At 42.3% G+C, this 123,196-nt stretch overlaps 3 protein-coding genes across 3 annotated transcripts; all 3 read right to left on the bottom strand.

The window, feature by feature from the left end:
• Positions 1-7,356: 7,356 nt before the first annotated feature.
• Positions 7,357-16,009, bottom strand: LOC308294933 (extracellular calcium-sensing receptor-like; the record flags this gene model as incomplete). Its single annotated transcript, XM_080737872.1, has 8 exons — positions 7,357-8,270; positions 8,703-8,826; positions 8,911-9,141; positions 10,264-10,488; positions 10,583-11,065; positions 12,260-12,346; positions 14,159-14,387; positions 15,900-16,009. 8 exons carry the CDS (start codon positions 16,007-16,009, stop codon positions 7,357-7,359), a joined length of 2,403 nt encoding a protein of 800 aa, XP_080593998.1.
• A 9,211-nt stretch (positions 16,010-25,220) lies between these two features.
• Positions 25,221-43,643, bottom strand: LOC308294931 (extracellular calcium-sensing receptor-like; the record flags this gene model as incomplete). Its single annotated transcript, XM_080737870.1, has 7 exons — positions 25,221-26,128; positions 28,264-28,387; positions 28,476-28,703; positions 33,923-34,093; positions 34,507-34,655; positions 41,338-41,554; positions 43,380-43,643. 7 exons carry the CDS (start codon positions 43,641-43,643, stop codon positions 25,221-25,223), a joined length of 2,061 nt encoding a protein of 686 aa, XP_080593996.1.
• Positions 43,644-74,016: 30,373 nt separating this feature from the next.
• On the bottom strand, positions 74,017-103,287 carry LOC308294930 (H-2 class II histocompatibility antigen, E-S beta chain-like; the record flags this gene model as incomplete). The annotated part of the gene is made up of 6 exons (XM_080737869.1): positions 74,017-74,153; positions 76,856-76,923; positions 95,886-96,099; positions 97,093-97,319; positions 98,426-98,584; positions 103,253-103,287. The coding sequence occupies 6 exons, from the start codon at positions 103,285-103,287 to the stop codon at positions 74,017-74,019; spliced, it is 840 nt and encodes a 279-aa protein (XP_080593995.1).
• Between the last annotated feature and the right edge of the window lie 19,909 nt (positions 103,288-123,196).

Below are 123,196 nucleotides of genomic sequence, written 5' to 3'. Positions count from 1 at the left end.
TAATGCTCATATTCATGCTGTCAATAAAGACACATTCATTACATTAAAGAGCTTCCATAATGCTCATATTCATGCTGTCAATAAAGACACATTCATTACATTAAAGAGCTTCCATAATGTTCATATTCATGTTGTCAATAAAGACACATTCATTACATTAAAGAGCTTCCATAATGTTCATATTCATGTTGTCAATAAAGACACATTCATCAAAAATACATTAATCACAATTAATGACATTTGTGAGAAACATTAGAATTCATGATGTCAAATATGTATATTGTTTGAATTGTATTACTTATATTTGTAACTGAAGCTGAGTAAATATGATCTGGGAAATGGCATGTATTACTTCTACTCAAACCAAAGTGATTATTTTATAAGTAGTACATATCATTTTTATATTATGTGGAAAACCTAACAATCTAAGATAAGCTTTTTGTATTTTCATACTTTTTGCTTATTTCACAAGATATGTTGGATGTCATGGGGCCACAAATGACACCCAATACTAGGAATGTCCTGTTTTAAGTTTATTTGATCATCATCATAGTATCAATACAATTATTCATCTTTTCAAGATCACACATCAACAAAATCAGTCAGTTACACTGTGTCATTATAAGGATCTACCTAGATCCATAGATGATTTTAATATACATTAGGGGTCTTCATTGTTTTCAGGTCAAGGACCCCTTAGTTGAGAGAGAGATGAAGCAGGAACCCCCACAACCTTTTCATAGATTCCACGTAGTTTCATCGTTCGACAGCACAATCATCAGTGTATTTTGGATTTATGTCAATTTGTGTTTTCAGATATTTAACCACTTGAACCGTCAACACTTAATACACTTTGTACTCAGTCTGCTCTTTTTCCCTCTACACCAAACCTCTTTGCCAAAAATAGACCTCACAGTGCGAGGTGTTGTGATCTTGTAGATCTGCTATTTTTGGCTAAAGTTCTCTGAATATGGATGCTAGGGTTCAAGTGGTTAATATAAAAAAGGAGAAAAAAAGTTTCTATCACACAAAGATTTGGAGGACCCCCTGTAGTAACTCTGAGGACCCCCTAGGGGTCCTGGACCCCCGGTTGAAGACTTTTGCATTAGGTGTAATCCCTTTTAAATATTAGACTTCCATGCGGGAGACTCGGGTTCGAATCCCAGCCGTTGCTGCTCCCGACTCGGCTATGATTTGGAAAACAAGGCACAGGTTGAATTTATACTGTTTATTCAACCCTGCCGGTTTCTAGCACAGCAGGGCCTCATCTCTGACCCCTGGTGGAGATTGACTGAGGCTCCGAACACCTGAGGTGGGGTTGACCAAAGGGCCTTTCTCTGTGGAGTTTGCATGTTCTCCCCGTGTACCCTAGGTAACTATACCCTCACAAAAAACACGCAGTAATCCTGGTCTCTACACTGCCTCCCCCTGGCCAGCCAGGGAGCCTGATGGAGGGGAAAGGAACTGGTTGGAATAACGTGTTCCTTCCACACACTATTTTATGATTCATCAATCTGGTTGTGAATATAGTGTAAATCAGAGGTCTTCAACAGGGGGTCTGGGATCCCTAGGGGGTCCTCAGAGTTACTACAGGGGGTCCTCCAAATCTTCCAATCATTTTTATATTAACAACCTGAACCCTAGTGTCCATATTCTTAGAACTGTAGCCAAAAATAGCAGATCTACAAGCTCACTACAACGCTGCGAGGTGTTGTGAGCTTGTAGATCGGCTAATTTCGGCAAAGAGGTTTGGTGTAGAGCGGAAAAAGAGCAGACAAGTACAGAGTAAAAGGTCAATGACGACTTAAAGGGGGACTGTCACCTAAAGGGCAGAGATGGGCGAAAATACATTGAAAAGTATTTTGATACAAAATACAAATACTGGGTCAAAAAATGTATCAAAATACGAAATATAAATACAGGAACTACTATCTATATATGTGAGATATAGTGGGTCCTAGGTAGTATTCAAACTTAGGTTCCACCGAGATTTGAACTCGGATCACAGGATTCAGAGTCCTGAGTGCTAACCGTTACACCATGGAACCCTGTTTTCATCCAAAAGGGTATGTTTATATTCTCGAGATCATGCAGTTGATTGGAGTGACGAGTCCAACTAGATAGGCAGAAAAGCGGATGTGTCGAGGGCAGGCTGCCACCAGCTGCCACTCAAAAAGACGACTTGCCAATCACAACGCATCTTTTCCATTCCCATTGTATGTCAGATAGGTTACAAACTTTGATCACACTCGAAGGGGATAGCATGTCGCTTATTACAATGTTGTTAATCTACAGCAGTCTTCACTGAACTAGAGATAGTAGGTTCTAGGTATTACTCAAACGTAGGTTCCACCGAGATTTGAACTCGGATCGCAGGATTCAGAGTCCTGAGTGCTAACCGTTACACCATTGAACCCTGTTTTCATCCAAAAGGGTATGTTTTCATATTCTCGACATCATTTTTAAAGTTGACAAAAGTGGTAGGAAAAAAAGTAACATGAATAGAATGGACCAAAAGTTGCAAATATTTGTCATGCATTATAGCCACAAAAAAAGAAGAAAAATCCACCAACATGCCATTTATCCTACAGTCTCACAAGTGAACAGTGGTTTACAGGGACTGATGCCATTTGGAAGTACGGCATTGTGTCAAAGTCAAGCCAGACAACATATTTCGAGCGTAACAAGGTACATGCTCCTCAATGTAAGGTCCTGCCGAGACTTGAACTCGGATCTCTGGATTCAAAGTCCAAAGTGCTCACCATTGCACCACAGGGCCCCATTTTTATCACAATATGGGTGTGGTCCCTTTTTAAGAAAAAAGTTGATGAAACCATGAAGAATAACATTAATTATCAGCAATAAATATGAAGAAACCCATCCAATGTCAGTTAGGTTACAAATTGTGATGTCACTCAAAGGGGACAGGATGTCGCTTATTACAATGTTGTTAATCTACAGCAGTCTCCACCAGCCTAGGCAGAACTACTATCTATATATGTGAGAGATAGTGGGTTCTAGGTAGTATTCAAACTTAAGTTCCACCGAGATTTGAACTCGGATCGCAGGTTCAGAGTACTGAGTCCTACACCGTGGAACCCTGTTTTCATCCAAAAGGGTATGTTTTATATTCTCTAGATCATGCAGTTGATTGGAGTGACCTGTCCAACTAGATAGGCAGAAAAGCGGATGTGTCGAGGGCAGGCTGCCACCAGCTGCCACTGAAAAAAACTACTTGCCAATCACAACACATCTTTTCCATTCCCATTGTATGTCAGATAGGTTACAAACTGTGATCACACACAAAGGGGTTAGCATGTTGCTTATTACAATGTGGTTAGTCTACAGCAGTTTTCATTGAACTACTATCTATGAGATAGTAGGTTCTAGGTATTATTCAAACGTAGGTTCCACCGAGATTTGAAATCAGATCGCAGGATTCAGAATCCTGAGTGCTAACCGTTACACCATGGAACCCTGTTTTCATCCAAAAGGGTATGTTTTCATATTCTCGACATAATTTTTAAAGTTGACAAAAGTGGTAGGAAAAAAAAGTAACATGAATAGAATGGACCAAAAGTTGCAAATATTTGTCATGTATTATAAGCACAAAAAAAGAAGAAAAATCCACCAACATGCCATTTATCCTACAGTCTCACAAGTGAACAGTGGTTTACAGGGACTGATGCCATTTGGAAGTACAGCATTGTGTCAAAGTCAAGCCAGACATCAGATTTCGAGCGTAACAAGGTACATGCTCCTCAATGTAAGGTTCTGCCGAGAGTTGAACTCAGATCTCTAGTTTCAAAGTCCAAAGTGCTCACCATTGCACCACAGGGCCCCATTTTGATCTCAATATGGGTGTGGTGGTCCCTATTTAAGAAAAAACTTGATGAAACCATGAAGAATAACATTAATTATCAGCAATAAATATGAAGAAACCCATCCAATGTCAGTTAGGTTACAAATTGTGATGTCACTCAAAGGGGACAGGATGTCGCTTATTACAATGTTGTTAATCTACAGCAGTCTCCACCAGCCTAGGCAGAACTACTATCTATATATGTGAGAGATAGTGGGTTCTAGGTAGTATTCAAACTTAAGTTCCACCGAGATTTGAACTCGGATCGCAGGTTCAGAGTACTGAGTCCTACACCGTGGAACCCTGTTTTCATCCAAAAGGGTATGTTTTATATTCTCTAGATCATGCAGTTGATTGGAGTGACCCGTCCAACTAGATAGGCAGAAAAGCGGATGTGTCGAGGGCAGGCTGCCACCAGCTGCCACTGAAAAAAACTACTTGCCAATCACAACACATCTTTTCCATTCCCATTGTATGTCAGATAGGTTACAAACTGTGATCACACACAAAGGGGTTAGCATGTTGCTTATTACAATGTGGTTAGTCTACAGCAGTTTTCATTGAACTACTATCTATGAGATAGTAGGTTCTAGGTATTATTCAAACGTAGGTTCCACCGAGATTTGAAATCAGATCGCAGGATTCAGAATCCTGAGTGCTAACCGTTACACCATGGAACCCTGTTTTCATCCAAAAGGGTATGTTTTCATATTCTCAACATAATTTTTAAAGTTGACAAAAGTGGTAGGAAAAAAAAGTAACATGAATAGAATGGACCAAAAGTTGCAAATATTTGTCATGTATTATAAGCACAAAAAAAGAAGAAAAATCCACCAACATGCCATTTATCCTACAGTCTCACAAGTGAACAGTGGTTTACAGGGACTGATGCCATTTGGAAGTACGGCATTGTGTCAAAGTCAAGCCAGACATCAGATTTCGAGCGTAACAAGGTACATGCTCCTCAATGTAAGGTTCTGCCGAGAGTTGAACTCAGATCTCTAGTTTCAAAGTCCAAAGTGCTCACCATTGCACCACAGGGCCCCATTTTGATCTCAATATGGGTGTGGTGGTCCCTATTTAAGAAAAAACTTGATGAAACCATGAAGAATAACATTAATTATCAGCAATAAATATGAAGAAACCCATCCTATGTCAGTTGGGTTACAAACTGTGATGTCACTCAAAGGGGACAGGATGTCGCTTATTACAATGTTGTTAATCTACAGCAGTCTTCACTGAACTACTATCTATATTTGTGAGAGATAGTAGATTCTAGGTAGTATTCAAACTTAGGTTCCACCAAGTTTTGAACTTGGATCGCAGGAGTCATGAGTGCTAACCGTTACACCATGGAACCCTGTTTTCATCCAAAAGGGTATGTTTTATATTCTTGAGATCATGCAGTTGATTGGAGCAACGCGTCCAACTTGATATGCAGATAAGCGGATGTGTCGAGGGCAGGCTGCCACCAGCTGCCACTCAAAAAAACTACTGGCCAATCACAACGCATCTTTTCCGGGACTTTTCCATTCATGTTCATTTATAATAAATGAATTGGCAATCTTTTGCATAAAGTTACATTATTCTACTGAATCTGTAATCGGGTATTGACAATCTCGACTAATAAACAATTGAATCAGAACCTGGGACAGCTTTAGCCCCTCTGGTGAAGTACTAGCCGTCTAGCCCGTAAGCCCCGTAAGCCCCCCTCCCCATGAAGACAATCGTGATTTTTTTTTTGAATAAATTAATTAATTATGTGAAAGACAACTGACTGAGACTGACCATACAGTTTGTTTGCATGTCACGATGCTGGAAAGCGTCTTGAGCCTCACAAAAACCGTATCCGATCACCTACAGTCCACAGATTTGGAGCTGGTATCTGCCAATGATCTGGTCTGTTCAGTTATCAATACCCTAAGCGACAGAATCGTGTTTGTCGTATTAGTATTATTCATTATTGTTTGTTGTCAAAATTCATTAGACCCCGCTCTAAAAAAAGGCCCCCTGTCACAATTCTCTGGAGCCGTCACTGAGCAGAACTACTTATACAAGCGAGGCATTGACCCATGTGTTATTTAATTGCTGTTATTGTACGTATACAGTACAGTATGTTTCAACCTTGTGGTTCTTAAATGGCCTCTAAGGCCTGGGTAGGTGTTAAATAACAACATTGTTTACGTGCGTGTGTGCATGTGTGCGTGTGTGTGTGCATGTGTGTGTGCGGAGCTGCCTGGCAGATGACATCACTCAGCTTAGGGGCAGTCATTTGGGACACAACTGGTGAGTTGAAGATGTGTTAGGCTTTACTCTGGTTTTCTCTCCTGAGTGGTCTCTTGAGAAGTCTGTGTGTGTGTGTGTGTATATATATATATATATATATATATATATATATATATATATATATCAAACATATAATTTTCCGAATGTCTGAGTGAGTGAGTGTCTGTCTGTCTGTCTGTCTGTCTGTCTGTCTGTCTGTCTGTCTGTCTGTCTGAAACAACGTTTCTCCTCAGTGGCTGGAGCAATTGATCTGAAATCGCATCACCATTAGCATATGAACACACCTAACATAACTGTGAAGCCCGTTTGTCACTTTCACAAATCATATGCTGTATATTAGCATTTTTATGGTGTATCTACTATCTATTCTGCATCTAGCATGAGGCATATCTATTCTGCATCTAGCATGAGGCAACATGTTTAACCAGCTCTGTGTGTGTGTGTGTGTGTGTGTGTGTGTGTGTGTGTGTGTGTGTGTGTGTGTGTGTGTGTGTGTGTGTGTGTGTGTGTGTGCAGGCAGGCGGGTGTGTGTGCAGGCGGGTGGGCGGGCGGGCGGGCGGGGGGGACGGGACACACAGTATCTCTGTAGCCATTAAACGAAACGGGTGCACACATCCCATAACCCACACACTGCACATCATTTCGGAGCTCATATATTTGAACGGGTAAGGGCTAGTATATATATATATATATATATATATATATATATATATATATATATATATATATATATATATATATATATATATAGTCTGTACTTGTCAGTACTCTAACAAGTTTTAAGACTCAACCACTCACCAAGCCAAAAACCTGTACTGTAATTGGACTGAAAGCACAATTAACTGAATAACCAACCATAGTGGGAAGCAAGGGTATGGGAGGGTTGAGCAACAAGGACACTTATAGAGTTGAGCCAGCAGTAGAACACTTGTTAGAGAATATTGAGAATATTGTTTTATAAGTATTTTGACCATGACAATATCACACAAAGCTTTAACCCATTGAAACCAGAGGCCTCAAAAAGGATGTTGAAATACAGCTGAGGGGTACATTTGAGCGCTTTGACCCACAAAGAATGAAGTTAAAATTGTTCTTCTTTATACAGATCTAAAATTACTTTTCTTTAAAGGAGTACAGACAACTTTTCACCAACTGGACTTAGTTTCCAATTACAAACATATTGTAAATATAAAAATACATTTCTGATTCTATGTCTTGGTGGCACCTCGACCCATGACAGACTTTTTAGTGTTTCTTTCAGGTTTCAAAAGCATTATATAACACTTTGGTCCAAACAGTACCAACAAAAGGCCAAAACTAGATGCTAAAATAGCAAAGACCTCCACTACATCTGCATATTTGCCTGGAGAGCTGATATATGCTGGGATGAAGGCTATCCACACGGCACAGAAGATCAACATGCTGAAAGTGATCAACTTGGCTTCATTGAAGTTGTCTGGAAGATTCCTTGCCATGAATGCTAGGAGGAAGCTGAGTAGTGCCAGTACACCAATATAACCCAGTAACACTGCAAAACCAACTGTTGATCCCACATCACACTCATAGACTACCTTATCACTGTGGTATTGTGTGTTTTTATGAGGTGTTGGTGAGGCAGACACTAGCCAGACTATGCATACTATTCCCTGGATGGAAGTAAGAGTCAGAACAGTTCCTCTCTGCTGCACAGCACCAAACCACTTCATAATGTCTGCTCCTCCAGGCTTGGAGGTCTTGAACACGGCCAACACCACCATAGTCTTTACCAGGATACAAGAGGCACAAAGCACAAAGCTGATGCCAAACACTGCATGTCTCAGCTGGCAGGTCCACATTCTGGGACGACCAATGAACAGAAGAGAACACAGGAAACACAGTTTCAGGGACAGCAAAAGTTGGAAGCTGAGTTCTGAGTTGTTGGCGCGGACCATGGGTGTGTTTCGATGATAGATGAAGATTCCCAGGAAAATGATAGAGATAAGTGTCCCTAGCAATGAGATGGTTGTCAAGGTGATGCCCAGGGCTTCGTGGTAGGAGAGGAACTCCACGCTCTTAGGAACACAGTGGTCACGCTGGGGACTGGACCAGGAGTCCTCTGGACAACTGGTGCACTCTGTAGAATCTAACGAAAACATGAAGTTTAAGAGACATTAAGTAGATAGTTACCTTTATTATCCCAAGGGGGGAAATCAGTTGCCCAGAGTAATATCATCCTAAAGATACAATGTCTGTCTGTCCTCATCCATTTGTCTCCTCAATGGGTTGATCAATCAATCTGAAATAGCACACAGGCATTGGCGATCATATGCAACGAGGGACTTAGAAAATGGTATATGCCTACTTTTCTGTTTGTTGCTGTTTGATGTCAGCAACGGACGGCACACATGTATAAATTCATAGACAGTACCACATCTCACGTCTGCATTTAGTTTGGGTGTGAACAACCAAAGGTATGGACTAGTATTTTAAACATACAGTACCAATCTGTATTGGACTAGAAATGAAAGCCTCAATGAACCTTCATGGTAAAATAAAATAAATACATAAAACCAACCTGTCTGGTTGCTGATCTCACCCTCAGAACAAGCAATGCAGTCAAAGCAGCAGACAGGTTCTCCTTTCCTTCTGGCCACACGGGTTCCAGGAGAACAGCTCTCACTGCACACTGACCGAGGAGGCTGCAGAGGAAAGCAACGATCAATTTCAGCCTAACACAATTATATTCACATCATAATCATTAGTTATTTTAGAAAGCAATTGACCTTTTTCGATTCAAAGGTCCAGAAGATTCTGTCTTCATCAAGGAGGAGTTCTTCGTCTCCAGAGGCTGACTTCTTGGCCACACCTACACGCTGAACCTTTAAGCTTCCACCAGGAAGCCACTCCCAGTTCATGATATCGAAGCTTGGTTCTCCAGGATCACCGTTCTCATCAAATGATACATGATCACCAGATGACGTGGTGAAGATGACCTTCTCCAGGTAATACACAAGCTAGAAATGGTGATGAATGCAGTAGCGTCAGTTCAGAAAAAGCTAAGGTATGCCATACCTTAGCAACAGGCATTATACATTTAAATTTTCCCCCCGTTTCTGCGGTTTCTTAGGCTGGATATGGCAGCCTGGAATGGTTATTCAAGTGCTAAACTTGGCATGTTAGTAAACGAGCCACAATTAACAATAATGCATTGCACCTGTGCAGCTGACCTGCGGAACCTGGGAATATACCATTCTGTCAAGATGGAGAGAATAAGTGTGGAGAATATAATTATAATACCTTGTTAAAGTGACCATTTTGTTAAATTCTGCATTTATAGTTATTTTACTGTAATTTAAGAACATAATAACCAGCACAAATAGACAAAGAGACATCCACGGATTTATATTTAAAAGTAACTTTTATTTTCCCCCCTGGACCCAGGGTATGGCAGCTGCATACCCCTGCCATACCCAATTGACACCCCTGGATGAATGTGGTGGTGAATAAATGAAGAGCAAGAGACGGGACCGATTTTGATAGTCTTGCGTGGCCAATGTTGTTTGGCTGTTTTGATTGGCCAAACAGCATTTGACACGCCTCCAGGTCCCAAGTTAAGTCCTAAGACCTGGTACTTAAGACAATCAAAATAGGGCCCTCAAACTGGTAAAAGTGTTCCTCGGAGTACAGGTCTCCGCCAGGCCAGGTAGGTTTCATTATAGAGGTGAGTGGAATGGCTGCATTCATGATTTGAGGCATTAGCGAGTTTAAGCTTGATGATCATCAGGACGGCAACGCCAGGCGGACTACGGCTGCTATGACGTAATCGCCGTAGTGATCAAAATGGCTAAGCAAAGCCTCGTCGGCGACGGGTTCCCACCCCTGGCTTTCACTGAATGCTTTGGTTCCCATGGCGACACGTACACGCAGCAGACGGAGTAGGGCAGTAGGCGTTACGTGGGAAGGGACCTTCTGCCGTAGTAGAGACGGCTGGGGCGACGGCAGGTTTATCTATCGAGCATTTTTAGGATTAATGTAAAAAAAAAAAAGACAAATAGAAAGGTAAACTGAATTAATATCCTACCCACCTGCCATGGCTGTATTGTCTCCAAACTGGCACAGCTGTGCCCAGTGAAAGGCCCTCTTCCTGGCACACATTGCAACATGTCATGGAGGGCATGGGCCAGAGCATACACTGCCTTGTACACATTATACTCTGCTCTGAGGTCAGACACATCCGAAAGTTTAGAATCTGCTTTTGCCAGGTCCTCTTGTCCAGTACACACGCCTCCACCAGCTTCCAACCAATCTGACGGAAGGGGAGCAAATTTACACTGAAATGTGTGCTCCCAAAACTGCCTCACCTGAAGAAACACAACAAAGACTCAAACATAAATAAAACAACAGATGTCATTAAGAAATGTCAGCTTAAATACAAAATCAAACAAAACTACACACTATGTTATCTTCTTGGCTGTAGTCTGGGTCATTGTCAGGATGTGTTTTTAACAACATGTCCTTGAGACCTGGTATCTCTCCACGACGAATGGCCAAACCCAGGGTCCCTGTCAGGAAGGGCAGGTAGTGAGGAGACTGGTAATAAGGGTTTCTCGCCCAAGCTGCAGTGGCAGGTAAGATCCACTGAAGACCCGTCGCATTCTGCTTTACCACCTCCTCCAGGACGTTGATCAGATAGTCTCCGTATGCAAATGCAACTACCACGCGAGCTGTGGACGTCTTCATCACGGTGACGATTCTCTGGAGTTTATCCAGGTCATTGTCAAAGGGCAAAGCCTCTGCATAAGACACACAACCCAGACCAGACTGGTCCAGGTCAGACTGGAGTAACAGGGCACCATCACGGCCACCATCATCATCGCTAAACAACAGTCCTAACCAGGTCCACTCAAACCTCCCCATAATCTGGAGTATAGCTTGCACCTGATTTGGAAGAAGAATGGAAGGACACGTATATTAGATACGTTAGTAGAGTATGTCAGATATGTTCGTTTATTCGTTAAGATTATTCACATAGTGGCGAATCACTGAATCTCCTATACAGATTCTGCAATGGAAACGATCTGATCTTTTCTATGCTGTCAACAGAGACCTTCAGCTCCAGCAGTAAAGTTCCCAACCTCATCTGGGCCCTATTTAAATAGTTCATGGGTGTCAGATGTCTGTACCACTCAAGGTGGCAAAGGTTACTTGTACATTTTGAAAGATTTCTGTAACTAAATTAGTATTAGCTGGTAGAGTATCCTCCCCTATAGCCTGGGATCAATAATCTGGTTTCTGATCCGGTCTGGACGAAATAACATTAAGTCATCAGACGGCCGGAACCAGCAACAGGAACCCAAACCCCTAGAGAGAGAGAGTTATGACGTCGACTCCCATTGTAAGCGTGGAAAGCCTATTTACTCTATGGTGGAAAGCTAGCTTAGCCTAGCTTACTGGAGCCTGTTCTCATTCTTAGCAAGCATTTGCTGCTCTTCAGCCCCGTCCGCCCCCATTATAACCGAGGCATTTTTACTCGCTGGTAAGTAGACTAAATCACGTCTTTTTCCCTCTTTTAATAATGTTGTCTACCTTGGAGAGGCCTGTGAATGCGTTAAAAGGGGGGGAAAGACGTGATTTAGTCTACTTACCAGCAAGTGAAAATGCCTCGGTAATAATGGGGGTGGAAAGCTAGCTGAAGAGCAGCAGAGGCTCGCTAAGAATAGAACAGGCTGCATGCGACGCCACTTCCGGTCTGCGGCGAGATTAAAGTGTGTCGCCACTCTGCTTACACTGCTCTGCCGAAACCTCCTGTCCAAAATGATTCCCCCAGTTTATAATTGTTTATTTTGGTATAATAATCATTTGGTATGTCCATCTTTTATTTTAACTCGTAGAGCAACTAGCGAGACTAAACGTATTGATTCGCATTATGTGGGCATTACGTGTGACGTGTGTGCTGGGGAAATCTCACTTTTTCGAACAACTTTTTCGAACATCATTTCGACAACGGAGCTTTGGCAGGTATCGCTACTCATCCCACGGAGGTTAGGGTTATGGTTAGGTTTGGTTGTCGAAAAGATGACATGTAGAAATAGCGACACGCTCCCGTGTGTGCATGCATGTGTAGAAGTTCACCTGGAAGACAAAACTTGGGATTGTTCTGAAGAAGGATGGGAACTGATTCAGGTCACTGAGACAGGAGCAACCCGCATAATAACTGATCTGAAAAAGACACATGACATTATGTTCTGCAATATCAATTGTTTTATTTCATATTCATTAAGTATTAATTGTTGTTATTATTATTATTATTTTAGAGGCAAAATATAATCTTGCGTGTTATGCATATTTTGTCATGTAATTTCTAATCATTTCAGAAAGCAATTTGGGCACAATGTGTTGTTTTAACATAAACTGATTCAATGTTGACTGAAATAAGCATCTCTCTCTCTCTCTGTATCTCTCAGTTGACCCTGAAAACAAGCAATAAAAACAAAAAACTAAACATTTTGTGATGTAGCAGCAAGCACTAAAATAGGTTAAAAAAAAGAAATGACACACACACACAGGGGAGAAGATAATGGGGGACAAACCCCCTAAAACACCTGAAATGCATAGAAAACTAAGCATTTTGGCACACTGTATACCTATAACACACAATACAAACAACAGGTCTTACATCCCTCTCTCTCTCTCTCTCTCTCTCTCTCTCTCTCTCTCTCTCTCTAATATCTTATCAGTTTATCAAATAGTTTAATATTTTTTAAATTTTAGATTTTTGCATGCCATCATGTTTGGTGGGGCAGACAGGGCATTTAGGGGGGCATTGCCTCCCCTTGCCTGTGCCTAGATCCGGCCCTGCTCCATTATTCAGTCTGAAAGTGCTTTCATCCAAGGCAATTTCTGGGATGGGTGTTGCCTCTTTGGCAACACCCATCCCAGAAATTGCCTTGGATAAAAAGCAGATGTCGTAGTGTTGTTATGTGGCTGGCTAGTGGCTAGCCTGTTGCTTGCTAGTGCTACTTGCTAATAAAGAAACAGGCAGAATAGGAGCGCTACGAACTACCGTAGTAATCAAACACAACATAGCAACACCAGACCCCTGAATCGCAAAATATATATATATATATATATATATATATATATATATAGGCTGGGACTTTAACTGAAAAATTAACACATTTTAATCGCACTTAGTTTTTGCACCACAGAACCTTCAGTTTAGGGCATACCGATCATAGCGATGCACCAACCAAGAAGAGACAACAAATGCAAAGGGAGAAGTAGCCGATCAGAGCGCTTTGCTTGGCCCAGTGGATGTGAAATTTATATTTAAAAAACTCACTCGCTGATTCACTCGTACAACAAAATGTGTTTTAAAAATGCTTCTCAGGTCAAATATCGATGTGCGATTAAAATGCGATTAATTGCGATTAATTAATCACAGAGCCTGTAATTAATTAGATTACATTTTTTAATCGCATCCCAGCCCTATTATATAATCGCATCCCAGCCCTATTATATATATATATATATATATATATATATATATATATATATATATATATATATACATATACACACACATATATATATATATATATATATATATATATATATATATATATATATATATATATATATATATATATATATATATAATGGCTGTCAGTCAATTAAAATATTTAATCTGATTGTCCATGGGTCATGGGAGTAGACAACTGCTTCCTTTAGTCAGACAGACAGCCGGTGGAGCGTTTCATAGTAACCTGCGACCTAACGGTCGGAATAATTATAATGGAGTAAAAGAACAATGTTTGCCTATGAGATGTAGTGAAGTAAACAAAATACCTCAAAATTAAAGTAAAGTACTTGAGTAAATGCACTTAATTACTTTACATCACTTGACAGCAGACATATAAAACAGGTCGTCATAAAAGGGGGGATTCAAGTAGGAAAGCTTACCATGGGCACTCTGTACAAACCTAATATTTTAGAGAGTGCTATAGAACTCTTTGAGGTGGAAGGACCCACAGTTCCGATCACTGGAGGGGGGGAGCCGACACAGCTCTCATCCAGTGTAAAGTGCTGTTCTCTCCCACTGATCAGTGACATTGCTACACGGAACCCAACTCCGAGCGTGAGGCAGGTGTCATAGATGCTGTATCCTAGAGTCACATTGGGCAGCAGGCTGGGGTTTCTATTGATCTCATCGATGGCGAAAGCCATGGTCTGGGCCGTCCTGAAGCCTTTAAGGAAAAAACTATAGCACAACATAAAATACACTGTAACCTTGAATATCGTTGTTGTCGGTGCATAAACATTGTTTTCTTTAGTTTTTATCATTTTTCTTTTCATAAATTAACGTCTTTTTTTTATTAATTTTTATTTGATTTTATAAAAGACAATACAACAACAAGACATAACAAGACAATACACACCAGACTGGAGACAATATAAACGAGCGTGGTAACCCATCATACAAAAGGTACAAAAGTCTTAATTTATATAAAAAAAACTTGGGACAGCCACTTGAAGTATGGAATGGTCATAGCCTATAGAGGTATAAAAGTTATACAATATATATAGCACAAACTTGGTTAAAGTCAGTGTAGAGAGTCGAGATGACCCGTAATAGGACCCCAGATGTATTCGTATGTTGCAAAACTGTCCTGTCTGTGGCAACGCAGCCTCTCCAAGTGTATTACAGTGTATACAACAGTGCCACACATCAAAAATAGACGATCTACGAGCTAAGCATCAACACTTTGTGAACTTAGATCTGCTATTTTTGAAAATACACTTTTTTTTTTTTCTTTTCTTTTTCCCCCAGCCAATAAAGCCGGCCTGCTTGCTCTGGGGATAAACTTAATCTTGACCATCAGGTCAAAATTCATGTCAGATCCTGTGGTGAGACATGAGCTTTGACAAGATCTAAATATCTCAATAGAAGGGCATGAGACAAAATACAACCATCCCAATTGCATAAGTTATAACTGCCTGTCTGGAATAAAAACAGAATGGACAACATTTTAATGTATTCATAAAGAAAAAAAGTTACATAAATAAATAAATTAATAAACAAACCAACAAACAAACAAACAAATACAGTCACACAATGCAAAATAAATTGTATTTACAATATAAAGGTCAGGGGCAGGTAAGGATAGAGGCTTTGTTTTCTTTTACCAGTTTCGAGTAGCAGCCACCTCTAAAGTGGCTTTTCAGTGCTGTTTTAGAGGAAGGAAGGAAGATGTATTTGTAGAAATAGAAATATGCAGCATCAACTAATCCTGGTATATTTAACAGTAGCAAACTACAACTGCTCTCCTGCTTGCAATTGTGTTTGTGATATCAGTTTGCATGGACCACACACAAGCAGATGTGTGCTAAAGTTTATAGTAGTCAAAATGTGGAATGTATACAAATTAAATAATTAGTCAATATGGATTTGACTTTGAAGTTATTTTATTCCTACTTTTTTATTTATTTTGATAAATTGTCCATTTGTTGATAGCTGTTTGTTTTTGTTTTGTTTACATTTGTATTTTAGTCTAAGTTAAATGCACCGATCATCAAGTGTATTTATTTTAAGTTAAATTAGGGGGCAGGTATTAATGTTTTTGTTTTAGTTTAGTTTTTTCTTCCTGCTCCTTTTCGCCCAGGGGTGTTTTAGACAAATGAATAATTATTCTTTGATAGGAACTGTGTTGTACTGCGATACACTACTATGTAGTGACATAAAAAGAAACAAAATGGGTGTAAAAATACTCACCCATAGCAAGTGGGCTCCTGCTGCCTGGAGGTGAAGGTCAGCTCGGGGAACACGGAGGTGAAGTGGATCGGCAACAAGCCTCCCAGAACCAGGTCTCCAGCCTTGTACATTCTGTTGAGATGAAACCGTTTCTGTAACTCACAGGAAGATGAGGAAGACACAGGAGAGAAGGAAGAGAACAATATCAAGTATGAAAAAAGGTATACAACTAGAGAAGCCCTCATGACTGTCCTCCTCTGTCTGACACCTTCCCCCCTCTCTAAAATCCATTGTCCAGTTGTTAAGTTTTATAGTGCTGTGCCATCCCCTGTGTGCCACCTTATAGCATTACGTAATCTTTCACAACACCCACCTGGGCAGAAGCACAAGGGGACCGCATCAGTGTGCCGACGGGCCGGTATTAACTCATTAACTGCCAAAAACGTGAATCCCTTAAAAATCCCGTTGTACCACCCTGCCACGCCCGTGAATCCCGTGAATAAAAAAAAAAAAAAAAAAAAACACTTTTTTATTTTTTATTTTTTTTTTTCAAAAAAAAATTTTTGGACCCCAAAAACGTTAGTAGGCATGATAGCGATCGCGAAATTGCTTGTTTAACCCTTAAGTTCTGTTCAGATTCACTACACCTTCGTTCTGTTCGGGTCATTTTGACCCGGTGGATATTTGGTTTAAAAAAAACAACACTAATATAAATTTTAACTTAACAAATCATCATGATACATTGACTTTGACTCAATACCAAACAATTCATATGATATATTTGGTAAATGTTTGCATTTCTGCTTTGCTATATCACATTAAACACTGAAAGAGCTAGGCGTTTTTACTGATTTAGCTGAAATCCATGTAAAAAAACTACTTCATTTAATACTGGGCAATATTGCTCATGCTTATAGGAAGGTGGGAGGGTTCGGAATGGGGCTTCGGAAGGGGGGTGTTAGAAGTGGGGGTGACTGTGTGTCTGTGTTTTGGCATAATACTGTGTATTTCTGTGCGTCCGGGTCAAAATGACCCGAACAGCACTTAAGGTTCAAAAAATATGAGGGGGGTGTAGCATGGGTGTAGTGCAAAAATATTTTTTTTACATGTTCATCTCAGAAGAATCTTTAAGGCCAGTGAGTTTCAGGTGGAAACATTTTTAACTTCTACCTTTTTTTTCCAAATGAAAATGTAAAACGGGTCAAAATGACCCGAACAGCACTTAAGGGTTAACCCCCATACAACCCCCATACAACTCAGGTAGCAGACCTCCAAGCTCACAACAGTGTAAAACATAATGGCTGCTATCTCATGAATGCCTGAACGGATTTCCATTCGGATTTTTTTGTTTGAAAGCTGTGAGCAATGTGGACACACGTGGTGCATTATCTAGGCATGGGTGTGCATGATCCGTGCACTATGAATTACATGGAAGTCTATGGAGACGAATGGCAGTTAAAGAGTACGAAGGTATTGTTAAATGGCAGCATATAAAACTAACCCTAACTCTAACCCTAACCTTAACCTCAGTAACCGTGACGAGTAACTAACTTGCCGACGCTAGTCGGAACAGCGGCCCGTCGGGATATTGAGCGGACCCCATGCAAGCACAAGTAGAGGTAGGGCTTAACATTGACATTAGCAGTGCCTTTATATCAAATAATAATGTTGTGTGTGTGTGTGTGTGTGTGTGTGTGTGTGTGTGTGTGTGTGTGTGTGTGTGTGTAGTAGCGCTTTCGAGGCCAGACGTGACCGGACGCCGCGTCTTTCCCACATGCACGCGCAAAGACGGCACGGAACAGTGCTTGCGCTTTGCATGCTAGAATGCGTCCCCATAGATTTGAGTGACAACGTGCCATTTAACCTATCTAATGAAATGGCTATTTGCATAACACGTTTACCAGGTTTACCAGTGAGTGGGGTGCAGTAACAAGTAGGGTTGGACACGGTAACCGCCGTACCGCCGTACCGCGGTAAACCGAGGTCTACCGCGGTGTCAGTGTGCTTACCGCGGTAAAAAAAGACAAAAAAAAGTCTATTTTTTATTGGAAAACAAGCGAGTTTTAAAACAGGGGAGAAGCGAGGACCGCATGCGCTCCATGCCGCTCTGCTCTGGGCCGTGTACCACAGTTTGGAAGCCACATACGTCACTCTCACTCTCAGAGACACAGACAGTCACTGCTGCTGCCTGCGTAGAGGAGTACAGAGCAGCGTAAACTTTCTTTGTAATCCACACGACACAAGGATGTTAATACATACCTTGTGTTGTGGCATATCTTTTTTTATTCATACGGATTACTGGCGGAGCGCGGGCCGCGTGGACTAAAACGAAAATGAAACTATTTTACTTTTTCCATCGCGTCGCACGTTGTGCCCGTTCGGCGGCGCGTCGGAGATTTTATAACCTTTTCTGTCAAGTCTTGTAACTAAAACCTGTATATAGCAGCACTCAATCACTGGGATTTGAGAGTTGAGACGTGACGTGAGTTTACAGAATCACTGTACACGATCTGACTACCCGTCCTCTTCTGGTTTGTTCACACAGCTGTTTGTGTCTGAAAAGCCTACTAGCTAGCCTACGTTACTATGGTAACCCGACAGTGCAGATCTAAAAGCTCAGAACGCGTCGCGGATGCAATGTGTTGTGAGCTTGTAGATCTGCTCCTTTCAAAGCCATACCCGCTGTGCTGTACGGAGAAGTATAACTCGGGCGGTCAGGCTGTGTCGCCTCTCCACTGTGGAGAGGCGACTTTAGGGAAGATGATTGCAATATTTTGGCTTATCGCCGAACCTTAATTAATAGATACGGGGGTGCGGTAATTACCGCAGTACCGTCGGTAAATGGGAAGACGGTAATCGCGGTAACAAAATGTCGATACCGCCCCAGGCCTAGTAACAAGCCCAGGCTACTCTATTCATATGGATACTTACTTCATAGGTTTCCAGCGGTGGCTGCATGTAAATGTTTTCATTTCTTCCTTCATGAAAATGTGAAATTAGTACATTTGTATACTCCGTATAATTATGTTTCTAGGACGGTACTCTTGACACCCACATATACCAGTAAGACACCCTAAGGGCGAGAAGCATCCTGGCAGACCAAGGAACAGATGGAGGGATTACATTTCCACTCTGGCCTGTGAACGCCTTGGGATCCCCCGGAGGAAGTGGATAATGTGGCTCAGGAGAGGGAAGACTAGAAATCTCTGTTGGAACTGTCACCACCCGACCTGATTCTAAGCGGTTGAAGATGGATGGATGGATGGATGGATGGATGCATGGATGCATGGATGCATGGATGCATGGATGGATGGATGGATGGATGCATGGATGTCCAAAACGACTCCAGCACCAATCCACACCATGGGCAACTTCAAATAAGCTCTTGGCCTTGACCTTATAGTCTTTCAATACAGTGACATGTTCCTGACCAACTAGACTCTGTATACAGCTTACCTACCTGCCTATTAGTGGGTGAGGGGGGAGGCAAAGTCCAACAGGGAATCAAAACATGGCACAACTACTGAACTTGAGTGATAAATAAATAAATAAAAATATATATATTTCTACCACTTTTTGTGGTCACATGTTCAGATACTGGATTCTGATTGGCTAAAAACAGTGGTAAATCAATCAGTCAACAACCTTGAGTTGGCTCATGGACCCCGCCCACTGTTGTGTTGCAGTTGTATAACTAAATAACCTTGCAAGTTACAACTGTGTTTTCTTTCATTTATATGGTAGAAGTGGTAGAAAAGCAATTTACCATTCGAGAGTCGTGGGTTGTTGGCAGGCAACTATCAGGCAGGCAGTCATACCAGTCATATCAAGTTCTCCTCAAAACTTTGGCACCTTTCTACTCCTACATACTTAGACAGAAAATGAAAATAAAAACAACAATGTGTTCAGCTAACTGTGGCGACGTGTGCTATTACTTTTTACAGCAATCGGCCAAATGGTGGCGCTGTAGGAAGCCTTCGAAAGTGCAAACTTTGAACAGGTATAGCTCATGCTCTGTTTGACGTACAGGACACACATATGCGTCTCCTCATGCCGAACAACTTTGACACTCTGACTTTTGACCTCTGACCTTTAGATCTCCCACCATTTTGAATTATATGAAAAACAGTAAAAATCTATCTACTCCTGGGATTTTTGCGTCAAGCGCACATAACTTTTTTCACATGAACTTTGGACCAATACGGTCAAACTGTCTGGTCGGATTTCTTTTAAAGTGAAACATTATTTTTTTAATAATTCAATGAATATTGCAGTTTTATGCAAATTATTCTTCTGCCTCTAAATCATACATACAAAGTCACACGTTCATGGCATTTGGCAAAGATGTAGAGGGTTAGTCCAAATATCACTGAAACCAATCTTATTCCCATCGGCCAAAGGGGGGGGGGGGGGGGGGGCGCTATACGAGGCGTTTGAAAATTCAAACTTTAAACAGGCAAAAGTCATGCCTCGTTTCGTTTGAAGACATGCAACTTGCTTACATGCGTGCCTTGACTCAAGTGGAAGACATTTATGCCTTTGTTAAGTAAGCTCCGCCCTTAGATTTTCCGCCAGTTTGAGCAGTTTGTAAAATGCTTAAACACAATTTTATCCTGGGATCTTTGCGTCACGTGCACTGAACTTTTTTTACATGAACTTTGGACCGATATCTAAAGATCTGTCTGATCGGATTTTTTTTTAAATTGAAACATTCTTTTTTAATAATTCAATGAATAATGCAGTTTTATGCAAATTATTCTTCTGCCTCTAAAACATACACGCAAAGTCACAGTTTCATGACGAAATAGTGTAGAGGGTTAGTTCAAAAATCACTGAAACCAATCTTACCCCAAATGGCCAAAGGGGGGCGCTATATAATTTTGAGCAGTTTGTAAAACGCTGAAACCCGTTTTTATTCTGGGATTTTTTTGCAATTTGCATGAAACATTCTACACACAATCTAAGGACCTTTATCTAACATGCCTATGAAGTGCACAATTTATTTTAATAATATTAATAATAATAAATATAGCTGCAAGCAGCGATAAAGTGGCAAAAAACACCTCAAATCATGAACACAGCCTGCGATGTGCATGAAATTTTGCAAAGCACAGTCCCACTATAAGGAACAGATGCCACCCTTCTCACTTTGGCCTGTTATAGCGCCACCAGCGGGTCAACTTTATCATAACACATTTTTGGAACAAAATGCCTCAAATCATGCATGCAGCGTCCGATTGCGTCAGTAAAATCAAAGAGAGCTTGCCTGCGATCTTCACATTTTGTACTTTTATAGCCATTGTTTTTTGGCTTGAAGCGAGCCCACACTTGTTTCGAAGGAAGAATATTTTCTAGTTCTATTATGACATCATTACAAGGAAAGGGGGCATCTGCAAACGTATTACTTTGACAATCTCGTTGAATAAACAATTTAATCAGAAGAGCAGATTTAGCAAGGCATTGACCCATGTGATATTTAATTGGTGTTATTGTACTGCTTCAACCTTGAGGCTACATCAAATGGCCTCCGACACCTGGGATTAAATAAAAAACAGCACTGATTGTGTGTTTACTTTGTGGAGCTGCCTGGCAGATGACATAACCCAGTCATATGGGACACACTGGTGAGCATTGTTAATTTTGACAGCACATTTTTATTTAGAGTAAAAATTCCTTTAGTTTTAGACATATTTTAGTCATCTGAAACGTTTTAGCTGCCATATCTGCCCACATTCACAGTTGATCAATTTGACTATTCCAAGACATTTTTGGAAGTTATTTTCAGGGGCTGCATTTTACCATCACCAATAACTCCTAATAACTTTACTTTGGTTACTTGCTCAATATCTGTGTCTGCTGTCCCCCATATGTAAAATGTCTTTACCTAGCCTACACTATGGGACCACTGGCAGTTCAGTTATGTACCCCTACACCAGTGTGCTGATTAGAGCGTAAGGACCAGAACATTTAGCATTTGAAACTGTTTATTGTAGACTTGTAGACAGGTGAGGCCGGCCACAGACATTAAGAACATTTGTTCTTTCAGAGTTCTGGGGGGAGTCGGGGGGCAGAGCAGAGCAGAGCACAATTCATTCCCGATGGAAGTCACATGGTTTGAAGAAGCAAGCTTGCTTCTTGGTTGCACAGAGCATGCTTAGAGCACCAAAGAACTATAAGGTCCATCTTAAGGGCTGCTACGGCGTCAGGTGTTTTATGTCTGTACATTATGGTGGTGTCATCTCTAGGTCGCCTCTTGCTTGTGAAACAGTGTTGGAGGATTGCAAAAACAGGGAGATGGTCGGTAATATCATTTATGAGTAGGCCACTTGTTATTTTATTGTCAATGTAATTTGTGAATATCTATCAGAGTAGCTGTATCTATTGTAATCCTGGTGGGCTTTGTAATCAAGGGGAAAAGAGTGTTGCTATACATGGGATTAATGAAATTTGTTGTTTTTATATTTCCTTGAGATTTTAATAGGTCAATATTAAAATCTCCACAGGCTATGTGGATCTTGTTGTTATTACAGTTTCCAAACATAGCTGCTAGTTTACTGTTAAAGGCATCTAGGCAGGTTCCTGGGCACCTATACACACAGCTAATAATGATGTTTTTTTGCTTTCTCTTCTCAAACATGTCATCTATACTTTTAGACATCGTTTTAACTATACTACATTTTAGAGCTATATCTACATATAGAGCAACTCCTCCCTTTTTATTAATCCTATTCGTTGTGAACATTTCATATCCTTCTAGGTTCATTTCGTATCCTTTGTCACTATCAAGCCAGGTTTCTGATATAGCTATCACACTGAATTTGCTAAATCTGCTAAGGTATTTTTTAATTTTGTATAATTGTATAATTTTGTATAATTGAGAAGGCGCCTTCCATCTTAACATAACTCGAAAATTGGTCGTCGGTGTAATACTCACAGTTGATATTTAAATTGTTATATAAGTGTGTATCAGGGTCCACATCGTTTACACTTCCATATCATTTATGTTCAGTGAGGTCATACGTTTTATAGTTTAGATTTTCATACCTACTATATAAGCTGTAAACATTTTCATCCCCACAGTACGTTTTTTCAAAATCCTCATCCTCAATATTTCCAAATGGAAAAAAGTCCATATCAAAGTCTGTAATTTTTTTTTTCAAGGCTGTCCATGCAGATGTAACCCCAACAACACATAACGCATAGTGCTCTCGCACGCACGCGTCTGCTATGGAAATAGTGAGATCTTGCATGGGGCAAGACTTAGCTGGGAAGAAGAGTAGCTCCGTCTTGTCTCCTGAAGAGCCCATGGGTATTATTCTCTCTGCACATAGGACGTCTCTTTGCTCTTTATCAGTGTCTACTTTCTGTCACACTGAAAATGAGTGTCCATGAACGTGTTGATGGCATTGTTAGCGACAGTATGCATTATACAGTAAACTAAGGCTCCCGACACACATGTAGGTTTTAACCCTTTTCCAAAACCTGGGGGGAGGCGGGGGGTAAGGTAACGTTCCATTCATTCCCTACGGAAGTACCATGTTTTTATAAGGGAAGCTTACCTTAAGGCTGGTTTTAAGGGAACAGGTTTTCATAAGGTTTCCATAATTTTTTCATTAGGTAAGTTGTAGGCCAGCTAAGAGCAGCCAAGCTGCTGGGAGAAGGCTTGATGAGACAAAGGGGTGGGGTTCAACCGCCAACCAATAGGACAGAATGGGCTGTGCTGAGATGCCACTGAGCGGGGTCACACCTGTAGTCTGCTTCAGAGCCTCTGGTCTGCAGTGATACTGCCTACTTCACATAAAGCATTGTGGGAAGTGTATTCTTATTTGGATAAGGTTCTGATAAGTTAAGGTTCTGATAAGGTTTGGATTATTTATATCACCTACCTGTGTGAACGCACCTATCAGACGCGCTCAAGCGACATTTTGACACTCGAGGTTCCATTTGCTCATACAGAGCTTGGCAAGGCAGCATTTTCTATCAGTGCTCCACTTGCATGGAACAAGCTCCAAAAATCATTAAAAATAACATATCTGCCGGCCTTAGGCCAATTTAGGATGATGGTTTCTAATACCTTTGTTCTAAACTGTATATGTTTTAATTAATTTAGCTTTTAGTTTCTTGAACTTTCTACAGTTTTTCTAAAGTATTCTCTTTTTGATTATTTCAAATGATGTCTGTAAAAGTGTATATATGTTGTTGTTCATTCTCGGTTGCATTGTAAATGAGTGCTTGCTCTCAACTGTATTTCCGAGTATAAATAAAGGTAACAAACAAACAAACAAACGAATGGGCCGGGCTGGAATGCCACAGGGCGGGGTCACACCTGTAGTCTGCTTCAGAGCCTCTGGTCTGTGTGAACGCACCCTGAGGGTGCGTTCACACATGTAGGTGATATAAAAAATCCAAACCTTATCAGAACCTTAACTTATCAGAACCTTATCCAAATAAGAATACACTTCCCACAATGCTTTGTGTGAAGTAGGCAGTGTCACTGCAGACCAAAGGCTCTGAAGCAGACTACAGGTGTGACCCCGCCCAGTGGCATCTCAGCACAGCCCATTCTGTCCTATTGGTTGGCGGTTGAACCCCGCCCCTTTGTCTCATCAAGCCTTCTCCGAGCAGCTTGGCTGCTCCTAGCAGCTGGCCTACAACTTACTTAATGAAAACCTTATGGAAACCTTGTGAAAACCTATTCCCTGAAAACCAGCCTTAAGGGAAGCTTCCCTTATCAAAACATGTGACTTCCATTAGGGAATGAATGGAACAGAACCTTACCCCCCCGCCTCCCCCCAGGTTTTGGAAAAGGGTTAAAACCTACATGTGTGTCCATGCCCTCAAGGATCTTTGCACAAGCACTTTTCGTGTACTGAATAACCTACCATGGCCTAGTGAGAGGCAAGGGCATGGGTGAGCAACAAGGGAGCTTAGAGTTGGCCCGAAAACATGCATTAGAAACATCTACATGAATGGCCTTCAGAGAAAATCGTTTTCAAGTGTTTTGCCCATGAAACATAAAGTGTCTTTAACCCATGAAACCAGAATCATTCAAAGATAATGATGTTAGACAATACATTTGCCAATTTTAAACCTAATTTGCCTTTTAAATACCTGTAGTACTTCGACACAGAGAATGAAGAGGCAATACTTTTTCTACATAAGTCTAAAATCACTTAGTCTTATAGGAAGGTAATCAACTTTTCACCAACATTCTTTATGATTTATTTTAATCTGGTACAAAAATTGAATCTATTGCTAACAAGGTGATCAACAATCACATATATCCATATGAATGTTTTGTTGTATATTTTGCAGAACATCATTGGATTTATGCTTCTAGGTCTAGGTGGTACCACGGCCCATGATGGACTTCTTAGTGTTTCTCTCAGGTTTCAAAAGCATTATGTAACACTTTGTTGCAAACAGTACCAACACAAGGCCAAAACTAGATGCTAATATAGCAAATACCTCCACTACATCAGCATATTTGCCTGGAGAGCTGATATATGCTGGGATGAAGGCTATCCACACGGCACAGAAGATCAACATGCTGAAAGTGATGAACTTGGCCTCATTGAAGTTGTCTGGAAGATTCCTTGCCATGAATGCGAGGATGAAGCTAAGTAGTGCCAGTAAACCAATATAACCCAGCAACACTGCAAAACCAACTGTTGATCCAACTGCACACTCAAAGACTATCTTATCACGGTGGTATTGTGTGTTTTTATGAGGAGTTGGTGAGGCAGAGACAAGCCAGACTATGCATACTATTGCCTGAACGGAAGTAAGAGTCAGAACGGTTCCTCTCTGCTGCACAGCACCAAACCACTTCATAATGTCTGCTCCTCCAGGCTTGGAGGTCTTGAACACGGCCAACACCACCATAGTCTTTACCAGGATACAGGAGGCACAAAGCACAAAGCTAATCCCAAACGCTGCATGTCTCAGCTGGCAGGTCCACATTCTGGGACGACCAATGAACAGAAGAGAACACAGGAAACACAGTTTGAGTGCCAGCAAAAGTTGGAAGCTGAGTTCTGAGTTGTTGGCGCGGACCATGGGTGTGTCTCGATGATAGATGAAGATTCCCAGGACAACGGCACAGAGAAGTGTGCCCAGCAATGAGATGGTTGTCAAGGCGATACCCAGGCCCTCGTGGTAGGAGAGGAACTCCAAGCTCTTAGGGACACAGTGGTCGCGCTGGGGGCTGGACCAGGAGTCCTCTGGACAACTGGTGCACTCTGTGGAGTCTTAACAAGGAGGAACATTTTAAAGAGAGAGAGCTTGGTAAAGTATTGCCCTAAAGATAACCTTTGCAATAAACATTGCTAGATCCTACTATGCTATTGTGCAGCGGGAAATGTTTGCTTCACCATCAGGTTCTGCCGATGCATTTCACTACTTAATCGCAGCAGCCGTTGTGTCAATATGTGTCTGGTCGTTCACTCCAACCACCCCCCCCCCACCCCCCAAATGCACCAAATGCTGCAGCACTTTACACTGTAAGCCCTTGCAATAAAGTAGAATTCCATGCTAAATCGCTTTCTCACCTTTTTTGTTTTTATTTTGTTGCCAAATACAGTAGGAGCGAGATCATTTAGCGACCTACAACCGGGTCGCAACGTGGTCGGTAGTTTTCAGCGACCAGGTCGCTAAATCGAGCGACCAGGGTCGCTAAATCTACCGACCGGCCTGCAGTTTTAGGTCGGTAGATTTAGAGACCCGGTTGGTAGATCTAGCGACCCGGTCGGAAGATTTAGCAGCACGGTCGGTCGCTTTAGTGGCACGGTCGGTGATTTAGCGACCCGGTCGGGAGGTTGCGTGGGCAGGTTAGTAACTGAGGTAAGTTTACTAAGGTCAAGTCTAGGGTGGATTTAGAGGTGGATTTAGCGACCCGGTCCGTGGATTTAGCGTCCCAGTCGGTGGATTTAGCGACCCAATCCGTGGATTTAGCGTCCCGGTCGGTCGCTTTACCGGCCCGGTCGGTTGATTTAGCGACCTGGTCACTGAAAACTACCGACCACGTTGCGACCCGGTTGTAGGTCGCTAAATGATCTCGCTCTCTCTCGCCAAATAACTGCTTCAGCTATTTAATTAATTATATATTTACACCAGGACCAGTCTCAGCCAAATCATTATAGGATGCCCTGGTTAGATCCGGTCCAAATGTTGTGCCTTTAGACATTTCACCAAAAATATCCTTAAAGGGATATTTCACTTTTTATCTTCTAATCAGGCTTTTAAGAACACCCAGGACAGTTTTTGAATTTCTTCATCCAGTATTTAGATATTTGTGTCCCAATTTGGCTGGGAGCCAGTCATTGGATTTTTATTCATTTTCATTTTTTCATTTCATTTGAAAGCTGGGGATCATAGCTACAAAATGATATATTGGTTGTGGAGATTGACCCAACAGTTTTGAAGATATGGCTTATAGAATGATGCCATGCTGAAATACTACTTTTGAGATATTCAAGTTCTAAATAAATTTCTAACCTGCAAATGACCTGACGATCTCTCACATTAATTAAAAAAAGTCTTATTTACATGCAGAGTTAAGCTCTGGCGTTTAAGTGAAATGTAGCCTGACATTTATGAAATGCTTTAGTGGCTTTATCACATTTTAGTGAAAAAAAAAAAAAGGGTATTTTCAGTCCCTGTCTAAAGCTGTACTTTCCGAGATGACTGGCTCTCAGTGAGATTGGGACACATTTGATATTCATCTCCCCCATTTCCCCCTTCCAGGACCTTCCTATACAAACCCATTATGACTTCATTCAAACTCCATTTTAACCATGATAGATTCAATTAAAACACCTGTCCTTTTTTCTGGTGACTCCTGACACCCTCTTAATACGTGAGCAGGCCGTGCTTTTTTCGATAACATTTTTCATTGATGTCTATGATTTTTTGGGGGAAATTTCAATTATTAAATACAATAAAAGATTATAAAAAATAAATGAAAAACGTTATTGAAAACACACGGCCTGCTCACGTATTCAGAGGGTGTTAGGAGTCACCAGAAAAAAGGACAGTTGTTTTCATCAAATCTATCATGGTTAAAATGGAGTTTGAAGTTACAATGGGTTTGTATAGGAAGGTCCTGGAAGGGGGCAAAATGGGGGAAATGAATATCAAATATCTAAATACTGAATGAAGAAATTCAAAAACTGTCCTGGGTGTTCCCAAAAGCCTGATTAGACGATAAAATGACAAAAGGTTTTTTTTTAAAGTGAAATAGCCCGGACTGTTGATATATTTATCTGAAAGCTTTAAGCTGATTTTGACCTTTTTGTTGTTTTGCCATGAGCTATAGATAAGTGACTGTTGTAGTCCCAAGTTTCTAGTCTATTTGTTTGGGTGTGGAATAGTAATGTAAACCTACCAGTCTCATTGCTGATTTCTCCCTCAGAACAAGCAATGCAGTCAAAGCAGCAGACAGGTTCTCCTTTCCTTCTGGCCACACGGGTTCCAGGAGAACAGCTCTCACTGCACACTGACCGAGGAGGCTACAGAGGAAAGCAACAGTGATTAATTTCACTCTAAACTAAATTGCATTCACATCGTTAGCCCAACATAATAGGAAGTTGAAATTACTTTTGCAGATTCAAAGTTCCAGGAGATTCTGTCTTCAGCAAGGATGAGTTCTTCATCTCCGGAGGCTGACTTTCTAACCACACCTACATTGTGAATATTTGTGGTTCCATCAGGAAGCCATGCCCAGTTCATTATATCGAAGATTGGTAAAGCATCACCTTTCTCATCAAATGATACAGGATCACCATACAATGTGGTGAAGTTGACCCTTTCCAAGTAATAGAGAAGCTAGAAATGGTGATGAGCACAATCATGAAGCAAGAGAATTTAAAAATCTACTTAAGGGCCCTATTTTGCGCCCAGGTCACAGTACCCACTATTTGGGGAGTCCAACATCTAATTAGACCTACGTTGGTTAGGGTTAGGGTTAGCATTCACCAGGTTACCATTCACCAGGTTAGCATTTAACAGTGTCAGCAGGTTAGCATCCTCCAGCGTCGGACTAATTGGTAGACAGGAAACTCAATGATGTTTGGCCCTGGGTGAAACCTGTGTCTACATGTCTGCTTACAAGCTGTGTGTTGTTGCAACCAAAGGTCACAGTATACCATTAGAAAAAAAAATCACAGCTTGTCCGTCAGTCAGTCCGTCAATCCGTCAGTCAGTACACAATTTTACAGTCTATGGTTCTATGGTTTTGTGTCTGGTTCCTTGGGTTTGTCGCTCTGACATCATGCTCTGATGTCACTTGCCGCTCTGACATCACACTGGATGTCCCTTTTATGCCCATAAATCTTATGCCCGTATAGTCGACAATGTGATGTCAGAACATGCCCATATATGGGCATTCCCAGATCACACTTGCAAATTAATTACGTCCTTGTTCGTTTTATGCCCATATATGGAGATCCCTGTCCTGATGTCATCAATATCAAGGGCATATCTGGGAATGCCCATATTTGGTAATACATATATATGGGCATGTTCTGACATCACATTGTTGACTATCATGCAGAGATCTCCATATATGGGTAACTGGTCCGATATACATATATCACTGGCCAGATGGTCAAGAATTGGCGCGACCTCGCCCTTTATGTCAGTACACATTTTTTCAGTCTATGGGTTGGTTCTCTTGTCACTGTGACATCACAGGTGATATCACAGGTGACATCACTTATGTAAAAGTCCATATATGGGTAGGCCTATTCCCCAAATCCCTTTTATGCCCATATATGAATATCCCTGATGTCATCGATATATATCACTGGCCAGATGGCCAAGTCGTGGCCCATATCTGTATGGATGGTTCAGATAGGGATCTCCATGTATAGGCAAATATTGTATGTATATGGATACATATTATTATAAAATAAAAATAAAAATTCCATATATGGGCATTCCCAGAAACAAAATCCCTTGTATTCCAATATGGAGATCCCCAGGCATCAAACCTAGGCTCTAACTCGCCAAGGCCCTGCTTGGCTTTACTAATTAACATACGTTTTATACCTATATGGAGATCCCTGTCCCAATGTCATCAATATTAAGGACATATCTGGGAATGCCCATATTTGGTAATGCATGGGCATGTTTTGACATAATATTGTTGACTATCATGCAGGGGTCTCCATATATGGGTAACTGGTCCGATATACATCACTGGCCAGATGGCGCGACCTGAGGCGTTGTTTAAAAAATCAAACCTCGGTTCGAAGTGAAGCGGTGAACTTTTATTCTATGCGTTCTAGAGTTATGAACTCAGTGATCTATACATTCTTTATATTCTGAATGAATTAATGATTTTATCTGGAGGGCTGAATTGTCATGTGAAGCTTGACCAATCCTCAAAGTATCCAATCATCAGACCGGGACGGACACTAAACACATACGGACGGACGGACGGACGGACGGACGGACGGACGGACGGACGGACGGACGGACGGGACAGGACAGGACAGATAAAACCTGTTCATTCTGAACTGAAATGGCCATATATGGACATGGGACACACATTTTGCTTTTTGAAAAAGCCTATTCATTCTGGACTGATAGTCTAGACATACGGGACAGACAAAACCTGTTCATTCTGGACTGGAGTGACCATATATGGACATGAGGTGACATACATTTTATTTTTGAAAAAGCCTGTTCATTCTGGACTGAGATGACCATATATGGACATGAAACACACATTTTGTTTTTGAAAAAACCTGTTCATTCTGGACTGAAATGGGCGTGGGACACACAAAGCCACTCATTGGAAGCGGTTTTCACCGCTTCAAAAATATTCAAAATATTTTAGTTTTCTTTTTCTCAATATTTGTTTAAAATAGCGGATCTACATTGCAAAATCAATGATTTTTGCCTGCATAATCAAGGATTTTTGCCTGCGTTTTCCCTAAGGTCTATTAAATTACTGCAATCCCTTGTGTTCTAGATTACTTCAACTGAATCGTCTTAGTCCGGGGGAAAAAAGTGATTTTTGGCTGAATGTGGATTTGTCGATTAAAGTTTTTTTTTTCTCAACTGATTCTTGTAGCTTAGGGTCACCCAGAGTTGTCTAATCAGAGACTCCTGCCACTGCGGGGTCAGAAATAGCGCTGGTCATGTGGTTCATTGTCACTTTACACCTCATAGACTTCAATGAATTTTGTAAACTTCCGGTTCGCCGTTTGTCACTATACACCAATAGATGTGTGCGTAGAAGACCTGGCCCCATGAAGTGAACGGGAGTGACGCAACTCTCCGTAGGTAGAAGGCTCTGGGGTAACCTATAGCATTTTTAGATATTAACCCCTTAATGCCCAAATCACTAAAAATCCACCCCAAATTGAGTTTTATGGCATTCCATGCAAAATACTTGATGTAAATGCATAACGTTTGCTTTCTACAGTGTTTATCCATGAAAGTGAATATGTAGTGCGCATTAGATTTGATATGTATGTATTTTTAAATCTTAACCCCTTCATACCCAGAACAACGAAATCTTTAAACTGAGATATTGTGAAATTGTACATGCACAGAAATCAAATCAAATGCATCAGTTCTGCTTTGGAGTGGTGAGATACTTTTCTGGCAGGGGTAGGTGTTGTCATGGGTGTGGTTAGCGTGGAGGCTTTCATAAGAATTAACTCTTTCAGGTCTATCTTGAGCATCCTACACCATAACATTGACTGGAAATGCATGGCAAACCATGTGCTCTATAGCTGCACTTTTTGAAGTTACATGGGTTTTCACTTTTGCAGCCACATTTGATCATTTGTAAAATGTAGTCTGGGGCAGGTTTGCATTCTTCAGGTAGAGTGGTTGGGCTCAGTGACCTGTTAGATGTATTTTTCCATCCAAATTTCACTGGGTCCCATGCTGGTGGAAGATGCCCACCAACAATTCACCACAAAGTTGCTTGAAAGTGGGCCCTCTTTATTCTCAATGAATGACTCCTTGGTCGGTGGTAGTGCAGCTAGGTTTGCAGCAGATGTATGTCCCTTCCCATTCTTTTTCCAGTAGTAGTCTAGTGCGTGACATGTTGCTGCTCTTCTGTATACCATAACAGGCTGAAAGCAGTGTCTTGGTGACTTGCTGGAAGGGTGCATCCATGTTTCCCATGCATAGACAATAGTTCATACCCAGCTTTCAGGACTTTAATGACAGAGCCTTTTCCCAACCCATATAAGACGCTACAGTGTCACGTCCTGATATGGCATGAGCTGGTAATATGTTCTTCACAATTTGTGGATGCTTGGCCAGTGTTGACTTGATGTAGAATATTGCCCTTTCCTGGCTTGGGGATTCCATAGTGAGAGGTACATTCAGTCCTGCCTGTTGATAGTGGTGAAGGAGTAGGACGAACACATCTGTGTCATCCGAAGCCACAGAGATGTGATGGTCATGACACTCATAGACACTTACATTCTGTCACAGATGTAGCATAGCACACACACTCCATTCACACTTGCCAAGGCACACATAGTCACCACACTAGTTATATTAGATAGGATTTAGATAGGGTTTCTTTTTTAAATAAATTCCTGTAAACCTGGTTCTGGGGTCTCAGGCTATTTGGCTATTTGGTATCATTGGACCTTAATATGCTGTACATGACCACTTCCGCATAAACATTAAAACTTTCTTTAGAAAGCTAATTTGAAGCATCTGAATTGAGTATTGTGCGTAATAAATCACATTTTTGAAGGGATTTTGGTGTTTCAGGTGTGAAGGATTTAATATCTCAAATGTTCTAATGTGAAATCAAAAACATTTACATCCACTTTCATGGATAAACACTGTAGAAATCTAATTTGTTGCACTTAAATTAAGTATTTTGTATGACCTGCCATATATACAACTCTATTTTGGGTAGATTTTTTGTTTCTGGCATTTAAGGATAATAACTAAAAGATGGAAGGCCTGAAAGGGTTAATATGCATTCATCTGAAAGGAGAAGAAGGAGATGCATTTGTGCATGTACAATTTCACAATATCTGTTTTAAAAGGATTTTGTTGTTCTGGGCTGCTGGGCATGAAGGGGTTAATATTTAAAAATGCATACATATTACATCTAATGCACTGTACATATTCAAGGGCAAGGGCATATCTACACAAAACTGATCTGGCCCAGGTGTGCCTACGTTTGTAGCTGGTAGAGGGAGGCAGCCTTTGGGCTCACGCGCGCAAAGAGGAAAATTGTGTTTTTTGTTTGTTTGTTTTTTTCCGGACGGATCGTTGTCTTGATTCTAAATCGGTTGAACGCAGTTTGCAGATTGACATGCCCACATGGTTAACTGTGGGGCTGACAAGCATCAATAGGCTACTGACTGTACATTCACGTCATGAATTCAAATAATTTGAGAAATAGCAAAGAGTACAGATGTGCATACATACGCACAGACAGACAGCATGCCTGCCAGCTAGCCACACATATAAACACAACAACACCAGCGTGCTTCTGAAACGCGTCTTAGGCGGTTTAGGACCCAAGCTTGTGATTGGCTGAACAGGAGGTAGGGAGCGCTCCATTGTAGTCACTTGGACCGCGGCAGAGATGCACCAAAACCTATCCTTAACCCTAACTCTAACCTTAACCTAAACCTAAAACTAAACCTTAACCCTAACTCTAACGCTAACCTTAACCTCAGTAAAACTAACGCTAGTGAATGCTAATCTGGTGAAATGCTAACCTGCCAATGCTGGTGTGTAGCTAACCTGCCGACGCTGGTGAAAACGAGCGATCTATCCCCCAGTTAACCAAGAGTTTCTAAACTCGCGTCCTAAACCGTCTTGCGTATCTGCTAGACGCTTCTGAAACCACATAACAGCAAACAATGGCAGCCATATCTCGCATGGCAATGTGGCTCCACCTGGCTCCATTAGTTAGGCGCCGGTGAGCTCCTACTTTTTCAATTCTTCTAGTTTTTCAATGTCATATTTATGTTTTCATTATGGTTATTATTCTACATTTTAATCCAACTAGAAACATTTACAGGTCATCTGAATTCATATCCCACCTGCCATGGCTGTATTGTCTGCAAACTGGCACAGCTGTGCCCAGTGAAAGGCCCTCTTCCTGGCACACATTGCAACATGTCATGGAGGGCATGGGCCAGAGCATACACAGCCTTGTATACATTATACTCTCCCCTGAGTTCAGACACATCAAACTGTAGTGTCTGCTGTTCCTATGTCCTCTTGTCCAGTACACACCCTTCCACCAGCATCAACCCACTCTGAAGTAAGGGGTGCAAATTTACACTCAAATGTGTTCTCCCAAAACTGCCTCACCTGAAGAAACAACAATGAAGACATATGCATGAATAAAATTGATTGATTCAATGATTCATTGATTGAATACTTAATTATTAACTGTTTTTAAATAAGTGCAGTGGTAAAATTATGCAATGGTACTATAAGGATAACACAAAAATCCCTAAGGGCTTGTTTCCATTAATGTCCTGTGTATTCCGTTCATCGAGACATTGAAATACTTTATTTAATAACATTATATATATATGAGATGCAAGACATCAACACTAGTAGCAATAAAGAATCGTAAGTGACATTTTTTTTTTAAATACAATATTAGGCTACATACTATGTTATCTTCATGGTCATTGTCAGGATGTATTTTTAACAAGAAGTCCTTGAGACCTGGTATCTCTCCACGACGGATGGCAAAACCCAGGGTACCTCTCAGGTAGGGAAGGTAGTGAGGAGCCCGGAGAGGAGGGTCTCCCGTCCAACCTGAAGTGGCAGGTAAGATCCATTGCAGACCACCTGTCACATTCTGCTTGACCATCTGTTGATTGTGTTGGGGAACAAAATAAGGTGTGTGTGTGTGTGTGTGTGTGTGTGTGTGTGTGTGTGTGTGTGTGTGTGTGTGTGTGTGTGTGTGTGTGTCATATACAGTATATATATATATATATATATATTAGGGGTGCAACATATCGAACCGAATATCTAATACCGAACCGAATGATCCTGTACCGAATCCACAACAATACCACTCCACATCCACATTCCCCTGGAACCCCCTCAAGGACCCCTAGGGGTCCGCATAGCCCACTTAGAGAACCACTACCCTAGAGGTTGGGTACCGTATTGTTCAAATATATATATGTGTGTGTGTGTGTGTGTGTGTGTATATATATATATATATATATATATATATATATATATATATATATTATATATATGTGTGTGTGAAGAAAAAAGAGTTGAGCCGGAAGGCAATGCTCTCTGTCTACCGAGCAATCTTCGTTCCTACTCTCACCTATGGTCATGAAGTGTGGGGACCGAAAGTATAAGGTCGCAGGTGCAAGCGGCCGAAATGGGTTTCTTCAGACGGGTGGCTGGTGTCTCCCTTAGAGATAGGGTGAGAAGTTCAGTCACCCGAGAGAGACTTGGAGTAGAACCGCTGCTCCTACACTTGGAAAGGAGTCAGCTTAGGTGGTTCGGGCATCTAGTACGGATGCCCCCCGAGCGCCTTCCTAGTAAGGTCCTCGATGCGCATCCCACTGGGAGGAGACCCCGTGGCAGACCAAAGACCAGATGGAGGGATTATATCTCCAAACTGGCTTGGGAACGCCTCGGTATACTCCCTGAGGGAGTGGAGGAAGTTGCTCAGGATAAGGAAATCTGGAGGTGTCAGTTGGAACTGTTATCCCCACGACCCGATTCCGGATAAGCGGTTGAAGATGGATGGATGGATATATATATATATATTATAGCTGTCGAATTTAGTGCGTTACTAACGGGTTAACGCAAAATCCTTTTAACGCCGATAGTGTTTTTAGCGCGCGATTAACACAAGGCTCAAACGTGCCTCGGTGCGCTCCGTAGTCTGCGGAAGCAGGAAATTAATGCACTCACACAGTCACATGCGAGTTGCAGCTTATAAACAAACCGCTGTGAGCAGATGAACACTGAGCAAGATGGAAAAGAATGCCATCGTGCTACCCTCACTTTATAAGGCTTAATCCCTCACTTTATAAGGCTTAATTGTCTCCACCAGCCGAAGGCATGGGGGAGAATATGTTTTCCCCTTCGTCCGTCCGTGTGTCCGTCCGTCCGTGCGTGCGTGCGTCCGTGTGTCCTCGCAGTTTGTGTGCAGCTAATCTCAGTCGCCGTTGGCCCGGTCGCTGCCAAAGTGAGCACACACATTCCCTGGATGCCAATCTAGAACCTCTGCCTTAAATATTTCAAATGGGCTTTTTCTAGCGCCACCTAGTGGCCGATGTTCGCAAGACACATTTCTGTGCACTACTCTTACAGATTTTGTCCAAAAATCCTACAAATCGGTAGGCAGTATCTCGACAGTCATGTGATCGACACGGATTTGTCCGATTTTTCATATTCCATCCTGATTGGCTAAGATTGGCTTCCAAAGTTTGTAGGATTGAGCCATTTGGAACAAAATGCCTCAAATCCCAAACGCAAAGTGCAATTATCATGAAATCGCGCACACACGTTCCCACTAGGTCGAAGAAGAAATGCCACTTCAAATTTTTGAAATCAGCCTCATGGTGGCGCTATAACAGGCCGATTTGTGGTTTTACCTATAACTCCATCGATCAGTTTCAAACTTTGTAAGCGCATTCCCTAGAGGCCAAGGAAAAACCCTTTCCCTGCATTTTTCACATCAGCCTTTTATAGCGCCACCAGGAGGCCGACTTATGTAAAACACAATTTTTCCTATTATTCCTTGAGATTTTATCCAAAAATCATGCAAATCGGTACACAGTATCTCTATAGTCATGTGATCAAGTCCGATCCGTCTGATATTTCATATACCATCCTAATTGGCTAATATTGGCTTCCAAAGTTTGCAGGATTGCTCCATTTTTGAACAAAATGCCTCAAATCATCAACGCAGCTTGCAATTACCGTGAAATTTGCCACACATATTCCCACTATGTCAAGGAAAAAATGCTACCATTTTCACATTAGACTGTTATAGCGCCACCAGCAGGTAGACTTTAGCAAAATACATTTTTGGAACACAATGCTTCAAATCATGCATGCAGCGTCCGATTGCCATGAAAGGTCTAAGGTGAAGAACATATGCCACCCTTTTTACATTGGCCTATTATACAGTAGAGACCTGTGCTCGGAAGAGCACTGCTTCTAGTTTTTGTTTCATTTGACCACAGAACGTCCTCTAGAAGACCGTGTCTTTGTCCATCGCAAACTTCAGTCGAGCCTTAAAGGACAACTCTGCCCCCAAATAACATCTTAGCTCATTTTCCTCCTTATATTGATCCCAAAAGACTGTCCATGGGGTCTATTAGGCAGAAATTCTTCTGCTCTCCAATTTCCCCAGCAGAACCCAGCAGCCCTCATAGCATAGAGTGGAGCCCATTAGCCTATCGCTTTTACGCTATTTGTCAAAAGTGTTTTTTATTTTATTTTCATGAATGTGTTACTAGTAGAGCTTAAATCGGGCCTAAAAAAGTGGGCCCGGCCCAACCCAGCCCGACAGAATTTCAGCCCGGACCGAGCCCAAGCCCGATACATAATTGACAATTGGAGACCGGCCCAGCCCGAAGACCGACATTCTAAACAACAAGCTTATATGATGCAGACGGCAGCATCCTTTTTTCCCCTCATACAATATTGGTGATTCGTTAAGAACAGTGTCATTCTACCATTTTCCAACTGTCTTTATAGAGCCTATATATAAAAGACATTGTAGCAAGCACCGTTATTATGGAAGAAAAAAAAACGTCGGAGCCTCGCTGGAAAACACAGCTGACAGCCGTCGCTAAATCAGGAAGCAGGCGTACAGGCTATTATAGCTACATTCACACTACGTCTATAATATTATTAGGAAATCCAAAAGTGTCTGTGAATGGTTTCAACGATCTCCTCCGCTCCGCTCTGCCACAGCGGGAACGAGAAGCACCCACTGGCCATAGCAGCCACTGCCACACACACACACACACACACACACACACACACACACGGGAGCACACTCTCAACTGAACGTTGCTCAACTGTCTGAACATTGCGCAGCAGCGCACATACAGTCACACACGCTCAACTGTGTCAAGTTGCGCCGCAGCGGTGCAGCGCAGCTTACACAGTCACAGAGACATCACGTTACCGTGCTGCGCTTGCCTACCGGATTATAAAAGACCGACCCGACCCAAAGCCCGACATATACGTGACAAATTGAGCCCGACCCAGCCCGCGCCGCGCCGACCCGTCGGGTCCCGTCGGGCTCGGGCTGAACTTTTAAGCTCTAGTTACTAGTTGTCATTACTAACACATCCATGCCTTGGTTGTCCAACACGAGCCGCCACTGTCTTGTAAATCATGTTTTGGGGTGAGCATTCAGCACAGCTGCCAATCAAAGTGACTGTACTGGCCAATCACAGCGTGTCTTTTCCGGGACTTGGCAAAACACAGAACAGCCTAACATCTGTTTAGCAGACTATTGTGTGGGACAACCACGGCATGGATGTGTAATAACTAGTAACATGTTCATGAAAAAAATAAAAAAAAGTTTTGACCACAACAAAGTATAAGAGAGCGTAAAAGCGATAGGCTTATGGGCTCCACTCTAAGCTATGGGGATGGTGTTTTTTACTGGTGTTTCAGTCCGAGTGTGGGGAAAGGGTGCGTTCGGAAATGCGCACCGGACTGTGCGGGCGTTTATCGTGGGCTTGCCCAGGCCTTACGGCCTGGGCATAAATATAACGATTGCATTCACCACGGCTTCGTAACTCGCGCGGCGCTCCGCCGGCCGCGCGGCCCTGGCCCGCTCTTCGCAGCCACTCGCGCCTGCGGCGCTCGGGGGCGAAGAGCAGGACCAAGGTCCGCTGGCCTTCGCGCCACTTGCAATGTCGTGGACAATAAAACGAGCGCACCCTTTCATACACTCTGACTGAATCACCAGTAAAAAACACTCTCTCCTAAGCTATGAGGGCTGCTGGGTTCTACTGGAGAAACTGGACAGGGGCATTTCTGCCTACCCAATGGACAGTCATTTGGGATCAATATAAGTAGGAAAATGAGCCTAGATGTTATTTAGGGCGGAGTTGTCCTTTAAGTTGCCGCCTCTGGACCAAGGGCTCATGCCCATGGTGATGTAAAACACACTTGACTGAGGACACTGACACACCTGTGTTCCAGCACCTTCTAATTAATTGCAGAACTAACTCATTGTGTTAGTTCTGGGTTTACTCTTGACCATCCTGACCAATTTTCTCCCAGCAGTAGGTGAGCTTGCGCTTTCTTCCTGATTGTGGAAGTGACACAACTGTGCCATGCATCCATCCATCCATCCATCCATATTCAACCATTATCCAGAGTCGGGTCGTGGGAGAAGCAGCCCCAGGAGAGATCCCTTACCTGATCAACATTAGGAACTTCCTCCTGGGGGATCCCGAGGCGGTCCCAGGCCAGTGTGGAGTAGAGTTCTCAACGGGTTAGGCCCGAAAACCCGAAAGCCAGAGAGAGAGAAAAAAAAAGAAACGTCGCCAGTAGGCAGCTGGCAGCACCAGTGTCTCTAATTACAACAGTGAGAGAATGGACATATAATAGTTGGCGAAATGGCAACTTCATGTGTTACATTTTTCTTGAAACATGCAAGGTTCTGCACAAAATGTGCTAACGTTAAATCCCTGTTGTTGTCAACAGTCAATCTCAATCATACAGCTCTCATCCTCTCTCTCCCTGCCGTTGTCGCTGCCTGCTTGATTTATGTTTCGTCCTTTCAACGGTCACGCACCAAACACAGGAAGCTGGCTCGGCAGATCTATAAACCCAAAACGTGTTCATCTGGCTGGCATTCTGGGCTTGCAGATCTGTTGTTTAGTGCGCGACACCACCTGACCACCATGCTTAAACATACACAACTCAGGCATGTAATAAGCTGCGCGCTCTTTAAATATAAATGCACACAGCAGCAGCAAATGACACTTGATTAACCAGACAGCATAATGGAATTAATAATATCTTACCAGCCGAGATGATCATCTCTATAAGGCAAGAGGATGTCAACGTATGGTGCTTTTAGGTTGATCATGTTGATGTTGTTGTAATACAATCCTCTTATGTTGTCAATAATATCCTAGGTTGGTTCCGCTTTGAAAGTAGTTTTCTTGGATTTATACTTATTACAAACTTGTGAAATTGCCTGCTGCCTTTTAATTTAACATGCAGCTCGAAACTTTCATCGTAGCCGCTCCACACAGAGCTAACGGTGACTCGCTGCTGTGGCAGAATTTCCGTATATCCAAAGGTTTCGATTGTGACGTCATCACAACAACCAGACTGCTCTATGAGACTGATAGACTCTACTTCCGTATGCGTCACCTATTATCCTTGGTCCATTGGTTAGGAACTTAGGCAGGCTTCAGTGCTGCGCTGAAGACAGTCAGACAGCGATATGTGCCTGTTCTCTGTTGCTTGAGTGACGGAGCCCGGGGCCCGGCCCGGCCCGGCCCGACTAATTATTATAATTTTTGGGCCCGGCTCGGCCCGATAACGTCGGGTCGGGCCGGGTAGGGTCGGGCTCGGGCCGAATTTGAGAACTCTAGTGTGGAGATGGTCTTGACGCTTACAGACTCCTATCCCTAACCTACGTTGTGCACCGAGGCTCAAACATCACCACGCTAATCGCGTATTAAAATAAAACATGGCGTTAAAAGGATTTTGTGTTAACTCATTAACTCATTTGCTGCTATTTTAAACATAGGCTGAACTGTTTTCCTGCCAAATTGTCCTTACCTTTTAACGTGGGCACGCGCACGCATCGCGCACGATCTGTGAGCGACTCATCTAGTAGACGTGTAGACTCGGTGACAGCTTTTGAATAAAAAAACCCCCATTGAAATAGACATATCCGTTGCCACGCTGTATCCCTGCTTATCCGCCAGTGTTTACATGAAAAAACAGTGGAAACAGCCAGCTGTGCGCTATGGTAACACGTGGGCACGTTCGCACACATAGCAGACGATATGTGCGCAGATCATATGCCAGGCGGGTAAAAGAATCAAACAGCTACAAAAAAAAAAAAAACCCCGCGTGAAAAAATACCATTCTATGGCCGTGCAGTCAGCTCACTTGTTTACAATGAAAAGCTATGCGTTCGGAGCTGCGATTGGACCTCAGACCGGATATGGAAACCTAGATCCGGTCCAAACGGGAAATGCGACCGACCGGATACAGTTAGGAGGCGGGCCTAAAGAGCCAGAATCGGCTATAATCAGCGACCATACTTTTAATCGTTTCATAATGATTAAAGCTAATTAAATCTTCGGGCTCCTCGGGCATCGCAGATTGGTACAGCGAGAAATCTCCGGTTTGGCTTAATATATACTATATATTCTAATTTCTTTATCCCTGAATTGTATTGTAACACAAACCTCATCTAAGACATTATAATAATATGTCCCGTATGCAAATGCAATGACCACACGAGCTGTGGACATCTTCATCACAGTGACGATTCTCTGGAGTTTAATCAGGTCGTTGTCAAAGGGCAGAGCCTCTGCATAAGCCACACAACCCAGACCAGACTGATCTAGGTCAACCTGGAGTAATCGGGCAGCATCGCGTCCAGCTTCATCATCACTAAACAACAGTCCCACCCAGGTCCACTCAAACCTCCTCATGATCTGGAGTATAGCTCGGACCTGATTGGATAAAGAATGGAGGGATAAGGACTTAGGTTACATAGCGGTGTATCAGTGTTTGAAATTGTTATTCTTGTGGGCTGGCTGAAAAACTTTATCCACAACTTTCCAACATCCCATCGTGCATTGCGCAGAAGGTGTAAAGCAGCTTCCGGCGCCACAGCCGAGTGTTCTCTACAAGCTCACAACGGTTGCATATGCGACGCGACGTGAGCTTGTATGTCTGCTGTTAACCGGAAGTGTCATACAGATAATACTACAGTAAATTCTCGCGGAAACAGGTCGATGGGTCAAGTTTATTCTCCTCAAAAAGATTTCCGACAGTGCAAAGGCAAGGCCCTTAGCCAATGAGGAGCAGCGTTCTTTCTTGGTGACATCACCACCAACAAGTGCAAACTAATATAAATGACAACACGTGGGCTCGCTGAAAGGCGAGACCAGTATGTTATATCAAAACTTAATAGACCAAGGTTATTCTCCTCAAAAAAGCTGACCAACAGTATAAAGGCAGGGCCTTTAGCCAATGAGGAGCAGCGTTCTTGGTGACATCATCAAGTGCGACCTGATATAAATAACAATCTTTAGATACTAAAGTATATTCAGTATATAAAATGTAGGAGTCTCAGAAGTAATGTTGGAGTGCCCGTTGGGTAGATCTTTGTGCCCATACATGGTGTTCCAAGCCCACACTGTTTCGTAGGAACAGTCTATAGTTGTGGGCTCGCTAAAAGCGAGAACACTATGTTATCTTCATTATTTATCTATCAAGTTCTCCTAAAAAATGACGTTATCTAGCAGTCAAGTTCTCCTCAAAAATGACTAATCTGTCAGTCAAGTTCTCACTAAAAAGTGATGTAATCTATCAGTCAAGTTCTCCTAAAAAAAATGTTATCTATTACAAAGGCAGTGTATCAGTCAAGTTCTCCTCGATAGTACAAAGGCAGGGCCCTTAGCCAATGAGGATCAGCGTTCTTGGTGTCACTTTAGCCAATGAGGGAGCAGCGAGCCCACACTGTTTCGTAGGAAAAGTATTTCTAGTTATTATTATTATTATTATTATTACCCTTATCATCATCATTAATGTGTATACAAGTTCACCTGGAAGACAAAACTTGGTATTGTTCTGAAGAAGGTTGGGAACTGAGTCAGGTCACTGAGACAGGAGCAAGACGCATAATAACTAATCTGAAAGAAAATCAAAAAAATCTAAATATTAAAACAATTTACAATTCAGGCATTTAGCTGATGCTCTTAATCTAGAGCGATTTACAATCAATAGATCAACATCAATAGGCTACATCAAATGCATAGAAATAGTATTCTAAGAAATACGTAGGTAGACCAAGCACCTATTCAGTAAAAACGTATCTTTTCTGTAATATACTCAATTACGAATGTTCCAACAGTGGGTCTGGTAGACTGGTACCCCTAGCTAGGTGCTACAAGATATTCATGTGATAGGAACTTCTGCTTTTTTTTACTGCCTTTGCGTTTGGAATCTCATTCCAGAAAGCATGTGGATCACAATTTGCTGTTTTAACACAAACATTCTACATTTCCCTATGATCACAATGCAGACTGAATACACCTGTGTATCCTTGAGCACCATGGACAAAAAAGTGATATTTTTCGAGAGCACGTTTCAAGGTTATTCTGTGCAATAAAGCATCACATTGGAGCCCTCAATGTGCGAGCGTTTATATTTATATTTATTCTTCTATATACTATTCTTCACTCAGCACCTGCCCAAACTTGTGTTGGGGATGTACATGTTCTCATAATATAAAACAGGCCATGGTAAAAGGGGTTCGAGTAGGAAACTTACCATGGGCACTCTGTACAAACCTAATATTCTAGAGATGGCAATAGAACTTTTGGAGGTAGAAGGACCCACAATGCCCAGCACTGGAGGAGGGGAGCCGACACAGCTCTCATCCAGTGTAAAGTGCTGCTCTCTCCCACTGATCAGTGACATCGCTGACATCGCTGCAACTCCAAGCGTGAGGCAAGAATCATACATGCGATATCCTAGAGTCACATTGGGTAGCAAGCTGGGGTTTCTGTTGATCTCATCTATGGCAAACGCCATGGTCTGGCTCACTCTGAACCCTACAGTGGAAAAACTAACGCAAAATTCCAGTTTACAGTTTACAGATTGCACTAACTTTGAATATTGTTTGAATAACAACAATGAAACGGTTTATGATTTTGTTTAAACAAATTACTTACTTTGTCTTACTAGATTGTCACACAAATGTAGCAAAGTAGCCAATCTACAAGCTCACACGACATTGCACGTGACGTGTTGTGAGCTTGCAGATGGTCTGTTTTTGCAAAAAGAAAGTATTCACATCAAAGTGTAAGTAGTGAAGTGTGTCTGTGGGTTATATGAATATTAAACTAATGAAAAGTACTGTATTAATAGCAACTAAGAGCACTAAATAATTACAATGGATCCATCAAAAACACAGGTTCTTTCAAAAATGTTTCTCCCCCTGAAAAGTAACAGTTTTGGAAATACAGATTTGACTCTAAAAAAGGCTCAGATTCGTTCTCCTGCTATACCACTAACATGTGGAACGCCCTACCGCAAGCCCTTTAAAGGAGTGTGAATCCCTAACCTCCTTCAAAATCGGTATGAAAAGTCACCTACAGACGGCTGCTACTCGAAACATGTAATAGACTAAGCCCATACTTACCTCCCTAGCTTTTCCACTGTAAATATTCTCCCTTTTCTTTTCAGTTCTTCTTTTTGAATGCTTTTTCCCTTTTGTTATTGATATCCTATGCAAAGTATCTGTGTTCTTTCAATGCTATACGAGATACATATGGTTCCTATGTAAATACGCAGAAAAGCTTACTAGGATCTCCTTTTAGTTGAACTTGTACCGGTTATTTGTAGTGTCATGAAACTGTACTTTTTCCTATGTAAAAAGGTGAGCTAGGACCCCAAATATGGGGTCATCGGTACCATCTGGGGTAATAATTCTCATAGTGATTTTTACCACTGCTTGCCTGTCAGCCCTCCATATGCAAACACATGCATTTCCAGTGCTGAACTTTGCAACAGTATTGCAATGCAGCTGAGGAATGACTGTATAATATGTCAATCGTGAGGTGAATACTCTATGTCATTGTCAACCAGTGACCATAGCTGCTGCCTGCTTGGACACCTGGATAAAGAGTGATAAGGTGTGAGAGACCTTAACCTGACCTTTAACACCTAGGCCTAAAGCCCCTGATACACGTAGCAATTCTTTCATCAATATCAACCAGCAACGACCAGAGGTGTGATATTGATGAAAAAATTGCTACTTGTATCAGGGGCTTAAGACTGAAGACTTGAAAAACCTTTTTTTATAGGGGGGTAAAGTAGTATGTTTTCATATATTGACCCATGTAATGTTTGCCTATAGTGTTATAAAATAAATTGCATGATAGCATAGACATATACCAGACGTATACCATGACAAAAATCACTATGAGCATTATTAGCTTCAAGCTCACAACACGTCGCAACGCGCTGCGCTGTGAGCTTGTATGTCTGCTATTTTAGATATGCACACGGCCAGATTGCAATTGCATAATGTGATAAAGAGGAAAGAAAGCCCAGTGTTAACATAAAATGGTGTAATTATCAGTTGGGTGCACCATGCGCATTGCACATACAATATCTCATCTGCAAACACGTATGTGACGTTCATTATAATATGGCCGATAAATTAATTGATTGGCCGGTAGCCTAAAATATAATCCTGCCGGCCAAGGTGGCCGGCCTCAAAAATGCCTAGCAGAAACCCTGGTATAGAAATATACAATATCGACTAAATCATGTTGAAGACATGGCAGGGAACACAGAGCCGTAGTGGATAGGAAACAAACCACCCAGAAGCACATCTCCAGCCTTGTACAACCCGTTGAGATTAAACTGTGCCTGTAATTCACAAGAGGAAAATGAAGAAGACACAGGAGAGAAGAAAGAGAACAATATCATAAATGAAAACATGGGTACAACTAGAGAAGCCCTCATGACTGTCCTCCTATGTCTGACACCCTCCCCCCCCTCTAAAATCCATTGTCCAGTTGTTAGGTTTTATACACAGTGCCGTGCCGTCCCCTGTGCCACTTACGTAATCTTTCACAACACCCATCAGGGCAGAAGCAGAATAACAATACTTTCATATGCAAATAACAATGAGGGAACAACTGACATCACAGACAAGCCCCAGATTGGGCCTCTCATCCACAACCAGCTTCATGCAAAACTTTTTCAGAGTACTCTCTGTTTGTCGGTTTTTGACAAACACATATACAAACGACTCGGTGGATGGCAACGCACTCCCTTGCTGATGCGCTCGGTCAGTCCAATACCGTATGCACATGACCATATATGAGAGCAAAGCGAGTGTATCCTAGGCTCTGGAAAACAGGATCCTCCATAGGCTATACTGTATGCCTATAGACCCATTTTTCAGTGTGGCAACCATAACTGCGGTGTCAAGTGGCCCCGCTTCGCACAGCAACACCGCAGCTACACGGCAGTGCTCTGGAAAAATGTCTATATTATGAGGGTATCCGGTTTGTTTATGGTTATGTCTGAGTCATATTGACATGCCTATATATGGGCGTATCTGTATCAGGTTTGTTAAGTCAGAGTTCCCTATATTGTGGGTTTGTTTATTGCGACCGTCAGGTCGCAGTTACTATCAAAACCTCCACAAACTGTCAGTCCGTCCGTCCGTCCGTCAGTCAGTCCGTCCGTCCGTCCGTCAGTCAGTCTGTCTGTCACACGTCACATGTCACACTTTTGCCCTGCTCATATCTCCGCAACCGTTGCCCCGATCCATGCCAGATTTTGCACACACACTCCTTGCCTGCCAAACTACAACCTCCAAGGACCCCCGGAGCTCCAGGGACCCCCAGGTCCACCATCAGGCCGACTTTTTTCAACCACATTTTTGGACACTGCTCCTACACATTTTGCCCTAAAATCACGCTGCGACCTGACGGTCGCTTATCTCCCGATTAGGGAGTCTTACTGGTAGCTATGTCCGAGTCAGAGTGATGTGGCCATCGTCATACCTATTCTGTATATGGGTGTATTGGGCTTGTATATGGTGATTGGTGATGTCTGAGTTATAGTGACATGCCTATAAATGGGAATATTGGGTTTGTTTATTGCGACCGTCAGGTCGCAGTTACTATCAAAACCTCGACCAGCTGTCCGTCAGTCTGTGAGTCAGTCTGTGAGTCTGTCACACGTCACACGTCACACTTTTGCCCTGCTCATATCTCCGCAACCGTTGCCCCGATCCATGCCAAATTTTGCACACACACTCCTTGCCTGCCAAACCACACCCATCAATTCTCACATGCCCCTCTTCTAGCGCCACCATGAGGCCGATTCTTGCAAAACACATTTTTGGACACTGCTCCTACAATTTTTGCCCTAAAATCACACAAATCGGTACACAGTATGTCTACACTCATCTCTTCAACATGGATCTGTCCCATTTAGCGCCACCTTCAGGCCGATTTTTTAAAACACATTTTTGGACACAACTCCTACAGATTTTGCCCTAAAATCACGCAAATCGGTACACAGTATGTCTACACTCATCTCATCAACATGCATCTGTCCCATACAGCACCACCATCAGGCCTATTTTTTCAAACACATTTTTGGACACTGCCACTACAAATTTTGCCCAAAAAACACGCAAATCGGTACACACTTGTTCTACACTCATGTCATCAACATGGATCTGTCTCATTTAGCGCCACCTTCAGGCCGATTTTTTTAAACACATTTTTGGACACTGCTCCTACACATTTTGGCCTAAAATCACGCTGTGACCTGACGGTCGCTTATCTCCCGATTAGGGAGTCTTATAGTCCAGTCATTTTAGGCCAAAATTAGGCCAAACCTGGAACAAATTGCAATAGTAGCAAACTCAACTGATTTTGTATCCTCAATATGTCCTTATTGAGGGAAAAAAAGTCCCAAGGAATCCCACCGGGGCAAAGTTTTGAAAACGACCTATCTACCTTCACTTACTATACACTACAATACCAGTAAGACTCCCTAATCGGGAGATAAGCGACCGTTGGTCGCTTATCTCCACAAATAGTGCAAAAATGTGTTTTTCCAAAATCTTACTGGTCCATGTTGATGACATGAGTGTAGACATGCTGTGTAGTGATATTCGTGCATGAAAGGGATTTTGTTTCTGGAAATATGTCTGTGGGGTGCCACATTTGGAATAAAACACTTACATCACACATCTGGATATCCATACAGCCCATCTAGTTTGCCTGTGTCCATTTATGCCCATATATCTGATGACATTGGGACAATGATCTCCATATATGGGCATAAAACTTATGTTAATTAGTAAAGCCTGGGGATCTCCATATATGGGCATGAGGGGTACCCTAAAAGGGCATCATCTGGGAATAGCAAATATAGTTATCCTAGAAAGTGAAAATCTTACATCAAAGGCCATAACTACCTACCTACCACCATACTGCATTCCTCATTAAACTACCTACCAGTAAGATGCCTATAGGGAGAAAAGCAAAGGGCGAGGTTGCACCATTTCTTGGTCTTCTGGCCAGTGATGTATATCGGACCATTTAACCATATATGGAGACATCTGGTACCCAAAGATATTCACAGATATGGGCTTAATATTGATGACATAAGGGATCTCCATATATGGGCGTAAAAGGGATTTGGTTCCCCTGGCATCACAGGGATCTCCATATATGGGCATAAAATGGATTTGGTTACCCTGGCAACACGGGGATCTCCATATCTCCATATATGGGCATAAAAGGGATTTGGTTCCCCTGGCATCACAGGGATCTCCATATATGGGCATAAAAGGGATTTGGTTCCCCTGACATTACAGTGATGTCAGTGGCTGGTTCTACAGAGGGGATCTCCATTTATGGGCATAAAAGGGAATGTATGTATGATGATGTCAGATATCATAGACGTCATAGGACTTTCACATAACGAATAACTGAGTAAGCATGTAAACCCGTAAAATCTATATTTGGGCATGGCTGATTTATGACCTCATCATGATGACACGAGCAAACACAGCTGAATTGTATAAATGATCAGTGCAGAAACCAACAGAAGTATTTGACCAAGACTCTTCGATTTAAACATCAACAAAGGTGTGACGTTTGTTGATGGTCACAAAGGTGTGACGGACGGACGGACGGACGGACGGACGGACGGCCGGTGGAGGTTTTCATAGTAAACTGCTCCCTGACGGTCGCAATAAAGGAAAAAATGACTGAAAAAAATCTGCTCTAAGTGGGATGTGAGGGGTCAAACTAGGGGTTTTTAATTATTCTGAATCCATTGCAAGCATTTGTTTTGCACGAAAAACATTCCTTGGGCCAGAAATGGCCACTCAAAACGTAAATTTTCATCAATTTTCATCGATTTTCAGTCTTTTGGGGTCCGTTTTTAGCCCAAGGAATGTTTTTCATGCAAAACAAATGCTTGCAATGGATTCAGAATAATTAAAAACACCTAGTTTGACCCCTCATATCCCACTTAAAGCAGATTTTTTTTCAGTCATTTGTTCCGTTATATTGTAGTGTATAGTAATTGAAGGTAGGTAGGTCGTTTTCAAAACTTTGCCCCGGTGGGATTCCTTGGGACTTTTTTTCCCTCACTAAGGACATAATGAGGATACAAAATCAGTTGAGTTTGCTACTATTGCAATTTGTCTGAGGTCTAACCCTAAAATGACTGGACTATTACTGGTATGTCCGAGTCAGAGTGATGGCTGTGGTTCTGCGTACATATGGGCATATTGGGTTTATTAATGGTTATGTCTTTGTTAGAGTGAGGTGGCTATGGTCCGCTGGCCCACCGCCTAGCTGGCCAGCCCTCCCATTAGTAATAAATTTAGGAATTGAGTATTTACTTCAGTATAATATAATTTATCAACACCAGAGGCAGTGCCACAGATCATGTTCAACCCAGAGTCAACTCAAACAAAGGGTCAAACTCTTTCTCCTGCTATACAACCAAAATGTGGAATGCTTTACCGAAGGCCTTAAAGGAGTGCCAATCCCTGACATCCTTTAAAACTGCCCTGAAAAACCACTTACAGGCGGAAGCCACTCGAAACTGGTTATAACAAACCTAGCCTAACCTCCCCCTCCCCCTGACCCTTCTATTTGTAAATACTTTTTTGTTGCACTGTTTTTTTGTTTGTTCTGTGTGTGTGTTTTTTTGAGATATGTACTGCATAGTATTGTGTTCCTGCCAGAATAGGAAGTGTTTAAATGCCATTTGCCTGAAAATCTATATCACTGAGACCATTTATCTACTAATAAATTATCAATAATTGATTTCTGTGTATGTTAAAGCACACATGTGTGTTTGTGTGTTATACAGATATGAGATAATTACTGATAATTAAAAGAAAATATGATTGCGACCGTCAGGGAGCAGTTTACTATGAAAACCTCCACCGGCCGTCCGTCCGTCCGTCACACGTCACACGTCACACCTTTGTTTGTGTACGGTGTGATGTCATATATCTTCAGTATGACATCACACCACATGTGTACACAAACCTTTGTGTACGTTGCTGTGGCAACAGTCTGTTGTTGCTGGTCTGTTAGTGTACGTTAGCAACCACCTTAGCAACCATGGTTTTACCCTAGCAACCAACTGTTTACCATAGCAACCATGTTTTTTTACCCTAGCAACCAACTGGGCATAAAAGGGATTCTGTTAGGGATCTCCATATATGGGCATAAAAGGGATTCTGTTAGGGATCTCCATATATGGGCATAAAAGGGATTCTGTTAGGGATCTCCATATATGGGCATAAAAGGGATTCTGTTAGGGATCTCCATATATGGGCATAAAAGGGATTCTGTTAGCTGTTAGTGATCTCCATATATGGGCATAAAAGGGATGCTGTTAGGGATCTCCATATATGGGCATAAAAGGGATTCTGTTAGGGATCTCCATATATGGGCATGAAAGGGATTATGTTAGGGATCTCCATATATGGGCATAAAAGGGATTGTATCCCAGATGATGCCCTGTTAGGAGATCCACACTAACAGAATCCATATATGGTCCTACCGACAGCTGCTATAAGCCAACCCTGGCGATAAGGTCTGAGTCGAAGAAATGCTTCTTTCCTGGCAAGAATTGCCCTTTATACTGTAGGGCTCGTTTGTGTATTGTATGACATCACGCCACATCATCGGCTGAGGACTGTGTGATGTCATCATATCTCCATATATGGAGACATAAGGGTGTTTTTAATGAATCTATCATGGTTAAAATGGAGTTTGAAGTTACAATGAGTGTGTGTGGGGAGAGGGCCTGGGCCTGCCGGAGGGCCAGATAACATTTACATCAAATATCTAAATACTGAATGAAGAAAATTAAAAACTGTTGTTGATGTAAATGTTCACATAGAGTGTAATAATTGGTAAAACAAACTTTTGGCCTATTTGTGGAGATAAGCGACCAACGGTCGCTTATCTCCCGATTAGGGAGTCTTACTGGTAATTTTCATATTAAGGCAAAATATTCTACTGAATCTGTGTTACAGGTATTGATAATCTTGATTAATAAGCAATCGAATCAGAATACCTAATTTAGCGAGGCATTGACCAATGTGTTAATTGGTGTTATTGTAAGGTTTCAACCTTGTGGTCTTTAAATGGCCTATAAGGCCTGGGTTTATTAAATAACAACGCTGTTTCTGTATGTGCGTTCGTGCATTCGTGCATTTGTGCATTCGTGCGTGCGTGCAGAGCTGCCTGCATTGGCAGATGACATCACTCAGCAAAGGGACAGTCATTTGGGACACAACTGGTGAGTTGGAGATGCGTTACGCTTCACTTTAGTTTTTTCTCTCACACGTCAGTGGTAACTAGAAGCAGTGCTCTTCCGAGCACAGGTCTCCGCCAGGTCAGGTACTGCCACGCACGTATCCCATTAGAACTACGTCAGACAGATTTCACGTAGTCTGTTTGAAAGAGGCTTTACAGCGTGCAGAAGCAATCTGCATTTAATTGCAACCGAAGGTCGCATTATATACCCTGAAAAATCTCGTAGCTTGTCTGATTGTCAGTACAGGAAGAGATGTCACGTGTCTTTCAGTACAGGAAGTGATGTCATGTGACATCCCTTTAATGCCCATATATGAGTCATTCTGTACCACATCACTGTGACTCACTGTCACTCTGTGCCACATCACTGCTCAGAAGTTGATTGCATGGCAAAGCGAAAGTTGATCACAGTGATCACAGGACCGTGATATACAATATGGAGATTCCTATATTGTTAATATTAAGGACATTATTAAGGATATTATGTTATCAATATTAAGGACATATATGGGAATGCCCATATTTGGTAATGTCCATATATGGGCATATTTTGACATAACATAACTATCATGAAGGGGTCTCCATATATGAGTAACTAGTCCCATATACATCACTGGCCAGATGGCCAAGAATTATGTCACCCTGAGGTCGCAAGTCAGCCAGAGGTGTCTTACTAGTAATGTTTAACTCAGTTAGAATCGTACAAAGACATGCGATCAGACCCAAAAACCCTGAACATTTTGTTTTTATTTCACATTATGATCCACATAATTAGAAAGCAATGCAGGAGAGCAGGAAGGCACATGTTTCAACAGGAACACAAAAAGATATTAACGCTCTGACATTGGACCAGCAGTTGAAAACATGCTTTAGAAAACTCTACATAAATGATCAGCACATGGACACTGGTTGTAGTGGTATGAAACATTCATGCTGTACATACACACATACATGTACATTTGTAAATATTCCATTTACATACAGAACCTTAAACCAGCAATTTGATGCAAGGAGAGGAGTAGATTTTTCTTAATCTATTTACAGTAGGTGAAGAATCAGGCGAGTGGTGCTATTCCGCTGGCCTTAAAGTCAGAGAGAGAGAGAGAGAGAGAGAGAGAGAGAGAGAGAGAGAGAGAGAGAGAGAGACATCCGCAACGAGCTGTGATGAGCTTGTACTGTACAGTATATCAGCTGTTATCGTGCGCAATGCTGTTGCGGGGTTGAAGTAGCTACAGTATGTGGAGTGGAGCGTCTTCTCCTCTTCTCTCTCTCTTATGTTATAGCCCTGGGTTAGAGTGCATGTTCAATAATGTGTCTCATAGGCCTCTCTGACTGCTTATTTCATGAACTATCTTCCAAGAATGGCATTTTATCAGTGAATGGAAACAGGCAAAATGTGCATTTTCTTGATTCGAATTTTGATTCGAGTACTGCTTTTAATTGGTGGAAAACCAAATTTACTATCAAGGTTATTAGCAATCAAATATAAGGATGTTGTAAAATACAGAGACAATGAATTATTTGTTGGCACCACGACCCATGATGGACTTCTTAGTGTTTCTCTCAGGTCTCAGCAGGATGGTGTAACACTTTGGGCCAAATAGTGCCAGCAAAAGGCCAAAACTAGATGCTAAAATAGCAAATACCTCCACTACATCTGCATATTTGCCTGGAGAGCTGATATATGCTGGGATGAAGGCTATCCACACGGCACAGAAGATCAACATGCTGAACGTGATGAACTTGGCTTCATTGAAGTTGTCTGGAGGATTCCTTCCTAGGATGAAGCTGAGTAGTGCCAGTAAACCAATATAACTCAGTAAAGGGGGTTCCACACGGTACAAGGTTGCCGTCGGGGCTGCCGCTAGGATCAGCAGTGGCCGCGCCGCGGTGAGACACTCACACACTCGCTCAGTGAGTAAACGCAGTGCGGTATTTCACAAAGATGAACACAATCCATCTCTCACTGCCCGCGCACGCATGCACAAACGAGCGCGCTCGCGGTGGATTTCACGGGACCACCCACGCTCGCCTCTCCGCCCCAGAACTTCCCCCATAGACTTATCTTATCACTGTGGTGTTGATCCCACATCACACTCATTGACTTTCTTATCGCTGTGGTGTTGAGTGTACATTTTTTACATTTTTGACTTCCTACATGTCTCTAGTTTACATTTTGGTATGATAACCCTTTCTGAGACCCAGCTTAATTGATGTTATCAGCCGCTAGAGTCTGTCTCCCATCGACTTTCTATACAGGAGGAAAATACAGAGAAAACTTTTTTTTTCTGGGTATTTAAGTAGGATGTGAGGGGTCTAACTAGGAGTTTGTCATGATGCTGAATCCATTGCAAGCATTTGTTTTGCACAAAAAACATTCATGGGGCTACACATGGCCCCAGAGAACGATGGTTTAGTGATGAAAAGTGACGAGTCATCACTTTTCATCAGTTTCATCAGTTTTGTGGGTGTATTCTGGGGCACTTCCCTCAGGAAGCCACACCCAGTTCATGACATCATAGATTGGGATCACCATTCTCATCAAATGATACATCATCACCAAATTAAGTGGTGAAGCTGACCTTTTCCAGGTAATAGACAAGCTAGAAAATGTGATGAGGAAAAACATATCATTTTAAGAGGGCCCTGATGCCACAACATTGGGAACCGTTGATATATTTGCATATGCACTGATAAACATTTGATGTCTGCCATAATTAGTATTACTGTACATCCAGGGCTGGTTCCTGGCATAAGCAAGATAAGCCTTTGATTAGGGTCACCACCACTAAAGGGAGCCACATCACATCATTTTGTTACATTATGTCATGTATCCCATATCCAAAAACTAGCTGCATTATTTTAATATACAATAAAACGAAGATCTCACACAAGAAACTGAATAATTTCATAATATGTCACTGCTGCTGTGGCCCCTCCTTGGTTGGGTCGAATCCGATACTTCCATGACCGTGGAGAGCATAGGTCCGTTTCTCAGTGGTTTTGTCAACTATGAAGGTTAAATAACAAATTGAGCTCTGATGCCCCTCACGAAAATGCGGGCAAAATGTGTGACAGCTGCTGAAAGTTTGTGTCGCATTCACTTACTATAGGCAACTATTCATGTAACATTAGGTTAACGATCGCTTGTTGAAAATGCACATTTGACCCAGATTTGACCACAGGCAATCAACAGCACAAAATGAATGGTAGCTGTTACAAGCCTTCTCCGTCTTGTGCACGTGTGTCAACTGTTTTATGTAACCTAGATGTCAAATAACCTGTTCTCATCCTGTTCTCAACCTGTGAAAACTGCTCACCTTTTTGTGATGTCCACGTTGACTTTTACACTAGCAGCAGTAGGCTACTGAGTTATTATACCCCCATGTTGTAGGGGAGGGTCAATCTTTTTTTTATGCTTGGGGAGGGTCATTGATTTTTCCCCCCAACTGAGAGGGAGGGTCATGGCATAAGGGGCATACAGCTGTGTTTTTTTCTTTTTTCTTTTTTTTTTGTGGTCTGGAGGTCTATTTTATGAATCAAGGAAAACCTTGGTAAACTTACACATTTTCTGTGTTGCAACACCAACCATTGACAGCCCATTCATCCAAACAGATAAGTCCTATCCGAGTGTATTAAACTCACCAATATTGTAGCTGTAATGAAAAGCTAGAATTAAGTTTGTTTCATAAAAATCCACTGTACATTTCTGTCAAGAAATGCAGGTGATTATTTTTGGAGTGTTCATCTTCAATAATGCAACGTCTTGCTGCCTCTTGATTATGTGCAATTTAAGAAACGGGCGGTACACAGGACCATTGAGCGCTTCCAAACTCCATTGTATTGAAACAAACACTTTGCAGCTAGAAAGGATAATTCAAGCTTTTATTAAGTGTGCCTGCCATGCAACGCAATGACAAAACACTTATTGTAATCCGCCATACTTAAAGTGGTTATGCCACCTTAAGGGTTACTGTCACCTTAAGAAATTATATTAAAAACAAGTTAATATTTGTTTGATGTCATTGTGGGAAATGCACGATAAGCCAATCAAATTAATTAATTGACTGTTACTTAGGCCTACTGTATGTCTGCACAATGTACATTTTCTTCCCATCGCCCGCAGGCTCGCTCTCACAGTCACAGCCCTCACAACTGCTCTGCTCCCACAGGGCTAGCTAGCTGGGCTAGCACTAAAGCTAACCAGCTAAAGACACACATTTATATATGAATCTGTGGCTATAAAAATTATATTTCCGGTGGTTACTGGTTGTTACTTCCCCATTGTTCATGGGAATATGCTTGTTTATGTTCATTCATTGAAATGGAAAACACGCTGTTTTCACTGAGTTGGGCAGCTGCGCTCGAACTCATCCTCGAACTGCGTGGCTGGCCAGTATAGATGTGACGTTCGCGAACGAATCAAGTCTTTTGAACGGCTCTTTGAAATGAACGATATGATTCGGTTCACAGTAGGGAGCCGTTCCTTTCTAATGAACAGTGGTGGGAAAAGTACTCAATTTCAGAGATCCAGCTCACTTCAAATAGCCATAAATCCCATATCTGCTGGCCAGGCTGTCTCCTGTCTGTCTCTCTACTCCTCCGAGTGGAGGGGGCTGCGCTACGGGGGATGGGATCATTTGATTCAGAGATTTCAGACCGTTTTAAAAAAGACCAGGTGACCTACTGTATCCTACTGTATCATACTATTATAATTTCGGGGCGTGGCAGGACCCCTTTAAGTAATTAAGTAAGTACGTAAGTAAGTGTTTCGCCACAAATTTCGGCACGTAATAACTGCCGCACGATTTACGCCACCGCCGCAATATATACATCAAAACGTGCGGCTCGGCCGGGAATGGGGTGCTATTACTTTTCTTTCCGATCCGCGTTACCATTGCGACGTAATTCGCAAAAAACGACGCCAAAAAACCCCATTGACTTAGAATGGGGGGAATTTCGGCACGTAATAACTGTCGCACGATTTACGCCACCCCCGCAATATATACATCAAAATGTGCGGCTCTGCCGGGAATGGTGTGCTATTACTTTTCTTTCCGATCCGCGTTACCATGGCAACGTAATTCGTAAAAAACTATGCACAAAAACCCCCATTGACTTTGAATGGGGGACTCCGAAAAAACCCAGAAACTTTGGCGCCACATAACTCTGCCATACTTTTGCCTAGCAACGTGATTTAAACTTTAAAATGCACACACAACTTTGGTCTTTTTCCGGCCAATAGGGATGAGCTGTAATTGATTAAGCCCCGCCCCCTCTGTATTCCTATTGGCTGGGTTTTAAACAGCCACAACTCCAGTTCACAGCATGGTACCCTCTTGAAACTTGGTGTCTGGACTTAAACGGCCAATAGGGACTTATTACTTAAGCCCCGCCCCTCTTAAGCCCCGCCCCTATCTTCCTATTGGTTTAGCTTTAAACAGCTATATCTCCAGTTTGCAGCATGGTACCGTCTCGAAACTCGCTGTGTGTACTTACATGGCAAATAGGAATTATCTGTAATTGCTTAAGCCCCGCCCCCTCTGCATTCCTATTGGCTGGGCTTCAAACAGCCATGTCTCCACTTCCCAAAGCGGTACTGGTCTCAAACTCGGTGGGTGGCCCCACAGTCCCAACGGCTAACCGCTAATGCTAATGCTAATGCTAAAAAATGCTAATGCTAACACATGCTAATGCTAAAAATGCTAATTATAATGCTAACAAATGCTAACACATGCTAATGCTAACACATGCTAATGCTAACAAATGCTAATGCTAACACATGCTAATGCTAATGCTAACAAATGCTGATTCTAATGTTAACACATGCTAATGCTAACAAATGCTAATGCTAACATACTAATGCCAACAAATTCTAATGCTAACACATGCTAATGCTAACACATGCAAATGCTAATGTTAACAAATGCTAATGCTGACACATACTAATACTAACAAATGCTAATGCTAACAAATGCTAAAGCTAACAAATGATAATGCTAATTCTAACAAATGCTAATGCTAAAATGCTAATGCTAATGTTAACAAATGCTAATGCTAACACATGCTAATTCTAACACATGCTAATGCTAACAAATGCTAATCCTAACACATGCTAATGCTAATGCTAACAAATGATAATGCTAACAAATGCTAATGCTAACACATGCTAATGCTAACACATGCTAATGCTAACACATGCTAATGCTAACAAATGCTTGCTAATAAAAATGTTAAAGCTAATGATAAAAATGCTGATGTAAAAAATTCTAATAATGTTGTTAATGTTAATGCAAAATGCTAATGCTAACACCAACTGCTATACAAGGTTGCACACACTTAGCGAGCTGCAGGCACACTTAAAATTTCTTCTAAATTTTCTTTTCTAGTCTTTATATGTGTTGAGCCCTGGTGGCCGTGACCGGGGCTGTTTTTCCCACGTCATATGCATCATTGTGTACACGTGTCTCCCTACCGGCCAATCAAAGCCCAGATCATACACTGCCGAGCTCTTCAGGAAGTATACTGCAGTGTTTACACTGGTCCAGGAGTTTAGCATGTAACTCCCCAACCGAGGCTCATAGAGGGACACGAAAGACCTCTATGGATGTGTCTCGGCGAGGCGGACACGGTGGTCTGAAGGCCCGGTCCGCGGCGAAAAACGGCCGAAAAAAGCAGACGCGACCGTGGTTTACTATACCGCTACTGACCACTAGTTGAGCAACTTACACAGTATAGCTTTAAGAGTTTATTAGAAGGTTGCATGGAGAAGGTTCCTCCTGGAAGCAGAATCCATGGTGATCCAGGAAACGGGATGTCAGCACTGCAGGTCTCAAAGTTCCAGAAGGGCTCTCTCCCCGTGCATTACTATGGTCCAAGGTTGACAGCACCTTGAAACAAACAATTATATATGTAGATGAATTAACACTCATGTCCTATTTATGAAAAATCAAACCTCGGTTCGAAGTGGAGCGGTGAATTTGAGCAGCTGTACCCTATGTGAGTGAGTGAGTGAGTGTAAACTGTGCCTGTGAGTGAGTGGTGAGTGTGCCTGGCCTGCACAAAACAGCGCCCCTCCTTTAACTAGTGTGTTGTGTGTGGCCACTCAAGGTATTGCCAGACTACGGACGGACGGACACAGCCAGCCAGCCAGCCACATACCCACGGATATACCTGTTCATTGGGAGCGCTTTCACCGCTCCAAAAAGTTTGATATGCAGCACAATTCTATATGTGTATGTAGTGGGGGTCCCTTCTCTGTCATGGGGTACTGTTATTTAGGCTAACAACAAACACTTATCTCCCTGGTTTACACATTGGTCACTTGTATATTTTAGGAAATTGTGGCCACAAATTGGCCTACTGAATCTCATATGAACTAATCATGTGAAGTTATTGATACAACATATTGTCAGTGGTGGAAAAAGTACTCAAATGTTTTACTTAGTAAAAGTATCAATACTGCAATAATAGAAATAAGTAGAAAACAAGTAAAAGTAGAAAGTACTCATTATGCAGAATGTCCCAAGTTGTCAAATGTGAGCTTGTAGATTGGCTATTTTCAAATGGCTGAAGTGGGCAATGTATGTTTTGTAATGATTATCAATCTACAAATGCATTAGTAGGTGGTGTTCAAAATGTAGTGGAGTAAAAGTACAATATTTGAGATGTAGGTGTATAGTGGAGTAGAAGTAAAAGTATTGGAAATGAGAAGTGTACTTTACACCACTGCATTGTTTACATGAACAAACGTGATATATGTTAGCCTAGCACAGCTAAACTATCTGGCTGCAATTGCCAACACAAAAGAGCAGTATTATTAGTATTATTGTCTGGCTAAGCCAGGCTAGATTGACGTGTAACCCATCACTTTAGTAGGCTACATACTGACAGTACTAGACTGTAAAAAAGTAGCTAGCATGTCATGTCATGTCATGTCATGTCATGTCATGTCATATCTTAGCTTAGCATACGTCCCCCTTCCTGCTGTGTGGGTCTGACGTGGGAGGCTGGAAGCTTGTCAGACCGGTTTTGATGTCCAGTCTTGGCTTGTCCTGCTCTACGGCCCAATCTTGTGGACGACAAGCAGTGCTGCTGGCTTTTTGATTTGATTTTGAGTATCCAAGCAATGTTGTACTCTGTGGATAGCGTCCATTAAACAAAGAAACGTTTCTTTGTGCTGGTCGAAACTCCTCTGTTGTCTATGAAAGGTGGGTCCTTAGATGACGTCACAGAGCTGATAACGTTTGATAGCACTTTGATAAGCACGCATACATGTAGGTCGTGCATGAGACGTTTTAACCCTTTCTTAGCGGTATTTCCGACGTCATTTGGACAAAAATAAATAATGAATTGAAATAACAACGGTGTGCACTGTATACTATTGAAGAGTAGTGTTTAAACTGCAAGTGCACCTTTAAAATTGTACTGTTTGCACTGCATTGTGGCTGTTTTTTGTCTAGCACCTTGTTGGCACCCATGGGCAAATACAACTTGTAAAATGTATTTGGTCTTTTTCTTACTTTGAATATGTATTGTGTTGCTTTATAATAACTTAGGATGCAGCATAGATTCTTTTAAATGCATCCAAATGCATCACACTTTACTTAGCCCCAACAATGACGCGCTATGATGACTTATGCCTTATTATAGATGCATCCATATGTGTTTCACTTTACTTAACACATACAATGACGCCTCATGGAGACTCATGATACTGCATGGGTTATTATAGCATACTATGAGTCGCTACTACAGTGACTTGAGTTGTGTGTATAAGTAATCATAAGGTAGTATAAGCAGTCAGTCTAGAGAGCATTATGATGCACTATGAGTGTCCTCATAATGCATTATAGATGTGATCTTCATAAGTATTCAAGAGCATCAATAACTTGAGTCATGATATTTAATTATAAGTTACATTATAATGTCTTATGACTGTTGATATAATGCATCAGGAAGCATTGAGTGTTTATGAGGGTTGTTATGAAGCATTATGAGTGCATTAAAATTCATTGTGAATGCCGTCATAATGCATTATAAGTGTGGGCTTCATAGAAAGTGTTACCGTTATTTGTAATTATAACGAAAATCTACAAAGTAACTCTAGTAACTCAAATGAGCCAGTCTTTTGAACGGCTCTTTGAAAGGAACGGATCTCAGAGATCCGGCTCACTTCAAAGAGCCATAAATACCATCTCTACTCAGCAGTTCTTATAGGCTGCGTATGGAAGCCATGCAGAATCCCTCGTTCCCCCGATGCATGACCCAGTATGACCCAGCATATGTCGATCAAGGCTATGATTTTAAAGTCTACTCAGGCTTTACAGTTTAAAGGACAACTTTGTTTTTACCACAAGGGTTGATATTTTAGATTGTAATTAGAGAAAAGAAAAGATGAGTGTTCAAATGTTTTCATTTACTGCTTTCTATCGTTCTAGTGATTTTGTTTTCAGTGGGTGGGGGCATGCGTCCAAGTGGCTAAATAGGCCTCTGTATTTTTACACACAATAAGACAGCAATTTCTTTATTACTATTTACAGTAACACTCATAGGCGATTCTAGCCTCTTCCAGCAGGGGGTGCACAACCTCTATTACCTCATGCACGCGCGCGCAGCGCGCTTCGCGTGCGCGGTTTTGTAATGTTGTTTTAGCGGATTTCTGCAGTTAATTTTGTACCCAAATGTAACACAATATAAACAAAAAAAAGTGTAAAACAGGTGCTTCTTTTTCTAGACACCATATGTCTATCTATAGGATTTATTTACTTATTTTGCAGACAGAGGCAGCACAGCCAGGACATATAAAGCCAAACATCAAGTTAATCATCATTCATCAAGCAATCAAGCAGTCATTTACAGTGTCAAATAAGCATTTCACAAAAACAAATAGTAGACACATCCTTATTACACAATGAACTGCAGCCTCCGGGTTTTGGCACTTGCAAACCTTTCAATTATTTTCTGCACTTTAATTTCGTGTATTTTCTCAATCTGTAAAATGCCTATATCTGACACTCTTTTATCAGTCATGGTTGTCCGTAAATACGTTTTTAGTTGTCTCAAAGTAGAGAAACTGCGCTCAGCTGAAGCACTCGTAACTGGTATGGTGAGGTACAGTGTGTAGACGTGTTTTAATGTACCAAATGAATCAGAATTATGCATTCCCTTCTCTTGGAAAAAAGCAAGTTTCTTTTCAAACAGTGTCGTGTCCTCCATTTCTTTTTTTTTGCGCACATTCTCTTCCCTGTACATGGAAGTCATTACAGAGATTTCAGCTTTCAGAACATCTGCATCAAGAGTGTATGTCTGACATACGTCTGTCACACTTTTTTCTGAAGGGCTATCTGAGGTTACAACATCAGCAAGACACTGGAGGATATGAAAATCGTTTTCAGAAAAGCGCCCCTCAAGCTGTTGTATGAGTGTGTCCAGTGTTCTATACAGAATATCACATCGGTAATAATCCGCTGCTGTGTTAAACACTGATTTGCGTGGCACACTAGGACCAGCAAAACCATTTCTTTCACAGATCTGACTAACATACTGGAACACCTGAGAAGCAAACTCTCCCCCTCTAATATCCTTAATGGTTTTAACAGTCGCTGTTTTATTTAATAATTATAAAATAAAGTTACATAATTACAAAAAAAAAAAAAAAAAAAAAAAATGGCCGCCTGGCGGCCAGGTGGTGCACGTGGACCCTAGGACACCCCTTAAAATCGCCTATGGTAACACTACTAACCCCATCACATCTAGATTGCATCTTGGGAATGGGCTTATTGTGTCTAAAAAGAGATTTAGCCACTTGTATAGCTGTATAGCTAAAACGATAGAAAGCAATTTAAAACATTTTAACACAACTTTTCTTTTCTCTAATAAAATATGAACCCTTGTTGTAAACAAAAAGTACAAAATACAGCTCAATGGAGTTAGGAGGTTTTTATATTATCATCACTTTACCCACATACAGCTCAATGGAGTTAGGAGGTTTTTATATTATCATCACTTTACCCACATACAGCTCAATGGAGTTAGGAGGTTTTTTTTATATTATCATCACTTTACCCACATACAGCTCAATGGAGTTAGGAAGTTTTTATATTATCATCACTTTACCCAAATACAGCTCAATGGAGTTAGGACGTTTTTGAACATTAAAGCTATACGGTGTAAGTTGCTCAACTAGTGGTCAGTAGCTGTATAGCAAACCACGGTCGCGTCCGCGTCTTTCGGCCGTTTTTCGCCGCGGACCGGGCCCCACACAACCACGTCCGCCTGCACCTCGCCGAGATCTATCTTTAGAGGGGTCCCTGGTTCCTGTGCGTTCAGGCATTCCGGAGAAACGGACTCCTTCACCCGAGTATATCGGAGCTGTTGTTGTGTTGAGGCAAGCTACTTCCTGAGAAGTCAGCAAGATGCGCTAGATTGGCCGGCAGTGTATAACCCTCGCTGTGATTGGCCGGTAGTGTATGATGACGTAATTTTGCCGCGAAATCCGGTCCCCGGCCAGAATCATAGAAAACATATTTACAGAAGGATGAAATTCACGGAGTGGGTGTTCTAAAACTTTAGCGATTTAACAGTTATGACAATTTTAAGATTTGTTTTATAAAAAAAAGTTACATGGTATAACTTTAATTAATTGGTCATTCTAATCGATGATGGATAAAACAACTCTCTCCACAAGTTGGAGTTTGTTTGATTAAACCTCCTAACTCAGCAGAGTTATAGGAGTTTGGTTTGACTAAACCTTCTAACTCAGCAGAGTTATAGGAGTTTTAGTCAGAAGAGCTTTGTTTGGTTCAATATGTGTAAAACCCATACACTGACATAAAGGGTGTTCAATAGCACTGACTTGTTAACACCCAACAGGCCAAACTCGTTCAGTAACGAGATAAGGCCACTAGGGGTCACTCTGCCAAAAGGAGTTCTTTTATATGTTTCAGCTCAGGATGAACGACACAAGTTAAGATTTAACCATACCATTTATTGCAATGATATAACCAGTTATGCAATGATATTGCACCTTAGTTTGGCGATGTAGCTCTGCTGTGATAATCAAATTATCTGCTCGAACATGAGCCATAATCTGATATATCACAATCCCCCCAGAGCAAAGCATGATATACAGATAACATGCACATAACACTGAACCTTCAGCTGCATGATTTAAGAGATTACACATCATAATCCATAGAACACGGTACTGAGATTATACATCATAATCCATAGAACACAGTACTATCTGTATACAACATAACTACATTTACATGATTCAAGAGATCACATCATAATCCATAAACACATGTTTTGAGATCCGTCATTATCCATAAAACACAGAACAATCTGTAAACCATACATATAACGTGAGTAACTACATGTACAGGGAGGAGGATGGGGAGGTGGAGGGATTTTTTAACACATACAGCTGCACGACCAGTAGTACAGCTAAACATTCTAGAATGAACATAGAACAGGAAGTTACCTAAATAGACTGTTTGTGATGCATTGTGGGTAAGAGGGCGTATGAGAATTAAGCTTGTAGCCAATGAGAATGAACCTGAGAGGACGGACTGCTCTGTGGGGGTGTGAATGAATTGACTGCTTAATGAAGACTAGGCCCAGGGAGATAGCAACAACATATCCTGCCTTCCACAAATAAAAGAACTACCGCAGGCTCCATTTGTCTCGTCCCTCAACGAGACAACAAGGGGTTAACTTGTGCAGCTCTACGTGCATGCTGCGTGCCCTGTGAATGACCCTCGTCCATACGTCACCCCGTAGCACAGAGAGAGTGAGAAAATGGCGCGACAAGGCTGCATTGATTTCCATTCTAGGGTGAAACATAAAAAGGGCTTTATCTATGAATGAGGTGCAAAGAACGCCAGGGAAGCAGAGATCTGATTGTTTCACTGCGACACTTTACCGCGATGGTCGGCCCCGGTTTGGATTTTAGTTTCGCGAGTGTTTGTAAACAAATGGATTTTCTTCTCAATCGTCAGTGAACACTCACGTGCACACGCACGAAGCTTCCGAGGCTCTTCAAAATAAAGCGTGAGTGAACGGCGGCAGCAGCAACAGCTAGAAATGTTAGAAACCTTGGCTTCCCATGTGTTAAAGATAATAAAAAAGTTGAAAAACGGTGATAGGAGATTTGTGCCTGACACTGACAATATGATTTTTAGTATCACTCACTGCCAGTGTTGTCACCGTTACTAAAGACGATCGATCTCTGTTTTTATAACAAGGAAGGGCTTTAGAATCTCTACCAGACAATACTGAACAAGACCTTTAACTCCAGATAACTCTAAATAAAAGATGGTCTTATATAAGATACACACCTGTGCATTCATTAAAACCTTCGCCATAAGCTCTCCTAATTCAAAACGATACAGAGAGTTTATTACACACCATAAAAAATTACATAAGATGAACAGCGAGATGTTCTCTTCTGGACGTACAAAGCAATTGAGTGGGACTTTCATCCAGTGTTGGCTGATCATTTAGGAACTCTGTTGTAAATGCAGTCTCATCTTGTTGGGGTCTCTGTTCCCCCACTGCCCTCACACCCTGCATGGTGAGAGGTTGGAACAGACACTAAAAGCAATGCATGGATCTCTTCTAGCAGCAAAGACATGTATTACTTCTTCTATCACTCCTCCCGTTTCTCATTGGTTAAACTAGTAAGATGCCCTATGGGCGCAAAGCGACCTTCGCCCGCTGAGACCACATGATACAATATGTCCATATATGGGCGTTCCTGGATATGGGCTTAATATTGATTACATCGGCCATATGGAGCGATGAGGCGTGACTGACTGACTGACATGACGCGGAGGTTTTGATACTAACTGTGAATGAACTGTCCAGTTACTACTAAAGATAAAGCTATCTTTACTAAAGGTCATTACATCATTAAGAATAAACAGCAGGGCTTAGGGAAGTCTGGCAACCCCTCATGGATTATTTATCATCTATACGTAAACATGTGTAAGATCCTAATAAACATCATTATTTCACAGTAGTTTTAGTTGACTCTGCTCGGTTATAAGTTCATGTTCTGAACCCTTACCCTCCTTCAAACCTTGTTAAAAGAACTCTTAACTTAAAGGTGGCTGTGATTCGAGACGAGGCTCCTGTAAAAACTCTAAACTGTCAGAATGTATTCACTATGAACAAATATTATATAAAACAATGTGTTGTCACTAGGATCATCACCACTACAAAATTGTCACACAAACAATTGTGATTAATGATTTAATTGGGTTTTTGGCATTAGAAAATGTGAATACAAATTACATTACTACTTTCCATCGCAATCAAATTAAATATCTTTAAGTATACAAAGTTATGACTGACATTTTTAATAGTTTTATACTACAAACATGTAAAAATTGCAACACGTTGTAAGCTTCTAGATCTGCCATTATATTTGAAAATGTATGAATATATATTTTGTTTAGCATGGAAACGATTGTGACAGATTAATTGTGATTGATATTATCTCAATCTAAGCTAATAATTGTGATTTGACGATTATGTAATAATTGTCAGGCCTAAATTCAACCCACTCACGACAATCAACATTAGCTTTAGCTAGACGTTATTAAAGACAATGAACCAATGAGAATTAGACGTTATTAAAGACAATGAACCAATGAGAATTAGACTTCATTAAGTTGGGAAGAGGAAGTGAACCTGGATGTGGGAGGAGTCTAAAGATCATCATCATCAGTCGTCGTCACCGTGACGCGACCTGATTGGAGGAGAAGAGAGACGGGTAAAACAGACAGACAGACAGACAGACAGACAGACAGACAGACAGACAGACAGACAGACAGACAGACAGACAGACAGACAGACATTGATTGAAGAGTTTATTAGCAGTTTGTAAAAGAGAAAAGTACAGTTTCATGACAGCACAAATCACTGGCACAAGGTCAACTAAAAGGAGATCCTAGAAATCCTTACAGCTTATTTACACAGGGACCACTTTAAAAACATAGTAGCCTACTTTACCTAGGATAACACAGGAACCACTTTAAGAACATAGTACTTTACCGAGGATAACAGCAATTTTAAAATCAGAAAAAGCATAACATCAATTACAAAGGCATAATAATGAAAAGGGAGCATGGGGGCTTAGTCTATTTACAAGTCATGAGTAGCAGCTGCCTGAGGGTGACTTTTCAGATACATTTTGAAGGAGGCTTGGGATTTGCTCTCCTTTAAGGCTTGTGGAAGGGCGTTCCACATGTTGGTGGTATAGCAGGAGAACCAATTAGAGCCTTGTTTAGTGTTAAATCTACTTTGAACATGATTGGTGGAGCTGCCTCTGGTGTTGTGATCGTGGATATCCTTGACTTTCAGGAAGTATTTAGTCTGGTACATGGGTATCTTAGTGTTGTTGTGTATCTTGTAGACCAGTATTTAGTCAGGTACGGGTATCTTAGTGTTGTAGTGTATCTTGTAGACCAGTATTTAGTCAGGTACATGGGGATCTTAAGGCATGTTTTCACTACAGTTCCGGAATTTTTCCTGCAAAATAATTAGCATAATCATTTTCAACTTGACGGGAGTTTTGTTTTTTGGGTGTTTTCACATGAGCAAAAGTGCTGGCATAGCCATAAAATTCATCGTTTTCACTAAACCATTGTCGCGGTATGAAAGTCCGTGTTGCCAGACTTTGCGAGAGAAATAAGCAACCAGGTGTACGAAAATAAGCCCCAAAAAGTGATATTATCTAGGCCACACAAGCAATTTAAAATTATAAGCATCGCCACATCAGCTACTTGACAATTACCAATCTAAAAGATCACAACAAATAAAACGCAGCCAGAAACGATCAACAAGCAACTTTACGGAAATCAAGACCATAGTCACTTATAATTAGCAGACATGGCAACGGAACCTGCAGTGCGCACCACACTGTCTGGATGCTTGCTAAAGCAGCAGCGACTCACTTCTGTTCGTCTCTCTTATTCTCTCTCACCAATGGATTTAACAAGTTACAAGAAATATTCTTCATGAAACAACACATGTGAACCTTATGTGTCACATAAGGTTCAGAAAGGATCGCTTATGCAACGTGTTGCACATGACATGTGGGATTGTGGGCTTGTTTTTCTTGTTTTCTTTTTTTTCTTTTTACGCGTCACCGATGAATGACCAGACTGTATTCCTCGACGCTCACTGCTCAGTAAAACACTTTACGACGAGAAACTATTTGATGCAGCTCTTTGAGTTGGTAGCTTCCAACTTTCATCACATCACATGAGCGCATTGCGTCCCAATCAGACAAAAAATAGGCTATAGCACCGTAAAAAGAGTTGGTAAAGATTCCAGCTTTCATCACATTACGAGCGCATGGCGTCCCGTCTCCCGTTCTCCAGACCGGCCTACAAATAAGTTTGAACCATGAATTGAGCAAGCTTGCATTTCTCAGCACCGCGGCCGTATAGGCTGGAGATTGTAGAAAGAAACAGACGTCTGTCTTCTGTGTTTGGCAGGCTTACATAACATTCAAATGCAATATGGATTCTGAAGCTTTCAATCCCAATTACAATGCTTTAACTGTTAATATTGGCTCCTTGCATGCACCTGCTTGTCCAAAAAAAGTAAAAATCACGGTATGCCGTTTTCACTGTGGGGAAATTTCTATTCTCCCAGTACTTTCAGCAAAAATTACTAGGTATTTTGCCGTCAAATTTTGGACTCCAAAACTCACGGAACACAAAATAAGTGGCCGTTTTCACATGCCGTGAATTTCAAAATTGCCGTCATTTTGGAAAAAACTTCCAGAAGTTTGAAAACGGGGCATTAGTGGTGTAGTGTATCTTGTAGACCAGTATTTAGTCAGGTACATGGGTATCTTAGTGTTGTAGTGTATCTTGTAGACCAGTGTTTAGTCAGGTACATGGGTATCTTGGAGGTGTAGTGTATCTTGTACACCAGGCCCATTGCAAGATGTTGTACTCTGTCAGCTACTTTGAGCCACCCCCCGCTTTCGTGGTGATGATCGTTAAGGTGGGTCCGAGGAGGAAGACCAAGCACGCCCCTAATTAGTTTGTTATGGGCTGTTTGGAGCTTTAACTTTAAGGCAGCTGGGGCATCGCTATGAAAAAAGAGTAAAGCCGCACACTCGTAGCTGCCGATGCACATTTATTATAGGACTACACAGAATGAGAAACCAACGTTTGGGACAGACAAGCTGCCTTCTTCAGGGTTATACGAACACTGGTCAAAGAAACAATAAATACCCGAAAGGCACCATGGCCAATCTGGGGGAGTGACACTCAATCAGACCGTGCATACATGGAAAAGTACTGGGTTGAGAAGGAGCACACACACAGGTGAATGATATGCATTACATCCTGGAAAATATCTAATTCGAATGGCCATATAGTTATTATACATATGTATCAAAGGCCTAAACGAAAAAACTGCCAAAGCAGAATAATGAATAAGAAAAAAGAAACACAAAAGGAATAATAATACAGTGCCAATTACATACTCCATAGTGATAAATGCAGTGTAAAGCAATAAACAGTTTAATATACACAAATCATATAGGATATAGAGGGCCTTGGATTAGTTCAGTTAATGGTTATAACCAGGTAACTATTAGCATATAGGAGAAACTTGCTGTAGGAAGGCCGCCTATAAAATAAGAAGAACAGAGGCAATTAAAATGTATTCCCTCTCGTTTTAAAAGTAAAGATTCAATGTTCCCCCCTCTTCTAGGCACATTAACCTTTTCAATACCAATATAACGCAGCGAGGACACGGGATGATTGGCCTCTGCGAAATGAGCTGCGACAGGGTAATTCATGTTTTTACACCTGATAGTACTGCGGTGCTCCGCAATACGGACTTTAAGTTCACGTTTGGTCATGCCAACATAAGCCATACCACAAGGGCAGGTCAGGAGGTAGATAACCCCAGTGGTCGTGCATGTAATTACACCTTTAATTGCAATCGTTTTGCCAGAATGAGGGTGCTTGAAGGACTGACATTTGTGTGTGAAATTGCATTGTGTACAAGAACCACATCTGTAATTACCAGCAGGAATAGGTGTTAATGTACGTTGTGAAGGCATGGCAGGAGGGGGGGGGGTAAATCAGACTTCATGAGGTGGTCTCTTAGGTTTTGACCACGTGAAAATACAACCATGGGGGGTTGAGAGAAGGCTTCATGGAGTGACTTGTCAGACCTAAGGATGTGCCAGTGTTTATTTAAAATAGTTTTACATGTTTCTGCAGCACGGGAATAGCGAGTAGAGAAGGGCATCGCTACCAGCTGGTATCGTCACCAGATACCAGACAAGGACTCCATAATCAATGAGGGGCCCAATAATAGCACCTCCTAGGGTCTTTCGAGATTTAATATTGATCAGTGGGGCAATTCTTTGACAGACAGACAGAGGTGTTGTTATCTGGTTGCCTAAACAACAACAGCTGGGATGGAGATGAAAGTGCGCGATCACTCGCGAAATATAGCCTACTGTTTATACAGTAAAGCTGGTACTGGCTACCTACCATCCGGTGAAAAAGCCCTAGCATGGGTGAAGCCGCCGATTCATCATCATCACGCATCCACGTGCATACAATAATGAAAAAAAAAACACTTCTGATGCCAAGGATGGCATTGGATTCTCGCTAAAATAGCACAAGCATAAAGGCATCCATCTTAGATCACTGTTTACGCTTCGGACCGGAAGTGGTCACGTGTCAATCTTGAACATCGTCAAGTAGGAATTGTGAGCTCGATCTACTTCCGGCCTTCAAAATAAGAGACTGGCGGTGGACGGAGAAAGCCAACGGCACACTGAACAATTAACCCTTTCATGTCGGTGGCACTAAATCGGTTATACTGGCAATAGGCAGACATAATTATGTATTTAGGCCACAGAATATTTATATTTGATCAAAATAAACGTATTTCTATATAAAATGTTTTATATAAAGGCTATATTGGCAGCATACAAAGAAGTTGTGGCAGGACACCTGCAAAGAAATATTAGGGAAGAAGAAAACAAAACACAAGGAGTGGGTCTCGGTGGAAACACTGCAGAAACTGAAAGAAAGAAAGGAGAGGAAAGACAAACTGAACACCAGCAAAACAAGATCAGCAAAAACAAGGGCACAGGAAGAATACACAAAAGCCAATAAGGAGGTGAAGAATAGTATTAAGAAGGATAAAAGAGATCACATAGATAACCTAGCTAAACAGGCAGAAACAGCGGCAGGGCAAGGTAACATGAAAGACCTCTATATGATCACTAAGAAGTTAGCAGGCAAGTTCCAACAGACAGACAAACCAGTAAAAGACAAACAGGGAAACTCACTTACAACAACTGAGGATCAGCGGGGAAGATGGGCCGAACATTTCAAGGAACTTCTGAACCAACCAGCCCCTACGCAGCCACCGGACATTACACCAGCGGTGGAAGTACTTCCAATAAACTGTGATAAGCCCACCAAAGCAGAGATCAGAAAAGCTATACTTTCAATGAAGGAGGGAAAATCTGCAGGACCAGACGAAATACCTGCAGAAGCCATCAAGGCTGACTGGAATACTGCGGTGGATATGCGTCATAGCCTCCTAACCAAGATCTGGGAGAAAGAGAAGATTCCGGACGATTGGAAGGAAGGAATCATCATCAAACTGCCAAAAAAGGGAGATCTCTCTAACTGCAATAACTATAGAGGAATAATGCTTCTATCAGTACCGGGAAAAGTTCTCAACAGAATTATACTGGACAGAATGAGTGCAGCAGTTGATCCCTTGCTCCGAGACCAACAGGCAGGTTTTCGGAGCAGCAGATCTTGTGCGGACCAGATCGCCACGTTGCGCATCATCATAGAGCAATCCATTGAATGGAACTCGCCACTATACATAAACTTCATAGACTATGAAAAAGCCTTCGACAGCGTAGATAGAGAAACTCTGTGGAGACTGCTAAGGCACTACGGTATCCCAGAGAAGATCATCACCCTGATTCAAAACACATATCAAGGAATGTCATGCAAGGTCTTACATACAGGGCAACTGTCAGAGAGATTTGAGGTCAAGACTGGTGTTCGTCAGGGATGCCTCTTATCGCCCTTTTTGTTCCTCCTAGTCATAGACTGGATAATGAAGACAACCACAAAAGGAAAGAAAAACGGTATACAGTGGACCCTATGGACACAGTTGGACGACCTCGACTTTGCGGATGACCTGGCTCTCCTGTCACATAACAACAACCAGATGCAGGACAAGACATCCACGCTGGCAACAACATCCCTTAGTACTGGGTTGAGAATAAATAGGAAGAAGACCAACCTAATGATGATCAATACCTCTATCAACAACCCAGTCACAGTAGACGGTGAATCCATACCGGAAGTCAACTCCTTCACTTACCTAGGCAGCATCTTAGATAAGCAGGGTGGCACAGACAGCGACGTCACAGCCAGAATCGGCAAAGCCAGAGCAGCGTTCATCATTCTGAAAAACATCTGGTCCTCCAAGGACATCGCCACAACAACCAAAGTACGACTCTTCAATTCAAATGTAAAATCCGTCCTTCTCTATGGTTCAGAGACATGGAGAATGACGAAAAGAACTTTGCAGAAGATACAGACTTTCATAAACAGCTGTCTGAAACGTATCTTTAGGATAAGATGGCCGACCAAAATCAGGAGCGAGGAACTATGGCTGAGAGGAAGACAGGAACCAGTAGAAAAACAAATCCTGAGGAGCAAGTGGGGATGGATAGGCCACACTTTGAGGAAACCGGCAACCAGCATTACACGCCAGGCCCTGACTTGGAATCCCCAGGGGAAGAGGAAGAGGGGGCGGCCTAAGAACACCTGGAGGCGGGACACTGAGGCGGAGCTGAAGAGACTGGGAACAAGCTGGGCCGAGGCAGAAAGGACAGCCCAAAGCCGTGTTGGATGGAGAAGAGTCGTAGATGGCCTATGCTCCACTGGGAGCGATGGGCCTAAGTAAGTAAGTATATTAGATTGGCTGAGCAAATATGCAAAGTAGGCAATGATTTAAGTGTACAGTAGTTATGCATTATGCATAACTACCTCACAAATGTGTTTGCTTTCTATACTTGTAAATACTGGTACTTGTGAAATTATACACATGCAAATCCACTATGCACAAAGTAATGCAAACAATATATGTTTATGTGAATTCATCTGCTTTGCTAAAACTCATTAACAATAACTGTACAGTTAAATCATTGCTTACTTTGCATATTTGCTCAGCCAATCTAATATAACCTTTATAACATTTTATATAAAAATAAGATTATTTTGATCAAAATTTGATCAAAATAATCTTATTTTTTATTATGTATTTAGGCCACAGAATGTTTATATTTAAAGTGATCCCTGACTAGTAAGCCATGTAGGCCTTAATATGTTATAATAACCCTCTTTAACCAAATTATACCATTTAAAACACTTACCATATCTTCCTTTGATAGAAAAAAGTTCCTATTTTCAACCCATGGGGGAGCCATTGCATTGTCCCTGGCAAGCAGTGATGACGATGCATTTTGGCCGGTCGGGCCCATTTAAAATGGCGGTGTAAACAAGTTTTAAATGTTGAATTAAAGGCACGGCAAAACATCCTACTTGATATGAACAGAACAGAAAAGCACCACACTACTAAATACAGTTAATCTGAGCATCAAGACAATGTTTTAAATATTGTAAAAAGAATGTTGTTTTGTACGTTCCATATTAACCCTATGGGCCCGACCGGCCAAAATGCATCTACTACGTCATCACTGCTTGTCACGGACAATGCAATGGCTCCCCCGCATGGGTTGAAAATAGGAACTTTTTTCTCTCAAAGGAAGATATGGTGTTTTAAATGGTATAATTTGGTTAAAGAGGGTTATTATAACATATTAAGGCCTACATGGCTTACTAGTCAGGGATCACTTTAATATAAACATTCTGTGGCCTAAATACATAATTATATCTGCCTATTGCCAGTTTAAGAAACACAGGATAATATTATTATACAAACATTTCCACCGATGTGTCAAATATGCTAATAACTCATTAAATATGCACAATACAAAAATGTACATCATGGCAGAAATGGATAATACAGGAAAACATACATAAGGATCAACTGAGAAAAGTTTGGTAAACCCTTTTATCAAATAGTTATAGGGTTTGCCCTGTTATCTCATTACTATGCACAATACAAAAATGTACATGGCAGAAATGGATTCTATATCATGCATAGTTAATGAAAATATGCTACTTATCTTGTTAATTATGCACAATACAAAAATGTACATGGCAGAAATTTCTACTGGAAAAAATACATTAGAATCAACTGAGAAAAGTTTGGTACACCCTTTTATCAAAAGATTGTAGGTTTAGACCTGTCTAATAAAAGACCATTGATATTAAATATTGATGATGATAGTTAAATAAAATCATTTAAATGCGATGCATATGCATGTGACTTTGTTACCGTAAATGTAATCATTAATTAAACATATTAATTAATCACCTCTCTTCTTCCTCTGGTTGTAGATCATTAATTAAACATTAATTAAACATTAATGAATCACCTCTCTTCTTCCTCTGGTAGTAGATGAATCCGGACAGGAACAAGACCAGATCCAGAACCAGAACTGATGCTCCGATGGCCAGCTTGTTCTTCACTGACTCTGGCATGGAGTCATCTGATAATATAAATATGATATGATTGAATTATATTATATTATTCCAGTGTATTAAACACCTTGTTCTTCACTGCCTCTGGCATGGAGTCATCTGATGATTATAGAAGATACAATACAATTTCAGTCAGGTAACTCACAATATATTGAACAATGTGTATTATTAATGAGTAAGTGTGTATGACACATTTAATTTGGTGTTTGGCTCTGCTACATTTTCTCCCTGCTCAGCAGCAGCACAGAAGAAGAACATCATTAACCATTAGGAGCAGGGAGATATATAGATATATAAACAACCCCCCCATGGAGAACAGAATTAGCAGAGCCTACTGGTGGTTCTGGGGAGGCGTTGGGGCAAGCAAACACAAGCAACAGTCCGGGCAAGAGCAGCAGGAAGAATGACAGACTGGGCGGGCTTAAGTAGTTGGCAAATGATCAGCTGACTGCTTTGTTGGCCAATGACTTAGATTCTGGCATAATAGTGTGTAGTAGTGTCCTTATACAACTGCAATGCAATGTACCCTCTCGAGTATACCTGCCTGAACTAACTTCGCAGGCTACGTATAATTTATTTGAGAATTTGAGAATAACTATTGTTTTACACACAACAGAAACCAAAGAGTATAATACTGTATTTAAGAGAACATTTTAATACTGGTTATACAGTATACTAGAAAATACATTTCCTACGAAATTTTAAGTGTGCCTGCAGATCGCTAAGTGTATGCATTAACATTTTTAATAGTAGCATTTGTCGCATTAGCATTAACATATTTTAACATTAGCATTAGCATTTTAGCGTTAGCATTATCATTTTTAGCATTAGCATTAGCGGAAGTAGCAGTTAGCATTAGCAGTAGGCACACTTCAATATCTATATGTAAGAGACAGATCACAGTAAACTAAGCTTTCTTCCTCCACACTTCCATTTTTACCAACGAGTGTCATGTTACCTTTTTCTATTGCATCTCATAAGCTTATTTCTCCTCTTCAATAATACCAGCTGGTATTGTTTTTATGTTATCATTAATTCTAATTAGTCACCATAATTAGGCCTAGCCTGGGATCACTTCACTTTTAGGGGTTGTAACCGGTCTGGAGCGGAAACCACAACACGTCATGTTGTAGTACTCAAAGGACTACAATTTACCGGAACTATCCAACCGGATTCAGTTTTAACCCAAATAATAATTCCCCTGCGCTCAAGGACATCCTTTTATGGCCTACCTAATAAACTCCTTGATGCAGAGTAGTTTTGCTTTTGAAAAATTAGTTTGGTATATGCATCTTTTAGTCCAACTGGTATCGACTGGCAAGACTACACTAGGCTACTCCAGCATTTTAATAGGGATTGGGGAAACAAACAGGGGGAACCAAATCAAAGCGACGCCGCTTCTTCTAGTGGTTTCCGTGCTTTAGGTGGAAACCAAACGGCCAGTTGTGAACACCAGGCCAGAAAGCCTGGTGGGCGAGGTTAATTAGGCCAGAACTAACGAGGTACAAGTTGTAAGGATGGTGGAATGAACAACACAGCTGACCAAGTGGACAGCTGCGCAAACATGTGACCAAATCTCCTGCAATATTCTTCTGTTGGCATCATTGTCCTTTTAGCTTCAAGTGCTGGCAGGTGTTTGTCAGTCAGTCAGTCAGTCAGTCAGTCAGTCAGTCAGTCAGTCAGTCAGTCAGTCAGTCAGTCAGTCAGTAACAGGTGTGAGTCAGTCAGTCAGTCAGTCAGTCAGTCAGTCAGTCAGTCAGTCAGTAACAGGTGTCAGTCAGTCAGTCAGTCAGTCAGTCAGTCAGTCAGTCAGTCAGTCAGTCAGTCAGTCAGTCAGTAACAGGTGTGAGTCAGTGAGTCAGTGAGTCAGTAACAGGTGTCAGTCAGTCAGTCAGTCAGTCAGTCAGTCAGTCAGTCAGTCAGTCAGTCAGTCAGTAACAGGTGTCTGTCAGTCAGTCAGTCAGTCAGTCAGTCAGTCAGTCAGTCAGTCAGTCAGTCAGTCAGTCAGTAACAGGTGTGTGTGTGTGTGAGTGAGTGAGTGAGTGAGTGAGTGAGTCAGTCAAGTCAGTCAGTCAGTCAGTCAGTCAGTCAGTCAGTCAGTCAGTAACAGCTGTTAGTCAGTCAGTCAGTCAGTCAGTCAGTCAGTCAGTCAGTCAGTCAGTCAGTCAGTCAGTCAGTAACAGGTGTGTGTCAGTCAGTCAGTCAGTCAGTCAGTCAGTCAGTCAGTAACAGGTGTGAGTCAGCCAGCCAGCCAGCCAGTCAGTCAGTCAGTCAGTCAGTCAGTCAGTCAGTCAGTCAGTCAGTCACAGGTGTGTGTCAGTCACCTGATCATGGTTGGGTGACTGTGTTGAGTTTGTGTTGTTGTTCCAAACATCAACATGTCACATTTGTCCCTTCAGAATAAAAGACCCATGGTGCAACCCATGGTGTTTTAGCTCATTCTGGGGGATCGCTATCACACGCTACGCTACGAATGAATGATTCTTACAAGTTGTACCTCGTTGTAAAGGTGAGACTGTCTAACGATATAAAATACAATACCAATATGTTTTATCTGTCACTGACCCCAGTATAAATAAAGGGTTATTTGAGTCACTGACCCCAGTATAAATAAAGGGTTATTTGAGTCACTGACCTCAGTATAAATAAACTAAAGGTTTATTAGAGTCACTGACTCCAGTATAAATAAAGGTTTATTAGAGTCACTGACCCCAGTGCACAAACATAGGCTCAGTCAGGCTGGGGTGTTCCACCTTGCATGAGATGTTCTCTCCTGATCTGTAACACACACACACACACACACACACACACACACACACACACACACACACACACACACACACACACACACACACACACACACACACACACACACACACACACATCCAATCCAATGAAAACAAACTGTTTCTAGAAAGCTTGTATCGTCTTTTGTCAACAGAGAGCTCCGTCTCTCCACTGGCATCATGCACAGTACCGAGGGAAGTAGGGGTGCTGGGGTGTGTGTGTGTGTGTGTGTGTGTGTGTGTGTGTGTGTGTGTGTGTGTGTGTGTGTGTGTGTGTGTGTGTGTGTGTGTGTGTGTGTGTGTGTGTGTGTGTGTGTGTGTGTGTGTGTGTGTGTGTGTGTGTGTGACACGTCAATAGGCTTTAGCCTGCCCCCCCCAGAAGTGGAATGTCTCCCTGAAGGATCAGACTCTTTCCCAAAACGAAGTGAAACGTAGTATGTGAAGAGTCTGACGCTTGCAGCCAGGCAAATAAAATAGGGCTAAAGTGGGTTAATGTGTGTTTTATAATATTATAATTTACACCTGCAAAGTAACTAGTAACTAAAGTTTTCAAATAAATGTAGTGGAGTAAAAGTACAATATTTGAAACCAAGATGTAGAGGAGTAGAAATAAAAGTATTGGAAATTGGAAATACTTGAGTATTGGTATTGCAAGTACAAATATCTCAAAAGTGTACTTAAAGGGGTATTTCGGTCAAAAACGACTTTCCTACCTTTCAAATGATGATTCGGGAAGCTTTGCCGTTTTGGAGCCGTGGGGTGCAGGGGAGAAAATCGAAAATGGAACAAAATGCTGCTATGGGTCAAACAACGCCTGGATCATCCCAGAAGCTTCCCGAATCATCATTTGAAAGGTAGGAAAGTCGTTTTTGACCGAAATACCCCTTTAAGTACACTACTTAAAGGAGTGGCGACACCGGCCGAAATTTAACATTATGATACAGTAGCTCACATGGTGTTCCTTCAAACAGTCTGAAAAGGAGGCGGGGCCGACACGCCCAGGCAGATTCACTACTAACTGACACGGTGAATCTGCCTGGGCGTGTCGGCGTGAAAACTGGCTCCAGCGATTGGCTACTTTCAGTACAGTAACTACAATACATTAATTTGATTGGGTCATTTAACATGGGGGTACATGACATCATTAAAAAAATTGGCTAATTTGATAGCCATAATTAGCTGTTTTGGCCGTGTCACGCCCCCTTTAAGTAAATGTACTTTGTTACTTTACACCATTGTGGCGCAGAGCTATAGAAGAATTCAAGGAGCATGAACGGTCAGACGCGCACTCAAGATCTGTACAAAAGCTGAGCAGTCTCGGACACACACCAATCAGTGCCATGCTATCCAACGTAGCAGCTGAAAAGCAAACGATAGCACGGAGTGTATTGGAGCTGTTTTTCAGATCCATTCGCTTCCTCGGGTGCGAGTCTATACCATTCCGAGGAGACAGTACTTGTGATGGGATTTTATATGAGTACATGCTGGAACGCACATACAATCTCCCAAAAGAAAATGAATGGATACGCAGGAGAGATAACTGGATGTCAGATACTATCCAGAATGAGGTCATTCAAATGTTTGGCTGCGCTATACAGAGGGAGATAGTGTCACGCTCATCAGAATGTGCTTTCTATGGATTGACAGCTGATGGCACAACCGACATCAGTACGATGGAACAATTCTCATGCACCCTACAATATGTGGATAAGAACCTGGAGTCACACTGTGATTTTTTGGGATTCTACAACGCCCCCGATTCTACTGCAGAAACGCTGTTTACCTGTGTGAGGGACGTTTTTCTGCGTTTAAACATCCCCATTGAACGGCTCGCTGGGTTTTGTTTTGATGGTGCAAGCAACATGTCAGGATGTTTTTCCGGCGTACAAGCACGACTGAAGGAGCTGTGCCCAGGGTCGATGTATGTTCACTGTTATAACCATTCTCTGGACCTGGTATTGCAAGAAGTTGCCTGTGACGTGAGCCTTGTGGCGGATGCACTGCACTTTGTTCAGGGTGTAGCAGTCATCATAAATGAGTCATCAAAACGCAAGCAACTTTTTGAGTCTCTCTTTGGTGTGGATGAAGTGGTGATCAATATTTTGAGTCTGTGTCCAACCCGGTGGTGCGTGCGCGCAAAGGCAATTACGCACGTCTGTGACTCATACAGCACTCTGGTAGCGACACTTGACACACTAAAAGATGACAACAGTGTAAGAAAGGAAACAAGACCGAAAATCAAGGGCCTGCACAAACAGGCATTGAAAGGAAAAACGTTGTTTTCGCTTCTTTGCTGTAACGCACTGTTCGAGCCTTGTGAGATAGTGGCCAAAACCTTGCAGAGCTCAAACGCCAGTGCACTTGGAGCATTAGAGTGCGCAAATGTTCTGACAGCCCAGGTAGCAGAACTGAGAGACGATGACGTCGTGGGAAAGATAACAGCCAAGGTGACAAAATGTGCCCACAAACTCGGCCTGAAAATGCCCACTGCCCCACCAAGAGTGAGCAAAACCCCAGCCCGCTTACGTCATACAGAGGAGCCCGAAATGCTGGCTGATGAATCAGGAGTGGACCTGTGGAGACACAAGTTTTATGAAGCTGTAGACCTGGTGCACTCTGAGCTGGTGAGGAGATTTGACCACGACAGCAGGCATATAGCAGCAAGCAGAGAGAGGACCGTTATCAACGCAGCAAATGGCACCTTTGAATTTGACGCACAGGCGCTTCATCTTCCCGAGCAGCTTGACACAGATCGCCTTCAGCTCCAACTCAAAATGTTGGGAGAGAAAACTAAGAATTCCAAATGCACAACAGTAGCAGACGTTGGTTCATGTCTCGCCAAACTTCAACCACAAACCAGGGAAATGTTCAGAGATGTCGAAAACCTCATGAAGTTGTGCCTCAGTCTGCCGATATCTGTTGCATCTTCAGAGAGATCCTTCTCCTCCCTTCGGCGGCTTAAGACGTGGACACGCAGCACAATGACCCAGAAAAGACTGACACATCTGTCCCTTATGCATACACAGTGACATTCTGTAGACCCTGGACATACATGCCATGATGAGGGAATTCGTCAGCGTTACCCCAGAGCGCAAGAGCACATTTGGAATAATTCAGGGTAAGGGTAATAATAATCAAAGTCGTGTACACTGTAGGGAGCTACAATGGAAAAAACTATGGCTTGTGTACCAACCGGTGACTTTGTACACGACTTCGTACATTTCCCATAGATTCTATGGGACTTGAACACTTGCTCCTGCCCTTCGTGTACACGGTCTGTGCCGTCTATAGTTTCTCAATGGGGGGCAGCAGAGAGCCATATGTACACAGGCCCTAGTTGGTGTTCACGACCAGTAGTTTTACATGAACCCTCAGAGGGACACTGTGGGCTTATCAAGTGGTCCGTGGTGGTTCTCAAAGTGAGGTCGGGGGACCCTCAGAGGGACACTGTGGGCTTATCAAGTGATCCATGGTCGGTTCTCAAAGTGAGGTCGGGGGACCCTCAGAGGGACACTGTGGGCTTATCAAGTGGTCTGTGGTGGTTCTCAAAGTGAGGTCGGGGGACCCTCAGAGGGACACTGTGGGCTTATCAATTGGTCCATGGTCGGTTCTCAAAGTGAGGTCGGGGGACCCTCAGAGGGACACTGTGGGCTTATCAAGTGGTCCATGGTCGGTTCTCAAAGTGAGGTCGGGGGACCCTCAGAGGGACACTGTGGGCTTATCAAGTGGTCCATGGCCGGTTCTCAAAGTGAGGTCGGGGGGCCCACAGTGTCCCTCTGAGGGGACACGGCACAGAGCGTGTACACGAAGGGCAGGAGCAAGTGTTCAAGTCCCATAGAATCTATGGGAAATGTACACAGGCGTGTACAAAGTCACCAGTAGTTTTACATGAACCCTCAGAGGGACACTGTGGGTTTATCAAGTGGTCCAAGGTCGGTTCTCAAAGTGAGGTCGGGGACCCTCAGAGGGACACTGTGGGCTTATCAAGTTGTCCATGGTCGGTTCTCAAAGTGAGGTCAGGGGACCCTCAGAGGGACACTGTGGGCTTATCAAGTGCTCCATGGTCGGTCCTCAAAGTGAGGTCGGGGGACCCTCAGAGGGACACTGGGCTTATCAAGTGGTCCATGGTCGGTCCTCAAAGTGAGGTCGGGGGACCCTCAGAGGGACACTGTGGGCTTATCAAGTGGTCCATGGTCGGTTCTCAAAGTGAGGTCGGGGACCCTCAGAGGGACACTGTGGGCTTATCAAGTGGTCCATGGTCGGTTCTCAAAGTGAGGTCGGGGGACCCTCAGAGGGACACTGTGGGCTTATCAAGTGGTCCATGGTCGGTTCTCAAAGTGAGGTCGGGGACCCTCAGAGGGACACTGTGGGCTTATCAAGTGGTCCATGGTCGGTTCTCAAAGTGAGGTCGGGGGACCCTCAGAGGGACACTGTGGGCTTATCAAGTAGTCCATGGTCGGTCCTCAAAGTGAGGTCGGGGGACCCTCAGAGGGACACTGTGGGCTTATCAAGTGGTCCATGGTCGGTTCTCAAAGTGAGGTCGGGGACCCTCAGAGGGACACTGTGGGCTTATCAAGTGGTCCATGGTCGGTTCTCAAAGTGAGGTCGGGGGACCCTCAGAGGGACACTGTGGGCTTATCAAGTGGTCCGTGGTGGTTCTCAAAGTGAGGTCGGGGGACCCTCAGAGGGACACTGTGGGCTTATCAAGTGGTCCATGGTCGGTTCTCAAAGTGAGGTCGGGGGACCCTCAGAGGGACACTGTGGGCTTATCAAGTGGTCCGTGGTCGGTTCTCAAAGTGAGGTAGGGGGACCCTCAGAGGGACACTGTGGGCTTATCAAGTGGTCCGTGGTCGGTTCTCAAAGTGAGGTCGGGGGACCCTCAGAGGGACACTGTGGGCTTATCAAGTGGTCCGTGGTGGTTCTCAAAGTGAGGTCGGGGGACCCTCAGAGGGACACTGTGGGCTTATCAAGTGGTCCATGGTCGGTTCTCAAAGTGAGGTCGGGGGACCCTCAGAGGGACACTGTGGGCTTATCAAGTGGTCCATGGCCGGTTCTCAAAGTGAGGTCGGGGGGCCCACAGTGTCCCTCTGAGGGGACACGGCACAGAGCGTGTACACGAAGGGCAGGAGCAAGTGTTCAAGTCCCATAGAATCTATGGGAAATGTACACAGGCGTGTACAAAGTCACCAGTAGTTTTACATGAACCCTCAGAGGGACACTGTGGGTTTATCAAGTGGTCCAAGGTCGGTTCTCAAAGTGAGGTCGGGGGACCCTCAGAGGGACACTGTGGGCTTATCAAGTGGTCCGTGGTGGTTCTCAAAGTGAGGTCGGGGGACCCTCAGAGGGACACTGTGGGCTTATCAAGTGGTCCATTGTCGGTTCTCAAAGTGAGGTCGGGGGACCCTCAGAGGGACACTGTGGGCTTATCAAGTGGTCCGTGGTCGGTTCTCAAAGTGAGGTAGGGGGACCCTCAGAGGGACACTGTGGGCTTATCAAGTGGTCCGTGGTCGGTTCTCAAAGTGAGGTCGGGGGACCCTCAGAGGGACACTGTGGGCTTATCAAGTGGTCCGTGGTGGTTCTCAAAGTGAGGTCGGGGGACCCTCAGAGGGACACTGTGGGCTTATCAAGTGGTCCATGGTCGGTTCTCAAAGTGAGGTCGGGGACCCTCAGAGGGACACTGTGGGCTTATCAAGTGGTCCATGGTCGGTTCTCAAAGTGAGGTCGGGGGGCCCTCAGAGGGACACTGTGGGCTTATCAAGTAGTCCATGGTCGGTCCTCAAAGTGAGGTCGGGGGACCCTCAGAGGGACACTGTGGGCTTATCAAGTGGTCCATGGTCGGTTCTCAAAGTGAGGTCGGGGACCCTCAGAGGGACACTGTGGGCTTATCAAGTGGTCCATGGTCGGTTCTCAAAGTGAGGTCGGGGGACCCTCAGAGGGACACTGTGGGCTTATCAAGTGGTCCGTGGTGGTTCTCAAAGTGAGGTCGGGGGACCCTCAGAGGGACACTGTGGGCTTATCAAGTGGTCCATGGTCGGTTCTCAAAGTGAGGTCGGGGGACCCTCAGAGGGACACTGTGGGCTTATCAAGTGGTCCGTGGTCGGTTCTCAAAGTGAGGTAGGGGGACCCTCAGAGGGACACTGTGGGCTTATCAAGTGGTCCGTGGTCGGTTCTCAAAGTGAGGTCGGGGGACCCTCAGAGGGACACTGTGGGCTTATCAAGTGGTCCGTGGTGGTTCTCAAAGTGAGGTCGGGGGACCCTCAGAGGGACACTGTGGGCTTATCAAGTGGTCCATGGTCGGTTCTCAAAGTGAGGTCGGGGGACCCTCAGAGGGACACTGTGGGCTTATCAAGTGGTCCATGGCCGGTTCTCAAAGTGAGGTCGGGGGGCCCACAGTGTCCCTCTGAGGGGACACGGCACAGAGCGTGTACACGAAGGGCAGGAGCAAGTGTTCAAGTCCCATAGAATCTATGGGAAATGTACACAGGCGTGTACAAAGTCACCAGTAGTTTTACATGAACCCTCAGAGGGACACTGTGGGTTTATCAAGTGGTCCAAGGTCGGTTCTCAAAGTGAGGTCGGGGACCCTCAGAGGGACACTGTGGGCTTATCAAGTTGTCCATGGTCGGTTCTCAAAGTGAGGTCGGGGGACCCTCAGAGGGACACTGTGGGCTTATCAAGTGCTCCATGGTCGGTCCTCAAAGTGAGGTCGGGGGACCCTCAGAGGGACACTGGGCTTATCAAGTGGTCCATGGTCGGTCCTCAAAGTGAGGTCGGGGGACCCTCAGAGGGACACTGTGGGCTTATCAAGTGGTCCATGGTCGGTTCTCAAAGTGAGGTCGGGGACCCTCAGAGGGACACTGTGGGCTTATCAAGTGGTCCATGGTCGGTTCTCAAAGTGAGGTCGGGGGACCCTCAGAGGGACACTGTGGGCTTATCAAGTGGTCCATGGTCGGTTCTCAAAGTGAGGTCGGGGACCCTCAGAGGGACACTGTGGGCTTATCAAGTGGTCCATGGTCGGTTCTCAAAGTGAGGTCGGGGGACCCTCAGAGGGACACTGTGGGCTTATCAAGTAGTCCATGGTCGGTCCTCAAAGTGAGGTCGGGGGACCCTCAGAGGGACACTGTGGGCTTATCAAGTGGTCCATGGTCGGTTCTCAAAGTGAGGTCGGGGACCCTCAGAGGGACACTGTGGGCTTATCAAGTGGTCCATGGTCGGTTCTCAAAGTGAGGTCGGGGGACCCTCAGAGGGACACTGTGGGCTTATCAAGTGGTCCGTGGTGGTTCTCAAAGTGAGGTCGGGGGACCCTCAGAGGGACACTGTGGGCTTATCAAGTGGTCCATGGCCGGTTCTCAAAGTGAGGTCGGGGGGCCCACAGTGTCCCTCTGAGGGGACACGGCACAGACCGTCTACACGAAGGGCAGGAGCAAGTGTTCAAGTCCCATAGAATCTATGGGAAATGTACACAGGCATGTACAAAGTCACCAGTAGTTTTACATGAACCCTCAGAGGGACACTGTGGGCTTATCAAGTGGTCCATGGTCGGTTCTCAAAGTGAGGTCGGGGACCCTCAGAGGGACACTGTGGGCTTATCAAGTGGTCCATGGTCGGTTCTCAAAGTGAGGTCGGGGGACCCTCAGAGGGACACTGTGGGCTTATCAAGTGGTCCATGGTCGGTTCTCAAAGTGAGGTCGGGGGACCCTCAGAGGGACACTGTGGGCTTATCAAGTGGTCCATGGTCGGTTCTCAAAGTGAGGTCGGGGGACCCTCAGAGGGACACTGTGGGCTTATCAAGTGGTCCATGGTCGGTTCTCAAAGTGAGGTCGGGGGACCCTCAGAGGGACACTGTGGGCTTATCAAGTGGTCCATGGTCGGTTCTCAAAGTGAGGTACATCCTCAAAGTCCCTCCTTCCCAAACAAAGACGAACCAACCAAGGGTGCACACAAGGCAGCGGTGTGCGATGGACTAGAAATATCCATTTAAAACTATTGGTCATGTACACACAAACTAAGGCTCCTGTACACAGTGTTTGGTCTCAATTGTGTGAGCAGCTAAAGGGCAGACAATGGCCTAGAACAACCTAATGGTGCCTATTAAGACTCTAGTACACCCTTTGGCCTCGACAAGCCTGATCATCCTACTATAGCTAGTACCCCCCTCACCAACTTTTTGCTCCCACTTGATAAGCCCAGTGTCCCTCTGGTGGTCCCCCGACCTCACTTTGAGAACCGACCATGGACCACTTGATAAGCCCACGGTGTCCCTCTGAGGGTCCCTCGACCTCACTTTGAGAACCGACCATGGACCACTTGATAAGCCCACAGTGTCCCTCTGAGGGTCCCCCGACCTCACTTTGAGAACTGACCAAGGACCACTTGATAAGCCCACAGTGTCCCTCTGAGGGTCCCCCGAGCTCACTTTGAGAACCGACCATGGACCACTTGATAAGCCCACAGTGTCCCTCTGAGGGTCCCCCGACCTCACTTTGAGAACTGACCATGGACCACTTGATAAGCCCACAGTGTCCCTCTGAGGGTCCCCCGACCTCACTTTGAGAACCGACCATGGACCACTTGATAAGCCCACAGTGTCCCTCTGAGGGTCCCCCGACCTCACTTTGAGAACCGACCATGGACCACTTGATAAGCCCACAGTGTCCCTCTGAGGGTTCATGTAAAACTACTGGTGACTTTGTACACGCCTGTGTACATTTCCCATAGATTCTATGGGACTTGAACACTTGCTCCTGCCCTTCGTGTACACAGTCTGTGCCGTGTCCCCTCAGAGGGACACTGTGGGCCCCCCGACCTCACTTTGAGAACCGGCCATGGACCACTTGATAAGCCCACAGTGTCCCTCTGAGGGTCCCCCGACCTCACTTTGAGAACCGAGCATGGACCACTTGATAAGCCCAAAGTGTCCCTCTGAGGGTCCCCGACCTCACTTTGAGAACCGACCATGGACCACTTGATAAGCCCAAAGTGTCCCTCTGAGGGTCCCCGACCTCACTTTGAGAACCGACCATGGACCACTTGATAAGCCCACAGTGTCCCTCTGAGGGTCCCCCGACCTCACTTTGAGAACCGACCATGGACCACTTGATAAGCCCACAGTGTCCCTCTGAGGGTTCATGTAAAACTACTGGTGACTTTGTACACGCCTGTGTACATTTCCCATAGATTCTATGGGACTTGAACACTTGCTCCTGCCCTTCGTGTACACGGTCTGTGCCGTGTCCCCTCAGAGGGACACTGTGGGCCCCCCAACCTCACTTTGAGAACCGGCCATGGACCACTTGATAAGCCCACAGTGTCCCTCTGAGGGTTCATGTAAAACTTAAAACTATTGCCCGTGTACACAGTGGTTAATCGCATGTGCAAGGATCTACAGAGCTGGCTGGAGCATGGAGCAGCCTGGTGGAGTCTGGTGCAGTCCTGTCTACCCTGGTCTGGCCTATTCAAGCCAGATCTGGACAGTAATGGCCTGGTGGAGTCATCTAACTACCCCCTTTCCCCGGTCTATACTCCTACTCGGCAGGACTGGGCTGGACTTAGGTTTGCTGGACTCTATTGGGCTCTGGTAGGCTGTATTGGGCTCTGGTGGGCCGTGTTGTGCTGTGCTGGGCTCTGTTGGGCTACACGAGGCAGTACAGTACTAAAGCCTAGACATGTTCATGTAAAACTATTGGCCGTGTACACAAAGTCATGTAAAACTATTGCCCGTGTACACAGTGGCTTTTTCCTTGACCTTTCGAGTTAGGAGTGTCGTAGAGACACGAGACCGGGTTTGTTGGATTCAGCGTCAAAAAGTAAGTCAGAATAAGTGTCTTTTATCCGAAAGAATGTGTAATCGTGTTGGTGGCGAGCACATTTTGTGTCTTTTTCGCAATCATAAAGGGTTAAAATTGTCGGAGAGACACGAAACCCATTCCATCGGATCAGGCATCCTTCAAATATGAAAAGTGTTTCCTGCGTAAAACAAACAGATTTTTTTAGATTTTTTTATTGATTTTAAGGACAAAAATCCGGGTTTCGGTGTCTTTTTCGCAATTGTAAAGGGTTCAAAGTGTCGGAGAGACACGAAACCCATTCCATCAGATCGGGCATGCTTCAAATATGAAACGTGTGTCCTGCCTGAAACAAAACATATTTTTTAGATTTTTTTATTCATTTTAAGGACAAAGGGCCTGTTTTGACGCCTAAAACGACCCTTTTCCTTGACCTTTCGAGTTAGGAGTGCCGTGTACACAGGATCTACAGAGCTGGCTGGAGCATGGAGCAGCCTGGTGGAGTCTGGTGCAGTCCTGTCTACCCTGGTCTGCCATTACAGTCACTGTAATGGCCTGGTGGAGTCATCTAACTACCCCCCTTCCCTGGTCTATACTCCTATTGGGCAGGACTGGGCTGGACTTAGGTTTGCTGGAGTCTATTGGGCTCTGGTAGGCTGTATTGGGCTCTGGTGGGCCGTGTTGTGCTGTGATGGGCTCTGTTGGGCTACACGAGACAGTACAGTACTAAAGCCTGAACATGTTCATGTAAAACTATTGGCTGTGTACACAAAGTCATGTAAAACTATTGCCCGTATACACAGGGGTTAATTATTATAATTGAATTTAAGGACACAACTGTTCAAGTGTGGAGAGCTACAGAGCTGGCGAGAGCCTAGTGCAGTGTTCCAGACGGATCCAGCCTCATATACTCCCCTTATAAGTCAGTGGTTCAACTATGAGACCCCTAGAGGGGTCTCCATACTCCCCTTATAAGTCAGTGGTTCAACTATGGGACCCCTAGAGGGGTCTCCAAATGATCTTGGGTGGTCCCAAATGTTTAGCTTAATGTGAAACATTGTTTTTCCACTCAACAGTGTACAGAGGCTATCTGCACATTTCTAAAGAGACAATTTAAGGACTTTTTAATACTTTTAAAATGATAAATTAAATATTAGGGGCAGAAATTGTGAAAATATCAGATCTACATGCTCACGCCGCCCTGCGTTGTGAGGTGTTGTGAGCATGTAGATCTGCTATTTTCACAAGGCCGTGTTTTACAAAATGTAACGCCTCAACTCTTTGTCCAAACAGTGAGGCATTGTGAGCTTGAAGATTAGCTATTTTCGCCATCTGTTGGAACCAAGTCAAATAAATGCAAGGCCTACAATTCTCTGTCTGTCTGTCTGTCTGTCTGTCTGTCTGTCTGTCTGTCTGTCTGTCTGTCTGTCTATCTATCTGGCAATATCCTCAGGGTGTCCAGTCAAAACACCACAAAACTGACATTCAAGGAGTAGTTCACCCCCAAAATGACTTATTTTTTCAATGTATTACTCACGCCATGGAGACTTGAGTTCAATAGAAAAAAAGTCACTTTGGGGGTGAACTACTCCTTTAATGAAATGTTTTTCTTCTCTTCACCCACACCAAATGATCACCACTCTGTTTTGTTACACACGTGTGGTTCTAAAGATGAAAGAAAAATGCAGGGCATTCACAATCCGGCTAATTAAACAACAAACAAATTGGAATTATCAGAAATATGTTAGTCGCACGCATACTGTACCAACAAAACACAGTAAGTCCAAATGGAAAACAAATACACTTGCACTGATCTGAAACATATTCTCTCCCAGTGAACTTGACTGACCAGTGAACAAAGACAGACTGGTGCCACTCATCAAGCAGAAGCCACTGATCAAAAGAAGGCACTAATTGACCACACCTGGCTTGGTGGCCTGAGTGGTGTAGTATAGTGTGTTGACAGCAAGGCTTATGCAGGCCAACCTAACTCTGTCCCTGGCATGTGCGAGGTGCTTGTAGATCTGTAAGGTGCTTGTAGATCTGCTGTATTGGGTTTTTTAACTAGTTTGAAGTGTTGGTGCCGTGCTGTGACAGCTTGAAGCAGGGATGGCTCCCCACAAACCCAATTGTGATGAAAAATATTTATGAAATAAATAAATGAAATATATATATATATATATATATATATATGTATATGTATATGTATATGTATATGTATATATATATATATGTGTGTGTGTGTGTGTGTGTGTGTGTGTGTGTGAAAGACAACTGACTTTTATGTAAACCATACTATATGGACAGTTTGTTCTGCATGTCACTATGCTGGAAAGTGTCCTAATCGGGAGATAAGCCCTGGGGGTCCCTGGAGCTCCAGGGGTCCCTGGAGGGGTGGAGGTTGTGGATTGGCAGGCAAGGAGTGTGTGTGCAAAGTTTGGCATTGAGTAATATGCTGGCTGTGTACACATGTTCACAGCGGCGTCAGTTCAGGAAAGGCTAAGGTATGGCAACATGACTGGTGTCTTGCAAGACACCAATCATGTTGCCATACCTTAGCAACAGGCACGATGAAAAGTACATTTAATTATTTCCCCCCTGTAGCCAAGGTATGGCAGCTGCCATAGCTTGCCATACCCAATTGACGCCCCTGCATGTTCACCTCCAGTAGGTTGGGAAAGTAGCCTGCCACCCTGTGAAAATATGCTTGAACTACAAGATACACAAATAAAATGGAATAAAAAAGCATCCGTAAGACGGATGGGCGTACAAGTGGTGTCCATACGTAGATGGGGTCCCAGAGGACATGTAGAGCCCACCCCCTTATTTTTCACGCCCCCAGGGAACACACAGTGGGGTTTGGAAATTTGTCGTGTACACCAGCCCTAGGACCTCTGCTTCGTGAACCGATTTATCGATAGGGGTAATAATAATAATAATAATCAAATTACTACTATTAACTCTTTTACCGCTTTGGACGTTCCCGTTCGCCCCATTTTTCACGGCGGCGCGCCGCCAATAGTACGTTCTTTGGCTCGTTCTTTTGTACCTTGTTTTGATGTCTGTAAACTGATGAGGGGTCGCGCGGGTGTGTACCGTAATAGTGCTCTCAAAAACCCACTGGACGTTAGCATCAATGGAGTAACAAAACACTTCCTTGTTATTTTCTCTGGGTCTATTGCTCTGTAGCGATTTAGTGGTCTGGACAGATGGCAGCCGACTGCGGCATTTTCACATTAATTCTTGCATGAGGCTGCCCTCTACTGCCAGTATCGCCAAAGTACATCTATTTAATGAGAAAAGAAAATAATAATAATAAAAAAAAATAATACATCTCTGTCTAGATAACGTCACAAAGGTAAGGTGCTTTTGCTGGCTCAGGCTTCTTATGTGCCAAATGTTGCTGCAAATGTTATGTAGGCCTACTAGGACACATATGTTGTCATAATAATACCGTTTTATTTTCATATCAATAATACATCCATTACTCTCATTGCAGGGTAATAATGACAAGTGTGTTCTTCTGATGGGCGCTGGCACCGCCAGGACGCATTGAAGTTGGGCCGCTGCCAGTGCTGCTGTCCCATGTGTTTGTGTGCGAGTGCATACTATAGGCTATTAATAGCCTAGTATAGTAATTAATAGCCTATAGTAATTGGGCTAAATTGTTTTTTGTATGGTTTATAATAATGTGTAGGCTATCTGCAAAGTAACTAGTAACCAAAGTTTTCAAATAGTGGAGTAAAGTACAATTATTTTTGGATCCAAGGTGTGGAGTTTAGGCCTTAGGCCTAGAAGTAAAATGGGCTTATTGGAAATACTCCAGTAAAGTAGCCTACAGATACCTAAAAAAATGTTTAGTTACATTGCACAACTGATAATATGTTTGTTTTTGATATTTTCTTTCTTTTGTGCCAGCTACTGCACTTTATACAAATTGTTTTTTTTTTTTATCGCCCTGTGTACCAATGGAATTTATGCAATAGGTCTAATAATTAATTGTTTGTTTTTGGTATCACCATGTTTGCCAGACTTTCTGTGCACTTTGCCTATGTTTTATTTTAATATAGCCGGCCTAGCCTATTATCGCCGCCACTGGCTGTCCCATGCCAGTGTGAGTGTAGTTTTGAGCGCACTTTATTTTGATGATGATCGGCGCATTGTTCTGATGTTTATTCTGTGCCATCTATATATCCTCCTGCTCCTCGCTCATGTTTAGGCTATTTAATTGATTTGTTAAAAGGGTTAATCAAAATGCTGTTACATATCAGCTAAGCCTCGTTACTGACAACTGACAGTGAGCTTGTATATTATCAGCTGTAGGCCTACTCAACGCGCACTCGGGGTGGAGGTCTATCAGAGACAAGGTAAGGCTGAATTAACTGAAAGGCGCTCCCCAAAATAGGTTTGGCCGTTTATGTTGGGAATAAATACATGATTGGGATATAGGCCTATGAAACAGGCACTTGCTGTCTCAGTGTTGGTACCAAGAAATCCATCTATATAGTGTGTGCCAGCGGCTACGTCATTGTAGTCCTTAGCGGACATTTCTTGGGTCAAAACACAGGTGTTTCAATTGTTTGATTGCATAGAACTAATGCTATAGTCTAATCAGAACACCTGTGTAAGGCTGTGTTGACCCAAGAAATGGCCGCTCTTAGAACTACATTTGGCACACCCTATACAGTACGTAGCATCTAATAATATCCTGCTGGCTGCAATCAGATCAGTGGCATGGCCACTGTGTGCGCATTTCTTTATTTGTCTCCGCACTGTCCACAACCCGTTTGGAGAGGCAAAGGGAAAGTTTAGTGTGCAGTTCCCAATTGTGTTACATTTAGCTAAAAAATAAACCGCGGAAACCCAAATAAAACACAAATAAAACCAGCAAAAAAAGTTTCGTATGCAGATCCCAATTGTGTTACATTTAGCAAAAAAATAAACCACGGAAACCTGAATAAAACACAAATAAAATCCGCCAAAAACCGCGCGTGACTGCCCTGCATGTTTGGCCCGAAATGTTTAGGGCTTAATGTATGTTTTAACAGATGGCACTGGGTGAAAAGAGAGATTATCTGACATATACTGGTAGAGTATATGACAGTTTATTTACAGATATACTGGGCATATACCGACATTATTGGGTATATACCTTTTTAGGGATATTCTGGCATATTCCTCTGTATTCAGTGATAATCAGTGATATACTGCCCCCAGCTAGACAAAGGCACACCAGGGGGTCTGGTTCATTCCTTTGACCTACAAATTGACTATTTGTTTAAAGAAAGGGGAGGAGGGCAAACAGCCCCCCTCCCAAAAAGACACATTTTAGTTTGCCTTGTATAAAGGGCTTAATTTGCCTTAACTCACATTTTCAAGTAATTACAATGTTGTAAAAAGTAGAAACTTGCAATCTCATGTACTATAATGACATTCAATGATGACTAATTAGAAACAGTTGTATGATACAATACGTCTTTATTTTTGAACATCATAAGAGATACAGTATAGTATTGTACAGTATTGTATAGTACAGGAATGGCATGCAAATTGACTGGAACCTCATTTGGTCTAAGTCAGGGGTCTTCAACGTTCTTTGCGCCTATAAATGCCTTCGAAGCGTCCCTGTTGCGTTATTTAACCACTTGAACCGTCAATACTTAATAAATTTGACCTTATACTCTGTACTTAGTTTGTTCTTTTTCTCCTCTACAACACACCTCTTTGCTGAAAATAGCCGATCTACAAGCTCACAATGTGTTGCATCATGACGCATTGTGAGCTTGTAGATCGGCTATTTATTTCAAAGTCTACTGTACATAAAACAGAAGCTGTTTCTGATCTGGGTTCAGACAACACCATGACCAACACCAAGTACAGTAGCTCAGACCAGGCAGTTCCTTTATTCTGTCTTAACCAATCACGTTCCTTATCAGTGTGAAAATGTGACCAATCAGGTTTCTTGCTTCAACCTTTTGAATTCAAACTGTCTTGCAGTCTGGCTCTCGGGCAGACAGTAGTAGCCTAACTGCTTGCTGAAGAAGACAGAGAGGAGAAGTGTTACCTAAATTAATGGATAATTTTCAAACTGTTTGGTAAGTTGCAACAAATATAATTCTATGTAAGTAGTCTATTATATATTAGAGACAGGTAATAGTAGAGACATGTAACCATTTCTCAAAGCATAGCAGCTAACTAAAAAAGGGGTTTGTTTTGTTTAAGGGGGACAAACATTGTTGATTAGATTAGATTAAATTAGGTTGTATTGCTTGTTGTTCTCAACATCATATTGTCTGTATTTATCTAGTGACCATTTCTTTCAAACCGTGGACTGGCCTTTTTAACAACTTTTATGGGTTTTAACCACTTAAACATTGCATTGCATGTGGGTCAATTTTTTATTGTGTCTCTGCAAGAAGAAAGTTAAGAACTTATTGGTGAATGAGGCCCATTGAGAGTAAGTTAAAAGGAACTGTTTGTTATTGTGTTCCTGTAATAATTCTAATTTAACAAATTGTTTAACTCACTTAAGCTCTTTTAGACAGTTAGCAGATAGTGACCGTCCCCTTTGTCACTGTAAATGTAAATGGCCACTGCTAGGTGGGGGTGGGGTGACTTTACTGGGCCAGTCAACTAACATTGTTCTCATTAACAGTGTCTGTCTGTTCTCCATATGACCTGTATGTGTCCACCAAATGCGAGGAGGCCTTTATGCTTAACTAACTTTGTGAATCATTCTCTTTGTTAAAGGAATCTGTAAGACGTTTGCACAACTCGGAAAACAACAAACACAAACTATCCCCACAAGAAAGGTAACAATTTGTTCTATGTTGTTCTTTGCTGTATCACATATTGTAGTAAAAAGACACATTAGCTAGGTACATAGGATATTTGAATTGGGTGATAACACCTTTGAACTTTAAATAGATTGTGTTTGTAGATAAACAACGAAATAAATCCTAATTGCATTTTCCTTGTATTTTAAGCTGCCTGAAGGACCCATTTTGAGTCTTTGAAAAGGAGCCATCGACTGGACCAGCCAGAAAATGCTCTCCGCAAAAAGAAATTGACTATGTCAATGAATCACCGACAGAGAAAGACCAGGGTAAGTTTGGAACTGTTTGTTTTTTGCTGTTGTTATTATGTTTTACATGTTGTATCAATGTAATAATGGTAATTAAATACATACAATTAATTGCTATTCTATGTTTTACAGTTGCTGACCACCAGGATTGCATATCTGGAGACAGATGAAGAAAGAGCTGTGTGGTCGCATGCATGCTGGGAGCTGATGTCAGACGAGGAGGATGCTGAAGTTGACTGGCGCGCGGTGTGGATCGTCTCACCTCCTCCGGAAAGAGATGCTCAACTCTCCGCTCTCTGCAACGTGCTCCAGGAGAGGAAAAAGAGTGACCTGCGATGGCTTCATCAACACCACCGCATGCACCGAGACGCACTGGGAGAGCACCGCCCATTCATGGCTCTCTTAAACAGTACCATGACTTAAATGGTTATGTTGTCCAGTTTGGACGGAGAGGAAATGGGGAGCGATATCAGCCAGCGATACACTGCACAGAACTGCTCATTTTTGTAATTATTGTCCCCTTTGTGGGAGCAGAACTGTTGTCAGTTCCCTTTTTTTTTTTTTTTTTACAATTTGTTGTTTCTTCTACAAATGTTTTCTGAATGCTGCATACTGTGAAGTTGAATATTAATCTGTTGCACATAGAACACACTGTGAAGATGTTTACAAAAGTTAAGTACAGTAGCCTACAGTACAGTAGCAACTACTGGAAAAAATATGCTGTTGGCGTATAGAATATGTCAAACTGTTTGCACATATACATCTGAGGATGCTCTTTTCTTTTCCTGTTGCTCTTTTGCCTTTTGCACTCCTTTATTTTTTACGTCTTACTACTATTTACTATTTACACATTTTTAGATTATTATTATTTTTAGATGTGGTTTGCTGTTATTTTGTTTTTTGATATACATGCGTTTTCATGTCAAGGATCCCCACAATTGTAATTGAAAACTGACACCATGTATGCACCATTTAAATATTTTGTAACGTTATGCTTTTCTGTTGTGTTTCTCTCAATAAAAACAATTTACCTGACTGATGCCTATTCGTTCATAAATTAATTCTATGTGACACAGTGCAACACATTTTGAGCTTGTAGATCTGCTATTTTGCTATTTATTTTTAATTGGAATACTGAATAATGATTAACTAGAATATCACTTTGAGCTTGTAGATCTGCTATTTTGCTATTTTTTTTAAAAATTGGAATACTGAATAATGATTAACTAGAATATAAATATACAATAATATACAATATATATAATATATAATGGACCCAATGTGGAAGGGGGGTCCACGAATACCCCCCCCCCCCCATTAACCCCCCCCCCAATGTGGAAGGGGGGTCCACGAATACCCCCCCCAATAAACCCCCCCCCCCCAGTGTGGAGAGGTCACAGATCACAGCCAATCACAGCTGGCTCAGTGCACATGCTCAGTGAAAATGCAGGTACAGGGAGGGGGAAAAAATCCCTCCCACCAGTGAGAAATCCTGGGACTAGAGAGGTGTGATTTCTGACAGCAGCCACAGCAGGGGTTCACGCATACTTAAGTAGTGGTACAAAACGGCTATATACCGAACTGAATACTCCTGAATATCTGGCTGATTACCTCTGATTATGCCGGTTTATTTACTGAATATACTGTCATAGAATGTAGTATACTGGCCCGATAATCTATCTTTTCACCCAGTGTGGGTCGTTTCATTGTTGAATTCAATTAAATAGCTGATATCTGCCACATTAGTAGTTGTAGGTGTAGTTGCTCTACTCCCATAGAGGTTACTTAGTAACGACTTAGTGCTGCCCAAAGGCTGGTGTAAATATTCAGTAGTTACTTAGAGATAGCCTACGTTAGAACTAATTTGTGTGGTGCAACAGCTGAAATGTAGTAATGTGTAAGTATTGACTTAGAATCCATTAACGTTACAAATAGGATAAGTTCAGTAGTACCAGTAGAGGTGTGTATTTCTATGTATAGGTGTCTATTAGGTGTGTACCTGGGTGTGTGCTCCAGGTGGGAGTGGTACTGGTAGTACCAGTAGAGGTGTGTATTTTTATGTATAGGTGTCTATTAGGTGTGTACCTGGGTGTGTACTCCAGGTAGGAGTGGTACTGGTAGTACCAGTCTCCATCAGACAGCTCGGTAGAGGTCACAGCAGAGGTCAGGGGTTGGAGGTCGCTCAGCCAGGTCACCAGGATCAGGTTAGGATAGAAGCCATAGCTGCTGCAGCGCAGCATGTGAGTGTGTTTACCACCACCAGGGGGAGTCTCTGAGGCCAGTCTTACATAGGGCTTCACTGGAACAACAACAATGATGGAATTATTAGTGTGGTTAACTGGGTGACCACACAGTTGCACTTGTACTACTTTATTGTTATTTATTTGTTTTATCTTGATTATTAATATTATTGTTTCTAGAGTAAAACTTCAAAGGAGTGGTGTCCTGTTGACCTGTTGAATGGACGAATATTTTAATTGTGAATATCAGTGAAACATCAATGTGAATGTCAGTGTTTGGCCATCAGATGGCGCCAGAGACCAAGGTGTCTGTGAATGCTGCTCTACAGCTTTCTACTGTATAGAACACTATTAAATAATAAAACATTATATTAAATAATTATACACAATACAAATGATTTACATAACAATAAAACCAACACAATATTATTATTTATTTGGGAGGAGGGTTCTGTCTTCATTGATAGAATTCAAACCCGCGATGCACTGTCAGGCTGCATTAGAGCCTAGGGCTCTATTATGATCCAGGTCTTATGCCTTTATGCCTTAACTTATTTGCCTTTTTTTACTATATATACATTTTTTTTAAATATTTCAAATTGCTGATGTTCACAACGTGCAGATGTAGATCAGCATTTGAAGTATTTAAAAATGTTTTTCAAAATAGTAAAAAAAAAGGCAAAAAAAAGGCAAAGAAGTTAAGGCATAAGGCATAAGACCTGGATCATAATAGAGCCCATGTGGTATACACCCAGATCACTAGGTCAGTGGGAACCCCAAAATAAACAGGTTTTAATCCTGGTTATTTAAAAAGTGTAAAAACTGCTTCATTCATAATTGTAGATCTTCTATTTCCATTGTGACTGTATTACCATAAAGTATACGCTTACTAGTTTAATAGGATGTTAAATGTTTCTCTGCAGATAAAGTAATGCTTTATAATCATTATAAATACTGTTACATAATTAATCTGATAATAGATGATGTATAATGATGTCACGTCGTAGTTAATGAGGTGAAGAATGTTCAGTGCTGTTGTGAGATCAGCTCACCTGTCTTGGTCAGAGCCAGGCGGTAGGCGTTCTCAGCGTGTGGTTTGCAGATTGCCTCTTGTAGTGATCTCATGAGAGCCATCCTTGTAGCATCTTTATTGAGGCGCTCTACTCTCTTCACTCCATGCTCAGTGTAACCAACAAACTGACCCACTCTGCTGTCAAACCTGAGGTACTCTTCCTTATTGAAACTGTATGACTGTATGTACTGCATGTCCTTCAGCTCACTGGAGTTATACACACACTCATACAAGATATGGTGTTGATATCCATCTGGAAAGACAAGAGTAAAAAATATATATACAATATACATTTATTATCTCAGTGGTAAGGTCTGACATAATTTCATATTTGTATTATTATTGAAAGAAAGCTAGTTATGGAAGTTAATGGGAATGAAATAATAATAAAATAATAATAATAATTGAATAAAACAACTAGTGCTGCACAATATATTGTTATCTTATTGTTATCGAGATATGACCATGTACAATATCCGTATTGTAAAAGGCAACGAGATTGCTATATATCACCCTGGGCGATATCGTTGCCCATATCACCATAATGCCCATATCGTTGCCTTTTGCTACAATTACAATATCAAATAACAAGTGTGGGAAACCAATAGCACTTAGACTAGACTAATATAGAATAATAGACTTATTATTATGCTGTTTTATGCATAGTTCTCACTGTTGCAACACTTAAAGTATTAAATATGAAATGTTATGGTACTATCGTATCGATATCAAAATAGTGGGAGTGTGTTTGTTTCTACTGTATGTGTCATCTTTTTGACACCCAAACCTAACCCTTACCCTGACCCTAACCTCCGTGGGGTGAGTCGATAACCCTCCCGAGGCTACGTTGTCGAAATGATGGTCGTTTGAAAGAGCAAGATTTCACCAAAATAGTTCGTATAAATACAGAGATATGACATTTTGTCCATATGGTGCAGACCTAAAAACAACACAGTAAAACAGAGTCAGAGTTTAGTAATTAAATAAAGTTTACCTGCTCCTTGAAAACAGATGAAACTCAGTGAAACACAGAGCCAGAGATTAGCTGAAGTCATGATGAGTTGAGATGTTAGTTGAAGTGTTGATGAGTTGAGATGTTTCAGAGAAATGAACACTGACTCTCTTTGCCTACAGTTTCTACTCTACAACAACCAATGAAAACACACTATTCACTCTCATCACTTGTTACAAGGCAGACGTCAAACCAGAACACAAGTGTTTCGAACAAAACACCTGTTTATTAAGTTCTGGAAGGAAGAACTCCATCCTATGGGTGGCGCTCTAGCGCCACACAGATAACAGAAACGTCTCACGTTAACTCCCGCAGGACAATATCATTGCCGAAGGGCTTGTCACTCAAGTTGGGGCATAACCCCCTTAAAGCCGGTGACGCCTGGCCGCTCCTCCTCTGAAGCAGCTCTGCTTGCCACGAACAGAGGGCCGAGAGTCGGATGGAGTTCTTCCTTCCAGAACTTTATAAACAGGTGTGTTGTTCGAAACACTTGTGTTTATCTGCGTTCTGTTCAGTTCAGAACTCCATCCTATGGGTAACATACACTCCCGTAGAGCGACGACCAACGTCCCAAAGACCCCAAAGGTCACGAACGATGGCCTGACCAAGACAAACCTTGAGTTAACATTCTACACACAATCTAAGGACCTTTATCTAACATGCCTATGAAGTGCACAATCTTTTTAAAATAATATTAATAATACTAAATATAGCTGCAATAGGGATGTTAATCGACGCATTATTGGCGAATCGACGCGTCGCGGCCGAAAATCGACGCGTCGATCGACTTTTTTCACTTTTTTTTCCCGCTAAGCAGCAGCTGAGAGGAGAGCACAACGGCGCATTACTTTAAGCAACACAACGTATGCAGCTGCACCCATCAGAACTTGCATCAAAGCCCTAATAATAATTATAATAAATAATTGCTCTTCCTTGCGTTAGCATGGAGTCTGTTCTTTAGAGACTAGAAGCGGAGTTACAAAGTCGTAGTGGGGGCGCTCAGGCTTGCGCACCCCAGGCTAGTGTATCAAACCGACCGCATTAACGTGTATTTTGCGATCATCGCACACGACGGCGACGCTGCCATTAACAAGCGAGCTTTCGTGTCAAGCAATGAAGCATGCATGCAGAGGCAGGAGGTAAACAAAAGCATCCAGTCCATAGAGTTGATACAGTCAGGCAAGTCAGCGCGCACTGCTATGACGCGCGCATCAGCCCGGTCCAGCAGTGTTTCTCAACCAGTAGTCCGTGGACGTGACTAGCGCCGCATGCATGCGAATGCACAACACAGGCGTGCACTCGTCTCCGACACAGACACACACACACACACACACACACACACACACACACACACACACACACACACACACACGACACACACGACACACACACACACGGTCCTCTCACATATGGAAAACATTAACGCTTATAACGTTTTTGAACGATTAAAACCTTTTTTGGGGGAAAAACTTTTGAAAAATAAAAAAATATATATATTTTTCGATTTTTCGACTCGTACTTTTTGAGTCGTGGTGGCCGTGAGTCGATCGACGCGTCGATTTTCGATTTTTTTTCACATCCCTAAGCTGCAAGCAGCGATAAAGTGGCCAAAAAAAACACAAATTATCAACACAGCCTGCAATGTGCGTGAAAGACATCAAAGAGAGCATTGCCTGCGATCTTGACATTTTGTACTTTTATTGCCATTGTTTTTTGGCTTGAAGCGAGCCCACAATTGTTTCGAAGGAACAATATTTTCTAGTTAGTGTGGTTGCCCTTACAGGGCAACACACTATAGTCCTAGGGAAACTTTATTTTTCCACTAGATAAACTTTATTTTGACGCCCTACTCCTCCCACAGTTTTTGCACCACACACTCGCGCCATATGTCAAATCGACCGGCTTCATCGGGAATCGTGTGCTATTATTTTGCTAAGAGAAAGGTTGTATCGTTTGATTGATATTAATTTATTAGTGAATTAATTTCCCCCATTGACTTATAATGGGAATAGCAAAAACTCACATTCAATTATTTTTTTCCTCGCAAACCATAGAGGCTACAGTTTCAAAACTTGGAGAGGAGATGCATAATCAGTTCAAGGAATAAATAAAAAAAAATATTGTCAGTCAGCCTCATGGTGGCGCTATAACAGCCCACTTTACGTTTCGGCCTGTAACTCTTGAACCGTAGGTCGGAAAATTAAAATTCTTTTCCCCCTGGATTCCTTGGGTCATGACGCATCTCCCCATATAGGCCCCGCCCATTTGCGGATAGATTTTCCGCCATTTTGAATTTTCTTTGAAACACACTATTCAAGCGATATTTTGATAGTCCATACCGTTCGTCCAGAACAGGCTTACGAAGTTAGCGTTTTGCCAAAAATAGCCATAAATCACAAACGAAACATCCAGTCAACACCAAATTTTTACCACAAGTTGCAGGTGGGATATTCAACAAATCCCCAGAAGCATTTCCACTTCGAACCTTAGGGGGCGCCACAAATGCGCAAAACGTAACCGTTTCAGGCCAAAACGCGTTTTTCAGAGGGAACAACCCTCTCAAAACGAAACACAAACGATCTCGGGAGCGACGTGACAACATAATCGCCTTGTGAAACTTGTGGGAGGAGCCTATTTCTTTAAAACAAGAAACCATATCCTTACATCAAGAACGCAGGATCCCAACGGCACCTTTTCGAATCGCGCGTCGCACAGCCCCGACGGTATCCGTCCCGGCGTCCTCTCCCTCGGGCCCTGGCGTTTTCCTCGGGGTCCCGGAGGCGCATCCCGGCCGCTCGCGCCGGGGCGGGGCGGGCGACCACACTCGCAAATTCCCAAATTGCACATTTTCTAGTTTATCTATCAGACAGTTCTCCTCAAAACATGGGCACCTTTCTACTCCTACATACTTAGACAGAAAATGAAAATAAAAACATCAATGTGTTCAGCTTACAGTGGTGACGTGTGCTATTACTTTTTACAGCAATCGGCCAAATGGTGGCGCTGTAGGAAGCCTTCGAAAGTACAAACTTTGAACAGGTATAGCTCATGCTCTGTTTGAGGTACAGCCATGAAACCTGTATACACTTATGCGTCTCCTCATGCCGAACAACTTTGATGCTCTGACTTTTGACCTCTGACATTTAGATCTCCCACCATTTTGAATTATAAGAAAAACAGTAAAAATCTATCTCTTCCTGGGATTTTTGCGTTATGCGCACAAAACTTTTTTCACATGAACTTTGGACCAATACGGTCAAACTGATCAAGCAGATTATTTTTTAAAGTGAAATGTTATTTTTTTAATAATTCACTGAATATTGCAGTTTTATGAAAATTATTCTTTTGCCTCTAAATCATACATGCAAAGTTACACGTTCATAGCATTTGGCAAAGATGTAGAGGGTTAGTCCAAATATCACTGAAACCAATCTTATTCCAATTGGGGACGCTATACGAAGCGTTTGAAATTTAAACATCAAACGGGCATAAGTCATGACTCGTTTCGTTTGAAGAAATGCAACTTCCTTACATGCGTGCTTTGACTCAAACGGAAGACATCTGTGTCTTTGTTAAGTAAGCTCCGCCCTTAGATTTTCCGCCATTTCGAGCAGTTTGTAAAACGCTTAAACCCACTTTTATTCTGGAATTTTCACGTCACGTGCACAAAACTTTTTTACATGAACTTTGGACCAATATCTAAATATCTGTCAGATTGGATTTAAAAAAAAAATTGAAACATGCTTTTTTTTAAATTCAAAGAATATTGCAATTTTATGCAAGTTATTCTTCTGCCTCTAAATCATACATGCAAAGTAACATGTTCATGGCATTTGGCAAAGATGTAGAGGGTTAGTCCAAATATCACTAAAACCAATCTTACCCTAATTGCCCAAGGGGGGGCGCTATATCACTTTGAGCAGTTTGTGAAACGCTTAAACCCGTTTTTATTCTGGGATTTTTTTTTAGCAATTTGCATGAAACATTCTACACACAATCTAAGGACCTTTATCTAACATGCCTATGAAGTGCACAAAAAAATAAAAGGGTAAGGGTAATAATAACAATAATAATAATAAATATAGCTGCAAGCAGCGATAAAGTGGCCAAAAACACCTCAAATCATAAATACAACCTGCAATATGCGTGCAAGCACATTCCCACTAGGTCAAGGAACAGATGCCACCCTTCTCACATTGGCCTGTTATAGCGCCACCAGCGGGTAAACTATGCTTACCAAACGTCCTCGGAGGTGGGTTTTAATTGTCGGTAATGGAAAAAATACACTGTTAAGTTACTTTTCTCATTGGGTAGTGGAGTAACTTAACAGATTACTTTTTCAAGTCAGTAACTAAAGTAACCTAACGAGTTACTTCAAAATGTAACGATACCCAACACTGGTTACGCCCCAACTTGAGTGACAAGCCCTTCAGCCAATGATATTGTCCTGCGGGAGTTAACGTGAGACGTACAGTTCACCTCTACCACCTGTTACCCCCCACCACATTGCATCCATCTCATTGCGGCGCTGTCAAGACCGATAGCTTTTAATTTATCAATCAGAATAGAGTGATTTACTGTGTCAAATGCCTTCTGGAGGTCCAGCATGACCATGCCGCAATATTTGCCCTAGTTCACCTCATGTTTGATTTGGTCATTCAAATAGAGAAGCCATGTGTCAGAGGAATGGGATTCTCTGAAGCCAGACTGGAACTCAAAAATCAGTTTATTCTCTTCAAGATACGTTGCAACAACCTATTCGTCAGATGCAGATTGTCAGGGTAGGCTGGGTAGGCGGCCGCTTACCGGCCTGAGACTCCATGGGGCTGGTCGTCAGATCACATGATGGACCTTTATTTTTTTAGGATTCAAATTAGACACACCTTGCGTGCTCTGCCTCTAGGTTGGGAAGGCGGGCCCATTTAAAACCTTTTCATTATCAACAGCTGCCCATTGGCGCACACTATGTCATCATCAGTCGCTTGTCAACACAAGCCAGTTAGCCTTCTGTTTACATGGCTTAATCATGAGAATCATGGAAATGCATACAAACCGCTGAGCGGTCATTCTCAAAATTGAAACATATTAAAAACTACTTGAGAAGCACAATGTGACAAGAGAGACTTACTGGACTGGCCATGCTGTAACTGGGGCGGCAGTCATTGTGGCTTGCCTACCGTCCCGGTTGTTCCGCCAGTGCTGTATTTTTTTCCATGAACTTTGTGATGGAACTAAGAATAGAAATGGGGCGGTAGTTGCCAGGGTCCAGTTTGTTAAGGAAACAATACTTTTGCTATTTGAAGTCCTGGGGGACATGACACTTTTCAATAGATTTATTGATAGGTTTATTAAGTGGGTAATGGAGTCTCTGAGAAATTCGGGGAGGCTTTTTTCATGGCCAGTGGCCTTGTGTTGCTGAAGGACGATACATTGTTTAAACACCTCGTCAGGCGAAATTGAAATCATCTTTGCTTACAGCAAAGTTTTCGTCAACTTTGTCATCAGGTTTTTTGGGTGGATTATTTTATAGCGATTTATTTGTTTCTTAGCCCATTTCCCTGTTTGGTGAGTTTAGCGAGATGGTTTTGAGGTCATTGTTGAAGTGTTTTTTGTTAGTTTTTTGACCTGCAATTTTCTGTATCTCAGAGTACTTTTTAGGGCCTGAGCACCACACAGTGGTGTGAGGTCCCTATTGTATTTGCAAAGATTATTATTATTAGGGCCCGAGCAGCGTTGTAGTGGGGGGGGGCACGTCTCTCATGTCGCGTGCACGCGCATTGACGCGCGTGCACAAGTGATGCGCGGGCCGGCAGGCTGGCTGCTGGTCCGTGTCATCAAGTACCTACTGTACCGCAGACAGAGTGCAGAAGCCAGGCAAGTACAGAGCAGATCGTCCACCGATTGGTTGTAATATCGCCATGACAACCAACAACCAACCGACCCTGTCGGTAGATTTAGCGACCCAGTCGGTAGATTTAGCGACCCAGTCGGTCCAGTCGGTAGATTTAGCGACCCAGTCGGTAAATTTAGCGACCCAGTCGGTAGATTTAGCGACCCAGTCGGTAAATTAAGCGACCCAGTCGGTAGATTTAGCGACCCAGTCGATAGATTTAGCGACCCAGTCGGTAGATTTAGCGACCCAGTCGGTAGATTTAGCGACCCAGTCGGTAGATTTAGCGACCCAGTCGGTAAATTTAGCGACCCAGTCGGTAGATTTAGCGACCCAGTCGGTAAATTAAGCGACCCAGTCTGTAGATTTAGCGACCCAGTCGGTAGATTTAGCGACCCAGTCGGTAGATTTAGCGACCCAGTCGGTAGATTTAGCGAACCCAGTCGGTAAATTTAGCGACCCAGTCGGTAGATTTAGCAACCCAGTCGGTATATTTAGCGACCCAGTCGATAGATTTAGAGACCCAGTCGGTGAAAACTACCGACCAGGTTGCAACCCAGTTGTAGGTCGCTAAATGATCTCGCCCTCTCTCATTATCTACCCGAGTATTATTCCAGTCAAACATGCAGACACCACCAGCACTGTCTGTACAACGGCAACGTGGTGCATTCTCATCAGCTTGTGAGTAAATAAACATGTCTTATTCTTATTGGAGGGCTGGTTAGGTAATGACACAATGCTTATATTAAAACTATTATATTAAGCCTAAAACGGTTCTGTTATGCCGCCGTGCATTAACCTTGTGAATTGTGAAATATCTCTTGTGAAAAGTCTATAGGAAATATTGATATTATATTACAGGTCGTTCTGACCCAGCAATTGGTTGAAATAGGCTCGCCTGCCGTGCTGAAATGAGCATGATTGACACAGCAGATGGTAATAGAATATTTGAGAGTGGATTAATGAATTGGAAATATCAGTTATGCAGCTATTTTGCATGGTTTAGCTGATGATCTGGTCATCAAATTATTGGTTGAGAATGAGAACCACTGGTCTATATCAAGGCTATTTCTTTTATTTTGTTGCACTAACTAGCATTGACTTGTTGCACTAACTAGCATTGACTATGGTCACTTTTGATTTGGACACTGTACTATTTTGATAGTTGTGCTTAAGGACACTTTATGCAGTGATGTCATTACGTGCGCATCCCGTATCAAAAACTCATTCAAGTCGCCCAGGGACTCATTCATGTCATGGTCCTGGGGTCCCGGGGATGCGCCTCCATTTTCCATTTGTACTCTAGTATTTTAACATTTAATATAAATTGGGGTCCCAGTGATATAAATATAATTCACCCTTTGTCAAGTCCCGCCCATTGTCCTGCCCCTGTCCACACCCATTGGTTGCTTTGACTTGGAGGGACATTCAGTGGGACATTCCATCCACTGCCATGTTAATTCAGTTGCTTCATATTGTTATTCTGTGTGCTCAATTCTAATTTCAAACTTTGTTTCAGTCAATTGGAGCTGCTCAGTGGCAGCATAGTGACTCAGCATGTTTTTAAATGTTTTTATTTCTCCAAAAATTATGTTTTAGCTTATTCAACATAAAAAAGGCGGAACCAGGGCGGGACAAGGCAGATAGAGCCTGCTGGTTGGTCAGTCAGGGCCCAACCAGGAGGCTAACAAAGGGTGAATTAAATGGGTGTCTGTAGCCTAGTGTATTTAGAAATCCTAGTTCTAAGTTCAAACATTAGCCACATTGTAAAATAAATATAAGAAATAGGCAAACATTTTGAAAATAGCCGATCTACAAGCTCACAGCGCTCAAAAACATTGTATTGAGGACTCATAAAACTTTTCTGGGACCCATTTGAATGACCACCTGTGGGTCCCGGGACCCATTACATTGAAAACCTACATCACTGTTTATGTATACATTTATATAGGCCTATATATTTATATATTATTTGTTCCCTCTCTTGATGTACCTTGCTCTTTACTGTACTCTGTTCTTGTTTTTCTTTTCTTGTTTTTCTTTTATCATTTTCTTACTTCTCTGTAACTTTGTAAATAACCTTATACTGCTTTGCTGCCTTTGGGCAACTGATTTCCCCCCTTGGGATAATAAAGGTATCTGTCTATTTCTGCCGCCACGCAGACCCGTTTTAAAACGTCACGCGATGCGCGTGCACATTGGCGCGATGCGCATGCACATTGGCGCGTGTGCACGTGCATTGGCGCGCGTGTGCACGTGCATTGGCGCGCGTGCACGTGCGTGCGTCGGTGCGTGCCCACACTTACAAATTTAGCACTACAACACTGGGCCCGAGCACACACAGTGTGAGGACCCTATTGTAATCGCAATGTTTATTCTTATTAGGGCCCGATCACCACACAGTGGTGTGAGGAGCTATTGTAATTGCAAAGATTATTATTCCCGAAAGTAAATCGCGTTTTTGAGGCGCCAAACGTAGTCCAAAAATTGCGCAACTTTGCACGCACATCACAAGTGGTAAAAAATTACGTATTCAAAAAAATCACACGAAAATCGGTATACACTATACTAGTAAGACACCTGAGGGTGGAATGCGACCTCAGGGTGACATGCGACCTCGCCCTAAAGGGCGAGGTCGCGCCAATTCTTGACTATCTGGCCAAACACAGCGTTTCTCTGACGATTCTAGTTGTTATCATTCTGGGGGGAGTTTGTTCATGTTTTTGTGAGGGTATCAACCCTAGGAGACACGGGGAGAACATGCAAACTCCACACAGAAAGGCCCTATCGCCAACCCCACCTAGGGTGTGAGCGATAGGGCCTAAACATGGAGATGTGGAGAACACTATATATGGAGATAGTCCAGTCCATCATGTCATATGGGACTACCGTCATAGACAGTAGATCAATGGCTGTCTGTCTGACTGTCTGTACAGGAAGTGATGTCACATGACATACTTTTTATGCCCATATATGAGTCATTCTGTACCACATCTCCATGTTTGGGCCAAACAGGTTCGCTCCATTTCTCCATGTATAGGTCCAAATGACCAACGTCGAGCTTGACAAGGAGGATACCGCACATTGTACCTCATCCACCCTTTCTTCTCTCTCCTTTTGGTATCTTTATCCTCCTCCTCCTTTTTTCCTTTTTTATTCTTCTCTTTTTTTCACAGCCGCCCCCATATTTACTAGAAAATATATATTAAATTCTAAGAACGTTTCGAGTACCAGTTTGATACAAGAGCGAATAAGCGCTACACTTCTGGAATCCTGTGCGTCGACTTAAAGTCGGATCCAGGCCTAATAACTTTATCTAGCCGCCCCCGTTGCCACCTCCTTTTCTTTTCTGAGACACATTGTACCTCATCCACCCTTTCTTCTCTCTCCTTTTGGTATCTTTATCCTCCTCCTTTTTTTGTCTTTCTTAGTCTTGTGTATCCTTCTCTTTTGGCTACTGTCTATGACGGTAGTCCCATATGACATGATGGACTGGACTATCTCCATATATAGTGTTATCCACATTTCGTGTAGCCGCCCCGTACAGGAAGTGATGTCACAACTGATGTCACAACTCGCTGACATCACACTGACATCACAGAGGTTACGGAAGGAAGGAAGGAAGGACACTCAAGCGACACGGTTTTTCAGAGTATATGCGACCTTCGGTCGCAACAACGTCACTCGTTTGCGACATCTCTTTCGTTGTTTATCTACTAGCCTAGCTCAGCTGTGTTTAGCCATTAGCTTACTATGCCTAACTCTACCCCTAACCCTAACCTTAACCTCAGTAAAACTATGCCTAACCCTAACCCTAACCCTAACCTCCGTGGGGTGAGGCGCTATCATTCCTGCCGACGCTATTTTGACGTTGTCTTTGTTGTGGATCAAAGCGACGGCTTGTTCCGCCCCGCGCCGCATGACGAGCACTCCGGTTCTCAATTTCACTGAAACAAAAAAAAAACTTTACTTTACAGTTTCTCTTTAACTAAAACAATAAAACAGATTCATATCACCCAATCACACCACAGAAACCTTCAATACATTCATATTTAATTCAATGTTTGTTTGATTGATTGATTGATTGAATACTTTATTGTCAGTTTGCAAAGAAAAAGGTACAGTTTCATGACGGTACAGTTCACTGGTACAAGGTCTACTAAAAGGAGATCCTAGAAAAGCACTTTGCTTATTTACACAGGAAACCATTGAAGAATCTCATATAACATTGAATGACAGACGGATAGAACACAGTACTATGCAGTAGAAAAAAAGGAAAATACAGTAGGTAAATACAAAGAAGGGTCAGGGGAGGGTAAGGCTGGGCTAGGTTTGTTTTTACCAGTTGTGTAAGTGGTTTTTCAGGGCGATTTTAAAGGATGCTAGTGATCCACACTCCTTTAAGGCCTTAGGTAAGGCGTTCCACAAGTTTCAGTTGCATTGATTTCCTTTGATGAGGAAGAAGGTTCCCATGGCAACCCCCAGCAGACCCAGGGTCACTACCACCCCCAGGAACACATCTGGACCCATGCTGGGAGGAGCTGGGGCGTGATGGTCCACATCTGGAGAGAAACACGCACGCACGCATGCACGCACGCACACGCACACACACACACAGATACAGACAGATGCAGACAGACAGACAGAGAGACAGACAGACAGACAGACAGACAGACAGACAGACAGACAGACAGACAGACAGAGGTCCTGTTACTTATTTTGCACATGTATTGTAACCATGATTTATTTCATTGCACAGCATATTGGCACTTTATTAACTTGCACAGCTTATTTTGCACAGTCATGATTTTATTGTGGAATGTAATGACTTGTGTCCTGGTTGACTGAGATGGTGTAATGTGTGTAATGTGGGTGATATGTGCAATATGTTTGGGAAGTGCAATAAGGTGGAGTTAATGAGGTTTGATTGGATGCCTAGCAATTGCCTGTGTGTTCCAGTAATGATTGGGCTGGACCATATCAGGATAGCAGAGGGGGGTTATGAGGTGCTGTTGAGTTTTTAATGTAGGGTAAAGTTATTGTAGTTGTTGTATTGTATAGTAGTTCATGTAGACTAATTACTTGTATGTATGCTTTTAGGTTATTTAAGTTTTATGTTTATTTATGTTTGTATTTATTGTGCTCTATTCATGGTATGGGTTAGGGTTAGGGTTAGGGTTAGGGCATGTTTACCGGAACGGTAGCACTTTACAATAATGACCTGTTATAAATCATTTATAAACATTTATAAGCAGTTTGTAAATGAGTAATAAACATGAACAAACTGTTTATTGACATTTGTAAAAGTTTACCTAAACATGTATAACTGTTTTAAACATCATTTACATGTTATTAGTAAGGTATTAGTAAGTAGTAAACTAATCATGAATAAGCCATTCATACACATTCATAAATGATTAATAAATCATTTGTGACTAAAACATTATGCGTTATTTATATGCTATTTGTAGATAAGTAACTAATCATTTACAAGCTATCTATATACCTTGTAAAACATTCCTAATATATCTATAAATCATTATTAGATGTTATCAAGAGCCCTAATGTAAAGTGAAGACTAAGTTGCAAGTTACTATGAAAACCTCCACCGGCTGTCTGTCAGTCCCTCTGTCAGTCTGTCCGTCACGTTACACTTTTGGTCCTACTCTAATCTCCAGAACCGTTGCCCCTATCCATGCCAAACTTTGCACACACACTCCTTGGCTGTCTGTTAATGTGGCCTCAGAATTTGTTCATGGTTAACATATGCTTTGTAAAACATTCCTTAAATATCTATAAATCATCAGTAGATCTTATCAAGAGCCCTAATGTAAAGTGAAGACTATTCATTATTTACCAGTAAGACTCCCTAATAGGGAGATAAGCGACCGTCACATCGCAAACTTTAGAAGGCAGTCGTAGCCAATCAGGAGGGAATATGGGAAATGGGACAGATCCATGTTGATGACATGACTTTAGCTTTGCGTGATTTTAGGCCCAAATCTGTAGGAGCAGTGTCCAAAAATGTGTTTTGCAAGAATCGGCCTCATGGTGGTGCTAGAAGAGGGCCATGTGAGAAATGAGGGGTGGAGGTTGTGGTTTGGCAATCAACTGTCTGTTAATGTGGCCCCCATGTTTGTTCATATTTAACAGACATTCGTAAATAATGAATAGTCTTCACTTTACATTAGGGCTCTTGATAACATCTACTGGTAATTTAAAGATATTTAAGGAATGTTTTACAAAGCATAATATGTTAACCATGAACAAACAAGGAGGCCACATTAACAGACAGCCAAGGAGTGTGTGTGCAAAGTTTGGCATGGATAGGGGCAACGGTGCTGGAGAAAGAAGTAGGGCCAAAAGTGTGACGTGACGTGACGTGACGTGACGTGACGTGACGTGACGTGACGTGACGTGACGTGACGTGACGTGACGGACATACTGACGGAGGGAATGACAGACAGCCGGTGGAGGTTTTAATAGTAACCTGCGACCTAGTCTTCACTTTACATTAGGGCTCTTGATAACATCTAATAATGATTTATAGATATATTAGGAATGTTTTACAAGGTATATAGATAGCTTGTAAATGATTAGTTACTTATCTAAAAATAGCATATAAATGATGCATAATTTTAGTTACAAATGATTTATTAATCATTTATGAATGTGTATAAATGGTTTATTCATGATTAGTTTACTACTTACTAATACTAATATAATAATAACATGTAAATGATGTTTAAAACAGTTATAAATGTTTAGGTAAACATTTGTTCACAGTTTGTTCATGTTTATTACTCATCTACAAACTGCTTATAAATGTTTATAAATGATTTATAACAGGTCATTATTGTAAAGTGCTACCCATCTGGGTTTTACATTGTATAGACTTTCATATGGCATTATTGATGATGTGTCATAATTACATATAAAAGAATAGGCTTCCCTTAGAATTCTGGCTGTGGCCAGTGATAATAACCTGTAGGCTACTGGTGTCAATGTGTTTATGTAGCTTAATGGCATGCCATACTTTTATAAAGTTTGGTGCGCAAATCATGAAAAAAAGAAAACAACACATTGTTCTGGTGGCATTTGGGTCTGTCTCATAATATTCGGGTTTGGGCAGTTGCCGCCAATCATAATAAATACCAAGTCGGGTATTTCTATAAGGCTTTTCCTGGGTGATAGGCCTATAAGAGTAAATACATGATAGGCCTATTAACAACATTTATATAGAGAATATACCTTATGGTTTTATGTCCTCATTCATTTTAATAGCTCTGGATTAAGACTTGCTAAATGCCTATATTATACATTGTAAACTGTGTTTGTATAATATTTTTATATTGTAAAATGCATGTTATGCTATGCCTATTTTATACTACAAAGAAACCCGATCTACAAGCTAACAGTACACAGAAAAATGCTGGGTTAAGAACAACCCAATATGGGTTGTTTCCCAACCCAACGCTGGTTAAATATTGGACCGACCCAACGCTGGGTTAATTTAATCCAACTTATTGGGTTATTTCACTCAATCCAACATTGGGTTGTTTATTGGGTTGTTCAGATAACCCAACCTGGGTTATTCATATAGCCCAATTAAAGGTTACAATAACCCAACACTGCTGGGTTATTTAAACCCAACAGGTTGTAATTATTACTATTATAATATATAATGGTTGTTCCCGTTTATAATTAGTCATCAATTTAATTAAATTACATTAGTCATCAATTTAATTAAATAATTACATTATCACAATTGTGTGATACATCTTGATCAAATAATATTCACAACAACAATGTAACAATAATGATTTATTAAAATTCAAAAGTCAAAGAACACTATAAAATCCCATATCCCATAAAATCCAGATAGAATTTCCATAAAATTGCACAAATTCCACATAACATTTCAGACAATTATGTTATACAATTAACATAATCCATGCACCACCACAGGGTGCAGAAGGCACAACTCTGTAACACAAGTGAGGCATGGGGTTGGGGGAAGGGATGGGACGATATGAAAATGTCACATCATGATTGAGACAAAAGAAATCTCAGTTTACAATATGGCAATAATCAAAATACAATAGCAGATCTACATGCTCACAACACGTCGCGACACGATGCGTTGTGAGCTTGTAGATCGGCTATTATTTGGCAAAGACATTTGATAGTGGAGAAAAAAAAGAGACTTGTATTATAAGTACCTTCTACCAATTCTAGGGTTTAAATGGTACCAGATATGCAGCTCGGCAAATAAAGGTGAATTGATCCCAATGCATGATGGAGGACTATATATGGAGGAGATAAATTAATCTCCATGATACGATAATCGACATCCCGATAATATCGCTTATCGTCTCATCCCTAGTTGGGGGACGTGGGAGCCAAAGATCAGTCGACCATGAGAGTACATAAAGCTAATGTCAGAGGTTAATGCGACAGATCTGCCATTTTCTGATGAGCCCCCTCCCCTTTTGGTATCCTCCTCTGACACCCCAAGCATGCCGACAGCTTTACTGTTCTCCAAATACTACAATTCAGAACTTAGCTGCGCAGTTGCTCACTCCAGAGAACACCACATCTTTCTTTTAGCACATTATTGTATAAACTTCAAGTGAACTATTGCACGTACAGAAAATGCAGAGGAACTTTTTTTTTAACATACTGTAAACAACTTTTCTCAATATACAATATATTACAAGTGAGTTGCACACATGTTTAAGTCTTTGGTTTGCAGTGTGCAACAACACGTATACAAAACTTTAGTGAACATTAACCACCAAACCCGAACAGCAAGGCATCAACTTCAAAATCCCCCTCATCACCCGACTCATCTCCACCAGGCCAGTCTACTTGCAAGCAAGTATTTGAGTTTTCAGGAAATTCACTGCTGGGGCAACCGTTCCCTCAAGTTCATAAACCACACCCTGGAAGAACTGCCAAGTAGGCGCACACATTTGGATAGTGCAAGTCAAAGACATAAAAACTATTGAAACAGGTATCCACAGCTGCGAGAGCAGTCTCAGTCTCAATAGCCTTGCCTGAAATCACAACGAAGGCTTGAGAGCAGAGCATCCCATCCGCAAGCAGTAGAACAAACGGGTACGGCCTGGACAAGTTGGCTTGCTCCAAATACTCCAACATGTTAGGTGAGACCTATGGTGAGAAAGAAAAGAGAAAAGAAAAGATAAGTATTTCTACCTGTGCAGAGTAATTTTCATCACCTCTACTGAAGGTCTTTCAACCCCCTCCCACACCCATCAGCTGATTTAGTAGAGCTCTATAAGAAAGAAGTGTGACACCCCTAAATCCACTGACGTGGTCTTAAACAATTTATTCTGGGGCGATGGCCAGTCTACTTATGTGTGGTCTGTGGTTTATACATCTCACGTCGCTATGGAGTTGTAAAGTGCTTCATGAAATGAGTAACACTGCCAAACATTAAGCTGTGTCACTCAATCCACGAATAACCTTGTTGTAAAGAGGAATCAGGCTTTCCAAAAGTGTAAAAGAACAAGTGAAGTAATTTCACTATGAAAGTATTAAGGTACATTACTTACAGGCTTAACATCAATGAAGGCTCTCTTTGCTTCTTCCACACTGGCCCGGAACAAGTTTCTGCCCACTTTATAAACAGGCGGAGGGAGAATGACAGGCACCAGCATCAGGGCTACTTCTCCCCTGGCACCTGTAGGAGGACAAGTATGGGTGTCAACATAGACTTGAATGGCCTTCACCATTGCCAGCCATAGCCGTCCATAACTCTGACTCCCCTCATGCAAGTCAACTCAAATCCCATCCCATCGAGATAACAATTCTCCTCTGCTATCACCCTCTCTCATCCCAATGTGTTTTCATTTTGCCGTTTGCTTACTTGACTTTCTTGTAAGTCACTTTACATAGTTCTTATGAGTACCCAGAAAAGCACAATATAAAAACAAACTAATTATTAGTAGTAAGGTATTCTTTGTTAAGTTTGTTATAAAATAACTTTTACCCGGACTGATCTGTTCCTCTGGCACAGTGAGTTTCCCTTCACGTTTCGCCAGACGAATGATCTTGTCAGCGTAAAGAGGAACCCACGTTTCGAAGAGTTTAGGTGCAGCCTCTCCGTGGAGGATCGAAAAATCTAGAGCAATCTAAAAGATGGAGACAAATAGAGAAACAAGGTCATTTAGACAATATACTCACATATTCCTAGTACATAATTAAAAAGTACCTTCCTGACCAAACAGTGATGACATTTTAAATAAAGGACAAAAAGATATTGAGATCATTTGGGCAAGTTGACAAGACCTATGATGGCTGAGCTCCAATACTTGAAAAGAAGCAATTATATGCACCAACTCCACTACATCTGAAAATAAGTGGGCTTTATACAGCATGTCCTGTGTATAGGATTAAGTACTATACATATATTTGAGTTGTGACATACCATGCCTGGAGAAGTAAGGCGAGGGAACTCTGCCAGGACTTGGGGAATGGACTTTGAGTTGTCGGCGAAGGGCTGAGAGTTATTCCTCAACCATTCTCCCATCTGCACAGCTCGCTCGTCGGATATGGTGGCTGCTGTAAAATACAAAGATCACACTGTTGTCAAATATAAATATTACATCAGGCTATGTGACCCCAGTGATCTCTCAATGTACTACACACTATTTTCTTATGTCACTGATATGACAGGGTTCTATAGGTTTGAAGTGATTCAAGTGTGCCAACTTCCTGGTATATAAAGTAGCGAAATCCTCTGAGATAACATTGATGCAATATTTTTTCACAGAAAAACACAATTAATGGAATAACAACTCTAAAGCCAGAGCAGAATTCTGCACTGAGAATTAAAATGCAGCATTACAGGCTGCGTAACAAATGTGACACCATAGAGAATAATTTGTTGCATAGCTGTCTGTCAGATTACAAATACCACTCTAAACAGGAAGCAAATCTAGCAGAGCCATTGCCATTACCTGGTATGACTGCTGTCCTGCTGGGACCAGCCACAGTCTCTTGTTCCCTCCGTGGCCTGGGCCCGCTCACGCTCCTCAACCGCTTCCTGATGTTACGTAGTCTTTCTTCTAGGAACCCGGTTGCTGGCTTCTGGTGTCGCCCCTGGGTATAATATGTGGCCTGACAAGATATAAAAATAATCCCCATATAAGTCCATGAGCCTAAAATGTATTTGACTAGCAAGGCATTTAGTTTTACTTCACAAAAAGTACTCACAAAACCACTGCTACTGCCATCCTTTAAGCAGGGGAATTGAATCATCAAAGCGGAGGCCAGAGCACACTTGGTCGCTGAGGGAGGTCTGTAAAAGGCCAACAACATGTACATAATATACTATCATTAGACAATGAAACAGTCGTCATACTGTAAAAAAACACTCTAAATGCCAACAAGACAATTAACACTATTTGAGAGTATTGTTGTCTTAGGCCAGGAGCCCATCGCCTGTGTATGTTGTGTTAGACAGCTTGATGTACAAGTACAATCTTAGGACATAGGCCTAACGCTGGTATGCCACAGGGACTTACCCCTAATCCTACCCTTGATACTGAAAGCCAAGCAGGGAGGCATCGGTTACAATTTTGAATTTTGGTAAGACTTGGTCGGGGATCAAACTCATGACCTTTCAATGTCAGGGCAGACTTTAATTTAAACAATCCTTCAGTACATTTTTACTCACGTTTCTCCACATTTTTCAATGAGGTGAGACACCAGAATCCGCACCATGGCACGTCTCTCCTTTACTGTGATCAGTTGGTCTTTGTCCAGGCTCTCAACTATAGTCCTGCCCTCAGGCACAGCAGAAAGAACAGTGCGGACAAACTGAAAGAATACAGACAAAAAGGCAAATAAACTACATGCATTGATGTTGTACAGCTCCAGAACTTCCTGGAGGAAGCTCACAACATTTTTTTCAGAATGGAAACGGATCATGAGCCAGGCAAGCCCTGCTAGTCTATGGGGCATATCACAACCGAAAGGTCTTTGGGGGGAGCGTTTCGCTGTTACTACGTGTACTTACCCTAAACCTAACCTCTGTGGGGTGAGTAGCTAACCCTCCAGACACTCCTTAGAGCAGTGATAGCTGAGTGATTAGTGTCCACACCTAGGACTCCGGAGGCCCCAGAGGCCGCAGGTACGATTCCCCGCTCCAGCTATCACTGCTCCCCTTCCCCCTAGCGCTCCTTGTGGGCATCACTGGGTTGAGTTCAGCTGGGTTAGAGCTGATAAAAAAAAGCAGCTGGGTTGGGCTGTGATATCTGAATTTCCCCTGTGGGATAATATAGGTAACTATCATTATCACTATCCTTAATGATGTGGGGTGAGTCACTAAACCTCCCAACGCTCCTTTGTCGAAATGATGTTCGAAAGAGCGAGATTTCCCCGTCTTTGGGATCACTAATCTTAAAGTCTAGACCTCTATGCCTTGGTTACTGTGCACATGATAAGGAAAGGGCCCTGAATCAACTGAATAGCCTGGCCCAGAATATTCCCACAGCTGAAAACAAGTAGAATATTTATCTTTAAATAATAAAAAAAATCCCACATGTAGTTTTAAGAAATGGTGACTTAAATCAGAGAGAATGACTTACAAAATACTGGAACTGCCTGCAGAATCGTCCCTGGCATCACTGGTGCATCAGACATCACTACGTTTGGGATTGGAGTCATCTCTGGGGTTGGAGTTGCAACTGCAGTCATCTCTGGGCATGGGGCAGCAACTGTGGCAGCTGGCAAATCTGGTCTTGGGAGTGTGGCTGGTGGGCACACAGTGTGCCCAACCTGTGCATCTGTGCAACTGTTAAACTGCGTTTAAGAGTTGAACAAGCTTCAATGAAAACTTTAAAGCAACTTTAAAGCAGCTTTAAAGCAGCTTTAAAGCATGCAGCTCCCCACCCATAGTCTCCACTGAAAATCTTCACCCCCCCTACCCTAGCTCTACTGAATCTTTTTCACTCCTTCAACCCCAGCTTGTACTATTCTAAAGTTCTATGCAGGAGTCTTCAAAAGAGGGTCCTCAGAGTTACTACCAATTCTTTGTGTGACTTTTTCCCCCTCCTTTTTTATATTAACCACTTGAACCCTGTCGTCCATATTCAGAGAACTTTAGCCAAAAATAGCAGATCTACAAGCTCACAATGCCTCGCACTGAGGCGATGAGCTTGTAGATCAGCTATTTTCAGCTAAAAGGTTTGTTGTAGAGGGGAAAAAGAGCAGACCAAGTACAGAGTGAAAAGTCAAGTTTATTAAGTACCGACGGTTCAAGTGGTTAAATGTCTGAAAACACAAATTGACATGAATCCAAAATACACTGATGATCGTGCTGTCAAACGATGAAACTTTATGGAATCTATGAAAAGGTTGTAGGGGTCCCTGCTTCATCTCTCTCTCAACTAAGGGATCCTTGGCCTAAAAACGTTAAGACCCCTGCTCTAATGCACACAACTTCCATACGCTTGCTACTATACCTACCTACCCCTAAGCTCTTTACCCCCACCCACCACCATGTCAGCTGATTTATTCTAAAATATTCTATAGCGAAGGGAGATGTATAAACAGTCATCATGTTCTCTGTATGATTTCACAGCATGTAATGGATGATGATCAAGTAGTTTACTTGGATCAACAGCTGCAAAAGTCTGGGTATGGGTCACACCATATGCATATAAGTGCCGTTCAAAACCTTTTGTTTCCCACTTCTGCATAACAAACATAGTTGTTGGTGTGTTTGTCATTTGATCTAGAATTATGATGGATTTTATAAGCCCAAACTGGGGTTCACCATCTGAGTCGTAGGAGTGGAATACCGTCATGCCTGGTCTGTATTTGGTGCCCTTGAAGGTCACCCAGGCTGGCACCAAAACCTCACTGAAAACAGGAAAGTTGGTTAGACCATTTTGGATTTCTTTAAATCTGTCCATGGTGGACAGAAATGTGCTGGGCCCTGGGCCAACCTCCGTAATGTGACTCAATACGGAGCCAGATAGAAAATTATAACATAAGTGCATCTGATGCCGATATGCCATTGTCTTGCAAATATTGTGGAAATTGCATGTAATGTGACTGACACGTTTGAAGAAGTTGTGTTTTGCTTCAAACCGCATGCACCAAAAGTGGATCAAGGGTCCCAGTTTTCTGATTGCTCGTGGGTAGTGAACCATGAAGTGGTGCTTTGGACGCAAATGAAATTCAGGAAAAAGTTCAAGGAAGAGGGAGTGATGCTCCTCAATGATCTTGGTCAAATACAGTGTTCCAGCGACAGTAATAGAGGGAGAGAAGATGAACTCCATGCAATGTAACAAGAGTAGGAGGAGTTCCCACTCCTTGTTTCCCTCTGGGATCAGGTCACCAATCATGATGGGCAGTAGCCTAATAAGGCATGCACCACGTTTGAGCTGCTGACTGCCGCATGGCCCCTTCAGGGTTTCTCAGATCATTCTTGCCAATAACAGAGGGCTTGTTAGCTTTGTCACAAAAGCCGTAATCAAAGCTTGTGAGTCTGTAATTTATTTGGTCAAGTGTGACATGTTTCTGTTCAATCACAGAACTCAAGATGAGCTTGACTTCATGGGGACCTACTCCTTCTAAATTGTCATGCATAATGTCTGGTGCAACATTATCAGTGACATGATAAAAAGAGAGCTTGTTGAACTCGCTGTCTCTCTTCAAACGTGTCTCTTTAAGGCATGCAAGTTCCAGATCTGCCTGATGGGTGTGTACATTACGCAGTTGTGCTGGATCTTCCAATGTCTGCTTCGCCGTGACATCTTTATGCACTCTGCACCACCGGCACATATGGTTAGCAGAGAAACTTTCTGAATAACTAAGGATGGCATTTAAGCCCAAGTTGTCCCCCACTACTTGCACAAGCGAGAACTTAACAACGCCTTTAAATGTAGGGGTGTTAACGTGGATGCCTTCTTTCTCTAGTAGCTGCAGCTCTGCAACAATGGGGTTCCAGTCTTTGACCCTAGAACATTAACCGTTTCACAGTCATCATTATAGAGAAGAAGTGGAATGGAAGTCTCTTTCAGGAAGAGTGGGTGTGTTTTGCAAAACTCCCCATCAAATACATCCTGAAGGACTCCACAATCTCTTTGCTGCCAGTCCAGCATTGCCTGCAAGATGCCAGGCATTTCAAGGACCTGTCCTAGAAGACGTGTAAGTGGAACACGTTGGAAAGTGTCAGGAACCGCGACTTGTTTAACAGTGCCGGTGGCAGAGGCCCTTCTCTGGATGTAGGAAACATCCCCAAACCTTTCCTCAACTGGTTCAATGAAGCCTCCTGATTTGATAAAGTACTGCATCCGTTTATACTCAGTGTCTAATTCTCAGAAGGGCTCAGCACAGTCTTGGAACTCCACCATTAGTTGTTCTACCTCTGAACTTTGATTATGTCCCAAACTACTGAACACTTCCATGGTCCTTGATTGCAGTCTACCCACAAGGTCAGATATTAAACTAGAAGTCTGCTGAACAAACAAATTGATGCCAGACAATGTTTGTGAAGGCACAGACCTCAAATGAGCTAAAAACATGAGCTACCCGATCAATAACGCCCTCTGGCTCAATCTCATCCCGCTCCTCAACTTCCTCTGCTGGCTGGCCTTCAACATTAAGGAACTCAGGCTGGACTGGATTTTGAGCGGGTACACTATTCACCTCCTCAACATTTTCATGCTGCTGTAAGTGTCTTTGGAAAGATCGTATGTAGTTGAATGTTCTACCGCAGCCAATTTCAGAACACTGGAAATATGTTGAGGCATGATTAACATGATGTACCGCTCGTAAATGGGTAAAAAGGCTTTTCACATCCCCAGGAATTCGAGCTTTACATTTAAAGCAAACGTATCCCATCATTCATCTGAATTCTAAACAAAAAGGTGAAGGGTAAAGTCTGTCAGTCCGTCTGAATTTTAGAAGACCACTGCATTAGAGCTTTAGAATAGTACAAGCTGGGGTTGAAGGAGTGAAAAAGATTCAGTAGAGCTGGGGTATTTTAAATCAAGGTGAACACACTACTTACAAATTCATTATGATTTTTAATGAATTTGAGCCTCTCTCCTATTTTGGGGATCAAGGCGGTGATCGTGGGGAGATCCAGGTACCCGAAGCTTTCCTCATCGATCGCCTCGTCTGAAAGACAGAACACAAAATATTACTACAGTGACCAGCTCTGTAGAGCTTGTGTGTTCCTTGTTATTCACCTGTTATGATGAGGACCAACACACAGGTGTTAACAATACATTAATTCATTATAATGCATATGATTCAATGCAGTAGAGCTAATTAAACCCTTTTGAAACACCTGTGTTGGTCCTCAACATGGCAGGTCTAGGACTAAAACTGCAACTCATGAATAGATATTAGGGTGCCATCCATGCCATAACAATGGCAAGGCAGAAGGCTCTGTGCATGGTTGGTGTTCAGCTGCACTACTTCCCGAAAGGATGTGGTCTTGAATATTCCTTGTCTGATACTATAGGATTAATTTATTCCTGAATAATAAATGAATCCTATAGAATTCCTTTCAGGAAGTAGTGCAGCTGAACACACAGTTCAGTTAATTAAACCAATAGTATACCAACTGCCGGCACGGGGCCCACATGCGGCCAGCACTTTCATTTAATGTGGCCTGCTTGTTGATTTGATTTCACCTGCTTTAATTACTTCAGTTTATACTAGTGGCTTAATGACTTATTAAAATATTAAAGTATTAAAATGATATTGTCTGTTTTATGTCCAATGTATTTAAGTTTATAAAGTTAGCCTAAATATCATTAAAAAAATCTTACTTTTCAGGATTCAAATTCAAAATTAGCAAAACATTTAGATTTCCAATTACAAAAATAGCAGATCTACTGGCTCAAAACAGGTCGAGCAATATGCATGTGGCCTGCTAGAGTGATTGAGGACATATATTTGCCCATTCCATCATCAATGTTGCCCACCCCTGTAGTAGAGAGTAAACTATAGTTCACCATTACAATTTAACTACAGATCAATCGATATTAAACACTGAGGCATTGGTAGCAAGCTACTGTACAGAGCATATAGCAGGCACATAATGATGACAGTGGCTGCCATAACACAATACCTGAAGTATGAAGATGATAAATTAGCTTACCCCTGAACCTTTCAATCAGTCCAGAAAGCTGCCACTCAATCAGCTTTGACTTCACAAAATCGTCCATGGATCAACCTGAAACATAAACACAGAGTCCATTATGAACAAACATATAATACAATGAAATAAGATGCAGCAGTACAAAATGTTAACGTTACCCACCGAGCATTTTTAGGTCTATTAGCCGTCTATTAGCCGTCTATATGTCACCTAGACGACGCGTCTAGAAATGGGTTAAAAATGGTCAAGAAATGAAAATTTATTAGACGACTATATTTAGACGAGACCACTATTAGACTGCTAAAAGTCGGCTACATTTCGCCGTTAGCGGCCGTCGAAAGTAGTGAAAGGAAGGTGACGGCAGGATTCGAGCCAGTGATCTCTGGCGTTGAAGTCGGCAACGCTATCCATTGGGCCATCAATGCTGATATGATGGTCTAGTCTTTCTGGCGGTATTAAAAGGTGACATTGCCCACCTGTGTTCATTTTAGGGTAGTGCGCATTGTTGAGGAAACTAAATGTATTGGGCGCCTAATAAGCCTATAGCGATTACAATTATATTGTTTAATCACTACGTATTGAATGATGTGGCGGCGGGGGTGGCGGCGGGGGTGGCGCCGCGGCTGTGTTTGACTGTGTAAATGTAATTCAGAGTAGACTGCTGTCTGGACGTTTCCACTTTACAGTGAGTGCATGACTACACACAATCACGGTAATAATTAACACTCGTCCGCGCCTTAGTACCAAGGATAACTTTATTTAATACATGGTCTAAAGATAGTCGTTGAAATGCTGTATTTAAAACGACTACACCCAGACCGTCCAGATGACTGATGAATGGCTATTAAAATAATTTTACACCAATATTTGGCTATCAGTTCTGCAACGTACAGTTGTTTTTTAAATAAATATGTATTAAAACAGGGATTAACTTCAATTGTCTAAATTCGGTGTAAATATAAACGTTCGGCTAAATCTCGGCTAGATCTAAACTATACTTAATAATGATCAACGGATGTTATAATTATGTTAGTCCAATATTAGGAGATCAGTTAAGCACCTTAATGTTGTTTTTTTAATAAATAGTTATCGAATTATGGAATAATTTGCAAAGTATATTTTCGGTGTGAATATAACCGGATTCTAGCTGGTTGAAATGATGGCTAAAAAATAACTAGTCGTCTAATATCCGACTATTGCTCAGTGGGTAGTTTAAAACGTCGAACTGACTGAGGCTCGCGCTGATTGAGGAGGCGGAGGTGCAGCTACACACACACACACACACACACACACACACACACACACACACACACACACACACACACACACACACACACACACACACACACAGCAGCCTGTACATTTATAGTGAGACAACATACGCTGCGCCGGTAGAATATGGCACGGTAAACAAAATAATCCATATATTAATTCCTAGCCTGGCCCGACCCACAGCCCGACAACTACGTGACCAAATGTTAACGTTGCCAAGGTTTAAAATATGCCACTTGGTCCGTCGGCAGTTAAACTGATGCAACACTGTTAGCTCACATGGGCTAGTTAGTACACAGTGGACTGACTAACGTTAGCTAGCTACGCTAGCTGATCGTTAGCTCTGGTCCAGGCAGAGCGCTGAGCTCTGCCAGGAAGCAGGCCCACAAACAGGACCAGTAATTCCACTGTCGTATGATGGCTTGACTTCATTCAAATTAAACAAAACTAATGATTTACTCAGCAAAACAAATGTAGTTTTGAGTTGTTGAAAGTCTATTCTCCGTGGTGGGATAACCTCTCAGCACCTCACCCACTCTGTAAAACACACTATTTTTGTCATGAAAAAAAAAAAATCATCCACCTCGACTCCCGCAGAAAACGCGGAAATAATAGCCCACTCAACTGCACGGTTGAGTTGGATGCATTTTATTTCATGACAAAAATAATGTATTTTACAGAGTGGGTGGGGTGCTGAGAGGTTTCCCACCGCGAAGAACAGACTTTCAACAACGTAAAACTACATTTGTTTAGGCGAG

The sequence above is a fragment of the Nannobrachium achirus genome, assembly GCF_963921795.1.
Source record: "Nannobrachium achirus genome assembly, chromosome: 12".
Lineage (NCBI taxonomy): Eukaryota > Metazoa > Chordata > Actinopteri > Myctophiformes > Myctophidae > Nannobrachium > Nannobrachium achirus.
Note: the sequence above shows the minus strand (reverse complement) of the source record. Positions and strands in the feature narration are given on the sequence as shown.